This window comes from Lingula anatina, chromosome 6 (genome assembly GCF_051362555.1).
Source record: "Lingula anatina isolate TDL-2025a chromosome 6, LinAna3.0, whole genome shotgun sequence".
In the NCBI taxonomy this organism is placed as follows: domain Eukaryota; kingdom Metazoa; phylum Brachiopoda; class Lingulata; order Lingulida; family Lingulidae; genus Lingula; species Lingula anatina.
In genome coordinates, this window is record NC_141772.1 from 23,546,236 (window position 1) to 23,661,384 (window position 115,149).

Here is a 115,149-nt window from a genome sequence, read left to right on the forward strand (position 1 = left end):
CCAGTAGGTATGAAGAGTGAAAATCTATTTTCCTTTGCTTTTCCAAAAACTTTTTGCAGGCATTCCAAAGAGGTGTAATTTTATTCTGTCTACATAGAGTGAAATATTTCTTTATATAGAGAAGTAGTAGATTAATACCTAAGAGGGGGCTGTCGTCCAGGATTCCAAATATAAACAGGCATGGTTGTTGTTGTAATTCAACAGAGTACTGTGTACGTAGGTTCTGAATGAGAAAAGTCCAAATAGCTTGAACATATGTGCAGTCCCGGAAAATATGCAATAAAGTTTCTTTTGGGTCATTACAGAAAGTGCATCGCTCATGTTCTAACATATTATATTTAAAAAGCATCGAATTCGTAAAATAAATTCTATGTAAAATTCTAAATTGCAATGTGAGAAGTTTATGATCGTTTGTTTCTCGAAAGGGCAATACATGAACTAGCTTCCACTTTTCACTTGAAAAATCAATGTTCAGCTTTTCCCTCCACTTATCATGGATGTTAAAAGGTATTGCTTCCTTATCTGAAATAAATTTCGGGTAAAAAAGTTTCGTTAATTTGTTTTTCGATTTTAATAATACGAGATTTTTATTTGTTATTGCTGCAAGGTTCTTTTGATACCCTCTTATAACAGTTTTCCAGGCAGAAGGTAAAGCGCTGATGACGCCTTGATAGTCAAGGAAATTACAATCTATATTATATTCATCACAAAAAACGTCTAGACTTTTTACTGAACCAGTATTATCAATCAGGTCATTAACGTAAAGCACTCCTTTTCAAAACCAAGGTTTATAGAAGATTATCTTTTTATTGATCTTAATATGATCATTTCCCCATAAAGGTTGTGCTAGGATATCATCCGGAGAAGTAGTAGAAAATTCTTGCACAGAAGCCCATATTCCCAAAATCTCTTTCCAGAAAGTGTTTAGTATATTAATATTGCGTATAGACTGTAGGCTCTTCAATGGAAGTAGCAATACGTCAACTCCCCCGATTTCCGCAATCTCATCCATCAAAAGAATTTTCCACGAAGAACAATTATGTGGATTTACCAATTTCTTTAGCCATATCAATTTAAGAGCTTTACAGAAGGATTTCACCTCGGGGACCTTTAATCCACCGGTTTCATAAGAATTAATCATAACATTTCTCTTAACTTTATCTATTTTACTGTTCCAGATAAAGCGATAAAAGACTCGCTCCAATTCTTTAAAGAAATGATCAGCAGGCATAGGGAGGACAGTTAATATTTGGATGATGGTAGGGAGTGCCAAGGATTTTAAAATAGTTACTTTACCTAGGAGTGAAATATGACGGAACGACCAATCATTTAACAACGATTTGATGGAATGTAATTTTTCTCTAAAATTTTCTTCATAAATGTCCTCCTTTGCTAGGTTATACCAAATACCCAGCAGTTTAAATTTCCCACTATGATTCCAAAATATACTTTTAGAGGTTTGATACTCCTCACCACAGCAGCGCTTTGCTCCAATCCAAACAGCCTGGCTTTTTTCAAAATTTATTTTCAATCCTGAACATTGAGAGAACAATTCTAGCATATCCAGAGCTGCATTCAATGACTCTCTTTCATCTGCTAGATGGAGCGTAGAGTCATCTGCGTATTGTGTAATGACGTATTCTGAGTTATTCAGTAAGACCCCTTTTATGTTTGGATCAAATTTGACCGCCGCGCTGAGCAATTCTATGCAGATAGTAAATATGTAAGGGGACAGAGGATCACCCTGTCTAACCCCCCGAGTGACATTAAAGAATTCTGTTAAACAAATAAGTTGTTATGCGTTTACAATTTGAATCAGTAATGCGTAACCAAGCCCATACCCCCCCCCCCCCCCCGTAACGTGTTTATTTATCAGGAATCCTCCCCCACCCCCACCCCCTCAGAGGGGACATATTTGACGATCAGTCCAATAATGAAACGGCAACAAAATAACGAACTTCATATGTAACTTTCCAAAGACAGGCCATCATCTTCCTCCTGTATATACAAATGAATAAGCACCAGAAAAGGTGAAATCTACCGTCATTTTAACCTGATAATAAGCGACGACCTGGGAATGAACTGGGATGAACATGTACATCTTTTTTACACTGAAACCAGTGAATGGATATAAACTATAATACCTTCATCTAATCAGTGAACCAGACACTGCGTATTTATTTTATAATGTGGATAATAATAATAATAATAACACTATTAACAAAAACTCGGTTTTAATAACTGGTATTTTTCTAACTGTTCAGGAGTATCTCATCTCACCAAAAATCAGGATTTGTGCAACATGGTGCACGCAGGGGGTGGATTGGCCGTTTTTTTTAGTGAGGACGATCTCTGCAAAACGCATTATTTGTATTCATTATTTTATGTATCTTTTCAATGCCTGATTAGTTATTAGTGATTAGTTATTAGTAAAATTGCCTATATTATTTGACAGGAAGTAAGGAGAACTGAACACCTGGCTAAACTGCCGTCCTTGTTGAAGAACCACTCGAATTTTCTGGGAGATCTTCCTTGGTTTGCCGGGCATCGAGAAGAGAGAGAGAGAGAGAGAGAGAGAGAGAGAGAGAGAGACTTAAACACGAAAACATGAATCTTTGAAATCATATGTAGGCAGACGTACGCAGATGCTAAACTGGGGTTTGATATACACGTTTTCTAATTTTCTCTGATCATCAAGTATTTGAAACCCACAGTGCTTTTTCTCTTTTTGTAATAGATTTAATTCCTACAATTATCTTGGTTGCCTTGACGCCTTCAGCAACCTGACAGATTATATGAAAAGATTCGATTCAAATGTTCTCTTTGTTTTCTCTTTCAGAAACTCTGGCCTATCTAGCTAGCCCAGACCCAGTAACATTAGGAAATGGTGCTTAAAATATCACCTGAACCAGTGAGTCGCCCGCACAAAAGCTTTTACTTCATTAATGGATGCTGGCATTATCTATATACTGACGCTTATTCACCGGTGTCAGCTGAGACGCGATATCTGTTAGATATATCAGCTTCTTCCTATATTCCCGTGCCTCAGATCCGTCCTTCCTTTTAACAGGGGTGACAGCTTTTTTTGAACGAAACATAATATGCAATGACTTAGACCAGATTGTGTCTGAAACAGTTACGTTGCTTATATAAAAAACGATTGAATTGGATTCTTCACGCTGCATTCAAATACTTAATTTTTTGTACCAGATTCAATTCCTACATTCATCGTCTTACTTGCTTGCTCCGTAGTTGATGGTTCTTTTGCCTAAGCATCGGTAATGAAGAATGAACAGAGGACAAGCTCTCTTTCTCTCTCTTCTCTCTCTCATTGACAAACAGAGCCAGTGTTTTCCTTCAACAGATTTTTGTCCTTGCCATATTTCCCTTGCCCACTCCTTACAATTATACCTATTTGTTTAAATTTAAACCTTAAAACCAAGCAAAAAAAGGCCTGTATGTGTTTATATTACCCCGAAAAAAAAGTTTTGAATTAACGAAAAGCTGATATATGGCAAACGATAATCTAAACTGTCACATTAGAAGGCTATCGCCACCCGACCATCATTCAGTCTCGTTTGGACGCATGGATTGAGAAGAGATTCCGCGCCCTACGCCTTCACCCAACTCTGGTCTGGTCAGACTGATGACGTGGTGGTTGACGACATCATATGTCCTTGTGTGACGTCATACCAGGTCAGATTAGTATTTTGACCCAAGGGGATAGACAAAAGTCATTGAAGGGGGAGATAATAATTGGCTGGGTAACCTCAATTAACGTGCCCGCCAAAATTCCGGGGGGGGGGGGGGGCAAGTAACCCCATTGACCTCCCCCACCCCCTGCAGACACCCATGCTGACAAGGTATCGTCACCAACGACCACATCGATGCCGGACCAGTCTTGAAAAACAGTAGGATCTTCCTCCCTTCAGCCACGATGCTGGCGTTCGTGTTTCGACCAAAATATCGGTGTGTTTTGTACCACTGCTCGCTGGCAAATTCTCGGTTTTCACCGCGAACCATACTGCCATATTTGGCTCATCATGTGTAGAGGGCGCACATAGCTTTTTCTCTCGGCTCCACTTTTACCGATGCGTAGTAAAACACGTAGAAAAAAAAAAAGAGATTGAATTCCTTAAAGGACCGGAGTAACCTTAATGCAAGAGATATATGCAGGGTATATTTTTGCAAAGTTATGTTAAAACTTTCTGTTTCAATACCCAGACAATTGTTTAAGCCTAGGTTCCAACCGACAGCTATTTAGCGTGAACCCCCAGGGAGCTCATAAGTTTGGATCGATCTAATCTCTGGGAATGGGGTCTAAGTAACATTGAATGAGAAATGAAATGACAATATGTTTAAGACATGCATTGTAACTGAATGGTTCAAAGCTGCCACTGATGTGGCATGAACACTGTCGAATTCTAAACAACCAGTTAACAGCAATAAACTAACAGTTAACTCTAAGAGAAAAGATATGTATTGTACTCGACTTCTCAAATCAGAATATTTTTTAGTACTGCAGAGAAAGAGAGTGTTTCAGATGATATTGTACATAATCCAGGCTTAACTGCCATAATAAGTTTAGGATATAGTGTCTTTACAAATCCCAAGGACCTTCATGTAACGGAACCTGGGAATGCCATGAAAGATAGTTTAACCCCAACACAAAATTAAGGCTTAAGATTATGATATTAAATACATCAAACTTTAATCTTGGTACTTGCATCTGTCCTAGGATATTGTGAAATCAATGGGGTAAGTATGGGCCATTTGTTGATGACTCTTTCATGTTATGACTTTTTCTGCTATTTTTTTAATAATTGCTTTAACACTTTCTATCTGTAACTTGCAGGTAATGCCGGTCTCAGGTATATAAGACTGGTTCTAGTAGGTTGTTTCAAGGAATAGAGAACTCCACTCAAAACCTCACAAACGAGTTTTTGTTGTGAGATAACTTACACAAGTCTTCTCTGGAGAGTCATCTTTTTGGGTTTGATACTGTCTGTCTCTAAAGGCATGGGTTGTAAAGCTAATTAATCTGCATGCAAAAAGTATATAATTGTCATTTTTGTCTAAGTATGCATGATGACGCCTGATCTCTAACCCTGAAAATTTGCATAGTATATTAGTACCACAGAGTGTCTGTACACATAAGGTTCAAATTAGTCTCAGGATCTTATGAGCTCTTGTAAAACAGTTCCCTCTTTTAAAATTGACTCAGTTGGCACTTGGGTGTCTTCTGCTATCACAACGTTGCAGTCCTTGTCAGCAGCTATCCCATCATCCCCTCTTTCATTCCCATCATCCTCTCTGTCATCCTCCAGCCCGCAAAGTAGGTTGTCATTTTCAAAAGTTGGGAAGAAATACCTGAGTCGTAAAAACATTTTGCAATTATATCAATAAATATACCTACTACGTGTGTGTAGATATAGACTGATTAATGTAGTTTAGCCAAACTAAGGGTGCTTTCCCAGAGATTTAGATCGATCTAACTCCCTGGGGGTTCACGCTAAATTGCAGTCAGCCGAGCGGGCACCATAGTTAATTACCCCCTGACAGCTTTTAGTAGGCAGGACAGATGCTTAAGCCGGCCAAGCTGACAGTAATCTAGTGATACTCCCAACAGGGATAGATCGATCTAAAAATCTATGGAAATGGGGTGAAATACATAATAAAAATATGTTGATAAAATAAAAACATGAACAAATACCTGATATGCTTGATATCTGATACCAGTGACTTGATAAAAAATTTGAAACTGCTTTCATATTTATATACATTGAGAATTTTTCATCAAAATGTTTATATTATATAACAGAACTTGAGGTAACAGATAATTCCCCACTTACTGGGGCTGGTCCCAGTCTGAGGATTCTGGGAACTGAGTCACATGACCAGAGTGTGTGTAATGTCCAATCAGATCTTCTCTTGCTTCAAACTTTTCACAGCAGAGAATGCAGCAGTTTTGGTGCATCTAAGCAAAACAAACAAGAACTGGGATAGGTCACATTGTATTCCGTACTATTCAAAGTCCCAGAAAGTATTCAAATTGAGCTTTCAATTGTGGAACAACAAATTATAGCTTTGTGTAAAGTTATGAAACAATCAACACTTCTACGGTGTATTTTGTAAAATGCAATTTACCTGTCTCCTGATGTAGTTAATCAATTTGACCTGTTGATAAAAGTTCAACCTCTTTGCTTGCCTGACAGTTTTTAGGTCAAATCCATGAACCACCTTCAAATACAAAAAAAGTCTTCCTCCAATAGATTTACATCTTCAAAGTAAAAGAAGCATAATTTTGGCATCACATTGTTTAGGTTCATCTCTTTTTATCAATTAAAAAACAATATCTGCGTTCTGTGTTACTGAAGAAAATTTAAAAGTAAGCGCACTGCACTGTCTCCCTGTACTGTACCTTCATGTGTTCTAGGAGGCGGTCCATGTCAGTATCACCATGGCAACAGAACAGACAGACAGCTCTGGCTCCAGTGTCGTCGGTCCAGCCTGTCCACTCTCTTAAATGTAGACAACAAGCAGAAATGAAAAAGTCTGAAAATATGGCATGCCCCCCCTCCCCCTCTCCATTTTAAATGCAGGTCTGCATGGATCTGAAAAATGATTTTTTGGGGTTCTATGGGTTCGAAAAAGTCTTAAATCTTCCAATACCCTGAAAAATGTCATCCCTGCCCCCCCCCCCCTCCCCCCCCCCACCTATGCATCCTTCCACAATTACTTTAGACTGTATCAAAGCATAGACTGAAAACTGAAAGTATATGACAACTTTAAATTTAGCTTAGCACACTCACTCTTCATTGTCAGTCTCATCATCTTCTATGGCAACATCATGTTCTGACTGTATGTTCTCCCAATTTTTACCAAGTTCCTGAAATTGGAAATCATACACATCCTGCATTTCATATTTAGGTACAGTAAGTGACTTGATATAACATATTAATGGTGAGTCATCTGCTTAGTCTGAGGATTGACTAGCAGAGTATGAGACTGGTCTGATGACTGACTAGTAGCTTTGACACTAGTCTTGGATTGACTAGAAGAGTAGACACTTGTCTAAGGCTTCGTTCACATGCAATGTCTATTTTCTAAATTCTATTTTCTATTTCTATTCTTATAGTAACTTATAGTAACTGGCTCGCGCTGCCAGTAATTACGCCGCGGGATATTCAGGGCACAGACCGAGATCATAAGACATATTGCGAATAGAAAATAGAATTTAGAAAATAGACATTTCATGTGAATGAAGCCTAAGACTGACCAGTAAATCTACCATCAAACTCACAAAACTGCATTACCTATACTACATTAGTGGAAAGTTAAAATAAATAAAAAATGCTTTGCGTTCTGCAGTTTTGCACACATAAACTGACTTCTAATGCCCTTATAGAGAACTGCCAACATAAATATAAACCAGCACATTTTTTTTCAATCTGAACCAACTTCTGTCTGCAACTTCTGTCAAAAATATCATAACTGCATTGCAAATTGAGGGACATGAAAAATACTATTGTTTCTCTGTGATCTACTGGAACTCACAAATTAAAGCAAGTTTATACAACTTCTAATTCAACAATGTAAATAAAATTACCAGATAATTGATGACATAGAATTTGTCATAGGTAGGATTTTGTGGCTTGATTCTTTTGTGCTGCTTTTTCCTCATGTGTTCTTTGAGGGTCATGCGGTCCTTGAAATTCTTCTCACAGTACAGACACTGAAGGCTGGGAAAAAAGTTCCAGAAACTTACATGATTATGATTATCTTAAGCTAAAAAAACTCAGAAAAAGTGAAAATGTAATTGTCAAAAAATGACTTTTTTTTCAATATTGGCACTTTTGTTTTAGCCTTTTTACTTCTGAACAGGTGATTGTTTTAACATCCATATATTTGATAATATTTCAACTATCTTTACATCTTTTGTCTTACTTGTCAAGCTTCTCCTGCAGTAAATCCAGGAATTCATCTGTGTTTACTGAAGATGACAAAAAAATTGACTTGCAATATCATAACTACCCAATCTTTGCACTGTTTGTAAAACTAACAACATAATATTTGTTTTAATCAGCACTTGAAAATGTCAGCAAGTTCAGATAAATATCTAAATTAAGAAAGTCATAACTGATAAAAACATTTATAATATCATCTCCATTATCAGAAATCAACTTACAAAACAGCAGACCTTGTTACATGCTCTCCGGTCAGTTTAAATATGTGACATAAAAGCCCACACCCACACAAAGATAGAGTCACCATTTTAGTCAACACAAACTAGTGTACAGCATGCACATATAATATTGCCAACATTACCCAAGTTGTCTGGAAGTCCTACATTGAAATTGTGCTCAGAGTTCATGTGATTGAAGAGTTCTGATCTGAAATACAGAATATAGGCATTGTAATAATTTTTTCTCCCATTTTTCCCTTTCTGATATTCTAGCTTTTTCATTTCTTTCTTCACTATAATGAACATATACTTGGTTTTGGAGGTCACAACCTTTTTAGTCAATGTGAAGACAAAAATTCACCCAAGTTAAACAAAGCAATTAACAGTATACCTTCACAATAAATAAAGATTTTAGAGACAAGTCAGTGTCACATATTTAGTGTAATATGGACATATCTGTTTTATACCTCTATTTAATTACATACTCTTGATTTATTTCTATATTGGAGGGCATTATAGTATAAAACAGAAAAGATAACAGAGCAACTTGTCAGAATTATGCTAATATAATGTGAAAGTCACTGAGAGAATCACTTTTTGTGGAATCACCCATTGGCAAGATTAAGCACGTAGATACCGATATGATCAGAATAATTTGTGACACGCAGCCATTTTGTATCTGTGTGAGGTTGAAGGAACTTTTTCATGACATTTTGAAGACTGATATTTTTCTTATACCTGTTTCCATGAAAAAGCTCCCTGCAGAATAAACATATTCTGGAGAAAGTTGTGTCATCTCTCTCCCTCTGCTGCTGTTCTAATACAAGCACCTAGGTGTAAAGTTACAGTATCATCAAATAGAATTAAATTCCACTGAATTTTTTAAAAAAATTATCTTTCTTTATCCTTCCTAAACTGAATTACCATCATTTAAGAAAAACATAATGTTGAAATCAACGTAGGGCTGAGAGAGAGAGAAAGATGGTGAAGGAGAAAGGAGGGGGAGAGGGAAAAAGAGAGAGAGGGGGGGGGGTGAAGGAGAGAGAAGGGGGAGAGGGAAAAAGAAAATGAAAGATCAATTGTTGACATATCCTCACCAATTTTTCTCTCTGAATCTTCTGTCTCAGCTGTTTATCTTCTGGCAGCAAATCGCATAGTAGGTAGTATGATTCCTTGGGACCTTTTAATATAAAAAATATCATTCAATCAGTAATAAATATTCATAAAGGTTATCACCCATGGCAAATCATTTGAAAGCCAATTATATAAGACACACTGAGAATTGTAAATGCAGAAGAAAAATCCAGAATAACCAATACTTTATAGGATAAAGGTCAAAATATATCTTTCTAGCCTTGGAGGTAAAAAAAATATGAATACATTACCAATATCAGTCTCCTTTGTATTTGTGTTAATAACACTGCAAAAGTCTTCCAAACGCTGTTCCTTGAACCTCCCTCTCCAATACTCTGCATATCTGAGATATAATTACATAAATCAGATGTCAAAATATACAATATTTGATATCTATGTCATATGAATACAGTATTATATCTGAAATATTAATTTTTTTACTATAAGGAATCTTAAATATAAAAACTTAATTGTCATCCATAGAAAGCAAAATAATATACTTCAAATACCCAGACACTAAATAGAGGTTGACTTTTGTTTGGAAATACATGTATACACAACTAAAAAACTAATTAAAAAATATAGTAGGAAAAAATAAGAAAACATACGCAATGCAACTTACTGTTTAAAATCAGCAATCAATTTCACATCACCAATCACAAATTTATGCTCTTCAACCAAGTGTTTCAGGAGTTCGTCTTTCGTTCTACTGCAGTTAAATGTCAACTGACAGAAGAAACACTGGACAATCACTTCATCAGTTTCCTTGGTTCTTTCTGGAAGTTGAGTTGTCTTGTTTTCAGAAGTTTCTTCTTCTGCAGCAAAACTCAGAGGCTGTAGGAAGGGGCTCTCTGCACTGTGGGACTCTGTCATGGTGGCATGATTGAGAAATTAACAGGACCTGAAATGATGACACATACGTTAAGTTTTAGTCCTGTAGTCATGTAATTTTAAAGGGAGTGGGGTCTTTTAATTTGTAATGAAAAGTGCACCTTTGCTAACTCACTGAGAAATGATTTTGAGTAAAAGCAGAACTTTTTATGGTGAAAAGGTGTTTTTCTAGGACCTTCCTGCCTAGATTATTCTTAATAATTCATTTTAATGATCAAGATATACCAGTACCGATCGAGTATATCTTTAAAAAGTGTACAACTACGTGTATACCACTGTTTTGTTGTCTTTTTACAATTTTGATCTTACTTCAAATTATCCAAATATATTCTAAAATCCAACGAATGTATATCTACCGGAACGGTTCAACAACTATAAGGGACATTCCTTGGCTCTTTCTCAAATTCAAAAACGTATCTCAACGATGAGCAGCACAAGTTATTTGCTAGTTTCTCGACAAAAAAATTTGTTAAGACAAAACATTCTCATATAACACGATGTATTTTCCATTTACCCTAAACTAAATTGCTATTCTAACAGCCAAACGGTGTGTAACCCGAAAATAATTTCACTCCGTATTTTGCAATGTTTTCAACATGGGCGCAGACATCTTTGTGATATAAAACGCGAACTTGTTACATAGTGGAAAAAACTGTGTTGCAAACGACGCACGCAGCTGTTCTATCTTGACGATATCAGCACTTTTCAATAACTCCAATCGTTAATTTAAAAATAATCACAACTATACAAAAAATCAACCTCATTAGTGCCGATTACTACACAATTGAAAACTTCCGCGTGGCTGCACTGCCGTAGGGAAATCCGCGCTGGTCACATGACCAAAACAACATGGAGGAAGTGTGAAGGCAACAAAACGCGATGTTGCGGAAACTGTGTATTATTATCTTAGACCAAGCCTAGTGAGGATAAAATGTGGACTCAAACGCCAAAGGAGAAGAAGTACGGCGTTGGTAAGTGTAAATATTTGTAGGTTTCTTTCTCGACGAGAGATATTGGGGACGATGTTTTCGGTCACCCTTTCGCATACCATTCATTTACTGTTGTGAGCTGAATGTGAACTGTCGTGGCGTAGTTTCGAGTTTCCTCTACCCCAGCGTTCTTCGGCTATGTGATAGATTAAAGTAACACAATTGTCCACATTAGATGAATTATTGGTGACTTTTGGTACGTGTTTCACATTAGAATTAATTGTGGTTTTCATGAAGGGGACGTTGGGAGGGGGGGTGGGCATGCAGGAAGTAGGAAGTAACGGTTTCACTGAAGTGGTTTATTAATAGACCAAGTCATGCGACTTTCTGAAACCAACACGAACAGCTGATATGGACCCCTGATTTTTGTTACATCATTGTTGAAAAGGAAGAAAAAACAAACTTGGCAATTTTTCTACAATGCTAGGATGTTAAAATGACATTTTGTTACTGCATTGGGTGACTCAAAATGATCCAGTAATACAATGCTACTTAGTACATTATTTGATGACTAAGTAATAAGCCTACACAGTATTTACAGATTATAGGTTTGATGTATCTAATAAAAATGATAATGTTTTAATAATTTACCCGTGGCATCTCAGAAAAGATCACTTAATTAACACAATGTATGCAGGAGAGATAGTGTTGATAACAATCCCATGCAGTTATTAACATTCAGTAATATCTGTTATTATTAGATAATTCTTAGGTCTACCTGTATTATGTATAGGTTTGCATGTAAATTGTTCACAGTATCTAGATCCTAGTTGCTATATGAGAAAAGTTGATTTATGTCTTGACTTCACCTTGATATCTTTAAAAAGAAATTATATCATAGAGAAAGTCATTAAAATACTTTTATATTAATGGTAATTGACAGCAATATCATCGTTTTAGTAAGACTTGGGCTAACTGGTAACTTACCTAATGTTATTAGAACATACCATCAGTGCCAGCTTGTTAAAGGCAGTTAAGTAGATCATAAAGAAAAAAGAAGACCCACCCTAAGCAGCTACACACTTTATTATACTATGCCATAATAAAGAACAGAGTTCCATTAGGTTGCTTCACTATGACTTATTGAAGTATTGAATATGCTGAGGCAATGGATTCTTCCTGGCAGATTTCTACTTGCATAGAGCCAGGTAACTTACTTGCATACAAATTAATCCTAAACAGGCAAAATGCTGTCTGCCAGTGAGTTTCTGTGGCTTAAGATTATTGCCTGCAGCATTTCTGTGGAGAATCCTGTGAAGCAGCTTTATTAATGTGTACAAGTTGGATGTACGAAAAAACAGGAAAACTGATGTGGAAAGAACTTCAGGACCAGTGTTTCCTCTGTATCCTTCAATATGGAGTTGCCTCTGGGGGGAGGGTGGTACAGTGGCTGGTAAACTTTATTTTATCTGACCCCTCCCCCCCCCCAAGGGTCACAGGGAGAATGTATTTAACCAGATATTCACAGAAATTCCTCTGGGTAATTCAGTGTCCATTGCTGTACTGTGAGAGTTCTTGACCTCTGAGAGAGAGCCCCCCAACCACCTCCACCCCCCCCCCCCCCCCCAAAAAAAAAAAAAAAAAGTGAACCCCAAGACCCTTTGGAACTGTTTAGATATTTATGACAGCTGCTTCCAAGGGCTTCAAGATATTTTTTGTCTCATGCATTGATTCAGACTCGTAGGATGTTGTAATGTTGTAGTACAAGTTAAGAGGGCAAATAAAGCTATTGTTTAGTCTCAAGTCATGGTATAATGATAGCAGCAGTGCCTGGTGTGTATAGAAATGATTATGATATTTAGTTAACATATTGCTGCCAGTCAGTGCTTGACATTAAAGCTTTGTAATAACTCTATAACCCACTTGTCACCCTGTGTACACATCATAATATATAATATATAATAGTGTAAGCCATATTAGTGGATACAGCTCATGTTACATCACTGTTACATATTATAGGCAGATATAACCATTAAATGGTAGGGAGGGGTGAGAAGGGGGTATATGATATTGTGCTCCCCCACCCGCACCCCCGTGGCTATGATCTAGGTGAGTCTCTTGTGTAATAGCCATGCTATTAAGTTGTCAATCTCATCAAGTGTGATACAACACCTGTCTTGCTGAAGTTGACTACTGGATGTGAAGATAGCCATGGTCTCTCTCCAAACTGATTTGAAATGGTGGTAAATGTAGCCCTTAACAGTTTGTGCCAAAGACTTTTGAACTCGGGTCGGATGCCATCTGGCCACCATAGTCTAAGGATCTACTGGCTTAAATCAAAATTTACTGACCCAAGTCCAGTTTAAAAATAAAAAAAAAAAAAATACTTAAATTAACACATTGATATCAAACAGGCTTCCTATTACAGATAAGAACAAAAACATGAGGTTTTCAAGAGGTTATTATAAAAAAGACTTTAACATTTAGCCTGAACATTTATATAAGGAACTGGAGTGCATGTTACAGCTGAAAAAATCCACTGGCCTGGTTGGGTCAGTAATTGTTTTTCAGAAAATTCACTGTCCTGGTCTGATTTTTACTGGCATTGACAGTCCAGGACAGTGCTTAACTTGGCAGACTGCTAAAATGATGTGACACTTGAAATCTACTTTAAATTAGCAGTCACGTTAGTAACCTCACCTCAGTAGATTTCTAATGTTACAGCTAATGTGTATTACGGTATGCAGTGAGTCATACCTCACAGATCTGTTATGAAATCTCGGTGACTTGTGAATGTATTTTATGTGGGTATTGAACCCACTGGTCTATGACCTGACACTGTCATATAGAGCTTGGTTCAGCACAACATCAATACAAAGGACAATTTCTTTTATGATTTTTTTTTATTAATGGTGTTATTTATTAGATGGACAACATACTTATTTTGATCCACTAGTTTTTCATTCATATTTATTTCTATAATTTGATTGAACCCATAGCTGATAGGTAAATGCATCACATTTCAACGTATTCTTCGCATTAGGAGATCTATATCAAACAAACAGTGAATCAGGGTTTCTGATATTGTGAAGGTATTAAATTAAGTTATTGAACTGACAAAAGATTGACAAATGGTGTCAAAGATAGCTACGGTAACTGATAGAGAACTTAATACAAATATGTGGATTGTCTACCAATTTGTTGTCAAAGAATTAAAAATAATTTTTAAACATTTTCAGATCTGATTTTAAAAGGAGTACGGCCGTATGGCCAGTAGCAAATTTCCTTTTTTTTACAAACTACTGTTTACTTCCCTTGATATAAATAAAGGGCTCATTGACCTTAGGAGCATGTTTTATAGTAAATTGTAGTTGAATATTTGTGGTAAAGAAATAAACTTTCTCTGAAATAAGGTTGTCCCAATATGTTTGAGAGGGACTTAATTAGTCAAGAGCAATAACAAGTACACAAAAAATTCTTTTGGTTTGGGATGATTTGATCTTATTGTTTATATTGGGTTAGGGAAGGTTTTCTGGGTTAGGTAAGATGTGTGACCTGGAATGCATCCATTGCACCTTTTTTATTCACAAACATTGGGGGTAGGAGACTTTGGGACAACATAGATGCTAAAACAAACAAAGAATGTTATTTATTAACAAGTCTAAGGCCGTATTCAGAACAGATGATCCACAGAATAAAATATGGCTGACCCCACTTGAAAGTGATGCCACTAATCCCCTATTTGTCTCCCCGCCTACCACACCCACCATCCCTGCAGGGAATTAGCAATAAAACCTTGGAAACAAGATTTAATCTGTTTAATTACAGGCCTCTGCCCCTACAGGCTTGGTAGATTCGTAAATGTCATGTCTTTTCTCCAGACTCCATAACAAATGGATGCCAGAGTTGACATATAATCTATGTCACTGAATTATAACATCCCATTCAATTGTTCTAGTTTGATAAGAACTGTCATGGGGGCGGAGAGGGAGGGGGGGAGAAGTGGAAGGTATTTGTAGCTATGAGCCAGTTATTACCTCTTATCTGTATCAGATTTGATCACCCTGGAAGTCACGGGTCCCTGCTAACTCAGCTCCACTGTCAGTATGTCTGTGACATTTCCAGTTATATATGTAACACACAGGGTGTACTTGGTGACTCTCTAGGGTAATATTTGTTCTTGTTTTAGTTGGAAGTCTGATAACACAAATTGCACCACTGAATTGACAGTTTTTTTGTTTGTTTTTGTTTGTCTAAAATAAATTATCTGATTTAGTTTGTTAAGTTTCCTGTGTTGCCAGTGCCTAAAACTGAAGAGAATGTGCCTGATTTTGGAAATATGGTGAATTTTATGATTATTTTTCCTATTAAAAGGTGCCTTTGGCTAAAACTACCAGATATTGTATTTGAAATAATTCAGTATATAGTAAAAAAAATCTATAATAAACTTGACTGAAGCTTCTTTTATGAATTTTTTTTCATTTTAGCAAGTTTGTTGGAAAAAAGATATGACATAAAAATGCCTGTTTTCTTTTTAGCTCAGTTAATTATGCATCTTTTATTAATGATGATTATTTGACAATAATAAAGAGAGTTGGTGTCTTCAGTTAGAAATAAAAAACTTGTCAGTATTAGGACATGTATGGAAAAAAAGTTGCACTAAAAAAAAATCAAGTTGAAGTCAGATAAAGAATTACCCCAACTTTGGTATAATTTATTGAACTTTTTTCCTTTCCAGCTGTGTACAACTTCGATGGTTCGTGCGTGAGATTTGGACTGTCGTTGGAGATAGGAGAGACAGTGCAGATTCTAGAAGAATGTTCAGGTAACAGATTATTTTATGTAAACAAAGAAAAAACTGCAAAACACAGCACAGTCTGAAATAAGAACATCATAAAAACAGTATGATAATATTTAACTTATTTAATTGTGTAGATTTAGGGACAGATTGCATAGGATATCATTTTTTGGAACAATTTTATTTTCATTTATTACAAGGACCTTCTTTTCAAAAAAGTTAAAAGACAGCACCCTTTGAAGCAACATTTTCAATAGGTCTGCTGGTTGAATTTGTAAACTTGGGCTTTCTTAATATTAGCCTCAAGTTTTCTGCATGAGACCTCCACCCCCCCCCCCTCACCCGTCACCCCTATTTATAGAGGTTCTTTGCTTCACTCCCTACAATACAATCCTTCTCAAATATACAAGCAAAGGAAGAATGTGGAGTGAAGCATTGTACCTGATATAAATAAAGTGATCCCCCCTTCCCTTCATCATATCCACAGAGGAAGTCTCTTACAGCTAAACAAAAACCCTGTGTGTTAAATGATTTTGCAGCTTTTATCAAGAGACAAACTTCCTTGTCTAAGACAAACAGTGTCCCTCAGTTTACTGAGCACACAAGATCAAATGACTGAAGTACTTCACATTGTACTGAAGGGCTTTGATCTCTAGTCCAGAGTGTGTTTTGATAATAGTTAAAAAGAAAGAAGTGGACAGATAAAACAGATACTCTATGTTGTCACCTTTAACAGAAAACAATATAATAAATCTTGTTATCTGAGAAAATGAAATGTACTTTGGCCTTGTTCAAAAAGAATTGTATCAGGTATATCACTATATGTGTTACATAACAGAATTTTGTATTGTTTTCCAGGCTGGTACAGGGGGGCCTCAACCAGGAACAAGGATATTAAGGTAATGGGAATTTATGGAGTACATTTTCTCTTTTTTTTTTCATAAAATTCCTGTTTCAGTCCTAAGACCTTGAAAAGTATGAACTCTGATCCTACACTGATAGTTTAAACAACACATACATCTTACTGACATAAGAGTCATGTCACATGACTTGTTCTGTCGAAGTTTTTTTTCTCTATAAAACTGTGTGCCATTTCTATTCCTACAAGTTCACTCTGCAGAGAGCTGAGAGGTGCAAATGTAGATTTGTTATTTCACTTTGATATGAAAAGATAATGTGAAAGGAAAAAGTTGGAGGTGAGAACAAATATTTGTTCAAGGCTGGGTGCCCCCCCTCCCACACACCCACACACAGACACATGCCTTTAGGACAACAATATGTCTTGTATGTTATAAACTACCCCTCTGTATTTACCATATCACACCTTGAGAAAGGCCTTGTGTGATCAGAGAAAAACACTGTGACACCTGTTTGTGACACAGTCACTGCAAATATTTCATAGCAAGTTTGGTCAAAGTTTTTGTTAGATCAGATCAGATTTGGCATTATGTCTGCATAACAATTTTCTCGAAAATTATTCTGAAGCAAACTTCCTGTTACCACTAAACTGCCCTGGATAACATAGTTGGAGCGAAAAACTTATGATGAATATCTTTGCCAAGAAATAAGCAAGACTTGAACTGAAAAGATAATTTTGACCCACATTTAGCAACCATAATATACAGTGATTATTCCAAGTTAATAATAATAATAATAATAATAATAATAATAATAATAATAATAATAATAATAACCACATGAATATTAATAATAATAATATTAACAACAATAATTATTACATTGCAAGTTATACAGCTTTTATAATTGTTACATTTCTTTGTCTGTGCTGCTTCTAATAATTTTGTTTTCTGAGAGTACAAAAAGTTAATAAAGCAGTAATTACAATATCTGTGAGCCAAATTCTTAATGAGAAGATTTTGAGAAGATCATAAAGTTGCCTTTTGCATTTAACTAAAAGCAGTGCAGCGATGGGGTCTTTTTATTTGTGCTGCTTTTGCTGAAAAAAATCTTTTGTGCCTGGTTTTAAGGTTCCCTTTTCTTTATTTTTTTCTCATTATTTCCCCCCATGACTCACTATCTTCTGATCCAATGTACCAGTCCGTGTATGCAAGCTGAGAAGAAGCAGTCTGTTTTTTTTTTTCACCAAGCAGGATATTCATCATTTTTCAGTCAGCTGAGAGTGTATTAATGACACAACAAGGAAACTCTGCAGGCCAACTTTAATGAAAACAGTCATTTAGATCTGCAGTTAATGGTGCCTGCCTGCTGACGGGGATGGGGGCAGAGGGGGGGGGGGGGTCCAGGACAGCTCTTAAAAAGAACCTTCTACATTTATTTTAGGGATGAAAGACTTAGATTTATCTAGAAATCAAGATATTTGGCTGTTGTTTTTATACCTGCATTATATAAGAGAAAAAGCTGTTTGGAACTTTTCAATACCTAGTGATATTGGTTAGATATATCATGGTTTTGACAAGAACATTGTAATTTGCATTATTTTTATTTGGCTTTTTCAATAATTTGAGATATAGTGCCCTTGTGCCCACCTTGCTTCTGTATATTCTAATAAAAGATAAAAGATTAGAAGCACCATATGATATAAAATCCAAATATTAGAAGCACTATATGATATAAAATCCAAATATTTTCAGCCTTCAGTCGCATGATTATCTAAAGTGATAGAAAAATTCTAAAATAAATTAAGTGTCATATAAGAGGTGCATACCTAAGTGTGACATGGGTACTACTGAGCAGTATTTTAATACTTAACAGTACAGTGAGGGTATGGTGCTGTCACTGTAGGTCCTCACTGTTAGATAATTCCTTGTCCCAGACATTCATCATCTATGAACTGTACACTTGGCTTGTAGAGTAGCTGCTTATCATAATTCAAATACCCCACTTCTGTTACTGATGTTTTATTTTTTCATATTTAGACACTCACAAAAAGAGACAGAAATCCCGTAAACTTTCCAGAACCTTTGAATCAGCATTTTGAAGTATTACCAACAGAACATTTTGGGGGGACAATTAATTCATGCTTGTATTTATTAAGTAATTACAGTTTAGGTTTTTGGACATGGCCTTCCCACATTTCATACCCATATGAACAGCCATTCATTAAATTTTAGTTTTGAAGAAGATGTACTATTTATCAGCCTGCAACCACTGATCACTGAGAGAGTGTGTGTGTGTGTGTGTGTGTGTGGGGGGGGGGGGGGGGGGGGGGGGGGCGGGGAGTTATATGAAATGCGCAAATAATTCTCCCTGTCCAAGTTTTTGGTTCAGTACAAGCCAGTTGTTTGATGGGAGACATCAGTAACACAAACCAGGTCACTGTGAAAGCAAAGACATCATAACAGCTAGGCCTTAGGAATGTCAGCAGAGAAATATTTATGTACATAGATCTAGACTGAGGGATCATTCCCAATAAAACTATTGTACGCAATCCATCTCTGCGGGGACTCTCGTTGAATGCAATCAGTTCAACTGGCATTGAGTAGAATACAGAAAAGCTGGTGACAAGTATGTTGGTGACAAGAGGAGGCGTGTTTATCTTTTAAATTAAATCTGATTCAGTGAGAGGCCTTACAGAGTTGGATCGATCTATGTTGAATGATAGTTTCACTGGAAATGCGCCCATCTATCCTCAGTGCTTTCTATATTATGATGACTGCAGTATGCGTGTCACTGCATATTCTGCACAACTTTGGCTCCAGCTATTGCCATTGTTATCAAGGTGTTGCTTTATTTTTAGCTGCACGATTCCTAACTGGACCTCTGCACTTTTTTCAACCAAAGATGCTATTACCATTGTGATGAGTATTTTTTTCAACCTCAATAAAAATTATTATCAATCCCACATCTTAAGTGCTTTACAAGATAAACGAGTACTTGTGGTTTGTATGTACACTTTGATATGCATGCAAGTCACACACAAAATTGGACAGCCAGTCTTAATATAAGTGTTGTCATACCTGTTGTCATACCTGTAAAGTCAGGTGAGCAGGTATTATATATGATATGTGTTCATGTATTCTCCAGGCAATACAGTGAACTGTGAGTGTGACTTACCTGCAGTTTTACCTGACAGGTGACCATTACCCAGTATTGCACACCTGAGACGGGTCTCCATGACACACTTATGTCTTGAACTTACAGTGGTTCTGTTTTACTTAGCAAATTAACAGACCATCTTACTGCTGTGTTGCTTGCAGCTGAGGCCAATTTCACAGAAAAATTTTAGATGGAAAGATGGTCTTAACTGTTTTGTCTATTTTAACTTTTTACTCTGTTATAGCCTACACAAATTAAACATATGGTCCGTTTTATTAAAAAGAAGACCGTTAATGTTTAAGACCACAAAGTATTTTATTTTAGTGGACTAGTAAGGAATTATCCTGAATTGAAGTAGTCCAAAATGTACATCTAGAAATAAAGACCAAGCATATATGAACTCAGTCCCATGAATTAGGTCTCACTCCCATAGACACCATTGATCTACATGGATGGACCCAACTCTGCAGAGACTCTCGCTGACTGCAATCAGCTTAACTGTATGACACGCCTCCTCCTGGCATTAAGTAGAATACAGAAAAGCTGGTGATTATACGAGTACATTGGTAGCAAGAGGAAGCAGTCATTCGGTTAAGCTGATTACACTTAGCGAGAGTCCCTGCAGAGTTGGGTCAATGTCCGTAGACCAATGCTATCTATGGGAATGGAGACACAGACTGTATGTTTGGTCTTCTTTCTGGTGGCACCACACTACAAGAAGGCTTACACATCCCCAACCATATTTAAAAAAAGAAGAAGAATGAAAAAAAAAATAAAATATCCACCAAGAAAAAAAAAGAGCTCCCAGCTGCTGCTAAAGTCTTGTGAGACTCAGTTGTAATAAGTCTGTATAATAGAATGAATTAAGACTGCAGACAGCTGTGACTCAGACCAAGGAACAATACAGCCTCATGAAATATTTATAGGCTGTGTGAAAAAACCAGTAGGTTTTCAGAAACCATCAGTATGATGGGGCACTGTGGATATATATATTGAAAAATGGACAGATTGGAATGTAGAATCCTTATGGGAAAGTTTGGCAGACTGCAGTTAATTTAGATTTTAGGCTAAGAAAAATTGTATAATTGCCTGATTTTTTTTTCAAAATTAGAAAAAGAATAAAGGGATAATAACTCTTTATTTCGATAGGGAAAGTCCCATCAAATGTATTATACCTGGGGTAAATGATGATTTCCCCATTTTCTGTTTTTGGTGGTAAAATGGAATTTATTATATTTCTTGGTGTTGTTTACCATGTATTAATTGTGGAACTCGAATCTCATACTTAGAGTTGTTATCAGTTTAAATCAAACATCCAATAGTACAAAACTACTAAAAAAATTAAAAATCAAGTTAAATAATAAAAAAAAACTTGTGCAATTCTAATAAGTACTTTGTCCAAAGCCCAACAATGTCAAGTATTTAGCAGTGATAATAAAATAGCAAGTAAAATAAAAACTCCAAAATGCACTCAATGCCTTGCATAAGTCTCTGCAGTGTCGTGCAATAATTTTGAAAATGACTAAATAATACCAGGTTTCACTGGGTCACAGTCTCTTGGTCTCACCTGGTCTCACCTGGTCTCACGGCAGGTGAAACAACTTCCCCATACAGAATATCATTTCAGGCTTAAAGATGTGCCTATGGAAAAAAAAGACATTTTTGCTGAGACTTTCCGTGTGCCCTGATATGCTCTGCTTATCATTGTGTGCTGTTTTAGTATATATCTGATAGTAACTATGTATAGAAGGTACATCCTTATCTGTGCTACGTGACTGTCAGTGTGAGACAGAACTATGTGGACTTCCTGGTCACAGACAGATATCTGGACTAGTTTTTGTAACGAAATAATAAAAATAATGGAAATGATTCCTCTACCAAGACTAGTTTTAAATTAGTTTTCAGTAAAAAAGATAATTAATCAGTGGAGTCAGAAATGCATTTTTGTGATCTGTCACTGCAAATCATACTGCTTTGACAAGATGCTTTCAGTTCAATTTATAATATTTATTTTTAAAAAAAGCTGCCTAAAAAAAACAGGCTCTCTCTCTGGTCTATATCATATTATTATTCTACCTTTACATAAATAAAACAATAAATCAATGATAATTGAATGTTTCATTGCAAAAAAAAAAAAAAAGGTTTTCCTATGAAAAGTTCAGCTGGACCATATGCCACCATCACCTCTCCATTCCTTTGAAGATAAATTTAACTCTTCATACTTCTGTAAAAAAATTCTTACTTGTTTTTATCAAACAATAAAGAGGCACATATTTTGTATTTTTCAGGGAATTTTTCCAGCCAAATATATTCACCTGAAGCCATGCAAAGTAGACAATCAAGGGTAAGTATATACTACAGTGGTTTATACACAAAATTAACTATAGACTGGTCTAAATTTTGTCATCAGAAATACTGCAGATTGTTCTCAATTGTGCAATTTATGTTCTACTGAAGTCATGTTCTGTATTCCAATCTCAGTAATGCTGAATACCAGGAAATTATTAAGAATTATATACAGAACTACATATGGATTAAAATATGGATTAATTTATGTCACTATCACTGTTTTGGATTAATTGGTCTGAATTGTGTCATCAGATATAGACTGGTCTATAGTCTCGGATTTAGTGTAGGAGCTGGGTTTTAGAGAGAGATGACTAGTTTTGTGGATTCATACAGAAAAGATATAAAGGAAACACTGAGTTGTATTTAATTTCCTGTTATTGCCTGTATTGCCAGGATTCACTATGATAAGATTGTTCATGTAGACTCCCTGGCGGTGCCAAATTTATTCATGAAATATGGGGATTATGTACTATGCAGCCACAATGGTAATAAATAGGTATTTTTTGTGGTGACAATATCCCTTTTGCACCCCCCTTCCAAGATCCTGACACTTGGAAACTAACAGACGAGTGTGTGCAAAGGCAGTTCTGTAGTTAAAGTCAAGTTGAGTATAGAGAAATTGTACGTGTCGCAGACGTCCAACATTACTGATTTGTGATCTCAAAGACACCGTTTTGTCATTGTCCTACTGTAAGACATTGATTGCTAGCTCTAGTATATATATATATATTGGGAAGTGTTTGATCTCCACTTATCTCATTTATTTCAAAATGTCTGGTACTCTCTTTTGAACTGCTGATGTGGGCGTATGACAAGGTTTTATTGCTATCATGATTGAATAGGGCAAGTTATTGGAGTCCTAAGTCAGTCGGTCTCTTTCTTTCTCTCTCTCTCTCTCTCTCTCTCTCTCTCTCTCTCTCTCTCTCTCTGTGTGTGTGTGTGTTGATGAATTTATCATACTTTACTTTTACACCTCAAGGGAGAGCAGTTCATCAGATGTCTTTAATGATATCTTTTGTAAAATTGAAACCAGCTGTGTGCTGTTCACTGATTATATTGTTAGATCACTTTACCAAAATACTTGGTTCCTAGAAATCATATATTCAATGTGAAAATGTCATTTGGTATCATTAGTGTAGTGTTGAATAGTTGTAGCAATAAAAAGCTAAGCTTCTATAGAACCTTATTATATAAAATTTGTATTGACAGATTTGTTCACAAATTGCTAGGATTGTAGTAAATTTAGTCTATAAAGGTGAACTAGCTGATAATCCTCTTGGATAAGAAATCACTTCTTAGGTGAGCCATGGACATATTTTGCACAGCTTGAGAATAATTAGCAGTAGATTTCAATTCCCTCTGTATTCATAGAGGAGCACATCTGGGACTTATACAGCAGAGTTCTCATCTGCAATAAAAACAAAGACAGGCTTTAAGACAGTTTGTACCTTCAGTTTGTGATCTTGTTAAAAGAAAGCTGTAAGAAATATGACACAGTATGCAAACAGAAACTGAATTTAAAGTTGGATTAATAATTGTGTTAGAAGGATAAACATTAAAGAAATAAAAGAAAACTGGGAACAAAATATATTTGTCTTCTTTTCACACTTATAGTAGTGCATCATACAGAATGTTAATACCTGATCTTTTCCTAGACATTACCTGGTTCATGTAACTAGTATCTTAGACTCTGGTTACCTGTTAGTTCCTGGAACCCAGGCACCTGCAGGCATTGCCTTCTCGTCAGGTGAGACTATATCAGAGTTAAAAGATTGATACTTTAGAGACAGAATAGGACCTGATTACATGGTACAGAGTTGCACTAAAAACACTGAAACCTTCATAATCAGTTTACGAAGTACTTCATATTCCAATCTCGGTAATGCTGAATACCAGGAAACCTGACACTGCATACAATCAGTGACTCAGCGCTTGTGACAAAATGGTTGACAGCGCTGAAGGATGCACTCGGAGAACAATTAAGGAGCACAATAGACAATTTCTGAAGAGCTGATGAAGCATGAGATAGATTTGCAATGGTAATTGCTGGAGAGTTCTTTATGCCAGATGTAAAAAAGACCTTTATTTATTTATTTATTTATTTATTTATCATTAATAAATTATTAATTCATTTGTTTTAATTAATTAATTAATTAATTAATTGATTGATTAATTTATTTATTTATAAAAGTTTTTCTGAAGGTTGTTAGCCATTCAGTACATTCACCTCAATTTAAGCATGTTGTACAGGTGAGGCAAATATTGACATGAGAGATAATCACCAAATGCCAGGGAGGATACTTGAAAGATTTATATTTCTCAATTTTTTCAAAGATTTGGGAAGCCTTAGTTATTTGACTTATGGATAAATTTGAGCTAATACTGAATGTGGTCATCTAAGACACAAAATTATGACATATTAAAACCTGGTTTAGATCTGGTAGTCGTATAGGAGCCAACTGGAATTGTTTGTACTTTTTACACCAGACGTATCAGTTGACTGAAGCCTCATTCCAGAAAACAATGATTTGCCAAATGGTGAAACTCATTAATTTGGCTAAGATGGTATTGTAGTGAAAACATCTTTTATCTTTATCATTTGCCATATGTTGACTTTTGCAGACTTATTGATCAGATAGAATTAAGGATCTGCAGAAGATGTCGATCTATACCCCTGGGTCTGAGTGGAATTATAGAGTGACCTTTCCATTATGGAGTCAAATAGATAAAGAAAGGGATTGCTAATTTTCAGTCGTCTCAGTCAGTGAAATGTCATATGATATCAATTGTACCAGGTTGATCCTATTTGAAAATTATTGAAGTCTTGTCTCCACATGGGATTAAGATTTGTCATGGTAAAGGTTGCTGCTTTAAGATGGAGTTATCTTATGATCCAAGATCAAAGTACATTTTCTTTTGTTTTGTAGCTGAATGACCTTGGTGTAAAAAAAAAAAAAAAAAAGCAAGGAAGTTCATGAGTGTTCAGTGATTTAAAATTTGTAAACATTATCCAATTTTAAAATACTGATTACAAATTTGTAAACATTATAACTGTTTGAAATACTGCAAGAATAGATAGCACAGAAAAATTGCCATGGAACAGTTATAGCAGTGAAAGATATTAATTTACCTGCATTATTCTAGTTACTGAGAAATGTAATCTATCGGGTGTCACGGAACTGAGTATTGACAGCAATCACATGTGATGAACGATGCAGCCAATGCTTGGAGAACATTGTAAATGGCTTCTTTCCTGAGGGAACAGCCAGCTTTGATTTACCAGAAACCAGAAGAGCTTTTTGTAAGGATACCCAAAGTAATGTGCAAATGTTGTCAGAACTCTGCAGTTAGCAGACCTCTGTGAGATTGCTTGCAATTATAGGATAAAAGGAACACAGGACTTCTGACAACGCACTAATGGGTTGTCATCATATTTTAATAAAATAATCATTATTTTCAACAACCTTTCCTTTTCCATTATGTTTATAAATCAAAACCTAAAAAAGTTGAATTAATGATCAGCGAAAATCATAAATTTTTGTTGTATTATTGCTGTAGTTGGTAAATAAGGCAAGTACCTGGTTGTGTTACAGCATTTCCCTATGGAGGTTTTATATATCTATCTATATATATATATATATATATATATATATATATATATATATATATATATATATATATATATATATATATATATATATATATATATAAAGAAAATCAAAGATACGAATAAATCTCGGAGAATGCCTCGTCAGAATGCCTCGGAGAATGCCTCGTCAGGGGCACAAACAAAACAAAATACTTATAACAAAATAGTATTTTGTTTTGTTTGCGCCCCTGACAAGGCCTCAGGGCTGAAACGGCCGTAGGGCATTTTTTATTAAAATGGAGAGAAAAGACTAATTTATTTGTATCTTTGATTTTCTATACCAGCTCCCCATGGTCCGTCACCATGGGTAAAGCACTTTTTCATAGTGTATTGACTTCATTCTCCGAGATATATATATGTGATATGTATATATATTATGTGTGTTCTGCATCATTTATGAAGGTGAAGGTTAAAGTGGCACATCAAGATAAGCTTAATGTGCTACTGGTACCTTTTCTGGTGACAGGTTATACATTTTGAATATTTTGCTTGGTATGTTAAATAAACATTAAAGGGATAATAACTCTTCGTATGAGATCTATATTTCACAATAAAAACATTGTGAATAACTCATAGAAATATATTTTATTCTGTTTTATCACAAAAACGGCAGTTATAGATATTATTCTGATATCTGAGCTTGTCTTTAGACCACGTGCCCTCCATTGATGGCTATACTCTGTTAAAATCTCTTAAGAGATTTTAACAAAAAACCAAACTTTTTAGAAAAAAAACAGGGACTAACTTTGAATGTAAAAATGGATTCATTAACCATTGGTAAGTATGGGAAAATTGTTGTTTGCTCCAGGAAAATTCATTTTTTGACCGAAACGAAGAGTTATTATCCCTTTAAGCAATGTTAACCAATATTAGCATGTCTTTGAATTCTTGAATCCTTTGCATAAAAACCCATTCACTTCTTGAATTTAGCCATTTTGTGTGATAAATTTTAGTGAAATGTATTTATTTTTCCATTTTTTTGCCAGAGTTTATTATTTCAGACAGATAAATGTACTTTTTAAATCAGTTGATAAACATTTTATTTTCAGACCATATGAGAGCGTGATTCCAGTAGAAGACAGTATAGTCCATGAGGTGTCCTATGTTCTGAGAGAATGGAGGCACATATGGCAGAGACACTTTGTGGTAAGGGATGAGAAAATGTTTTTCATGGTTGCAGAAGTTTTTCTTTTTCCAGTAGAGATGAAAAAGTAGAAAATGCTTGAAAATAAGATTATCTATGAAAATTCAGTGTTTGTTCTACAATTGGTGTTAGAAAGCCATATCATTTCATTTTGTACCAAGATTCTGTCCAGCTTTTCTTTTTAAATTTTATTTCTGTAGCCAAACAAAAACTGGACCAAGCACACTCTACAACAATGCCTGGTGAAGATTTTTGCCTGGGAAAATAAACAGTGGGCTTATTAGTCCAAATATAGAATGTTTTACTAGCTCTTATTTATTTCTTCAGTCATATAAGATGTCCATCAAGAGTAATTCTGAAGTGGCAGATAGCAAAGAAATATTCAGAAACAGCAAAAAAAAAAAAAAAAAAAAAAAAAAAAAAAAAAAAAAAAAAAAAAAAAGGCCACTTTACTGACTTGCTCTTACAAGTGAATTAGAATGGGCATGGGATTTTCCAGACTTTTGACCAAATTCAGACTCTTCTACTATGGTTCAGTGGAAATAGTGCAGTAATCTGCTTTCAAAATATTTCAGATACATTTCCCAAGGCAATCTCATGCCTGATGTGTGTAGCTCTTCTAGTTAGATATTTCCATTTGAACTTCTTTGTCACCACCAATTTATGTCTACGTTTTTTCTTGTCTGCCATGACCATAGGTCCACTGATATGGCAGTTTAGTTCTGCAGATTTATTTCAATTTTGCAGCATTTTTTCACTACTTAAACACCTTAAGTAGGATTTCTATTTGCTAAATGAAGCACAAGCATTGTCATTACACTTCATTTAATGATAAAAATCGTACATACATACTTAAATGAGTATCTTGGTGCTTTTGCAAAATTTTCTAAATTTTGATCAATTTTGGTGTGCCTGTAGGTTTTAATTTTAAACTTAAAATTTCGGTGCTTGCATTTTTAGTAAATCTTTAAAAGGGTTTTCAATCAACAGCTTGCATTGACAGCTAATTATTGCCTCCAATATTTCAATGTCTCTCAGAGCGTCCTTATCAAGTTATGAGGCTATCTAGGTGAATAACCTCTATCCAGGAGAAATGCCAATAAAAATAACTCTATTCTAACAAAGCTGATGAAATTATTCTCTGATTTAAAATGGATCTACTCTCATCTCTACATCATGACATCATATTTCTCTGTACCCCTACAGGAGCGGAAGAAACAGGTCTTCGACACATTCAAGAAGGTGATGCTGGACCTGATGGACTGGAGGCGGCAGTTGATGTCGGACTCCCTGACACAGGACCAGGCTAGAGAACTGAAACAGAAGATCACAGCCAAGATAGACTGGGGGAATGGGTGAGATGGCCTTGTCCCTTGTTTTTTACTTTTAAGTAATTCTTTTAGTTGTCTTAGGGAAAAGTTCCCATCAAGAAAAACTTCTTTCACAGAATACTTGAAGGCTCCATGCTGTATTTCTCTCTCTCTGTGTGTGTGTGTGTGTGTGTGTGTGTGTGTGTGTGTGTGTGTGTGTGTGTGTGTGTGTGTGTGTGTGTGTGTGTGTGTGTGTGTGTGTGTGTAATACTATATTTATAATATATTTTGATGCTGTTTCCAGACGTCTTGGTCTGGACCTGGTCCCCAGGGTCAACAGTGAACAGGTGGACACAGAGAACATCAGTGTGGTGGAGCTGTTCAGGCTGCATGTACAGAGTGCTGAGGCCTCACATAGTGCTTCTGTAAGTACTACCTCTCTCTCTCTCTCTCTCTCTCTCTCTCTCTCTCTCTCTCTCTCTCTCTCTCTCTCTCTCTCTCTCTCTCTCTCTCTCTCAGAGTAGAATATTATCTTAAATTTGGAAGAATGCTTTCAAACACATATACACACTATCAGGTCCTATAGGTCCATGATTCTTAGAAACAAAACATTCTCTATGACATGAATGTGTATCACTGATAAATAACTTCATCTAATATTACCTTTGATTGCTATGAATTAATTCAGCTTATTTTGCTTTCTCTACCAGGCACGTGGCTCCATACGTCGCACACTGTCCAAGAAAATCCTGACATATCACCTGTACCTAAACTTCCGCACTCTAGCCTGCAATGTAGGTGAAGACACAGAGGTCTATTTCTCTCTCTACGATACCAAAGAAGAAAGATTCATCAGGTAATTACATAGAGTGCCAACTGACATTTCAGTGCTTAGGTGCTGGATTATTCTCATTCCAAACTTTTTGGTTGTTTTTTTTCTGCATTGAGACCTTTTTCATGACTTTATATTTCTCTGAAATAATGAGCTATTTGGAAATATTTTTTGAAAACTATGAAATAAATAAACAGAAGTGATTTTGGCAGCAAGATCAAATGTTGCATTTAGGTCAGTGATGACACTATTAAGCCCAGTTTGTTTTTATGAAGGAAAATCTTGCTACACTTAATTTCAGATATTTTCCATATATGTTTTTAAAGAATTTATTTTAATTATTATTATTGTTTCAGTGAGAGGTTTCTGTCCAGACTGACAAAGAATGGATTACCGCTGAACCAAGACAGGATACAGAACAACTGTGCCCTCTTTACAGTAAGTCTGGAACATGACAATAATAGCCAAGTATTTTACACATCTGCAGTAAATTTAATATGATATGTTGGTTTGCTTTCTAGATTAAGTTCCATTTGCATTCTCATAAGCAGTCATAACATCTATTGGTATATGTATCTCTTTCTCGGTAAATGATACCAATAGTTCTGACTAATACCAGTATATAAATAACCTAAACCAATATATAAATGATCTCAGTCAGTAGTTATTGAAATGCATTTGCAGACATGGTTTACTTTGACTGGTGCAACAAATTGTTGTTTATAATTCCAGGACTTGGGCAATGAAGACCTGGTGAAAGATTTGTGGCTGGTGGTCCAGATCTTCAGAAGAGGTATGGCAATTAGACAGACAAATTTAGCACTGAAATATATGTACTATTTTAATTTTTTCTGACTTACTGCAGTATTGTCTGTCAATAGACTAATACTATGACACTGGTGACATTAAATCATGGTATAGCATAGTCTATAAAAGAAAGTAAAAAAAAAAGTAAGAAAGTAAAAAAACAAACATACATTATCAGTGTTGAGTATGACAGAAGATGGTGTTCAATATTGAATTGATCTAAAGACTAATTTTAGCACTCCTATTATCACGTTTATCACTGATATTATCACTTTTATCACTGATATTATCACTTTTATCACAGGTCGGATATTACTGAGCGAGTCGTCCAAGAAAAGCCAGCAGCACCAGTTCAGGCGGCCGTATGGTGTGGCTGGTAGGTCGTCTAACTTTGTGTCTGTTTCCAAAAACTTTGCTAAGTAGCTTTGTTCAGTTGTAAGCTGGACGTGAAGGAAAGTTAAAATTATAAAAGTAAAGTAAAGTTATGAAGCTCTGAATCTTTGTCCAGCTGGTTAATATACTGGAGTAGAGCACACTGGTATGCAGATGTATCTGTAAATTGGCAAAGGAGAAATCAGTTTCTCAAGTTTTTAAACATCTTTATTTTCAAGTATTTTTATAAAAAATTTATCATGCAACGAAAGGTGGCAAATCACCAAAGCACTATGCCCTCACCTTAAGATAATGACAAGTTTCTCAATTGTCAGTTTAGAGACTGATCCTTCTCTTTTTGTAAAATATTTAAATGCTAACCATTTCTGATAAGAACTTAAGATCTTCACTGAAAATCGCTGCTGTATTTATTTCAGTGCTCCACTTACGCGAGATGATGACGGCAGACATGTCTGACGAGAATGAGAGAGAGTACAGCACCAGGGTGCAGACGTAAGTTAGAACACAGAGTTAGAGTATGGACAAACAACATGACATACCATTCTAGAAATATACTTGCTATAGAACAAGGAAATTGATGTTGATTGCTATGGTAAATTTAACACAAAAAGTAGATGAAACAAATCAGAAAAAATTTTATTTTAAAAAGTGTGTAAGCAACCTTTACAGATAAACGTCCATGTGCTGCAATTTAGGTAACAAATTGATACTTGTTTTCTGAAATACTACTACTACTACTAATAATATATAACAGTCTAAGTTGTGTATTTGGTAAGATAACTTAGAGTTTATGACCCTGTGAATACAGCTATAGCATCTCAGCCACAAGGATACCCCAGTTATAAAGTATTCTATACACTCTCTGTACATTTGTGAGTTTTGCTGTCTAGTTTGTGCTTCCCTTCCAGATGTACAGACACCCCTGGTGACAAGGACTTCCCCATGATGCATGAGGACATGATTAGAAAACACAAGACAAACCCAGGCTATGTGAACACTTGTAAGTGGATTTTTAAGTTGTACTCAAATAATTCAGTGGATTTTTAAGTTGTTCTAAGATAATTCGGTGGATTTTTAAGTTGTACTAAGACAATGAAATAAATTTTTAAGTTGTAAAATTTTTCATTTGTTAAAACAACTGCTTTGTCTGTACAAAATGTAAGAAATGTTCCAATTATAAAACAATAATTTGTTCTCTATTATCTCTTTAACATTTATGTGTAGCTATCCTTTTAATGATGTTCAATTACCTGGTAAACTTTTGTAATGTAAAATACTGTTAGGTTTTGATTTTGAAGCAAGAAGAAAAATTAAATGAAAATCATTCAACTTTCCAATTCCAGCATTAACTGTGTCATTACGCAAGTTTCATGGCACTTTGGATGAAGTACGGCACCGGCATCCGTTGCTGGTTGGGAAGAGTATCGCAATCACCAGGAAGATTGGCTTCTCTGATGTCATCATGCCTGGTAAGGTCATTGGGGCGGTTAAGGTCATGTAAGGTCAGCATGTTATTATGATCGGTGAAGGTCGTGGGGTCAAGGCCATATATGCTCTAGTTAAGCCAATATCTTATTTATTGAGAATTAGACATTTGTTTACAACTATGATGTATAGATGATGAAGTGAAACTCCTTTTTATCAAGAGGGCAAAGTATAGTTTTGGAAACAATTGGAAAATACTTTTTATTCAACTTATTCACAGTGATTACCCTATTGAAAGCTGATAAATATTCTGTGCTGTCCTGCTTTTCAGGTGAGGTGCGGAACGACTTCTACTTCAGTATCCACAGAGGCGACTTTGAGAAGGGAAAGAAGACGGCGCAGAAAAATGTGGAAGCGAGGGTGGTTGTTTTAGATGACAAAGGAAATGAGATGAAGGTGGGGATTCTGTGTGTATTTGAACATATATGATACATGATTTGTCATTTTTAATTATTTTATTTTATTTTATTTATTTATCTTTTTTTTTTTGTAAAATTTAGCATATAAGTTGTATCTCTGTTGGATTAATATAGTCATTATTATGAGACGTTGAATAAACTGCTAATTATCACGCTGAATCCAATCTTTGAACTGACCTCTTCATTTGGATAGATGGCACCACCTTCACCCTGACACTCATTCATGTTTTTTTTTTTAGATTTAGATTATTTAAGATTATTCTCTTTGCAAGAATTCTACTATTCTGTAATAAATTTCAACAAAAAGTTGACATTAAGTCTAAAACTATTTGATTCGTGTTTAAAAACATCTTTATTTTCATCTTCATGACTCAATCGTAAACCTGCCTCCATTTTCCAGGAGTGTCTCAGTGCAGGATCAGGTGAACTGAATGGTGACGAGTACAAGTTGTTTATCATGTACCATCACAACAAGACAGTGTGGAATGAAACAGTCAAGGTAGGAACTGACCAAAGGTCATCTTGACCAGCATTTCATTTGTTGCTGCTTGCTACATTGTAACATATAGTAAGGTTTTATGTAGCTATGTAATTTTTTTTGCAATATATTCATGATAGAGATGTCAATATAATTGTTATAGATTTACTGCATGTAAAGAATGTTCTACCACTTATTGATTATATTTATTTTATTTTGAATGCCATTTCTCTCTCAATGTTTATTTTATTTTTGATGACTTTTTGTGATAGCATATCCCTCCTTATTGGTCTTTTTGCAGAAAAAAATCACAAGTTTGCGAAAATGGCTATTAATTGTACATAATAAATAATGGCAAGAGTCATGTTTTTAACTTAAATGTGTTGAAATTAATTTTAATTCCAAACAGTTTGTCCAGTAAAGTTCTTTTGAGTTTATCTAGGGAATCTTTCCAAATGACTACTTTTCATAATCTAATACAATTTTTTCTTTTTTTATTTCAGATCTGCCTTCCAATTGACCAATTCCCACTATGCCATGTAAGATTTGAGTTCAGACATTGTTCAAGTAAGTTCAGGTTTATTTCATATACCTTGCCATATTTTTCCTCAATTCATATTTGTTGTTGATACTAGTTGTATTTAACTGTACTTAATTTGACATTTGCATTGGGGTTTTATTGTATGATGTTTATAAAAGACTTCTGAATGGAAACCTTTCAAACAGCTGGAATAATTTTTGTTGAACATATTATGAGCTCAGGATTAAAATCATATTTTTATATCCTGTATATCCTTTCAGCACAAAAACCAAAGCACCTGTTTTCATTTGGCTTCATACGCCTCCATGATGGAGTGACAATCAGAGACGGGAAACATGAACTCATTCTATACAAGGTGATACACGGGATGAAAATAAAACTTAAAATTATTTTATAACTTTCAGAAGAAATGTTCTTTATTTTATAAATCTCTGTCATTTTTTTATTATGTTATTTATAATGTAAAAGATATGTCTCACAAACATGGGAGATAGTGTGTCTGACTTCTCTATCATTTTCTTATTTCAGTGTGAGGACTATGTGAAGTTGAAGAACGTGTCCCACTATCTAAGCCTGCCGTCAACCACTGAAGATGTCACTCACACAAACAGCAATAAATATTTCACCAAAGACACAGAGGACGCCACTATCTACACCACGCTTTGTTCAACTAAACATACGCAAAATGGTAAGAACTATGTCAGAACTGCAATATTGCCATCCTGATCTCCGAGGCAGGGGATTGGCAGATGCCAAGGCAAATGTTTCTTTACTTGGTTTCAAACATCTGGTTGCCAAAGGGGCCCTCTATCCAGAAATTGTGAACATTTATGTAGATGTGTTTAAGATAAATGAAATTTATCTGTAGGCCTGCACAGGGGCGGACTTAGGCCGTCTTCTGGGTCTTCCGGAAGACGGTCAGATTTTTAAGTTTACATTGAGGGGTATCTAATTTTTTCTGTCGGAAGACGGTCAAAAATGGTGGATGGATCAACAAAGATAATTTGGAAGACTGTCAGAAAATGTCTCTGGATCTGCCCCTGCTGCATGTATTCAAACTGCCACTGACTGCAGGAAAATAAAGTGACATATTACAACAGTTAGACCTGTGGAATAACACATTCAGCATAGTCCAACTGCACTGGGGCTTTAAATTTTGAGGACACCGTCATCGTTCAATATAACAGCCTTTCCTCCTTTCTATTCCAGTTGATATCCTGGGAATTCTGAAGTGGAGGGACCCCAAGGAAAACCTGCTGCAGAACTTACAAAAGCTGTTACGCATAGATGGGGAGGAGATTGTAAAGGTGGGCATGTACAATAAGAGAAATTTTTCCGCCTGACTCTGATCCATTTTATTTGGCCATACTCAAGACAGATAGCTATTTTAGGGTTTATTTTATTTTAACCAACATCATTTAAATTCACTGTCTGTACCTAAAACTCTTCAGCTGCTGACCACTGAGACTACAAACTTCAGAGTCATGATTTACTTGTCAGTAGTCTATAGATAAAAAATTAGATCCAAGGTGATCTAAATAGTGACCTTGAAATTCTTTTTTCCTTGTACAACACCAGATTTGCTTGCCTCTGATGGGTGACTAACTTCACGGGTCATCAGTTCTTCGAGACCTTATATTTGCTGCTGGTTCATTAGTTTTAGTACATTTTTTGACACAGACATTTGTGTCACATATTATGAATAAACTGTTAATATTTTCATTTTAACCATATCTGGTTACATATCATTTCTTTTCCAGTTCCTCCAAGATATTCTAGATGCATTATTTTCCATGTTGTCAGAGATGAGTGAGAACCAGCCTGAGCTGCAGGTGGTTTTTAAAGCACTGGTGAGTAAGCTGGAAATTTTCAGTACAATATTGTCTTTTACAAACAAAATTGAGTGGTGATACTTTTTGAAATCACACAAAACTCTCCCAGCAGGCAAACGACATTGATTCTACATTGATTCAACGTTGATCCACCAAAATTAACGTTGATTCAACGGTGAATCAATGTCATTTGTCTGCTGGGTCTGGTTTTAATCATATTTAGATGGTCATTTAGTATGAAGCTGTGTTGATGTCTTAACTTTCATTTTACACTTTCACAAGTCAGTATATTCAACATAGAGCCCAAAATTGGACAAAGTTGATTTGTAGACCGTTTTCACACTTTTTAGGTCAAGATATTCAACATGCTGGAGACAACCAAATATGAACATTTTAAAATTGTCATCGACACTTACATCACAGACCATTTCTCTGCTCCACTGGTTTACAAGTAGGTGGTCCTGGTTTATTATAAGATTTAGGTGGTGTGAATTTGTACAGTTGGCTTGTATAAGTAGAATTTAGACATTGGACAGCTACTAGGTTTAATGGCTGGTTATTTTTGTAGTGTAAATATTAGACTAGTATGTTTACGTCCCTGCTTACTATCAGTACAAATCTGGCATGCACATTGACAAATTTTGCTTGCTAAGTTAAGAATGTTTGATTTTTTTTAGATTTACTTAGTTCAAGGATCAATTTTCATTTCATATTCATTCTTTTGGATCTTTGAATTCAAGTTTTTTAGTTCAAGTTATAAAATGTATCAAAAATAATGACTATAAAATGAAAATTTTGAGTTTTGAGGTTAAGTTTTGAATCTGTTGCCCCCACTTCCAGGGATCTCTTGCGCTGTCTGCAGGGAAGGATTGACGCCATCACAGCCACTGTGGTTGACAAACAGAAAAACCTGCAGAATGTTTTCAAGGTAATCCTATTGATATTTTCAAATTTTTTTAGAAGACCTTTCAGGATGTCCATCAGATCCAAAGCAAAGCAATAGTTCAGTCTAGCACTAATAAGATGATATATATATATATATCAGTAATAAGTATATTTACTAGTGTTTTCTAATCTGTAATTTCAGGTCCTGGAATACATCTTCAAATTCATTGTGCAGTCAAAAATACTATTCACCAGGTTAGTGGTAGAGTTGTCTTTTTGTGAAAGAAATTTGAAAATTCCATGATTGACTATATTAATACTCATAATTTGATCTAAATTCTTTTGTTATAAATCATATAAATCATATAAATCATATTGAAAAATGTATTCTTTGTGTTGGTAATTCCCTTAAAGATACTGTTATTTCAAATCATATTTAAGTATTTTTATGTCTTTTTAGGCATTCAGGTGGCCCTGCAGCTGAAGAGGAATTTAAATCTTTACTTACCGCTGTGATGAAGTCTATGGGGACAGCTCTACATTATAACAAGGAGGCCACAATTCATACCCAGGTGATACACATTTAACTTTGGCAGCCTTTTACAGAAATGTGTCTGGTTTGACTGATGCGTTTCCACATTTTTCCAACCATTTGCAAAGAATTGTTTGACAAAAGACTTTAAAATCTTTGACAATCTAGAACTGATGAGTACCTTAGACCCAATTCCCATAGACACCAGCGGTTAAAGTAGATAAGTCTAACTCTGCTGTGACTCTTGCTGAATATAATCAGCTTAACTGAATGACATCCAGTGTACATGTATAATCACCAGCTTTTCTGTATTCTGTTTATCACCAGGATGAGGCTTGTTAACCTGGGCCCCGTATCTCGAAAGCATCGTGTATTGCAAATCGTTATATCAAATAGAGGCTACAATGTATTACATGGGACAAGTATGGGCGAGTTATGGAATCGAGACGCTAGCGCACGTGCGCAACATAGCAAACCTTTCGATATACGGAGCCCTGTTAAACTGATTGCAGTCAGCTAGAGTCATTGCAGAGTTGAATTGATCTACCTAGAGCCATGATGTCTGTGGGAGTGGAGCCTTATATACATGTTATAGTAGCTTTAACAAAATGGTGTTTCTTGGAATGAAAAGTACCATTCAGATCTCTTAAATTACTTATTGATTTCCATGTTTCATCTCTAGTGTGTTTTGCTGCGATCGTTCAGTGGCATCTACAATGAACTTTTGCGTGTAGTTTCCAAAATGGAGCTTAGCAGCATGATCTGTACCCTGATAGCCAGGATACCCCGCGACGTCCACTACCAGCTGGCGCACGTCAAACTCTTGTGTCTGCGAGACACTGTTGGCTCGGTTCTCTTTCAAGATCCAGGTTGGTAAATCAGGCTTGTCTTGATGAAGTGACATCTTTACTTGTAAGGTCAGTTCTCTTTTGATCCAGGTAGGCAAAATGGCTTGTCTTGATAAGGTGACATCTATTTCTTTGGTTAGATTTTTTTTAGTTTTTTCATCACTGTACAGTCTGTGTAGCAATCCCTGGTTGTCATAATTATGTTGTATATTCACCAAAAAATCTCAACAATTTTCTTGATACTTGAAATTGATACTTGATGCTTTTAAAATAAAACAGTATAAGAAGTGTATTTCATTTATTTTATCACATGGTAGAGTCCAGACACACCCTGATGCCAATGTGCCTTGGTCAGCTGAAGTACTACATGATTGAAAAACAAGAACTCAAGGAGTCCACCGCCATCTTGGGAGACATTCTCGATGCCCTCTATGCAAATGTACAGGTACAAGAAGGAGCAGAAACATGAGTGTCCAAAGTCATTTTAACTTAAATGAATCTTTAAGAATATTCCAAATTTGATATTTTTTTAAAATAATTTCTGGAGATATTGATTTAAAGTCTGTCTGATTTTTAACCCTACTGGAAGAAACAGAATTATAAAATTAAATCAGCATATGTAACTTTTAGAAATGTTTCATGTTTTTTATCATATCAAGATAAAGAACTTTTTATACCATATTAAAACTTCAGTTGATGTTTACTTATTTTAAATCTTGCAATATGTTAGTCATGAGATGCAGTTGTCATAAAGGATATCTACAAGATCTATAAATCATTTTATTTACTCTATTGTTGACACAGTCCAAGACGTCTCATGCAGACATAGAACACGTAGTGACCGGCATGTTGCCAGTGGTGTTACAGACCGTCACAGCTGCAGACAGGAGAAGTGAAGTTGCGGTAAGGTTTAATCTGTTTGGGGCGATATCATAAAGATATTTTAGTATGACAAGTTGATAAATGTAGAGTAGATAGCTCTGTATTTGATATTATTCTGTCAGTGTGTTTTGACTTATTACTTTTTTGTATTTAATTGGATATTTCTGTGTATGGTTGGGTTAAAGGAAAGTGGACTCCAGATGATAAACAATAGGCATGTTAAAGTCAAAGGACAAAATGAAACTTTATTTATTTTTCAGAATCTGTTACTTTTCTGAAGTAATTTTCTTTTTACATATAAATGAGTCACTATATATCTGTCTCCAGTGCAATTAGCATATTATGCCTAATTAGTTTGTATATTTCTCTAACAAGTCATTCTCTCCCTGACATTTTGTTTGACTCTTTCAACATTAAAGCCTGACACGGGACTGCGGAGAGCACGTTACTCGCCCTATGTGATAAACCGCCTGGAGGAGGTAGTCCTTGGTGTTTTACTGGTGTGACCCAGCACCTTTCATCCAGCAGCTTTCACTTCTATTTTGCTCTGTAACCTGATGGTTTTTATTCTCTCAATTAAGCTCCTGACACTGTAGTGCAGAAGCTTTGACATTATCTATCCGTCCGTCTGTCCATTGATGGGTGTTAAAAACTTGTCAATTTGAAAAAAGTGTGAGCTGAGCTGTGAGCTGTCTGTCTGTCCATTAAAGAGTTTCAAAACCTTATTTACCTGAAAAAAAGCTAAGACTTTGCATTAGGAAATTGGAAGACCCTTGGATGAGTTTCCAAGTGGGTCGCCATGACCTTCTTTTCTAAGGCAAAAAGGGTCCTCCTGTAAACTTGGGGGGGGGGGGAGGAATACAACTTTAAATATGATGTAAGCTAGAATCATCCTCATTTGGGAAACATCTTTCCTAATTAGAAAGGATTGCCTTTTAGACAACTAACCTTCTTACACTCAATAATATGATGTAACTTGATGGGAGCTCCTGGCCCTTTGGGTCAACTTTTTGATGTTGTACCATTTTCCAAAGCACTCTGTCTAAATACATGTGTGGATTCCTCAAAGCTTTGTCCTCTTTGTCACTGTTCATTGACCGTCAGTGCAAGTTATATGAACATTGTGATTGTCTACCCATATCTTACTGCTCGTTTATCCTTATTTTCCAATGTCAGACCTGTGAACCTCGATGATGTTTAGGCCCTTTTCACTTTCAGCGAGCAGGTCTTTTAGATGTTTTTCAAAATGTATTGGTACAGTTGTATCAGTAAAGTATACCACTCTATGTGAGAAAGACCTTCAAGTTAAAGTTGGTTTCCGATGAAAAATTCTTGTCTGTGTTGAAACTTACCATTTTGAATGGAGACAATACTTGGGTGTTTAAAAACATAAAAATTGTATGAAACTTTTCTTTCGTCTTTTACAATGTCTCCGTCTCTCCCAGTGTTCCTGATATGTCCTACCACTTTTCTTCACGCTGCTTTAAGTGAACATTTTGCCTGCATGAAACAAACCAAACCAAAGTAATTGCACAAACTGGGTTTACTCATTTGACCTTATCATCTTCTGGATATTATTGCACACATTCCCTAATACTGTGTCAACTCGGGCTTTTGATGTGATATATCTACAGGAGTGTTCTAGTATGTGCTTAGACTGTATGAGTATCATTATATCTCATAACTTTCAGATGCCAAATGTTTTCCAGCATCATTTAATTTACAAGGTAATTTACATTTATGCTGGCTTATGGTGCAGTTTACAATTGATCAGCTTGCAGGGTTATATTAACAGAGACTGCACTGCTTGATTTGGAGCAAAAAGGCCAACTTATTATCAGCAGTGCTAAATACAGCAATGTTAGGGGTAACTTGTTCATGGCGTTAAGTTACGTATTCACAAATTGTTCATTGTTACCTAAAATAGCAAATTATGGAAAATATTCTACAAGTGATATTATTAAAAATAATCTTTAAATGTATTTTTTCTGATATGATATAAACTCATTTTCAGATCTTTGATAAATATTTGAATTTCAAAATTTAAATTTTATGAGAGAATGTTTTAAGATATTAGATAAGATTACTTTTTGTTGGAATTTATAAAAGTAATTATTGCATGCAGAACACTGGTGGGTAAGTTATTAAGGCCCTCTTCTAAATTGGACTACATGTTTCCTGTTTGCTTTAAACAAATGAATACAAAACAAATGGACTTTGAATGATAAAAAGATGCTGATTGATTTTACAGCTGATTTTTGCCACCAAGATAAATTGTGCCTGCTGTAAACTTGACCTTCATCTCTTTGTTGTATCAGTGAATTGTTCCATAAGTTTGTTTCTTCTGCTGATTAAGTTGAAGTTAAAAGTGAATGTAATGGCAAAGATTGCCATCCTCCACGTATGATCTAGAAATAAACAAGTTACCTGTTCAAACATCATTTCATCTCAGTTTAAATATTATATTTGAATAGTGCAATTTTGCTATTTTTTGAAAATATTTTGATTGACAAGGAAGTTTTTAACTTATATTACATGTGGTGGTTATATCTAAGGCAACCATTGGATTCTACCTCATACCAAATAAGACTTTAAAACTTCATCTTTACTCTGCAACACAAGTGAAACAGTATTTGTAGATGTAAAGTTGAAATTAGCCTTAAATCTTTGCTAATTTTGTATTTGTTCTCCAAGAAATAATTAAGAAGATAGTTCCTGTCTATTCCAGGGTCAACTGGTCGCCTGTCTGATAGGCATGCTGAAGCTTATGGACGAGACACACTATAAGTCAGTATTAGATGCCTACGTGGATGGTCCCAGACTTAAGGTAGGAGGAAAACACAGACATAAGTAGTATGAAATTTATTTAAAAATGTTATTTAATGTCATAGGCAAGATCAGCGTCTTGATGCATTGATAGATGATGGGTCATTCCAGAAAATAGTTGTTCTCCGGGTTACATCAGTGAGGTACACATTTAATGAAGTGTTTACTACTTATTTATCTTGTCCAATGTACAGGGCTTCCTCCTGAAGGTACTAACGGTGTTCCAAGAACTAGTGGGTAAAGATGTCTTCCCATCTGACTGGATTGTCATGAGGATGGTCACCAACAAGTGAGTGGAAAGAGCAGGAATTTTAGTGAATTATAAATGTTATATTATATTCATGATATATCAATGGAATGAGAAGAAATATAGGTCAGTAAACGTCTTTACTAATATTTTCCCTGTTTCATCCAGAATCAGTTTTCTTTCCCATTATGACAATAATTAAAAACAAACAAGATATGGAAATTGTATCTAATGTAGCAATATATATTTTCTGGATGTATATATCTGTTTTGCTCAGATTAAAAACTTTCTCATATTGTCATTCAGTTCATACCTCCAAAATTTATTATTGATTATTTCCACTGTTTTCAGTGTCATTCTGACTGCCATCCAGTTCTTCTCCCAGGCCCTAAACGACCATTTCCTTCACGGGGACAGCTTTGACTCACAGGTACTCCACTGTTTAGATTATATGATTAAATTGACGCTTAGAATGAATCAGATCACAGTGGACTCTTGCTGAATGTCGTCAAGTTTACAGCCTAACATGCCTCCCCTGGGAATTGAATAGAATACAGAAAAACTGGTGATAAAACAAGTCTTTCGCAAACAAGGAGTTAGTGCATATAGCTCTATTCTGAACCCTTAATATTTTTCTTGAAAATGCTAGAAGTAGAATGTAACCCGCCAAATCGTGGCTTATTATGATGCATTCTTTGTGGACAAATTTAAAAACTGTAAGATGATCAAGGTAAGTTAATTTTTGAGACAAAGCACCGAAACACAGCAATCTCCCTATTCTTTTCATTTTTAATTGAAATATATTTTAAAAAATACAAAAAGCCTAGACACAAAAAAAACAAACCTGAACCATGCCACAGCTAAAAAGAGTATCTACGTAAATGATTTAGTGAAACAGACTTGAATGTGATCACATTGTATGTTATTTATGTTTCAGCTGTGGACGGAGTGTTTCAAACTCGCCGTCGCCTTCCTGACGCAGCCTAGTCTGCAGTTGGAGACGTTCTCCGAGGCCAAGAGAGCTAAAATACGGGAAAGGTAAGAGCTGTATGATGCATTGTTGGTCATTTTGTTTTCATTGCTGATTAATAATCATTGATAATCAAGCTGTATTGTGTACTATATTGTTCAACTGCAATACTAACCTTGTCTGTAATTTTCATATATGACCAAGCTGAAAGTAATAATTACAACATTCCACCATCAATGGGTGGTACTTAACTACCTATTAAAAATATACATGTACCTATAGCTGTACTGCTGTTATTTCTAAGATTTTCACAGTCATATATGCTGCATGAAAAAGTTTTTACATTCAGCATTAAACCCAGTCACTATTTCTTTGATAACATTTGTGCAGATATCTTATCATTGTAATGTTCTATTTCTCCTCTCTCTTCAGGTATGGAGAGACAGACATGAGGGTGGTGATGGGGTTCCTTATACTGTCCATGTGGCAGAACCTAGGTAAGTACATGAGTTTTATTTATTTTTATAGATATTCACAGTCTATACTATACACTCCTCAGACCATATTGCCTCAGGCAGCTGCTAGCCCCACTCAAAGAATCACCTGTTTGAAATCTGCAGATTATGGGATCAGTTACTGTTAAATTCACCACTTGTCAAATCAGATTATTCTAGTAACTTAGTAAAATCTAATGTTTTTAGTAGTCTAAAGACAAATCTACAAGCTAGTTGTCTTTGAATATTGGCTAACTTTGAAGACTGCTAAAACCGATCACATATTTTTTCTATTTTAACCAGGAGAGCACAAGATCCACTTCATCCCCAGCATGGTGGGTCCTTTCCTGGAGGTAACGCTGGTGCCGGAGACGGAGCTGAGGAAGGCCACACTTCCCATCTTCTTTGATATGATGGAGTGTGAACAGAGACATCGGGGGAACTTTAAACAGGTAACTTGAAACTTTCGGGGGGTGCTTTAAATTGGTAACTTGAAACATAGGAGGAACTTTACGCACTCAGGTAACTTAACATAGTGAGAGCTTTAAACAGATAACTCAAAACAAATAAGAGAAAACAAAGTATGGCACTTCAAAGAAAAAATGAATATTTTGTTAATTTTTTCCAGGTTGAGAGTGAGTTGATAGACAAGCTTGACATCTTGATCAGTGAAAACAAAGGAGACGATGAATACAGGGAGCTCTTCAATGCTGTGTAAGTGGAGGCAGGGAAATGGTGCAGCACTGGTTTTCATTGGGTCATTCAGCTGCATATTTCTCTTCTCTTTAAACATCTTTTACCTTCCAAAAGCTGTCAATTTCTTTTCCTTCATATTGTGTTTAGAAGATATAAGACCAGATGAAATTATTATATAGGATATTGGATGGGGTTTTATGGAGGAGAAAAATACCCAGGAATGACCCTGTCTATACTTACACGATAATATGTTAGACCAGTACTAGTAGGACTATGATATGCCAATTAGTACATTTGTGATAATAATCTGAAGTTTTTCGAAATGTGACAGTTTTATTGAAAAGTTGCAGCTCTGTTTCCTTACTTTTTGTCATGAAGTAAGTGTGTTCTCTTGTGCTGAACATGTATGTTTTACTGTTATAATGCAAACAGGGAGTATTTAAGTTCAGCGTAAGTTGTATAATGTCAAATAATTATGTTTAACTGCTTTCCAGCAGTACATTTACACCCTTTGTTTACTTAGCCATGTGATTCATCATTGAGAAGTTTAAGAATTTGTTTTTATTAATGTTGTTTCATAAATATATCTTTATGTGCTTTAATTGTATTTCAGTTAGTTTTGATATTTTTGTTGCTGGTTATTTCATATATTTACATGTGAAAAATGATGGCATGTTTTAGTTGTCAGTGTTTTGGTAATCTTACTATGAATTTCTCGTAGGAAATACAGTAACTTCAGTATTTGTTAAAATGTGTATTTCCGAAAAAAGAGAATGATAATTTTATTGTGATTAGTCAGTATGCATATAATAGAACAGTAGGAAATGCACATAGTATACACAGTGTAATGTGAATTATTTATTTTCTTTCTATGTGAACGAATAGCTTGTAAACCATGTGGACCCTAGAGTGAGGTTGTCATGGTGTTGCCATGGTTTTTCCTTGGTGGTGTCATGGTGATGTCATAGTGTAGCTTGGTGTTGTTTGAGTTTGTTGCATGTGCGATATGTTTATTTACTGTAATATACTGAAATTTCAAGCACCACCTACACAATTGATTTCAATTTATATACTTTCCAGTTTTAAGAGTTGATTTTTGTCAATATATAACCTGTATGATTTTCTGTATATATTAACCAGATATCTTTTGAATAACCGAATATCTGTAATGTTGAAAATATCAAACTGACTGTATATGCTCAGAAGAGTATAGGTGAACAAGTGTCTAATCATTTCTTCAGAAATATTTCAGAAGCACATTTTGCACCCCCAAACAATATTCATACCTGTTGATAATTCACAGGATAATTTTTTTTTTTGAAGATATGTGTAAAAAGGCTCTTATATACAAATATGAGCAATAAAATTTACACCACACATAACTTTAACAGTACCATGAAGATTTATTGCATGCAGTACAATTATTTGGAACACTTGATTTTGAAGAACAGCCAACTTTTAAGTTGTAACTAATTACCCACAATATAATTATCAAATTTCTGTACAATTTCAGGCTTTTGGACAAAGTTCAAGCTTCTGAGACCTCCTGGAAGGAGAATGGCACCATTTTCATCAACTCTGTTACCAGGTTACTGGAGAGGCTTCTGGACTACAGGTACAGTACAATAGGGGGCAGTATGAACCAAGACAGTATTCTGTTCACTTGAGTTGATATGCAGACTAACAAATCTGATGTAGAGAATATGTGAAGTGATCAGAAGTGAAGGGAAACATCATTGTTATGAACTGTATTTGCCTGACAAAATTTGAGCAAATATGATGGGTAAATTAGAATGGAAATTAGAAAATGTTTTCGAAATTCAGAGAAAAAACTTTGGTCATTCCAGAAATGTGATGATGGGAGATGAGAACAGAGACAAGAGGATGACTTGTACTTTTAACCTGTTGGTAAGGGGCTACAGGATGATAACCATGGTTACAGTAATGATTCTTTTCATTGGGGAAAATCATTATTCTTTCATAAACAAAATTTTGGAATAATTAAAAATATACATCTGTGTAGCATTTGCAGTGCTTTTATGAATGTAGAATAGAACTATAAAGTAGCCTGCTTTAAATTTATTTGCTACCATCCAATAGGAATTTTAAGAATTTATAACTTAAAAAAAGAAATGCAATGTAAAATTCACAATTTTCCCCATTGAAAAGACTAAGTCATTACCCTCCTTGATAGGTATGAATTTATATTTCATGGTGTTACTGTATTATATTGAATATCCCATATTACAACACTGCAGTTACTACTGGTATATTTGAAGTTTATTTCAAACTGCTGTTTAAGTGCTGCGGACTGTACCAAATAAGATAAAAATTTAATCATTAATTGTCCAAGATGACAGCTCTTCTTGTTTTATACATATATTTTTAAAGTAGTCTGCATTTATACTTTTATTTGAAGCTAATTTCTGACTAAACTTTCTATTTTTCATTCTGCAGAACTTCTACAATAATGAAATTCAGCGGGAAGAAATGTATGTGCGATACATCTACAAACTGTGTGACCTTCACCTTGCTGCAGAGAACTACACAGAGGCTGGTTTTACGTTACAACTTCACGCCAGCCTGCTAGAGTGGTCTGACACCATGCTTCATGCAGACCACAAACATCCTCACGCTGAGTTTGAGTGGCGGAGGAAAGAGGGACTTTATAAACAGATCATAGACTATTTTGATAAGGGGAAAGTGAGTTGTTTGCCGAGGTGGTATTCCGTCATTACTTTTATGTGTGAAACCCAAATAGGCAAAGAGCTCTGGGTGCATCTGTTTTGAGAAACAAGAATGTTAGGAGTGTAAACTAATCTTTTACAGACAGGATGCACATTTAGTTGACTTGATAAAAACCTCTTCCCCAAACAACAAATATTAATATGGATAGAATCTAAATTATGAAAAATAATAATGGATGGTGATTTATATATTTTTTTAAATTTTTTTACAGCTGGCTATTTTCATGATTTCATCTCATGATAAAAAAGTTTTCCATGTTCTTTAGTTTTTGAGAAACAAAAAAGTATTCAAATTTTACTGTTCTCACAAAGGCTAGATGATACAGGACTGAAAAAAATTTCTGTCCCAATTATTTCCAGGCATGGGAGTATGGCATTCCGCTCTGCAAGGAACTGGCTGATTTATATGAGAAAACCTACGACTATGCAAATCTTAGTAACATTTTGGTAGGCTCACTGTTTTCATTTCAGATCTTCAATTGGATACTTGAGTTTGCACATTTTGACCTGATTGGCACATTTTGCTAAGGTTTAAATGTGATTTTTGTCTTAAATGTTTCATCTTAGAATATTTTACTTTTGAACGAAAATTTTTGGCTGTAGTAATTTAGTTTGAGAAAGATAAAAGGAAATTGTATGAGATTCTAAAGGAATTCAACTTTCATCACCAAATGCTTATTTGATCTTTTTCTTGAATTTTCAGAAAACCCAGGCTCAATTTTTTGATAAAATCTTACATGAGTTGAGAGCAGAATGCGAATACTTCAAAGTGGGCTTCTATGGCAGAGCTTTCCCTATGTTCTTGAGGGTAAAAACTTGTTCTTTTTCTTTTAATGAATTTTTCATTGTCTTAGTAGATACATTTTCCATGACAGAAAGCACCTGTTTATGGCATGGCTGCTGTATACAAACATTTTAAGCATAAAAATCAGATATGATTCAAAACAATGTCTCTGTCTTTCAGAAATAAAATTTTATAAAATTTGTTTGTGTGACTTAAATTTCATTTCATCAAAGATCCATATTTAGATGTTTGGATATTTCATGTGTAATGAGGAACAATATGGTGCAATGTTAAGCAAATTGTTTCACAAATTCTTCCTTTCAGAACAAAGTGTTTGTATACAGAGGAGAGGAATATGAGAAATTGTCCGCGTTCAACCATCGTCTGCAGCGTGAGTTTCCTGCTGCCACCATTATGAGCAGTAACACACCGCCAGATGACAGCATATGTAATGGAGACGGACAGTGTATCCTTGCTGATGTGAAGCAGAACTGTTTTATTGGCAAATATATAGAAAAATAGTCTGGTAGATAAAAAGTTTAGAGCAATATATAAGCTGCACCAGATTATTTTTAACACCATGAAAAATCAGGCAATCATCACTTTTGGCCAATTCATTAAACTGAATTTACTTGGTTGAATAGAAGACAAATAGAGTTATAAGAAGAGCAATATATACATTTGTACAAGATATATATGCAGCAAGTGCAACATGATTGTAGATGTGTTTTCTTCTTAACTTTTGTCTTCTCAGACATTCAGATCTGTAACATCAAGCCCATCCCGTGTGACTTGGAGGTGTTTCGTAGCCTGTCTGTGCCACAAGCCGTGAAAAACTTTTACAAAGTCAACGACATCAAGACATTTCAGTACTTTGTTCCATTCCATAAAGGAGTCAAGGATAAGAATAATGAGTTCAAGGTATTTGAAATTTTGGAAAGTTTCTTTTGAAGTAATGAAATATCTATAGTAAATTATAAGGGATAACAACTCTTCATACGAGATGTATATTTTGCAATAAATATATTGTAAACAACTCGTAGAAATATAATAAATTCTGTTTTACTACCAAAACAGTAGCTATTGCAATTATTCTGGAAGATTCTTAAGAGATTATTTTAGAAAAAAAGCAAGGACTAACTTTGAATGTCTGAATGATTTAATGCAAATTTGCTGGCTTATGAAAGCAATTCTCCCATAAGACCCTCTGTTTCAGACTCTGTGCCTAGAAAAAACAACTTTAAAAACAGGCCACTCTCTGCCGGGAATTCTGCGCTGGTTCGAGGTGCAGGAGATAAAGACAATAGAGCTCAGCCCCATCGAGACGGCCATAGACACCATGGAGAACATGAACAAGGAGTTGCGGAATCTTATCAGCCAGTATGGCCATGAGACCACCCAGAGTCTTAATCCACTCACCATGAGACTGAATGGGGTCATAGACGCAGCTGTTAATGGAGGCTCCGCTAAATACCAAGAGGTGACTTTGTTAAAAATACAATTATATAAGTTCAGGGGAGGATCCAGAGAAATTTTCTGATGGTCTTCCCAAATAACTTTTTGATCAATCCTCCATTTTTGACCGTCTTCCCACAGAAAAAAATGAGATACCTATCAATGTGAACTTGAAAATCTGACCATCTTCCGGAACACCCGAAAGATGGCCAGTTCGCCCCTGAAGTATATACATTTTTTCCATACTACTGCATAAGGGGATACTTGTAGTTTAGTATTAATATGGTTTTTGTTGTCAGTCTGTATGTATGTCTTTGATGGTGTGTATTTAATAGGAAGAAAGAAAAACATATTTTCTAAGGAGTGAAATATAAGAATATGTTGCGGGTTGTGGAGTGGAGAGTAATGCATTACATATATGCTTAAAAAGTTACTCAACTTTATCAATTTATATTTCTTACAGATGTTTAAAATTTCAATTTGCCTACATTTTAACGGATTGAATACCAGAATACCATTTCAGTATTGATGAAGATATGCTATTTTAATAATACATTATATTTTTAAATCATTGCCAAATTTTTCTTCCCCCAGGCCTTCTTTTCAGCTGAATTTGCAATTCAGAACCCAGAAAGTCTTCACCATATCCCGGTGCTGAAAGGACTGTTCCAACAACAGGTAGGACATCTTTTCACCTTGAAGTCTGAATGAAGAAAAGCAACGGCAGATCCAGAGATATATTCTGACAGTCTTCTAAATTATCTTTGTTGATCCATCCATCTTTTTTGATCGTCTTCCGACAGAAAAAAAAATAGATACCTGTCAATGTAAACTTTAAAATCTGTCCGTCTCCCAGAAGACCAAGAAGACGGTCTCAATCCACCCCTGAAAAGCACTTATTTAATGTCCATATTGTAAAAAGTATTTGCAGTCTCTTTAGATTGTGATTTCCAGTTAAAAGATTGTGTTATGAATTTTCTTACTAAATGACATACCAAGAAATAAAGCATTTAGTTAAAACAGTTACATGCTTTTCATGTATGAGAAGATTTGCTACTGTAGTGACCTTGAAAAATTAAACTATTGTCTGTTGTTAATATGGAAGCATGGACTCTGCACAGTGGGAGGAGACATTTCATGGTGCCCGTGTTGAATATGTCTGGCATCTGAGAAATTTCAGTCATTACCTCAAAATTAATGGATAGGATTAGGATTGGAATTTGTCATGGTTCTTCAATTGAAACACAAAATTATTTTTTGCCTGCTGTTTCAGGTGACCCTGTTGGAAGATGCTCTAGGCATTCATGGCCGCTTGGCTCCAGAACAGGTGCAGCCATTACACAACCGTCTGGTAGAACTGTTTGCTACAATGAAGGAATCATTCAGATCTACTGTAAGTGTGCTTTAAGGGACATTTGAGTAAATTGCTTAAATGAAAAAAAAAAGATTTATAACTAAATGCTTCTAAATGTACAAATCTATTCTATCTGAAAATACAGAAGACAGATATACACTATAATTTTCGAGTGTAAGTCAGATTACTCTTCTTGAATAAATGAATCTGATGTTAAATGCCTCGTGGGCAATTCCCTCACTATTTAGGGTTCCCCAATGATGACAAGACACGCCACTGTGAGGAAGAAGTCAGATCCTCTCCCTGATCTCCCAGGTCAAATACTCCAACCAACCAGCTTAGACTCCGGGGGCTCACCAAGGTCAAGGTCAGTTGAACAGTCTGAGCAGTCCTATTGAATATGTTTTACAAATTTTCTCTTACGTAGATATTGATAGTTTCAAAAATAGAATGATTCAGAATCTTCTCTGGGGTTAAAATTTAAGTATAGATCGGACCACAGCACTTGTAATGTAATCAACACTATCATTTCAGCTCATCATTGACACCAACGCCCCCTAGTAGTAATCGTTCCTCTGGTGTCTATGGTGATATTCCAGAGGAAGAAGAGGATTTGTATGCTTCTCCTAAAGAGGTATGTGCGAGGTTATAAACACATGCCCCTTGGTTTATTTACCCTGGGAGTGGTTTCTGCCAAATGATAATTCAGTGCCAGCATTAGAGGTAGAGGGACTTGCTTGAAACTTTAACTGCCATTAACTGTGATCAACTTAAGAGTTAACAAGTCAAAGATTTGAGCACCTGTTTTAGAGTTCTCTATTTCTTATCACTTGGATTACTTGAAATTAACAGTCAACTAACTGCACCTTCACTTCAGCACATTTCCCATTTCATACATTGACCTAGTGTAGCTGTATTACTGAACCTTTCTGTTGTATTTAAATTTCCCTCATCTGTGATCATTGGGCACATGACACCCTGTGATACAGTAAACTGTCAGGGGGTGCTCTATTCAGCATATGTTTTCCACTACCCTTCGAGTTCCAGGGTGATGGGAATTATATGTTGGTTTTCATAGGGGACAGCCCTGTGTCCAAATATAGGGATTTTTTGGTGAATTTATCTGAAAAAGAACAGGTGCTTGAATCATTTCATCAGAGGAACATGATTTTGAAAGTCTGACAATTACACTGTATTGGAATTTTTAAATATCTATAATGACATTTTGGGAAGCTTCTTGCTCTCAGTCAGCTTGGAGATGGCTAGCTGAAAATTTTAAAAGAGCTGTGCGATTCTGTCTTGACTAATTTTGTGCTGCTCAAATTTTAGACACAACAATCACGGCCTGTTCATTATGCATCTCTTAACAGTGTAAGAGCTTTGGTATTGAGACCAAGAACAATCTAACATTTTCACCATTGGTCTATGTGGATCATCCCAGCCCTGCAGGGACTCCTGCTGAATGACACGTCTCTTCTTGGCATTATGTAGAATATAGAAAAGGTGGTGATTATGCGAGTCCCTTGGAAGCAAGAGGAGACATGTCAGACAGTTATGCTGATTGTACTTACCAAGCATTCCTACAACTTGGATGGATCTTCTTCGTTCAATGATGTTTATGGGAATGGAGTCTAAGATGGATGGTCAATTGTGATCCAATTACCCCTAAATTAACCTTGTATGATAGCACAAATTTAGCATCATTTTCTCCCAGCATAATCCTAGATTGAACAAAACCAGCCTGGTACTAATATAGATCATTGCTTTACTGCTAATAACAATACAGGTGCTTTCTTTCTTTCTTTTCTTTCTCCCCTGTGTAGTCAGCTAGGCAGAGTGTAGTGGCTAGCAAACGTAGTATGTCTCCCGTGATAGAGAGACACAGCACGGGGACACGTAGACCCGCCAACTCCTGGCTAGCACAGAGACCACAGTCTATGAATATACAGGAGAAATTTGAACCCAAGGTGTGTAAGTTAATTAATGGAATATTATGACTAACTGTGCATTTTTGAAGCATATGGTGTTGGAGAAAAAGAAAGGAGAAATTAAAGACCTTACATCTGGCATGCCCTTAGAAATGAAACTTCTCAAACCTGTTTTCATTGTCACTCGCTGTCTCCAGTTTATGCACACTTTCCTTAATATTCCTGCTTCTTTTCTTTCTAGTTGTGATATTTCTATATCTAATAGCTAAGATTCTAGAGGGTTGATACATATTTATAACTTATAGGGTTTGTCTTCATAACATTGAAGATATTTTATATATTTTCACTTTGATTGGAAATGGTATTGCTACAGACCTGGTAGTTTATGATGCAGAATGTTTTGATTTTACTGAAGACCATAATAATTTTTTTTCTTTTGTTAGATTGATCAAGCAACTAAAAATTGATTATTCTGAAAAGTTTTTTATATTTGCTGAGTATATCATAGAGATCCCTCAATATATTTGATTACATACATGTACATTTATGATTACTTGCTGCATGATGTTTTCACTTTCTCAGCCACGTCCTGCACACAGACACTCCAGCGAACCCGCCATATCGCCCGCGTCACAGCCCTCAGTTAATGGACCTCCACACAGAAGAGCAGGCACAGTGCATCAGAAGACTGGCAGCACCTCTTCATCCTCAACGCCATCTATCTCCAGCACTGAGAGTGGCATTGATGTGGCGCCACCTATTCCCAAGAGGCACCAGTCACCAAGTATAGGTACCATGGGTAGAAATAAGATTTAAAGAAATGAGAATTATAAGTTCCATACTTTTGCAGAGTATTTAAGTTTTCACACCTCAGTTATGCATGATTTTATACAGCATTGTTACTGAGTGTTATTGTTTGGATAGAATTCAAAGATGATATTTATCATAAAAACAATATGTTATTAATTTGACTTAATGAGGTTTCCCAAACTTATGCACGTGAGTATCATATTACGAAAATAATAAACAACATGTTCCTTTTCTCTTGTCTTTAAAGATAGCGGAAGTAGCAGCAGGAAAATGGACTCCAGCTCCTCAGGGGATGGGGATATGGTTTGTCCTGCCATTCCAGCCAAAGTTCACAAAACACCAGTGAGTTGTCTGCACCACTCATCTCCCACAACATTAGCAGCATTACATTTTCTTATCTGCTAACATTATTACTTTGGCAGAAGAAAATAGATGTACTTTTCTGTCAATATTTCATTGCTTACATCAAACGTCTTGTCCAAAAATTTTAAGAGATTGATTGTAAAGTGAGGTAAGGCCAGAGTGAAGAAATCAGATGATGTCATTGAACAGTACGGCATTGTTATGAAGATTACTTTGACAATTAGAGTGTATTAAGTGATTCCTTAGTGTCGTGGGCATGTCTGCTTTTAAAAGTCCACATACTGAAGTGTATGCTGTTTACTTGTTGCTACCCATTTTCTTTGTAAGATTATACCAGTTGTCTATTGATGATATTTCACGTTATTCTTCCAGGACTCATCTTCCCCTAAGACCCCAGGCAGCAGGCCTCCCCCAATATCCCTGAGGAGTAAATCCCAACCATCTATAGATACAGGGGCACCTGCTCTACCCCCCAGGGACAGTCCCAGGACTAAAACCAGGCAGGTCACTCCCCCACCCCCTGCCTTACCCCCCAGGGATGGACACCATACCCCACACAAAGAAGGGGGAGAGAGTACCTTCCCCAGGTACGAGCACCCTAAATTACATCCCACGTTGTCCAATCCTAAAACATCGCCAGAAGGTCAGGGGTCAACGGTCCCGCCTCTACCTCCCAAACCAGCCAGTTCACTGAGGTCGCCGCCAGCAGTGAAGACTGCAGCGCCACCTGCAGAGTCAGGGGATGACAGAGGTGCACCGTCCCCATCTGAGACCACGACTTCCCAGGGTTCCATAGCACCACCACCATCAACGCCCCCTAGGAGTGTGCAGGGACATGGTAGTGTTCGCCCTAGGCCTGCGCCAAGACAGAAGTCGGTTGATCAGTCGCCTTCTTGATGATTGTAATATAAAAAATTTTTTTAAAGAATTGAAGAAGTGAAATTTGCCTGGCAACTAGTTATTACATATAAAGTTCTAGATTTTTGTACTTAAGCTGAACTCTTGTCAAATTAATGAGTCAGTTTTTCCCGATAACACAAGCCATCATTGTAGCACTCGGCGCTTGTTGACTCAACAGTGGCGAGTCATTGCACGTGCCTCAAAAATTATGTTTGTTTTATGGAGCAGTGAAAAACTTCCCAAAAAGTTAAGAAGGCCTGGTTCTGTTTAGCAGAAGTTTTAATGACTGATAGAACTTTTCTGCGTGCTTGAAAGTATCAGTGTGTATTCTGGAGTGACATCAGTGGAAATAGTGACATGTGATAAAAGATTGACAAAGTCATATCTGCAGTTGATCCCTGTACCTGAAAATTAGTTTTTAGTTTTCTTTTTTTCCACTCAAAATACATATACTTTAACCATTTTTTGTGCTGATGTTTGTAGATTATTTGAAATATAATTGTGTTTTATATTATCAGAACTTGTTTTCTAGGTTTCAAGTAAAATATCTTCTTAAGCAAACAGCTTTATTATTATCAGAACGATTTCAGAAACCAGCTGGGATGGTTTTTGTGAGGTATTACAATGTTGAACTTGTAACACACATATTTTACTTTACAAATGATTTTTCACCAAGTCCATGGATAAGAATCCAAAGAAACGTGTTAAATGTAGATAATTATTTGCAGAGAAGTTTAGAAATAAGAGTTTAGAAGTGGTGTTGCAGTTTGCTATTTCAGCTGCTTTATGCAAAATATATATGCATAGAAGATGATTATTGATTTAGCCAGATATCGCCCTGTGTTATTTATTGCTGTCATGTGATGCATGTTGTTAAATTTTTAAAACAAGCAGTTATTGTTAAGCAAACGTTTTTGGAGAAAAAATAATTTTAAGAGAAATATTTGAAGATGGTTTCACGTGATATTTATTTACCTTTTCTTTAGCCTTGAGAAATTATTTACACGAAAGATACATGTGACATCAGTAAAGTTTTACAGCTGCCGTTGTCCCAATTTTCTATTAATTTATAAAGCTTAGCTGAAATTATTTGAAACTAGAACTATTTTATATTATATGTAACATGATTTCAGTGTAGCTATGAAAATGTCCTGTTAATTTTAATTAAAATGTATTCCTGTCAGTTGAATTGTAATCACATTTGAGTTAAGATTTTCACCGTATTTTCTTTGATTTAACAGCTTGTCACCAGGGTAACCATTATTGCTACAATTAGATTTATTGCTCACTTTAAAACAATGCCATATAGTGTCAGATTTCATGCTTGGCATGTTAATTTTTTTTAGTATTTTCTGAATAAAGAATTATGGTGAGGTACTACAGGAAGTTATGAAGACAAATTGGTTTTGAGAAAAAGTAAACATACTTTTGCAATTTGTGAATAGAACGAAGTAGTGAACTTCTGGAGATGATACCAAATGTGGTGAATCAATGTTCAGAACTATCTGAAACTAAGGGTAAGTTGCTTAAAAAGACTTGGATATAAAAATGACCTGTTTTTGTCATTTGGCCATACCAAAGAAGTAGAGAAACATGGTCTTTTCATTAGGTCATATAGTGAAAAAAAAAATTGAAGGCCCATTAGATTAGTTGTAAGGGCAAGCGAAAAATACCGTTAGCAAGTTTAAATGTTAATCAGGTCGTTCAAACGAATCGATGTACATGTACGCATGTATAACGGACACGCACGCTACTTTCAGAGGTCTGACATCAATTTTTAAAATACATTCCACAGTTACACTGTAATATTTATACACAACCTATCTGCTCACCAATAATACAGTGGAATAAAGATGATCTTAAAGATATTTCTTGATGTCATTTTTTCCCCCTTTTAGCAGAGTTGTATTCAAAAACTCTGTAAGGTCTAAGTCGTGCAATTTTATAAGTTCTTTCAATTTATAAATGGAGAAAAGGAGGTCAGGGTGGATATTAATGAAATGAGAATAGTCAAAGGGCTGAGCTGTTGAAAGGCACAATGTACTATGATAACCTATCATACCAGAAATTAAAGATACCTCTAGTACACTATAGTACACTGAACTCGAGACCTTTACATTGCACTGCTCCTCACACATTGTATACATATATCTAATAAAACAAGTTTACTAATGTGTTAATCCATTAAATATGATTGACAAGAACACAAACTGATAATAAAATCATGGATATTTAATGCAGATCTTTCACAATGACAATACAATGTCACATCAATTGAACAAAATCTCCCACCAACACTTGGGGCGTACCCTTTAGTAAGGTACTGGGAGGACGACGTCTCTTCTAGCAGCACTACGTTTGGTTGTCCTGCAACAGTTGATGGATAGTTTGTTACACATAAAACCTTGTATATGCCACAGATTCCACATTAGTAATAGCATAGAGTTTCAAGTTGACGTGGGGCGCTTTGCACCCCTACAAATCAATACCTGATCATCCCCTTTGCTGATATGTCGTAATACATGTACTGTTATTTGTACTGTTATGTTCTTTTTGAAGAATTCAATTCACATGGTTTTATTTGAAATCAAGGGTGACCCACCACGGACCAAATTCAAGCACAAACTTAATGTCTTTGTTTCTTTCTATTTAAATACATTAACTTTATAATTAGTTCATCTGAACTAAACCCTAAAACTTAGAGGAAGGAAGGAGACTTAAAGATTGGGTGTCCTACTGCTTGCATGGAAGACTGGTTCATTCTGAACTAATGCAATGGAAATCACCTACGTAGGATGTTATGTAATGCAGACTCAAACTCTCTTCCGTACCCATGGGTGAAAGTCGTAAAAACCAAAATTCCTGAAAGTGTAGCTTGCAATTTCTCATCATATTTAGACCATATGCAAAAAAACAATCAAATGGTGGACGGAAAATCCCACAATCAGACAAAATCCTGCAAACTTTCACCCATGTCCATATTCTGCTAAATCATCTGATACTCCTATTGAAACTGGGGCTATTTTACGAAACATGTTGAAATGTCTACATTGCAAGGCCATGCACAAAACTGCCTTCAGTCATCCTCTTCACTCTCCTCTTCATGTAACAAATCTTTCAAAGCATTAACTGAAAATAGGGACAAAGCCATAAGGCACAAAAAAGAAATGCACAAGATGGGAAGTAAATTGTTAATTCAAAGACCTGTCATCTACTACTTAAATGTACATGAAACAATTATTCTTGCAGATCCGAATGCTGTTTTTTTTTTTCAAAAAAATTTTAATGTAAAAGATCTGAGGCAAGAGACAACCATGTACTCACAAATGGACTACAAAATGCCCAGAGCACCTTCTAGAGTTTATTATATATATAAATTACAAAGTCTCAAAATGCAAAACCAATAACATAAAGAAAACAGATATTAGTAAACAGGTACCTTCAGTTTCTGGAATTCCCACATGATCTTTGAAAATCAAAGACAGGGAAGACAGAAGTTCTAAGTACTGATGCCCAACCTCCTTACGGTGTTCTTCAAACAGCCTATCAGAGCTGGCCAATGCATGCAGCAAGGAGACTCCACTGCGGAGTAGGTACGGGACAGGTTGGCCTTGATGAGTGTTGGTGAAGACCTCTAGCTCACTGTGCATCATCAAGACCACAGTACGGACCACCTGGAAGTGAGCAAAATTGAAAGTACAAAAGGACATGATCTCCAGGCTCACGGCTGCCATACGAATGCTGAATGAATTCATACTCACATCTAAACCACAGAAGACAATATTGATGAAGTCAAAGAGTAAAGTGCAAAAGTACAGGATATTCTATTTCACCAGTTAATTAATTATTTTTATTTTTTGTGGGTGGGTAGGTGGGTGGGAGGTCAATTTAACCGAAGTTTTCAGGTTTAATTTCTTTAGCCGGGGAACACTTAAGAGTTACTCAGACACTTAAAATTTTTTGAAATCGTCTAAGATACTTCAGCTGAAAACCTTACCTCCACACTACAGGGACACTTGGCTTCCACTAATAATCCAGTACCACTTGGGTGGCTTGAAGCTATTGCACAAAGTAGTTCTATGATCTAGAAATTGATAAAAAAGACTTCACTAAAAAGAAATAAACAACACTTTTAACAGAAATTAATACACATTTAAGTAATTTCTCCCTCTCACACATTCATACAATCATCTTTTTCATGAAAAGTAAATGAAAGTTTATGATCAACCCTAATTACCTACCTAACCCTAATTGAAATAAAACAAATGCACTGCTGACAAATTTAACAATGAGTCAGACATGAATCACTGGAGATCTTTCAGCGATCTAATGACAGTGATATAACGCCCCACTCCCCCACCAACCTTGGTCCTCAAGGCAGTTCTATCTGTCACAGTGAGGTCTTCTAGAGGTTGTCCACCCAGGTTATAAACAGCAGCTAACACACAGCTATCTGGAAGAACAGCAAGAGAAGAGAACCACATGTAAGGAGTGAAGGACCTGACACAGCCAGTAGTGTGATATAACATAAGAGGAAAATATAAAAAGTGTGTTATACCATAACTGGAGTAGCGCTGGCAATTTTTTTCTCTTGGCCAATTCACAACTGTTTCATCACTTTTTTCTCCAAATGGTTTAAATTTGACTAAAACATGTCAAATCAACCCTCTTTTGTTTAGCCAACTTAAATCAGTTTAAGCATTTGGCTAGTGTTAGCACTATACCCCACCATAAGAGGAAAACAGAAATCTGTTTTGACCAGATACCTAGCTATCTGACCCCTCACATCGCCAGCACTTTGGGTCACTGACACTCATCTCTCAATTGAAATGAAGATCAGTGGTTGCAACGTTGGGTCCTTGCTTTCTTACTTTCTAAAACTAGACTTATATTTTCATCTTAAGTGTTAGCTACGAGCAGTTCATATTTTATCTACTCTGCTGAGTCGGATTAAGAACATGGGTCTGTCTTGAAGGCTGAGACACATGGTCAGGTATTATTTAATCTAAGAGCTTCAGGTATGCTTCAACAAATATGAATTCATTGAAGAATTGATGTTCCCAAGATGATTGTGACATTACATCATGATAATAATTAAGGGTGAAAAACTTGAGCCATTAATGGCCATAAAACTAAATTGACATTATTGATAATTTCTATGGAAAAAGGCATATACCCTTACCTGGGTTATACAGGCTGTGAGCAGTTACAAACTGCCTACAGGACACTAAAAGTCTCAAAAGTTCCAAGGCTCTGGACATCACATTAAGACCAGGCTTGTTTTCTGGACTAAGACAGTTGAATAGGATTCCCTTTGATAGAACTGGTAACAGTCTGAAGAGAGAGAGACAAAATATTTTTAAAAGATATATAACGAGTGAGAGTAGAACTGTGTACATTCGCCATAATACAGACAAATTACTACTACCAGTTTCTTACGCAAGTGAAATGTAATCCACAAGTCATAAAATAACCCCAAATTAATCACTCACAATAAATTCAGTTATCAACTAGTAAATGTTGACTAAAGCCAGTAGTTTTCTCTAACCCATCAGTCCCACTTAGCAGCAAGCTTATATGGATAAATTCACAAACTATGACAACCCTCCTCACCTGTTCAGTTGTCTTGGTTCACTGTGTCTAGATAAAGCTATTAACACATTCAATGAAGCCTCAACTATTGGCTCGTTTACTGGACTATTCTGTAAATGAGGAGAAAATTGGTTTACCATCAAAGTCGTTAATGAATACATTTTATGTACAGAAATCTGGGATGGCCCTTAAAAAATACCTACTTTGATTCTTAGGTCACGAGAATTCTGAAGTCAACAACATTCAGCCAATACATAAAAATTAACAATGTACTGGAAGACAATTGCATAAGATCGCTCACATGGCATTTTAATGTCAGTAACAAAACTGTACGTTCTAATGTCTGATTTTCCATAAACTCTCCAAGTCTACTTACACTGACCTGTGCTGGGTTAGCTAACTGTATCACCCGGCCCAGCAGCTGAGAGTCTGAAAAGTGAACATGTTGTCCACCATTGAGACTGAGAGAGGAGCTCAGTGTACTGCTGGATCTGTTTCCACTACTGGGTCCTGTACTGATGTTCCCACTGGTACTGCTGCCTCCATTACTAGCTTCCTGTACAGGACAAAAATAAGACATGTTTATGTGTACCATTCCAAAAATAATATTTTATTGTGAAAAAAAAAATAGCCCATATTTATGTGTACCATTCTAAAATAATCCTTCATGTGAAAAAATGACCCCATTTGAAACCAAATCCAGTGCATGAGCTGCTATAAATTTTGGGTCATAACAGTGGCACTACATTTTTGACAATGACAATGACCTTGCATGTTTATGACTATAACAATGGCCCTGTACCTTTTTGGGTATAGTCTCCAGCACAGTGTTAAGAGGCGCGGCAACCACATCCACACCCTTGGGCTCATTTTTGGTCTGTATCAACTCCTGGCGCACACGCTCACTGTAACACACCAGCTTGTGAAGTATCCTCAAGGAACTCAAAGCCAGTCTTTTTATAGTCCCAGGCAAACTTTCACCAGCCAATGTGAACCCCCTCATAGAACTGCTTAGAGAGTCTATAGATAAATTGTCCAAACTGCCAGATCTTGAACTATGGGAGCTACTGGAGGTTCCACCTGTGATACCCTGTCTCATGTTGATGTAGCACATTAAGTAGTCTTCTATTATAGGAAGGAGCAGGGCCTCTCCCCCTCTGTGGCTGATCTGGGGCGGGTCTATGTGGGACTGGAGTAAATCTCTCACGGCCTGAACTGCCAGGGAGTAATGTCCAGAGCTGACCACTCTCTCTGGTTCAGGACAGGAGGGGACCTTGGAGGATCTATAAAGATAAATACTCTATTTGGGAGGGGAAAAGAATGACATCCTATCGAGATTTTTGTGTCTAAGCCAATTTTCTTAGAGAAAAAACAATTTCTTCCTACTAAAAAAAAACATTGCTTGATCCATCCCATCCCAGCACTTGGATTTGGTGCTTTATACCATTTCTAATTCAATAGTTTGTTCCAAGTGCCAGGCCAGACATTTTAGACTGCGGTCTCTTTCAGAAGGAATTATGGACATCATGGACATTTATCTAAGGATTTTTTTATCATTTTAAAGGTCTGAATTGGGATAGATTAGTAGCTGTGTCGGATATTTAAACATAAACGTTTAAGTCTGGGCATTTTCAAACATGTTAAGTACACCTTTAATAGATATCACAGTACTTACTTCTTTGTTTGAACTGGGGACCACAGACTCCCTCTGTCTTGTTTAGTGTTCACAGCGGTGGCAGCGGGTGGGATGTTCAACAATCCCACAATGCTCTCTGTGGACTGGCTGTCACCAACCATCAACTTTGACAGCACCATGGAGCCAGAGGCGCAGCCTTCAGTAATAAAATCAAAATATGATAAAGCAAGAGAAACTTTTTTTAAGACGCTAAGCACATTTTACCTGTGAGGTAGACATTTAGACAGTTCGTCAAAAGGTTTTGGATCACTTATCTCACAGGTAAAAAAACACACTTAGTCTCTTAAAAATAATTTATTCATTTTTTCCATCTTTACACAACAGAGTGGTCAGCAAATTTTACTGAAGATAAACACTGCAGAATGACATTTTCTCTTTCAGTAATTTTGAGAGAGAGAAAGGACAGACATGATTCACAAAGCATCTTTTGTTTATTGCTCAGCATATATTCCCCTTGATCCTTTGCTTAACTTATTTCAAGGGCACTTTTAAAAATATCAATATCAGCGTCAGTTTTTTACCTCTAGATACATCTACCTTCAGCTTCATCCTGCGTGTTCTACCACACCTCTCTGGTCCCGTCATGGTGCTCCTGTCCTCTAAGAAATTAATTCAACTTACTTAATTAAATGAGTATATAAAATGTTCCAGCATGGAGTAGAATAGCAGATGCAAAGTAAATAAATTGTGTTAACTTATCGAAATTCACTTGATATTTCAGTTATAAACTTGAAGTTGGTATTAATGAATATTTCAAAAACTTTCAAAACATTTAAGAAAAGTCAAAGTTACAACAATTAACCTCCAAATCTACTTTGTAATCATTATCTTTTTCTACAACCAGTCCAGGGTTACTACTCATTAACTGGGTAATACAAAATCTTCACTGGTTTTAATTTGGTTTTATTTTGTATCATTTCATATCATTATATTTTGTATCATTTGCTATCTAAGCAACATTTACCTGCTTTCATGGTCCCAGTAGCAGCCTGAACAGCAGGAGCACCAATATTACCCTTCAGTCTCTGGCTGGGAGGCGGGGAGTGGAAGGTTTGGGAGGTGGGGAACACACTCCCTGGGGGACTGTCTTCAGTTTTAGGTTTTTTACTTGGGCCGGGACTGACGCTAGATGTCACCACTGGTCTTGGACTCTCTAGGGTATTCTGGAGACCTTTCAGTCTCTGCTCCAGGTTTCTACACACAGTCTGGACCTCCTGGATCTCTCTCTCCTTGAACTGAAGTTGAGAGGACAGTTTCTCCACATCTTTCTGTAACAGGCTCTCCTTTTCGGACTTCTCCTGTGTGTGTTTTTCCACTAGGTGCAGCTTTTCTTGTCTCAGTTTTGAAAGCTCGGCTTCCTTTTGGTTCAGATTGTTACGGAGAATCTGGATTTGGCCATCTTTTCCATACTGCTCTTCTTTTGCTTTATTTAGCTGGAAAATATTTTCGGGAATACAGATTAATTAGACACTGGTGCAAAAAATTTCTTAAAGAGATCATGATCAAGATTTCAAATATTTTCTCTTATCGTCCAACCGTCTCCAACATAATCTAATTCTTTATCTGTCCCAAGTTATGTTTAACACAAAATCTCCTTTCGACATTATTAATGACATAAATATAAGTTCCAGAGGAAGACACATGAAAGCAAACCAACACTGCTGAATCTAACCAGCTTCCTCTGGCATTGGCTGAAGGCAACTGCCCACATATACAATCACTGTGCAAATATAACTGATTTTAACATTTATATCATAAACATGAAATTCACGGGCTATCACTCCTACTGACATTTCTGATATGCACTTGCTGTGTTAAAGCATGAAAGCACAACCTACCTCCAGTTTAAGAGCTCCCAACTCCTCTTTAAGGGAAGCATTCTGCTTCTGCAGTACATCACCAAACCTCTTTACATCATGACCAGGCAAAGACGGAGATGTTTTCCCACTGGAAGGACCAAGTGTGGGCATCTCTTTACCTGATCCATCTGCAGTACATGGCTGTGTAGGACTGAGGTCTTCAATGGGTAATGTTATATTTGACTGCACAGGATGGTGGTGTGTGCTATATTTACCACTGTGTCCAGACATGACAACACTGCCCTTTCCTATTTGACTCCCACCTCGAACATTAGTTTGTCGTAATGAAGCCGTTGGCTGGGCTGGTAACGAACTTTGGTAACTTGCTTGGGGGACTGATGACGGTTGTGTGGCACGTGTGTCATGGCTTGGTTTCTGAACTTGTGTGGGCGGTTGTTGGGAGGCCAACAATTCCAAGTCATCTAGTTGATCCTGGGTGAGACAAAAGTCGTCCTCTTCCTCGCCCCATAGCTGATCTAGGTTACCTGAAGTGCCATCGGCGACTTTTCTCCTCTTGTCTGGTGGCGGATCATCGTCTCCCTTGCCAACGCTCATTGCGGTTAGAACAGCACTGTTATTACTTTTCGCCGCAAGCGGGATTCGGGCTTGGTGATAGGAAAAAGAACGACGCTGTCCTATGCCACTAAACAGAGGATTTGCGGCCATTATTCTCGGTAACAGATAAACCTAAATGAAGCATTGTTACAATGAATAAAATAAACCAATTCCTGCTTGTGCATCTCTGTTTGAATAGGCCTTAAACAGCTGCTTAACAATTTGTGTTCAAAAGTATACTTTCATTTCGGTCTTTCATTTGCCGCCATGATGCTGCATTGCTTCATGGGAGAATGCGTTAGCAGTTATTTTTAATAAGATAGTTTTGTCATTATAGGTAAAATACATGCTTGATAATTTGTGCTCTTTAATATATTAATGTTATATAAATATCTTTGGTCTAATTTTTGAATCTCTTTTATTCGTGAAATTGTCTCAAGAAAGTTTCAAAATGGCGTCGCTTCTTCGGTCGTCTCGGCGGAGTGCTGTTCTCATAAACTTTTTACGCACTCAGGGGCCGTGTCATCAGTCAGTGTGTCATATTCAGACGTCTAAAAAGAAGAAAGATGTTGGTACGGCAGAAGGAATATTAGAAAAAGTAGACCCTTCTCCAGTAAATTCTTTTGAAAAGCCTAAGGTACTGATATATTTTTGTGCATATATCTGAATCTGAGCTACACTCTCATGTTTAGTTGTACTCTGATTTGCTTAAAACTGTGTGACTCTTTTCGTCACTTTCTGATAATTCAACTTGATACAGTATTGATTCAACTTGATAAAGTCGAATTGTCGAGAAATACCAGCGTCTTGCATTGCTTGGCCATTCTGAATTGTGAAACCCAAATGTTAAATTCAGGTCATTCCACAGAAAGGGACTCTTCGAGTTACTTACGTTTAATATTTATGTGATATTTATTTATTATTATAACTATTCATATATATTTTGATATTTGAATCTCAGTGGGTCTGAAACCCTTTTCAAGTTACATTTTATGAATACATGTCCAAATAACTGTGGAATATATTTTCATATCACAATTGGTGATGTTTTTGCTATTGAGCATTTTGAAATAGTGCATCAGCATTCACATAAAACATGTATACAGGGCTTGACACTAACTTTTTTCGATACTGGCCCATGATATGGGTAAATATTGCAAGGATGATTTGACACATGACATTTTACTTGGTCTTCGGGCCAGTGACCCCATCAATTCAATGGCCCTAGGTTGGTTTTCAGTGGGCCAGCGGGCCACCCTTAATGTCAAGCCCTGGCATAGTGGGGGGAGGACATGTATTTATCGAATTTATTGTTTTAATTGAATTCTTTTTCTTTGCAGAATGCCATCAATTTTGGCTTTAGTCTTGATTCAGAAAAAGAAGCCAGCATGGACTATCAGCTCACATTGTTCTGTATTATTACAGTAGCTGTGGTTGGATCAGCTTTTCTTGTTTTGTATTTGCCAGATAAAAAGTAAGTTTTTTATCACAGTTAAGTCACCATCACATGAAAGTAGGCAAAGATTAACTTAAAAATTAAAGGAATTTATAGCAGTTAACTTATTTCCTGCAAATGATTCTTTCAGCACATTTTATAATGAATACAGTTGCTATCCAGTGGTTTTATATTGTCAGTGGATTACTTCAAAATTATTACTAGTCCTGCACAATTTTTCAGCCTTGGATGGAAAAAATGGTTTCAGAACCTTTCTCTCCCATTTTCAATTAATAATTCTACCTTTACTAAAACAAAGTATTTCTTAAAATGATAAATAATAAAATTGAGGAAACTGACTAATAACAGAAAAACTTTGTGAGGAAAATTCATTATGAAAAATCTGCTTTCTTTTTCTTTTCCTTTTTCCTTTTATTTTTTCAGATTAAAATATTGGAGTCAGAGGGAAGCTTATTTAGATCTTTATAAACGAGAAAAAGAAGGCCTGCCTCCGATTGATAAGAACTATATACCAGAAGACCAGATGGTTCTACCATCAGAAGAGGAACTAAAAAAAGTGGAAATCATTGTTTGAATTGAAAAAAAACTTCACTAGAAAAATCTATTTATAAAGCTGCTCATTTGAAAGGATTTTGTGAAAAGAAGTGTTGGAATTTCAGTAATAAAATTGTGCCCAGCACACTGGACCTGGCTTATTACAGTCCTCAACTTGGAAAGACACAGTGTCCTTGATATGTTTGAAGGTGTTAAAGTGACAGCCACACATTGCGTTTAAATCTTTGCATACCAATTACCAGTAAGCTTCAATCTGGACAGGTTCTGCAGGAAAGTATTGTCTTGCAGCAAAAGCATGTTTTTATGAAATACAACTGATAAGTGCGCGTCAGATTTTTAGAACAGAGTGAGTTTTTGATTTGAGTAGCATTTGCAGCTTCGAGGGACTGTGACACTTTCGGCAGGATTGTGTGTGCATGCGGGCCAAACCTTGTGTGGTTGAATCTGGTTTAGACGGTTCTATATATGCACTTGTTTTGAGGCGATTTGGATTTACACATGGATAATGTTCAAAATAAAAGTTACTGATTCCATTATTGTTCTTGCTCATGTGGATGCTTGCGATTGACTGCTGCCAGCACTTACCATTGCACTGTGGCAGTTAATGCCACTTACAGGCTCAATTGGAATTAACTTTAGACGAATCCCTCTAAGTGCTTTCTCAAACTCTGACTGATGAAAAAATTTATTCATAAAAAATATACATAGCTCAGCAAAAAGTTACATTTAAAATGTACCTCCGAAATTCTAAAGAAAGCTCTTAGAAATCAAATGTGAAATCACTGAAGTTTGATACTTTGAAAATAAAAATAAATAGTGTATTCAAAGAGAAAGCAAAATTAAGAGCTGGAGTCGAAATGAGAAACGCCTGTAAGCTTTTTAAATACTCTGCTGCCATTAAATGTTAAATATTCTTGAAACATCTGGCAATGTCGGAGATGCAATTTTCCATATTAATGCTAGTAGTGTTGAAAAGTTTTTGGCACAGGACTATCTTGTCAGCTAAAGTGAAATATTAATAGTCCTTTTAATTCAAATATTCAAGCCAAATTGGCTCCATTTGGACATCCTTGGGTCCGTCATGCCATGGACCATGAAAGTATAAATCGTGAAAGTATAAATCGTTTAACAAGGAAGCCAAAATTGTTGTGTATAATAACTTTATTATCAACTAGAGGATCAGAGAGGCGATACCGCCTCCGAATATTGTACCACCAGCTGGAGCAAGCGCATTCGTATAGACCCCCACATACACAAAATAAGGGGTGCAGCCACCAGTCTTGTGCTTGACAAGCTGTAAAAATGCAATCAACAAGAATTTTCAAAATATGCAAAAAATATATATAACTAAAAATGGTGCAATCAAAGTTAAGTTCATTGTAAGGTAGGTCAAAGGTCAATTTCAAGGTCACAGTAAATTGCCAGTATATGACTTCCTATCCAACTTCAATAGTAACTATGGACCTATCTCTGCCAGTTTTGGAGATAAAAGGGAAGCAAAATTTGCAAAGTTCAGTTCATGGTGAAAAGTAGGTCAAAGGTCAATTTCAAGGTCACAGTAAGATTGCCAGTATATGACTTCCTATTCAACTTCAATAGTAACTATGGACCTATCTCTGCCAGTTTTGGAGATAAAAGGGAAGCAAAATTTGCAAAGTTCAGTTCATGGTGAAAAGTAGGTCAAAGGTCAATTTCAAGGTCACATTTAGATTGCCAGTATATGACTTCCTATTCAACTTCAATAGTAACTATGGACCTATCTCTGCCAGTTTTGGAGATAAAAGGGAAGCAAAATTTGCAAAGTTCAGTTCATGGTGAAAAGAAGGTCAAAGGTCAATTTCAAGGTCACAGTAAAATTGCCAGTATATGACTTCCTATGCAAGTTCAATAGTAACTATGGACCTATCTCTGCCAGTTTTGGAGATAAAAGGGAAGCAAATTTTGCAAAGTTCAGTTCAAGGTGAAAAGTAGGTCAAAGGTCAATTTCAAGGTCACAGTAAAATTGCCAGTATATGACTTCCTATTCAAGTTCAATAGTAACTATGGACCTATCTCTGCCAGTTTTGGAGATAAAAGGGAAGCAAAATTTGCAAAGTTCAGTTCATGGTGATAAGTAGGTCAAAGGTCAATTTCAAGGTCACAGTAAGATTGCCAGTATATGACTTCCTATTCAACTTCAATAGTAACTATGGACCTATCTCTGCCAGTTTTGGAGATAAAAGGGAAGCAAAATTTGCAAAGTTCAGTTCATGGTGAAAAGTAGGTCAAAGGTCAATTTCAAGGTCACATTTAGATTGCCAGTATATGACTTCCTATTCAACTTCAATAGTAACTATGGACCTATCTCTGCCAGTTTTGGAGATAAAAGGGAAGCAAAATTTGCAAAGTTCAGTTCATGGTGAAAAGAAGGTCAAAGGTCAATTTCAAGGTCACAGTAAAATTGCCAGTATATGACTTCCTATGCAAGTTCAATAGTAACTATGGACCTATCTCTGCCAGTTTTGGAGATAAAAGGGAAGCAAATTTTGCAAAGTTCAGTTCAAGGTGAAAAGTAGGTCAAAGGTCAATTTCAAGGTCACAGTAAAATTGCCAGTATATGACTTCCTATTCAAGTTCAATAGTAACTATGGACCTATCTCTGCCAGTTTTGGAGATAAAAGGGAAGCAAAATTTGCAAAGTTCAGTTCATGGTGATAAGTAGGTCAAAGGTCAATTTCAAGGTCACAGTAAGATTGCCAGTATATGACTTCCTATTCAACTTCAATAGTAACTATGGACCTATCTCTGCCAGTTTTGGAGATAAAAGGGAAGCAAAATTTGCAAAGTTCAGTTCATGGTGAAAAGTAGGTCAAAGGTCAATGTCAAGGTCACAGTAAGATTGCCAGTATATGACTTCCTATTCAACTTCAATAGTAACTATGGACCTATCTCTGCCAGTTTTGGAGATATAAGGGACTAAATGTTATAATTTTGGAGTTACCATAATGTGCCATAAATTTCCTACAGAAAAAATTAATTAAAATAAAGAAAAGGTCATTTTGGTCAAAGTTCTTGAAATGGGAGGTTCTCTGAAGTTGCAGAAGTTTAAATTTGATAAAATAATGTCATTTTTGACCACAAGTTGTCTGCTTTGCCAAGCATTATGTTTTATTTTTCCGGAGTTCAAAATTTATTATCCATTACCGTACTGCACATTTTTACGGAAGCCGACTGGTGCCATATGTTGAAAAAAAAAATTATCTCGAAATTTCGAGATAGCATTTTTTTTGTTCAAATTTCAAAATACTATCTCGAAATTTCGAGATAAATTTTTTTGCTCAAATATCAAAATGCTATCTCGAAATTTCGAGATAATTTTTTTTTTGTTCAAATTTCAAAATGCTATCTCGAAATTTCGAGATAAAAATTTTTTTTGTTCAAATTTCAAAATAGTATCTCGAAATTTCGAGATAATTTTTTTTTCTACATATGGCACCAGTCGGCTTCCGTACATTTTCCTTTCACCACCAATATGTACTTTCTGATACAGCGTAACTCGAAAACCGTATGGAATACAAAAAAACTGAGACCACCTCCAGTGTTGGGCTTTACATGCTCTACAAAATGCAAAAAAGAATGGGTCTCTAGCATTAACGGTTCCCGAATTAGAGACAGTTTTCAGTTTCGGTATCTTATGGCCGCTACTCCTGTGAAAATGCACCGATTGACCCCAAATTCACGGAGATGAAAGATGACCTGAAGGGTAACACTTTCCAATAATATTATTGGTTAAGTCTGTGTGGCGTCTGAATAACAGGGCAAAAAAATTTTTTTTCGTAAAAAATTTCATTTTTTTGAAAATTTTGACCCATTTGACCTTGAAGTAAAGGTCAAAGGTCAAATCCGAGGGTATATTTGAAATCTACACATATGACTTTTGGAAAGCCGTCTATAGAAATTTTTCCCGTAACTCCTTCTGTAGGGTAGATAATTAGCATTTAATTTTGCCATTTTTAGACAAGGGTGCATTGCAATGAGTGCCACACCCAGACCCCAATACCGACAAAGCCCAAATTTTACGTGGAACGAGTTGAGATTATAGGTGACCTAAATCCATGAGATGGGTACGGGGGCCCTTACCGTCTAGGAGGAGAAGCGGTAACGGTAACATGGCGGCGGAGCCGGCGGAACGGACCGGACGGGACCGAAACCATGTGTACCGCCAGCGCTAACGCTGGTGGTAAATTTTTTTGTTCAAATTTCAAAATAGTATCTCGAAATTTCGAGATAATTTTTTTTTTTACATATGGCACCAGTGGGCTTCCGTACATTTTCCTTTCACCACCAATATGTACTTTTTGATACAGCGTAACTCGAAAACCGTATGGAATACAAAAAAACCGAGACCACCTCCAGTGTTGGGCTTTACATGCTCTACAAAATGCAAAAAAGAATGGGTCTCTAGCATTAACGGTTCCCGAATTAGAGACAGTTTTCAGTTTTGGTATCTTATGGCCGCTACTCCTGTGAAAATGCACCGATTGACCCCAAATTCACGGAGATGAAAGATGACCTGAAGGGTAACACTTTCCAATAATATTATTGGTTAAGTCTGTGTGGTGTCTGAATAACAGGGCAAAAAATTTTTTTTTCGTAAAAAATTTCATTTTTTTGAAAATTTTGGCCCATTTGACCTTGAAGTAAAGGTCAAAGGTCAAATCCGAGGGTATATTTGAAATCTACACATATGACTTTTGGAAAGCCGTCTGTAGAAAATTTTCCCGTAACTCCTTCCGTAGGGTAGATAATTAGCATTTAATTTTGCCATTTTTGGACAAGGGTGCATTGCAATGAGTGCCACACCCAGACCCCAATACCGACAAAGCCCAAATTTTACGTGGAACGAGTTGAGATTATAGGTGACCTAAATCCATGAGATGGGTATGGGGGGCCTTACCGTCTAGGAGGAGAAGCGGTAACGGTAGCCGTCCGGCGGAGCCGGCGGAGCCGGCGGAACGATCCGGACGAGACCGAAACCATGTGTACCGCCAGCGCTAACGCTGGTGGTACAATTAAAATGTCACACAAAAAGAAATGCCAAGATGCTGCTGCCAAGGCAACTTGTGAAGTTCATCAACAAAAACTGGGTTCTGAAACGAGTCATGAAGTTCAGCCCATAGTGATGACTCAAAACTTATGGGAGTACTATGAGGCAGTCCTTCGCTATTATATATTCTGGCATAAATGCAGTTTTCCGATGCAGTGCTGGGCTCAGTAACTCGAAAGCAATGCAAATTGTGACCGAGCACAAGCGTCCCTATTCTATAACTCGGGGATTTACTGGCCCCATATAATAGCCTCAAAATGAAAGGCAATATCGCTATCACAATTCGCGATGGTTTTGAGTTACGGAGCCCTGGTCTATATGTAAAATGCTGACCACTATAGTTCTTTATGTGCATTTGTTTCAATCTACAACTCTAGATGGGTTGCACAGAAGAGCCTTAACAAGGTCCCTGGCATTGTTGACTAGGATACCCATAAGAATGCTGTAACACTGTTCCTGATAGGGTAAGATGTGTGCATGTGACCATGTAACCTTGGTAACAAAGATGATAACCACTGGAACTGACTTGAGATGTGTGCGCACGCGCGCATGTATGCGTGTGTGTGAGACCAGAAAAATTTGCTTTAACCTTAAGACCCCAAATTTGTTCTGCTTCTATTCAATATACATTTAAAAGTAAATATAAGTCAAGAGATATGTCATGTCTCTCATGCTATAAGATGACAGAAATACTCCATTTAATTACAGCACTGCTGACTTTATTATTTGGTCTTGGAGTTTAGACCAATTTGTGTATAGTTCTTACATGCATCAAGTGATTACTAAGAAATTGAACTGTCACTGTTGCTAACATTTTCTAACAGTCAAAATTTACAAAATATGACAGAACTTACTTTCTCATTAAATACATAGAGTATATGCACCAAAACAATTTGGGAATATTACCAGAATTACTTTGGTTTTTATAAAATTTAAGTTTCTAAGAGAATTCTAAGAAAAAAAATCTCAAATCTCTGAGTGGATTTTCTGGTGGGTGCAGCAGCACGACGTATCTAATAAACAAGACAAAATTGAGCTAAAAGTACACCACTATTTATGTTCACAAGAATAAAATGTTCCCAACCTTAAACTTTCAAATAAAACTAACCTTAGGCTAGCAATTAAACAATATGCTTTTATCACTCAAATCTGTACAAGACAATTTGTTACAAACCCCACTTTTACTACAGAATTATTTTTTTAGAGACTTGTCCTCTTTAGTTTCTCCCATGAAACGAGTGTAATGTTTCATTTAAGGGAATAGTTACTGTTTTATCATTTGTCAAAATTGACTAGCAGTGTTGGTCTAAAAGATATCATCTTTCAGTATTAGTTGACCTGTGAGATAAGCAGTCCTCAAATCTCTGAAACTTGTTCGTCCACACTGCTATAAAAGTTTTACATGTGCCCACTGCAGGGACAGGCATGTTTTTCAGAGTTCTGGTCCATGCTTCAAAAAAGAAAAAGAACCCAAAAATTGGACTTAACTTGAAGGAAAGTACATCAATTTCAGTTCACTTTGATCCAGAATCCACTTATTATAACATAAAACAACTTCCATCTAGACTTGAAGCAATTTCTGTCGTATTTTAAATAGGTTCTGTTCTAGCAGAGAAGAGGGGCAGTGCAGCAATATTATAATAACATACTCCGGTATGAATGACAGTACGCATTTCTTCATCAGCCTGGAAGGTTGGGCAATGGTACAAAAATAGGTGTTTACAACTTGATAAGTGTGACTAGTACGTGTGAATAGGACAGGAAAATCACAGGCTCCTCTTCAATATATACATGTCAATGGAGCAGCAGTCCAGGAGATTTATATATAATAATTATAATAGTAGTAGAAGTATAATATTATTAATAAATATGTACAAAATTCAAGAAATACATGCAGATAAAATCCAGTATACATAGTCAATGTAGTTATACTTTCAACATAGTTGACAACAAAGTGGTGCAATTCCAATGTCTGCTGTCTCTAACTGAAATGACAGAGCTCAGAATTGCTACGCTGATAAAATTGAGATAAAAATGTCCTGATCAGAAAATGTATGATTTTTAAATGGTAAAACTAGGTTCCTCTTTTGCACATAAAACTACAGCTCTACAGTGAGATGAGCCACCTGAATTCTTGAATAATGTCACTCCTACATTGTCCCATCTAACAATCTCTAGAATTCTTCTAAACCCTTAACACATTTTTTTTTCAAATCTACTAATCAATTATGTTAGAGTAAACTGTCCCGATGGCTCATAGTTCAATACATTCTGAAGTCCCTTCAAATTAAAACATTTCTTGATCAAATGTAAGTTCAAATCCTCCTAAGTCACCTCATGCTAAGTTTTATCTTGGTGGTGACAAGTCAAGGTCACAACTAGGATGGTGTAGTGCTCTGTCTGCTTATTTGTAAATAAAATGGGAAAGAGGAAATAACAATAATGGTCTGCAAATTGACAAATGAAGTTATGTGTAACTGAAAACCACAAGACTAAGTACTATTTGAAGATGGGAATAAACCATTAAATATTACAAATTGAGAAATATTGTATGTCTTGACTAAACGATGTGAGGGTAAACAGCAAGAAGTGGCTTAGTGGTGAAATGAAAACAAAATTACATAATAGGAGAATTTCTACTGAAAAATTCACAAATGTCCCTTAAGTAGTAACATACGTAATATTCACAATTCAGAATGAGAAAACTAAACAAAAAAAAAAAAAATTAAGTACAACATCCACTGTTGGTACATCACCTTTGTTCTGGAGACATCATAAAACAAGGAACACTTGCAGTGAAGTTGACACTTAAAATATAGAATACTGTACAAAAAAAGGGTCAGGAAATTGCTACAAACACAGAACACAGATCTCTGAATCATTTGTATCAAATGATTTCCAGACTTTTCCTTTAACGGAATCTGATCTACAAGGACAATGTCACTCGGTTTTTCATTTGTGCCCAGGGCTCAACAAGCTTTTAAAAAAATCTCTACAGTTTTTGATCAAATCTTTGAAAAAAATCTCTAGCAGTTTTTAATCAGTAATTCCACAAAGCTGATAACAAAAAATGATATATATGTACTTGACAAGTGTCAAAAAGCTTCCTGACAGTGGAATGTTAGGGTTTGTCAACAGATACAACATGATATTTTAACATCAGTCCTTGCTGTGTCCATCTCTTACATATACACCGCCACACAAATGACTGCTGCATCAGACAGACAGATTAAAAAGGATCAATGATAATAATAATTATTATATTAATATACTAGGTAAAAGCAAGGTATAATGAAAACTCCACTACAAGCAGGGATAAAATCCACCCTCATCTTAAAAGTAACTGACTTAGTCTTAACACATTTCATTTCATAGTAGTATTCATAACAAATGGCAAGACAACTGAAATTGCAACTGAAGAAATAGCAACTTTTTTGTCAGTCAAAACGCTTTGGATTTTGTTGATTGGAAGATAAGCTGGAACTTTGCTGAACCTTAAATTAAGTACTAACCATATTCAAGCCTATTAAAAAAGACACAAGTCTGAGATCCAAGGTCTCATACAGAACTGTTTTTCACTTATGCTGTTTTAAGACATACTCCAGGAAGAAGATTGTTTGTTTGCAATTATTTGTCTGGAGCAAAGCATGGAATATGTGTATGAAAACAACTGTCAGGAATGAGACTGCCATTTGGTGAAAAAATCAGAAAATATGCTGTGGGGTCCGCCTAGATATTTTTGGCTCCCAAAAATTCGGAAAGGGGCTTGGAAAATCTGCATCCCTGAATTCTGGGTTATAAAAAAAAAAGTAAGAAAAAATGGTTTGGTGACTTTTCCAGGAAACTTCCAGAAACATCAGATTTTTTGTTTAAAAAAAGTGAGTATGTAATTCTGCAATTTACCCAATCCAAGTGCATACTTATTAATTCAGGGATTTTGTCAGAGGTGCTTGCAATCAAAAGATCTACTTCCTGGGGTTAGCTTTAAAACACTTTTAGTTCACCAGATCAGGACGCAGTATAATTCTACTGTTGAGTATGTCTCACAAAGATATGAATTAAAACTTACAAAAATTAAAAGAAAAACTGACTTATAACTGTTATATGTACATCAATGTCATTTTCAATGCCTTTAAAATGCAGACAACAGCATACTTTAACAAAGCTGTTTTTTTTTTAGCTGATAGACAGATCAAGAACTGAGAAGTAGCAGTATCTGTAAGTAAATCTCATTATATTCAGAATGGTATTAAAAGAAATTAGAAGTATTATTATTTATTAATTAAAAACTTCAGAGCTTTTATAGGTGTCTGTACTAATATCATAATTCCTACAGATACAATCTTTTACACACGCAGCCATCACTCCTGTATAAAAAGGTCACAAGTCATACTTCAGTAATTCCAGTATTCAGAACATGTAACCTGCCACAAATCGTTTTAAGATCCCTACCTACCAAACAATCTGACCATAATCTCTCCCAGGGTCTACCACTACCATTATAATATAGAAACAGCCTGTGAATTTATCAGGCAAACAAAATCAACCTCGTTCTCTATCCACCAATTATTGGTCAAGAGGTCTGCACGTCATAATCTCTCCATAATCTCCACTGACCAATGTCACGGAAGAATGCAAAAGTTCATTCCATTCCAGACGTACGAGTTTTATGAAATTCACAATACACAATATATAGGTTGGATGTCAAAGAAATGGGGTCTAACTCCTTTTTGTCTTCGATGTCTAGCTGAAGGAGGTCCTAAATGCATCACCCTATCAAACCTGGGTTACAACAAGGTGGAACAGATCTAGCTGCTCGGTTTCTCTTCTCATCCCGTCTCGCTCTCCTTGTTGTGCATGGCTAGTTTACGCATTTGACGTATAACTGCGGTGGCATTATAGGCTTGCTGGAATGTAAAAAAGTACCATTAGAATCAGAAATCTTCCGATGTATATGGAAACATAGTGTTTGTTTATCACTAAAGTTACGGCATTGGTCAAGGTGTGTGCATGTGTGTATATGTGTGCGCATGTACGAGCTTGTGTGTATAAGTTTGTATGTGTGTGTATGCATGGTAGTCTGAGAGAGCAAAGAAGATCAGGTTGTGGACCAAATCTCCCAAGTCTCTGATCTTATTTCAGGTTTACATTTAACCTAAACACTTAATCTGCCAGCTCACTTTCATCAACAAGTATAAAAATCTGGTCATTAAATCTGCCTGCATCAAATACATGTCTGTTACTCTTGATCCCAGACTGTGAGCGACAATGGACAGAAGACAAAGTCACCATCAGCTTACCCTCCATTTTTGTTTTGCAAATGTCTTCTTGATCTGTTCACTGACAGATGCATGGATATCCTTGTCTAGAGCAGCACCTCCAGAGATCCTGGGTTGAAAGGGAAGAGCAGAAAGTGCTTCATTAACTTGAATTATATGAATAAAACCAAGGTATCTCTTTGACTAATTCAGATAAAGCAGGTGGAGGTATAAATCTCTCTCTCTCTCTCTCTCTCTCTCACACACACACACACACACACACACACACACACACACACAGGGAGAATGAGAGCGAGAGAGAGAGAGACACACACCTCAGTGGTTCAAAAGCAGATATCAAAGTATATATGTAACTCAATTAACTCAATGAGGAAATTAGGAAATTTCTATTTTGCTAAAAATCTACTTCATCCAAAAAACGGCTTTCTAAGTAAAATTAACCCTTTTAAAAAGTGCACGAACTCTACAGATGGCAGTCAAAGAGCTTATCAGTATCTTTTAATACTATTGATTTCATGTCATGCTTTTATGATCAAGCGATAAAACCTTTGAAAACTATTGATTTTCCTACTGACTTCTTAACTCCAAAAGGCAGATAAATTCACTGAATATTTTTTCTCATAACAGCATCCCTCTAACCATATTAACAGTATTAGGTGTGCACTGTGAAGCGAGACGCTTTTAAACGCTGTTTTGAAGTCTATAAGGGACTTCTAAGTTACAGATTTGATTGAACCTCTGACTGAGGCATTACAAGTCAGAAAGTGGAAGGGCTGACTTAAAAGACAAGTAATGTGACTGATTGGTTTCTCACATCTTATTTATTTTCTATCAACACAGCTTTCTGCTGGCTAAAATATCATGGCCAAAACATGCTTTATAATAAATATCAATTCATACATGATATCACAAATATATCTCAAAAAATACAGGAAGCTGAGAAGAGAGAGAGAGAGAGAGAGAGAAACATGAACGTACCAGGGGTGAGCAATGGCCTCCTTGCACGTCAGCCGTTTCTTGGGATCCTTACACATCAAGTGCCTAATGAAGTGTTTTGCTGAAAGTGCAGAATAAGACTGATTACTAAGGTGCATTTTTCTAGTTTATCTCAGTAATCAGACCTGTAGGCAGGGGGTTTTGGGGGGGGGGGGGAATGAATCCCATTTTTGCCACTCTGAATAAAAATTGGATATAGGTACACAAAGGTTTCAGCATAAAGGGTCCACTTTTTCAGAAACCAACCCCCCTCCCTTTGAAATTGCTGGCTCCAGATCTGGTAATCATAGCCATAATCTACCAGGTAAACTGTCATTATGAGTGATGGCTGTCTTTTGAAATTCCTTTCTGTCTTCAGGAGCAACTATTTACTCACCGACTATATCTGTGTTGGTTTTGTCTGCTGACTGTTTCCTCGGTCTATCTGCTTCTGACGGTGTTTGTGTTTTTGTGCGTGTCTGCATGTGCCTCCACTGGAAAGTGTTTGCAGGAAAGTACTCGTGTGCATGCTTGCATGTGTGTGTTTGCCTTCGTGTATGCATGTGTATGCCCATATGTATGCAAGCATCATAGATGTCTGCTAATTTCCCTTTCTGTGCTAATATCTGTCAAGCCCTTGTCAACCTCTCACTGTGTGTGGGTGCCCTTCTATGTTAGCATGGCTGTTAGAATCTATTTGCTGCCTTGATATCTGTGTCTCTGATGACACATCACTGCACAATGAGACAGCATGCAGGAGGACCACCTCAGACTTAAGTCCTCGCCCACAAGCACCTGTCTCCAGTTTCTTCGACAACACGACAACGGTTTGATTTGACATCTTATTGTTAATAACATTTTAAACATGTAATATGTTCCTACTTTGGATTTTTTTTTTTGTCAGATCCTGACTCTCATTTCAGAACTTTTTCAAACACCCCACCCATACACATACACAAACACAAAGAAAAAAGTATTGTTCAAATTGAGTGGGCAATTAACATACATCACAAATACAGTGGCACATCTGTCTGAGGATTGTGGTCCAATACACTTGATTTCAGAAGTAATCAATTCTCCTTCCAGGTAATGAAGAAAACTGGATCTAATAACACGTGGGCTGACCAGGGACATGATACACCTAATCCACTGCAGTAAAACTGATCACAGTTACTCATGTACCAGATATAATATGTGGGCTGACCAGGGACGTGATAGACCTAATCCACTACAGTAAAACTGATCATAGTTACCATGTACCAGGTATAATATGACAGGTCATATAGCAATCCCTGGACAACAACTTATATCTCTAAGAGGTTGAAAAGTTAAATAATAAATGTTGTATGACAGCCTCAGCTGTGTGACACCAGGGGGAAAGAGGAGGGGGGTTAGTAAGTGGGGTTAAGGGGGTTGAGGGGTGGGGGTGAAACATTGATGCACCTTTATCAGGGGTGGATTGAGGCTGTCTTCTGGGTCTTCCGGAAAAAGAGGCCATCTTCTGGGTCTTCCAGAAGACTGTCAGATTTTCAAGTTTACATTGATGGGTTTATAATTTTTTCTGTCAGAAGACGGTCAAAAATTGAGGATGGATCAACAAAGATAATTTGGAAGATTGTCAGAAAATGTCCCTGTTTATTCTACTTCCATCTATTTTTTCCTCTTTACATTCAGTATTTCTCATCTAGACGGTAACTGTAGAAAATAATTTGTAGAGAGTAAATTGTAGAAAGTGATCTGTAGACTAATCTGTAGAAAATTTAGTAGGAAGTAAACTATAGAAAGTAAACTGTAGCAAGACATCTTACCAGAGTCTGAGATTTCATCCCAATATGGAGACTCAAATTCATATTCAGCCTTCAGAATCTGTTTAAACAGCTCGGCATCATTCTCGTCATAGAATGGAGGATATCCACATAGCCTGATAGAAAAACAAACTTTATCAATTACCATGATATAATTACACATAAACTACTGGAATAAATCTCAGATTTAAACTGGCTGAAAAACCATAGAGTAGACTACAGGTAATTCTGTCTCACATATATGGCCGTCTTAAAGCAAGACCATATCAAATACAGGTTTGTCCAACATCAAAATATTATATATATCGTCTCTAAAAATGAAAAATTGCGATGTAAATTATGTTTGGACAATTTATCTCCCCTTTGATTGAAACAGTATCCCTCCAAGACATCAACAAGTTAAACACAATTCATATTATGCATTGCAAACTAATAATTTTTTCTCACCTTCCTAATTTTTTTTTTTTTTTTTTTTTTTTTGTACTCTTTGTTGTCATATTCTTTTTTCAACCTTTTCTTTTTAACTGAGTCCAATAAACAGCCTCCTTAAAGATCATTATTTATTTTGTTTAAAGAGAGTCTTTCAAATAAGATCAGGTTATTATTTATGGTGTTCAGTGATAATGAACTGCTGTACTTACAAGATATAAGAGATGACTCCTATGGACCAGACATCCACTTCTTTACCATACGGTGCCTGTGCTAAAACTTCTGGGGCTGGAGAGATAATACAGACCAACTATTAAGATGTTATGTAAGGCAAACACATCAACAATTTTATTACACTTTTGTAATTAATTAATTAATTAATTAATTAATTAATTAAAGGAGAAGTTGGAAAAATACAGAATTATGACCAATTTTTTATGAAGAAAAACATTTTCTCTCCAGATCAACATCAATTTCAGCCCTAGAAATGTCAATGTGAACATATCACTTAGCAAAACAGGTTTCAATTTGACATTTACGTAAGACAAAACAGCTCAAGTTTGTTGAAAAAAAAAAGGAAAAACAACTGTCATCAGGAAGAGAGAGAACTCTTATGTCAGGATGCACTGAATAAGACCTCTTAGTCTTCAGAGAAAACCTATTACAACTTATGATAGGACCAGAAAAAAAATTACCATGAAATTATTCCGAGATCAATCTGAAGACCTCCCCTGCTCACTGAATGCAGAAAACTTAGGCTGTGTTTTGAATATGTCTATCTTAAAGAACGGAAATTGGCCCAAAGCTCACAATCAGATTCCAAGATTAGAAAGGAGAGAAGAGGTCTTCTCCTGTCATTTCATGATGCCATTCACACCTAACTCCATCTCTCTTTACATCCAAAAGAGCGACGAAAACAAAAAACAAGACTTACTATTCCCAGGAAAATACCAAGTCCCTTATTACCAACTAACAATTAATAGCTTATTGTTATAAGGACTAACACTGAACAAGGGAGTAATCTCCAAGTCGTGTGACACATACGTCATGAGAGAGATCATTATCGAAGACTGCCATGGTATGATTATTTTGTCCGTAATTCTCTTGTCAGGTCAGCGACTCTTAAGAGGAGTAGGGCGGGAGAGGGGAGGAGTTATAGACCCTATTCCCATAGATTTTAGATCGATCTATCCCTGTGGGGAGTCTCACTAGATTACTGTCAGCTTAGCCAGCTTAAGCGTCTGTCCCGCCTACTGTAAGGCTGTAAGGGGGTAATTAACTATGGTGCGCGCTCATCTGACTGCAATTTAGGAGGTCGATCTAAATCTAAATCTCTGGATCGATCTAAATCTTTGGGAATGCACCCATAGATACATTTTAGTAAAGCACCAGTCAATGTCAAATACTGACGAGTGGCTAAGAGTAGTACATCTGTCTTATATCATGGCTCAGTTACATGTGTTTGCATGCATGCGCACGTGTATGCAGGAGTGTCACGTACGCCACATCTGGTAATGTTCTTGTATTCTCGACATCTACCATGGCAAAATTATTATTAAACTTGATAATTATTACGAAAGTGTACTGTTTATAATTATAATTCATGGGCATATTCATTCTTGCCTTCATTTCAGCTTCGCACAATTCAATTTAAGTCTTCAGCTATGAAATCTTTCCCCTAAATCAATGACAAGACTATGACAGGGAAATTGAAAGTCTTTCATTTCTATCATCCAGTGCAAGGCTAACGTGAATGATATACTAACTGAAAATGGCCTCCCCTGGGGTACTTATCATGGAAAAAGTGATAATTAGACTTCGTGTCTGGGACCTTTGGGTTGCCAGATTGACACCAGTTATGAATTATGATATAATAAAACTTTGCACGGATCAATATGTGTTGTATTTTATGCTGAGTTATTTGGCAGGCTGCATTTCACAAGAGCTTCTAGCAAAACACATCAATTGTACAAAGATTTCTGGACAAGTCATCAGATGGAAATATATACACAATATGGTGTCTATTGAGAAAAGTTGGAAGATAATACAGAACAGTGGGGACATTTTATCCACACAAAGCAATATCTCTGCTGATGCTGTAGGTAAAACAAACCAGTAATTATTTGAAGAATCTAGTTCATGCCTGCTTTACAATGACAGGGAAGACAACTCAGACATCATCTACAGTATCAGCACTCAGCTTTATAATTAGATCATTAATTACTAAAAGTTGCTTGACTCAGGAACATGATGTATAATATCACAAGTCAAGCAAGCCCAAGGCTCCACATTTGTACTTTATCTCATCTGCAAAATATAGTCCAAAATGCTTTCAACCATGCATCATTTGAACTTATGGTTACAACAAGTGCAGAACGAAAGTAGATGCTTTAAATGAGTGAATATTTCTGGAGTTACTCATGCAATGCAAAGATTCAACAATATTTACTTTACAAAACATCCCTGACAGCAAAATAGTCTCTCAAATACCAGTGATGACATCATTTGTTTCAACAAAATGAGTAATATGTTAGAATTGTTGAGTCAAGCAGTGTACTTTTTCCAGTCACGAAAAAATCTTTACCATCCACTGGTGTCATTAAGCAACACTCACGTCTGATGATTTTGTACAGAGATTTAAAACATACTGCACAATTGAAAATGTCTCGCTGTCATGTTTCAATATTCAAATATCCTGTAAAGCTACTTATTATATAATAATCTTTCCCAATTCAGACCTTTAAAATGACAAAACCCTCTCAAGTAAAAGTACCTGATATCGATATTTGGTTCTAAAATGTCACAAAAAACATGGCAGTCTAAGTGGCTCAGAGTCATTTAGAAGTAAATAATTTAATCGTGATACAAACCATTTGTTCCCAGTGAATGGATGGGTCATGTAATGACTTGTGAGTAGGAAAACAATGCTTTTTTTACTTGAGGAAAATTACATTCCACACAAAAGTCTAAAACAGGATACCTTTAACTGACATCTTGAGCAATAATCATTTCAGATGATTTTTTTTTTCAGTAGTAATGCTTTTAGCCAGGGCTGGAATAATTCCAAGAAGTAGATGTTACATTTTGGTCAGGACTGAAAGAAGTCCAGTAGTAGTGAATTGCGGCAACTTGTCCCAAAAGATGCTGATGTCATGAATGGAAGAATATATGTTCATTTAAACACTCCAGTGACATACAATGATAGGACATTACTGGTAAATTTAGATCTCCCACTGACACACATTTCATCCATTCAATGAAATTCTGATGTTGGCAAATAACATAACTAACTAAACAACCCCGTCTTGGGAAAGGTTTGGCAGGCAACTTGTAAATTAGCTTTTTTTCTGCTAATATGTGTAGATTCTTGAAGTGTAAGAAAGAGGCATAAAGAGATGGTAGAGAGAGTGCGAGTGGGTGGGGTGGGGGGGGGGGTGGGGGGGCAAGCGAAACAGAGTCAGAGAACGCCCATTTTTTTTCAGCAAAATCAATATCATAAAAACACTTGAAGTACTAATATACTAATCGTAACACCGACTACATTAGCCTCAAAAACTCTTTCCTATGGGGCAGTCCCATCTTGCTGCATTTCAAAATAATCCTTAATACTCTGATTTGGGGCCATATACAATATGTAGGGCCACTGGACATGTATTCTGGTTGAGACTGTCTGAAGCCTTACCAATTTTATCAAACTGCATACCACTATTAGTATACTGATGAAGGGCCTCAGGCACAGCTCAAAGGGCCACTGAATGAGGATGATAAATGTCCAAGCCTTACTCATCAATAACCAAGACACCTTTGAGAACACAGAGCCTCTCTTGAAAACCATAATCATTATCTAAACAGAAATAACTTTTTTTTTTCAGATCTGGTTTTTTGTAGCTCCTGAAGTTAGGAAATTAATGGGGATCTTTAATGCAGGTTTATTGATTTATGGCTTTATCTCCTTTGGAATTCAGGTTTTGAATAAATGTTATGTGTACAATTAAAAATCTTCTCGTACACATTTACCTCTGTGTGTGTGTGTGTGTGTGTGTGTGTGTGTGTGTGAAAGAAACAGAGATTTCAACCACTGTGCTTGAACTAGAAGCATCAAAACTTAATCACAAGCTGATGCCAATGTCCCAGCAATACATATCATGCTAATATGCATACTTCTAACAACATCACAAATGACGAAGTCATTTTACTACAGCATGAATATAGACCTGGTTAAAACAACAGCACAAGCTTGACTGGTGTGCTAAACATGAAGTCAACTGCTTACATGTTGTTGTTTGTTTGTTTGTTTTTTGTTTTTTTTTACCTCATTATCTACTTCATTTACACTGGAAGTTGCCCTGAAGCCTAAATGTAGTGAAAAGATAAAAACCAACATGGAATGCAATCTGAACAGTGTTTGCTGAGACAGGCTTTTAGGCCACTCATAACAGTGAGCCAACAAGTTCAAGAAATCTAAGTGGGAGAAAATTGCAATCTATTTGCAAGTTGGACATCTGACTAAAATGTCTGGGTAAGAGGGTTCCCAGGTGGATGGGTGGGTGGCTGTATAAATATATTTACAACACAAATTGAAACTCAGCTGTTTTAGATCAGCTAATATGATCTTGGAACAGATATTAGCCATTACATCACTAGATAATGTACATGTTTACTGAAGACCTCATTTATCAACTTGGTTTAATACAGGGTGGGAGAGACTGCGTGTTTGGGGGGGGGGGGGTATAAGGTTTAAGCCAACCACACTCCCAAATGTGCCATAACTAAACCTTCTGGGGGGAGGGGTGTCGTTTGGAACATTTTTTGAAGGATGGAGCCTGCTCTCTTCCTCATCTACCACTATTCTATACTCTGAAAAAGCTGTATTTGAAAAGTGACGATCTCTGCAGCCATTAATGGCTGAATGGCAAATGTTGTTGCGTGGGAATAGCAGTAGATAAGTGTTTTCTCGTCCTTCTGGGAGTCTGATCTATACCTGATGTTTTTTTAAGTGCTTGTGATGATGTCATAGTGCCATTAGTTAAAGTTTCATATACCACTCATTGAAAAATATTCCTGGTAATTTCTTCACATAGCATCAGTCTTTAATGGCTAGGAGTGTACTTTTTCCAGAAATTACCTTGAGGGGTATCTGCTCTGTGCTGAGGCAAGCTATGTGCTTTAAAAATTGCCCAAATTTTGATCATTTCCCTCCAGGCTTACTGGATAAAATTCTTTTGAGGATATATTTTGCCAGAAATTGAAAATGATAGCAACAAAATAAGGGGTTTTAGACCACAACAAGCATTGATCCAAGTCCAGATGATGAAGGTGACAAATGAGGATAATTACAGCAATGACTTCAGGAAATGTGTGCGATATCGCTGACACTCACAGGACCACACACTGGGAAATTATCTTCATTGGAATTTTTTTTAAAAAGTTGTTAAAAGGGTATTTTTTCTCCCCCTCCTCGAAAAAAAAAAACGTCCTGATCACAATGGTACTATTACCAAACTGTTCAACTTCTAAAATCAATTTCACAAGAAAGCAGATTTCATAATAAAAACCACAGGGCTAGAAGAGGATAATGATGAGGATTGCTACCCCTCACTACAATCTCTTCAAGTTTTTGATCAGTTTATTCAAAACCCAGCAACTTTCTTGACCCTCTTTCCCAATTGAAAAGGAAAAGGAGGAAGACCCCCCCCCCCCCCCCCAATCATAAATTAAACCTTGATTAATCAACTTCCCATTACTCATGGAATATGAACTGTCTGGAACTTCAAATTCTTAAACATAATTTTTTTGTCCTTAGAAGATTGATATCTTTTTAAACAATGAAGAAATCATACACGGGCTGAGAAAATATTTAAGGACAACTTAATGTAAATGTATCTTTGGTAACCTAGAAAAGTTGATCTACAAAATAAGCGAGTATATCCCATGGTTACCAAGGCAACTCCAATTTTCATTGTCCCGGTGGGACTGAGGGCTTCTGTGATTACCAAACTGGGAAACAACTAAGAAAAAAATCTCCTCTTGGATTGTTGCCATGGCCACCTACATTGAGAGACTGCAGCCCCACCTATTTCTCTAGGTTCTAGCTACTCCTTGCCCTGGCCTCTAAGACTAGCCAGACTCTGTACTGTATAGGTCACCTGAGTATGAAATGAGCCAGATACTTCTCCAATATCTGAGTCAATAGTCACATTTCCCTCCAGTACAGATAGCGCTTTGCCAAAACAGATGCAGCCAATGGATTCAACAAAAACATTTAGACTGATTCCCAAAGATAATACATGTGCAGCATACACATGATAATTTCTGAATACAAATAGCCAAACAAGGGTTTCTTCAAAGAGATAAGGAATCTTTCCATAAATAATCATCTTCCTACCGCAAATACAGAGGCCAGATAGGAGAAAGAGGAGAAGGAAGAAAGAATTCCTTTATTTTTTCCTATAATTACAATATGCATTCTTGCTGGTGGGGCCACATCAGGCAACTCCTCTCTCCTACACTCTACCAGACTATTAATTTTTAACTTTCCAAGTAAGAAATATTGAGGAGGGAGCATGACTGTCCCAATGCAGCCTGCCTTGGTGGCCATGAGCAATACCACCCCCATTACTGCAGCATGCCATGGTAACCTATCAAAATGACTGGAATTTCCAACAGCTGTTCCTATGGTTACCCGCCTAAAACAACCATGTATTCCATGGTCTGTTGCCATGGTCACCAACCCACGCTACTTAGGTTCCACAGGGTGTCACCATGGTTACCTACCTACATAACCGGGTGTACCACATGCTGTTGCCATGGTTCCAGATTCTTCAGTTTTTGAAAGACCAAAGTCACTGATCATGATCTTGGAATCATCTTGTGGTCCAAAAAAGAGTAGGTTTTCAGGCTGAAAAAAGAAATTACGATGATTCATCATCTTATGATTGCTTTCTTGATCTTATTTTTGCAGTTTGGTAAACTTTCAGTTCTATTCACACCAATACTTAATTTTTAATAATTATACTTAATTCTGGTGATATAATTAAACTCATTTTTTCATTATACAACCACTATTGTTGATTCACATAAAAACTTCTGTCCCTATAAATATTCTCTCAATATTTATAAAATTACTTGTTTTATAGCTTTCAAATGTACATTAATATTTTAAAATTTAAATCTATACAGCCAATGACAAAATGTGTACTAAAATCACATACTACATAATAATCAGCCAACCAGGAAAGTGATAACAAAGGAATGGTTGACCTAGTTTTTACCTTTAAATCTCTGTGTACTACCCCCTTTTCATGCATATAATCTACAGCCTCTAAGACCTGCCGTATTAAACAACTGGCGTCTTTTTCTGTATAGCTGCCTTTCTGTACAATCCTGTCAAACAGCTCACCGCCAGTAACTCTGGAGAAGAAAAAGGAAGATTAAAATAGGCAGCCTCCGGGTTGTCGAGTCATATGATGAAACTTTACATTTTGGTGCCATATAAGGAGCACTTTTATAATACGAATTATCAAACTCTGTGACGACTTGATAAAAAAATATCTGCTTATAAATGGCATATGTAGCCTTGGTGATATATCAAATACACAAATAGTTCTATAAATCTGTTAAATATGTATGAAAACAAACAGGCTGTTTGAGGGACTCTGTTTCAACCAATACAATTTCTTTCACAGCAATCTAGTAATTTCTGTTTTAATTGTCAGGCAATGTTCTGCACTGGTCACAGCTGTTAAGGTCATGTTTACAGGGATGAGACTGTCATTTAGTGAAAAACTCACAGGGGTGGCTTAAGAAAAAGATTTTTTTTTTTTTTGGCTCCCAAAAAGTTGTAAATTTGCCAATAGTCAGCAAATCTTAACAGGACACTTGTGTTAGAATCCCAAGACAAAAATCACATCTTCTTTTTCTAAAATGACATATTGTCAATACATCTGAACTCAACATACTGCAGACTGCCTGCTTAAGACGCAATACAATTACTAAACAGCTTCATATTCAAGGTATCAATCTTTACTCTGGTGGGCTAACGCTGGTTAACAAAGAAAACCAAAGCATATTTAGTCCAAGAATACAATGCCACGTCCCACTCAGTTCATAGGAAAAATTTAGGTTTGAATGTGTGGCAGTGAGGAAGAAGCCATCCACTGGGAAAATACCTTTAGCTTAAAGACTACTACCTCGTATCATGGCTAATAAAAAAGAAGACTTCCACATCTGGAGATAAAGACTTCTTGGCACTGATACTAAAATCCATACCACTCACAGAAGAAAGGTCGACACGAAGTTCTATTTATTAGCAGTAGTAAGGAAGGAAACAAACCACTTGCAAGCTATCATTTTCACCTGCTCTCAAGCCAATTTGGATTTAGAAGCGCCAATGGCAGTTATGTCAATATTATATGGGGCAGGATTCAGCGCAGACCACAAAACGTGACATTCAAAGACTAGGAGAAAATACCCAGATAGGCAGTAGTGTTTTTAGATTTAAAATGTCAAATATATTTCTGTATCTGTAATGTGTGTGTGGGTGCATGGTACTTAAGAGTGTGTGTGTGTGTGTGTGTGTGTGTGAACAAGTGTGTGTGTGTGTGTGCGCATGCACAAGTGCTCACACATATGCGTGAGTACACATACTTACAGTTCCATGACTAGATACACTGAGTGTTTATCTTCATGAACATCTAGTAACCTGACAATGTTTGGATGTTCTAACCTGAAACAAGAACACAAGTTATAACATAAAACTGAAGAAAGCATTGGCCATGTTGATAGTCCCCCACTGTGTTACAATGATATAACCTCAGTCTGCCAGATATGACTAAGATCCCATTCCCATATCTAGATCGATGTAGCAAGATCGACTCATCTCCAAGGGGATTCTTGATAAATTACATTCAGCATATGCGGCTTAGATGTCTGGCATGCCTACTTAAGCTGCTAAACGATGGTTAATTATCCGCTAACGGCTTCAGTAGGTGTGCCAGACATCAGAGCCGCTATATAGCTGAGTGCAATTTAGGGAGAACCCCCTCAGAGATGGGTCGATCCTGCTAGATCGACCTAGGTATGGGAACGGGGTTTAAGTGAAGTCCATTAATGATAAAAGAATAATCAAAATGCTACTTAAGCTAATGAACTTTACTTTTTGTTCATTTTGTTTACTTATCTATTTATTTTTGATAAATTATTTCTATCAACACAGCACAATGCCAGAGAGTTTTCTAAGACACATGGTCCCAGTGCGACTGTCACCAACATTTACTGTCAGTAAAATCTGCACTTCCTGAAATATTTTCACCTCAAATGAACTGAACAGAAAGGTCACACTTAATGATCACCAAGTCATGCTGATCACTTATTTCATTGAACAGAGATGTCTAGCTGGGTAATTAGGAGAAATATCCTTCAAGAGTTATTACTACTATTATAACAGATATTACAGGATTACTATAATTGGTTTGAAATTAAAAGAAATAGCTGTATTTTAGTCCTCTTTGAGAATGGTAACTTTTTTCCTTCTTGTGGTGTTTATGTGGAAAGTGAATTCCAACAGCGATGCTAACAACAGAGGCGGGCAATGGCCAAATGCCCTGCATGACGTCCTTAAAAATCAAATCACTGGGAACACGAACAAAAAACTGATATATATATAAAAGTTTCTTTTTCTGACCAGTCATTGCAACAACCTACCTTTTTAATATATCTATTTCATTTTGTAGAGCTTCTTCCTTTCCCTTGAGTTGATGTCTGTTTATGCATTTCACTGCTACATACTTGCCCTTGTTCTTCTTCTCTTCTCCTAGTATCACTTGAGAAAAGGCACCGCTGAAAACAGAAAAAGAACCTATTGTTACTAACATTGAGTTAGGGTTTATAATGACATTTAAATTAAATGTCACTTAAAATTTAAGTTCACACAGTGCTGCAATTATATACCTCCTCCAAATCCTTCTATCTGTTCCTACTAAAATTCTAAATCAAGCTGGAAAAGGTCGTTTCCTTTTTTTTTTCCAGAAAGGTTTCAGAGAAATTTTCAACAGATGGTCTATAATAAGACTTAGTGTCTAAAAGAGGGAGGCAAGGAAAGAGCCAGGTACAAGATACAGGCAAGTTCAGTTTGGATAACTCACTGACACTGACATAGTAGTAATAGCAGCAGGTACAAGATACAGGCAAGTTCAGTTTGGAGAGCTCACTGACACTGACATAGTAGTAATTGCAGCAGGGACAAGATACAACCAAGCTCAGTCTGGATAGCTCACTGACACTGATACAGTGGTAATTGCAGCAGGTATACAGGTATGCACCTTCCCACTTCTGACTGTCTACCTGAGTAATTGCTGACATTTCACAAATATTGCAAAGAATAACTACAGTTACTGTGTGGGAGAATCAAATCCCTGTTTCTCTAAAGCATTACATTCCAGCATTCTGCACGGGAAGAATTAAAAGTTTCCTAGCATTTCTTCTCCAACTTAGCTCATTTATCTATCTCAAAAACCCACACTTTTTATAAAATTTCATACGGAGACTATGAAGCAATCTTCCAATGTGTACAGAGGCCAGTTTTATTAAAGTAATTAGCCTTTTATTTTAACTTAGTGCCAAAACTTGAGCCTACTTTAGATTCCAGACAAATCACACAGACTCTATAAAATGTACCACCATTCCTGCACAACAAGAGGAAACAAATGGCTGACAATTTACACTAACATTTACCTTACAATATTCAACCACTACCGATTAATCCTGAATTCAAAGAGAGCAAAGTGTTTTGTCTTAGAAGTAAAAATAGACAACTGTCCAATATGCCCTTCTGCACATCCCATGATCCCATATTGGCAAAGTCATCTTTCTGTTCATCCTTTACAAAGATACCTCTTACTCTATCAAACAATCTCTACTGCATGAAGACTTATATACCCTGTCAAAGTATGCTTTTTTCCAAAACAAAATATTAAAAGCACAGTTTTGTGTTTTCTACAAAGCGGCAAATCAGTATGATGGATTCACCTGCTGTGGCCATGATTGAAAAGCCTTTTTCCTACAAAGTAGAATCAATAAATTCTCAAAGGTACCCAGGGCTAGCGTTGAAAACATACAGCTTCACACACATGGAACTTCAGTCTCCAGAGAAAACATTCCACCAGATGAGGACGCATAAAAAGGCCTACATGAACATTCAACAGACTTTTCATCACTGACAATCATAGCCTTCAAGAACATATATATACCAGTCCTCTGCTTTCTCACTGCACCAGTCAATCTCCATTCTGTCCACACTCAATGTGTGTTCAGAATACTGAGAACAGTTGGCCAAACTTGGTTCCCTAACCATGATTTTAAGACAACAAGACAATATTTTTCTTTAGCCAAATAACTGAGAAAAAATAACATGAGTTTTAAAAGAAAATAACCTTCCAAAATGAGTCCAGTACCAAATTGATAGTAAAAGCAAGAAGGAATATTGAGGAATAATAAAAGGAGTTTAAAAATGTCTAGAACCACATGTGTCAAACATCAACATGGTAAACCATAGCACATGCTTCAAGAAACCCAAAGAACAGTTAAAACAAATTCTAAACCAGTCCAGAACCACATTAGCATGGATCCCATGTGAACTGGCCTTCAGATCTGCTTAGTGTGCTGCATACTATACAACAATGGGCAATGTAGCAGCAGGACCAACTGGTAGAGACTGATGTAAACCATCTGTAGCCTCTATAATAGTACCCCCTGGTCTTCACTGGATAGCCTCCCTTACACTGAGGCATGTTTACACTGGAACAAACGACTCAGGTCACATGCTAACTCAGGTCGCAAGTCCCCTTGGGGAAGATGTCATAAGAGGATGTTGTAGTAAATAGCAAGAAAAGAAGTTTACTCCAGCAAAAAATTACAATTTCCTTAATATTGTAATGGTACCTTACAAGATTCTCTACAAGGACTCCACAAGATATCCGCCCTTTTTCTTGTATCTTGTATTGGCTTGGTGGGTGGGTGGACGGGTGGTTGACGAAGTGACAGACAGGTGGCTGGACAGGGGGGGAGGGGGGGCAGTGGCTAGGTGGGTGGCTTAGTGATAGGCAGGTGGGTGGACAGGCAGGTGGCTAAATGTGTGGACAGGGGGTGGCTAGGTGGGTGGACAAGCGGGTGGCTAGGTAGGTGGACAAGGGAGGTGATGGCTAGGTGGGTGTGTGAAGAATTGAGTGTAATCATTTTTAAAGTACAAATGAATAATAAACAGATTGTTATTCGTATATTTTTTGGGTCTAGTTTTACAAAAGACTTAGCCAGCCAAAAATTGGTTAAATGTCTTAGTCTGCTTTAGCTCAAAATAAATGATCAGTCATTTACTTAAATTAAGTATTGACCTAAAACATAAGCCAAGTCTGTTTTTTGTTATAAAACATATGCAATCATATGTTTCTGGCTAAATGTACTACTACTACAGATTTAACATGAGTCAAAGGAGACTTGAAGTATAGATCGGCTTCTTCTGGGTTAAGTCCTATGCAAGAGTTAGTTTTTCTAGTGTGTACACAGGTATTGTGCCTTCACTGAAAAAACACACCATTCAGGGGCGGATCCAGAGATATTTTCTGACAGTCTTCCAAATTATTTTTGTTAATCCATCCTCCATTTTTGACCCTCTTCCGACAGAAAATATTAGATACCCGTCAATGTAAACTTTAAAATCTGACCGTCTTCCGGAAGACCCAGAAGACGGCCTAAATCCGCCCCTGCCATTCAAGAGGCAATACGACTGTGACATCCCATTTCCAGGACACATGCTGTTAAATACAGAATGATCAGGAATATGTCTGATACTTTAAAGGTGATCCCTTCTGGAAACCGTAATAAGCTTAAGATGTGGCACACAGTACGTCAGGGTTCAAGAGAAACCTAGAAGAAGACATATGACTGGAGATATCCTTTGTAATGTGGTTCTTGATACCCAGGTATATTTGTTTTTATTAGTTTTTATAAGTTTACACTGTTTGCTACGTAACAAGTAGCAGAGCACATTTTGTTTATATATATACCTGAAGTATTTCCAACATAAGACCAACACAGGTAAAAATCCAGGTAAGGGGATCCTTTTACAGCTGTCACCTGATCTGACCAATAAATAATCCTCTTCCATGGAGAGACTGGTTTCTTTTTCTAACAGAGCCAATTAAATTCACTTGATAACAAAATACATCAGCAACTGATAGCTTACCAATGCTAAATCACTTCAATCAGGTACCTGTTACATAGAATTTCTTTCATCTAAGTCCATGGCAAATTTTTTCACATTCTGATTTTGGTCACTGTTTAGTATATTAAATACAGAGATTAAACATAAACATCCTCTTCAAACTCCACTAATGACCAGATCCTAACGAACCTGTTCTTGGCAACAATATTAGTACCCCATTCACACTACAGTTGCAAAAATGCGCATTTCTATAATCCGAATTTTTCGTTAGGAATCCGATTCGGTATTGCGTTCACACACGCTAAGCGAATCCGAATCCCACGTTGAAAATTTCAGGTTTAACTTCCTGTTTTGAACACTCGCGCATGCGCCGCACAGAAAATCTTAAAATACCAACAACAATTTGTGACGACAAATGCAACTCTAAAGACATTCCAGCATTCTTGAGAAGTATAAGATGGCAAAATAAGTTTGTTTCCTCATGTTGTAGTGAGTGGCGACCTCCAAATACGTTTGGTGCAATCGCTAAAGTAATAAACAAGCGTTCATAGATACCCGCACTTATCTGCACACATGTGCAGTTAGATCTGTACAGGTGTCGATTCCGGTAAGTTATCCGGATCGCGCTTAGAAATCCACCTCGCTTGCAGGATTTTGAAAATGCGCATTACAAAAATCCTCTTGCGTTCACACTACTGCATTTATTCGAATTGTGACCTAATTCGCAATTTATCCGGATAACTGAGCGTAATGTGAACGGGGTATAAGACAAATCCAAGTTTTTTTACAGTGGCAATTCAGTTTTCTGATCGCACTATCCTGTGTTCAAGTTGTCCAAAAAAAGGCAAACTCATCTCTATTTCTTACTTGACCACCATCTTTTTCAGACTCTGGTACCAGAGACAAAATCTGTTGTCTGTCAAAGAAACATGGTCAAGTTTTTGGGTCCCTGGTTATCGACTTGCGATAGACCTGGCAAAATGAAACATTTTACACCCAGGTGAAGATCAAAAAAGTATCTTGGAAAACAAGATTACTTTAAGATGAAATGAAACTCAGGGTATTTTACTCCAAACTCAAAAGAATTAAATGTAACTCCCATGAGCACACTTGTGCCACAACATGAATTTACACAGTGTTTTCATATTAGCTTAGATCACACAGTCCTAGCTCCTACTCCACCTAGTTAATTTGCAGATCTTCCATAAATGTTCATTATTCAGTTGGTGGTTGACAATAAATAAAATCTAATACTTGAAATACGACTCTTAAAGCTCAGGCGTAAAATGCGGCAAGCAAATGGCATTTGTGCACCTCAGATTTTTATAAAGCACAGAGAAAAACAAGTGAAGGAGAGGAGAGGAAAACTGAAATTAAAATGATGCTGGACTAAATAAGCCCAGTTGCTAATAAGGCATCCCTGGGAAGATCCAGCCACTGAAGAAATCTCATTCATCATAAGCTCTTAATTTGAAAATAAATGAGACATTTCCCAGTGACCTGGAGGCTGACAGACACAAGCCTGGCCTTCATTTTATCATTAGACTGAACAGGTCTCTCAGCTAGGTGGACATGTGCGTACTGTTGGGGAGAGACAACAATGAACATTTCCATTAAGCTAAATCAATAACATGAATTTGTACTGTCGCAGCAAATTTGCTTCTATTCAATGTTTCTATAATTCATAGCCCATGCTCATGGCAGCTTAGGTATGGAGGTGTTCTTAATTGCTCTCTGGTCTGGCACCAAGTATGGGTGGTAGAATCCAGGTAGAGCAGCTGGTGGTGGCAGCAGTGGGACCTTATACCACAGTGGTGGTGGCAGCAGTGGGATCTTATACCACAGTGGTGGTGGCAGCGGTGGGACCATATACCACAGTGGTGGTGGCAGCGGTGGGACCATATACCACAGTGGTGGTGGCAGCGGTGGGACCCTATTATATCACAGTGGTGGTGGCAGCGGTGGGACCTAATACTACAGTGGTGGTGGCAGCGGTGGGACCATATACCACAGTGGTGGTGGCAGCGGTGGGACCCTATTATATCACAGTGGTGGTGGCAGCGGTGGGACCCTATTATACCACAGTGGTGGTGGCTGCGGTGGGACCTTATACCACAGTGGTGGTGGCAGCGGTGGGACCCTATTATACCACAGTGGTGGTGGCTGCGGTGGGACCTTTCCTGCATTTTTCTGATGGTGTTGGCTCTCAACAACATTGTCAACAGTGCTCACTCTGCAAACATTTTCTTTCTTTTTTTTTTTTTTCAAAGAGGAAAAGAATATAATCAACCATACTTTTTATTAACTCTCTCAACTAAACTGATGAAGACAGATGTGTCAAAAAATTTTTCAGAAGGATAATGTTGTTACTGAAGAGGGGCCGGGATATTCTGCAATGACCTTTTCAGATAATAACCGATTCTGGTTTTTGTCCTAAAACTCCATTCCACACCAAAACTTCCACAGGGCTATATTAATAAAACAGATATGAGGAAATGATCAGCATTTGTGAGAGGAAGAGTGCACCTGTTATAATCTTATTCACCATTTCCTATTTCTCGAATATGATACAACCACCACCCAGTATTATTACAATATAATGCTTCAATAAAACACTTGGCAGTTCCAGCAAAACAGAGAGTTCCATGGAAAATAATACTTCAGTTTGAGAGTACATTTCTGTCATCTTATCCAATGTCCTTTTTTTTATATTACATTATTTACCTGTTCAGGTGTGCAATAAAAGAGACAAAAATCAATACTGTCCATTGATCACTGCCAAGTTTCTGACAGTTTTATCAATTATCTTTTAAATGTTTTGATTTGAACAATTTTATCAATTGCATGTTTCTTTCATCTGTTTTTCATCAACTACTTTCACTGAAAATATTTTCATTTTTCAATAGGAGAAATAGTCATTTTCAAAAAGAAGAACACATCAAACCAGATAGTACCACAGTACCAATGGAGTACTGGTACTTAACAATGAACACACACAAGCATGTATCTGCATGTGCATGTACGTTCATGATACATCCCCACTTGCATGCATGCACACCCACTAACACATACACATTCATGCACACTTTCAAATAATCATCACTACAGCTATGAAGACCTATCCCTTAGTGTTTCAAGCGTTGTTTTGCCTTGGAAGGCAAAGCTGCCCGAGAATACCTAGTAGTTATATTCAGAGACGATGAGCAATATGATATGACACAAACACCTGCCAGTTCAGAGATCTTCTGGGACGATGAGCAATATGATATGACACAAACACCTGCCAGTTCAGAGATCTTCTGGGACGATGAGCAATATGATATGACACAAACACCTGCCAGTTCAGAGATCTTCTGGGACGATGAACAATATGATATGACACAAACACCTGCCAGTTCAGAGATCTTCTGGGACGATGAGCAATATGATATGACACAAACACCTGCCAGTTCAGAGATCTTCTGGGACGGTGAGCAATATGATATGACACAAACACCTGCCAGTTCAGAGATCTTCTGGGACGATGAGCAATATGATATGACACAAACACCTGCCAGTTCAGAGATCTTCTGGGACGGTGAGCAATATGATATGACACAAACACCTGCCAGTTCAGAGATCTTCTGGGAGAACAAATCATGTTGTCAGGAACATGAAGGAATGCTAACTGCAACCACTGACTCCGAGAGCATTAGGGTCCTGAATTGGTGTATCTCTCTCGCTTGTGCAAAGGAGCATGCGCACATATTCAAGCACACACACACACACTATAGACAAAAAGACACAGACATATACATACAATACACAAACACACGTGAAAAGCCTATTTGTATTTCTTTACTTGACAGATGGTCAAATTTAAGGGTGAAATGAACAAAAGGTTGACCTTTTTACAGAATACTCATCTACAGAAAATGGCGAGTAGGTTACGATTTCTGCTCCGTTTCCTTGTCAATCCAGCTGTCATATGTCTGTTATCAAGTGCAAAGACTCAACTTCCTGCACCGAATAGTGTCAAGTACAGTTACGCCACATTCAGAACAGTGGACTAGCTAGTCCAAGGGTCAAATATGACAACCCACTACAAAGCTTGCCGTCTAATCCGCTAATAGACACTGAATAGATTCCCCATGGAAAAGTATTCAAGTGGGTAGGCCATATTTGACACTTAGACTAGTTAGTCCCTTATTCTGAATGAGGCCTTAGACTCAATTGCAGACATGGTTATAACGGATTTCTCAGAAAACAATGCATGCGGTGTGCAGAGGTTAGCTGTCAAAGTTTCCAAGAAGGTAATTTGCCAACTCGATTGAACTCTTGTTGTTCTTGTTATTGGGTGTATTCCGTAGGTCAAACCCTACCACATGGGGTTACATTGGGACAAATTTCTATCTAATCTAGCTTTATTTCCACGACAAGAGAACTAACCCGAGTATTTTTTTCACTTTCTGTAAAAATTGAAAGGAACTGCACAAGACCTGCTAATTTCCCATCAATTTCTGAGAAATTCAACGCAAATTAGACGTGCACCTAACGTGTCGCCAGACCTCCCAGCAGGCTTGGCTTCTTCCTGTTTTTGTCGAAGTTAATCAAGAAACCATCTGCTTTCATTTCCCTTCTTCACATTTCAACTGATTAACCACATACCATCTTATACAAGACTAACAAGATACTCCACTAGTTTCAGTTCAGCCGACCCAAGAACTTCTTTCTCATTTATCATTGCATGCACTGCCCGCTCATACACTAATTTATCTGTCAATATTTTTTGGTTTTCCTTCATCTAAAATTCTACCACAGGTATTAGATTTAACTAATAAAGGAAAAAAACAATTACAGACCAAGCAAATAACCTCCATTTTTTCTGTAAACAATTGGCATCATTGCATAAAGATGCAATTTGATATGATATCAATATCCTGTTGTCTTCAGGTCTGCATATCAAAACACAATTTTTCCTTCTACTCAATATCCAATTTTTCCAGTAATCCAATGGAAAAAATGGCCCAAGCAATCAATTATATTGTGCTTCTATGCTTAAGTAAAGCCACCTTTGCTATTGGGCAAAATAATAATAATAATAATAATAATAATAATAATAATAATAAATAGGTTGCATAATCTCCCAAAAACATTTTCATCTAAAACGCGGGTGAGGCATTCCTGTTTGAAGACTGAATGTGAAGAAGCAGTGGTATGTTAATCACTTTGTGGATTTGTTGACAGATCAATTAACCCTGACAGAACTGGGTTACCTTTCTACTGGATTCAAGAGAACCCCACACCTATACCATTGTACCTAAAGCTGGAGCATTTTTCTTCTAAGCTGATATTTAAGTGACTTTTCTTTTTAAAAATTTCAACATCTTTATCTATATTTATTTATTTATTTATTTATTTATTTATTATTATTATTATTATTATTATCAATAGACCATTTGATGTTCATGTTCTGTCACCAATGAAACAAATTTCAGCTATCTTCCTTCAACAAAACTAAAAAAACTGTCAATAAATAACATTTTAGTACAGCTTCACTAATATAAATCACAAATCTGATTAATCCTTCGCAAACCCTCTTTGTTTTCCATCTCATATTTATATATTCCCAGCTTTCAAATTCAAAAGATTTCCATTAGGGTCCAATTCCAACCTCCAGCTCCCAGAGAGGTAGACCCCCCATGGGGAAAAGAGAGAGTGCCAATCAGATACTGCGGTAGTAATAAGTAGTTTTCTGCTCTAGTGACTTTCTGGGCTTATCCGCCCAGCAAGCATACTCTAGGAACATTCATCAGCAGTAGTATAGGGCCACCTTTCCATCTCCAGCTCGAGAGTTGAAGTGGAGAAAATATGTAATTCTGTGACGCACCTTGGGGGGGGGGGGGGGGGGGGGGACATGGGACCTGATCACAATAAACAAACCATGCTAATTAGTATTGGACATCATGTGAAACAGGAAGCAGATCAGTATTTCACTCCATTATGTCTTTGTTTAATACTGCTGTACAAGGTACAAAAAAATTTTGTTTTTGACAGTTTTAGTAAAAAGAAATGTGTTGTCTACAAAACATACTAGCTGTGTCTTTTAGCCAGTGACCCAATTATGAACGAGTTACAGTAAATTCCTGTTGTTTTTGTTACTTCCAAACCGCGTAAAAATTTTCCCAGAAAGAAATGTGGTGTCTACAGCAAACAATTTTATGCCCTTGTCTCTGGTACCCAACAAAATCTGGTATTCGCTGCAACGACACTGCAAGTCCTTGATGGCCTTGACCCCAATGACGGTTATACTAGCGAGCTGGAGAAGAGTCATAAGATGTAAGACGAGATGGAACGATGGAATAATATCACATAATTATATACACAAACAAATCCTACAGGAAGCATTGTTACCTGCTTACATAAGCCAACACAGACATGCTGAAAACTTGTAAAAACAGCCAGCCATTCAAACTAGCAAACAGTTGCGAAAAAAAATCTGCGAAAAAAAAGGACTCTTTGCCTAAACCACGTCACAACTGTAGTCTTTACTAATGCCACATTGTCCCAGAGAACTCCCAACAAATTGACTAAAATAAGTATAATCCTCACCACTCACAGAATTGTATTCTGAAGCTCCATGGGAATATGAAAAACATCCATCTCGATATTGATTGCCTAATTACAGTTATTTTGAGTGTAACATGGCACAACATTGCCAGCAGGGAAAGAACCTGTTTAACCACGGAGCTGACTGACCTTAAAAATATCAATTCAATGTAGTGTTGTCAATGCGCATTATTACACAAAGATAGGACAAACATTATGGAGGCTCCACCTTAATCTCCTTTATTGTATGTTTTTCTTCAGGTGTGTGTGGGGGCATGCATATATATGTGAAGTGCGTGCGTGTATGTGTGTGTGTGCGCGCACGTGCGTGTGTGTGTGTGTGTGTGTGTGTGAGAGAGAGAGAGAGTGTGAACATGAAAGGGGAGAGACAGAGGGGGTGGGAGAGAGAGAGACTGCCCTTCTTCCAAAATGAGCAACCTAAGCTTGAACACTTCTTTCAGTTGCTTCACTTTATTAGCAATAAATGATTACCAGGGGACAGTGTTACATGGTGCAATCTCAAGAGAAGAAATTCAATTCCAATTCTATGCAAATGACATTGTTTAACAATTTACACCTCTAAACCGACATACCATTTACATGTAGAAAGTGGAAACAAATGTATCGAATTACTGCCCAATTATACACTGGCTATACTGGTGGAGACGCCCACCAACCTATTTACGTTATCAGATCAGAAACTTCTGCAATCTCTCTGAAACATTCATGGAAGACCTCTTAGCTACAACATATAGGATCTTGTAAAGTACATCATTTCTTACTTCTGATCACATTGACCCTTTCTTTTTATTCTTATTTTCTTTAAGTTTAATCAAAAAAGCAATCTGAAAATCTTTTCTTAGTTTAGAAATTGACTATTTAAATTATTGGTCAATTGCATATGGATCTTGTAATAATGAAAATAATTTTAAATATATTTCATATTTCAATCAAAATCATCTCCTTCCATGACCTCCAAGAAAAAAAAACTTGGTTAACAAAAAAGAAACAACCAACAAATTCCCAATCATTGGTCTGCCATGTCTCATCACCACGCTGTTTTATTTCCACTGTGACTTCCATCTCAGTTCACTGAGTACTAAGCATGGCCAGTAATAAGAACTACAGAGATCTTTATTCCCACCAGACAGTGGCTATTGAGATGATTTCATGCTTTTAGTTGATTAAGATGAACTGGTAGACTGATCATGCTTGCCAATTTTTGAGGCAGAAACATTAAAAAGTTACTCGTCACATGACATACTTCATGAATGGACCGACAGCTGACAGCCTCCATTTGGAGCCATCTTGGATGATTTTCATTTCTCTCTCTCCTGTTCACCATAGTTGAGACAGGGGTGGAATGAGGCAGTCTTCTGGGTCTTCGGGAAAATGGTCATATTTTCAAGTTTACATTGACAGGCATATAATTTTTTTCTGCAGGAATACGGTCAAAAATGGAGAACAGATGATGAAAATATAATTTGGAAGACTGTCAGAAAATATCTCTGGATCCGCCCCTGTGAAGGTCAACTTGTCAATGCAGCATACTAGTATGAAGATAGTCACCTTGATAACATAGCTCTACTGTCATCTGTATGGTCAAGACAGTAGAGCCATTATCATACGAAAGATAAATATCTGCATTACAAACAGGCTCCTTGTCAACAAGCCAGTGGGCAGTTAACTACAGGAGAGGTCACATGAGAAGTATAAATGATTATTGTCTTTTTTCCATGTTGTACCTTGATATCATTTGGTCATACATGCACTAGTTCATGTCAACCGCGACTGCTGTCCAGATTCCGTGGCTCGGCAGTGACTGGTGGAATATTTTCTAGTGACAGAAAAATGAGAAATATCGAACTGCCTGTTGCCACTTAATCATTGATCTGACCAAAATGTCTGATTTGCCAGGAGCAAAAGATATGTTTCTATGACCCCAACGTCTTTATCTTCTCTTTTGTCTTTTTTATTTTATCAAATTAAGTGTACATAGTGTTATGCCTATCTGATCCTGGGAAGTTATTATCTATAATACTGCTCTAGGCATACAGGCTCTTGCATATTTCTTTCCAATCCATCAATCTTTAATAGTACAATACCGGGAGCTGCAGCATACAGTCTTCACACTGACAGAGTTCCGTGCTCAGAATGAAAACTGGCTTTGTTGAAAATTTTCAACTTGTGAGATTGAATTAAGCTGAAACTTGAAACATACAGAAGTTTAAGATGCATTTGAAGTCAATTTTTGTCATTAAAGGCAACCAAATGTTAAGATATAGTGCCAAATAGAACAACTTAGAGAAATACCAAAGTACATCATTTCATATTACCGTAAAGTAATATTTGAAAGGATTTTTCTGCTTACAAAATTCTGTGCTTTTAATAAATAGAGCAGAGCAGATAAGTAGGTCAAATTTACAAAGAAAATTTTGAAGAAGGCGCAGTTTACAGCTCTTTTATGACTTATCCACTGATTTATTCCATTCCACCCTTGACTTGTCCAGTGGTATAAGACTGCATTCCCACAGATTTAGATCGGTCCATCTGGATCGACCTAACTCCCTGGGGGTTCACGCTAAATTGCTATCAGCCGAGCACGCACGGAAGTTAATTACCCCCTTACAGCTTGTAGTAGGAGGGACAGACATTGAAGCCGGCTAAGCTGACAGTAATCTAGTAAGACTCCCCATGGGGATAGATCAATCTAAAATCTGTGGGAACACAATCTAAGAAACTAGTAGTGGGTCATATGCGTTACTGGGAATCCACCCTCCAGAGGTTCAAATGTTTCTTTGACTTCTGTATCCAAATGAAAAGATAAAAAGAACCTTCCACTCGACATCACTCACAGCATGTGGAAGAGTAGCCTCCTCCATTAGCCAGCGGTCTCTTTATAACAGCAACAAGAGTAGTCATGTGCAAAATATTTAATCTTGTTTACAATAAAAAAAAACTTCTAGGTGTAATCATGCTTTCACATTCAAGTAAAGTTGATGCTCTATAGTGGTATCATGTAAAAGGATTTCTCAACAGGTAAGCTTTCCTTCAGCGTGTTCCTTTAATGTGTGCGGAGGTGGATTTAATGACACTGACAGGTAACAAGTTCACCAGTTAATGGACTGAATTTCTGTAAGACAGGTGCTCATGGGACCAGGAAACGCAATACTCTTTGTCCTTTCCGACACAAATTTTCCACTATCTCCAACGGTGCAAAAATAATTCCATTATGAACAGGTACAACATACTGTAAGTCTGTAAAGGTATCTACAAGAGACTTACTGATATCATCAACACAAGACGAACCTTTAAAAACATATTTCCCCATAAATCACTGGATATCATGCACAACACCAGAACACCATTAAGCTAAATAAAACTGACTACACATTAACAACAAGCTCAAAAATCTATAAGCTGACATCTTGGTTAAGCCTGCTATGTGCAGCCAAGCGAGATGGCAGGTTTCCAGCTATCTAGGTTTTCTCTCTGACTTGTTTCTTTTTTAGCTCTGCCTGATGGCAGTAATAGCCAATCAATAGTTGTGACCATGAACAGGTTACTTGGGCTACATGGAGTTGATGTGCGAGAGTTGAAACACCCAAGTTTACCTGGCTCTTTTACCTGTGTACAGGTGTTACATTATTACATACCTGTACCTCACAACTCACTGCAAGTTATACCTGTGGGCAACTTATTGTTTGGCTTTTTATGAGGTAATGCGAGGGCAAATATATAGGCACGCATACATGCGACACAAAGCCTCGAATGCATATCTTTACATGTGCACGTACACACACACACACACACACACACTGCTATTTCTCACTTTGATTAAATCTGAGGATTCAAATCGCTGAGGAATCCTTCAATACTTCATATTTTTCATAACTGCCAGTGCAAATGTCCACCTGTTTTTACAAAGTTCTCGGCTCGCCTACGGAGGTCCGTATGGCAGATTTTGTTCCTGTGTCTCTAAAGAATCCCGTCATTTTTTATTATCGCCATGAACCGCATGGGTCGTATTATTAACACAAATGGATATGTGTTAAGGCAGGTGCTGATCAAGTTGCCATTGTGAACCCCACGTTACACCCACTATTTCAGGGAAGTGTCAGGGAATCTGTAGAAAAACATGCTTTTCTACAGGAGTCTCTGTAAATGAGTCAAGTCAGGCCATTCTGCAACAAAATCAGCGCAGATGTAAAAGATCCTGGTTCCATTTACATCATCATTGCAACTAAATGTGCTTTGAGCAGGTCTGTGCGTAGGACAGTTTAATAAACATGAGTGAAAGGGAAAAGGAAGATATTAGGAGAGAAATTAAACATCAGCCATAAGAGAGAAATAATGTGAAAGACATTTACAATTACATTACAAACTAAATTACTCAAATTAAAAGGTGCCCCTAATCTTTTTTTTTAATAACATGTATTCATTTGCATAAATCAAAATAAGTGCTAGAGCAAAGTATGTTACAAGGATGTATTTTAAGAACTTTCACACCTTGTAGAAAATGACGCTATGACGTCAAGGCCAACGGCTGTTGCAGGATGCTAACAGGCAGGCTTTGATATAAATATACCACAATGACATTGTCAATCATTATGTTCTAATAATAAAATAAGTGTTGACATCCAAACCCCATCATATCTACAGTCAAAAACTGTACTAGCATCTCACTGGGTACCACTTAGGTATAGGTGAAAGTTGTAAAACCGGGAAAAAAACCTGAAAAACATACCTTGCAATTTTTTATCATATTACTAGTACATGTTTTCAGGATTATGTCTGATTTCAGGACTTAGTCTTCATTTTGATCCCTTTTTACATATGGTCATTTACTGTCATTTATACCATATGAAAAAGGGATCAAAATAAAGACAAAGTCCTGGAATCAGGCACAATCCTGAACACTTTCCACCATGCTTAGGGCACTTAACATGCCTGAATATAATGTTGATACACAAAGTCATACCTAAATCTACCATCACAATGAATTGACTTCCTTAATTCTCCCTTTAACCCAAACAATGGCATTCCCTCCACCACACCCACATATATTGTACAATCTAAGACCTCATTTCCACAGACTGCATCATGGATCGAACCAACTCCGCGGGGACTCGCGCTGACTGCAAACAGTTTTACTGAATGACACAGAAAAGCTGGGTGATTATTTGAGTACGCTGGAAACAAGAGGAGGCTGAGAGCTGATTGCACTTGGCGAGAGTCCATGCGGAGTTGGGTCGATCCATGTGGAATGATGATGTCTATGGGAATGGAGTCTAAGTTTTATATCATCTTTGACATGATATCTTCCACTCAAGGCCCTCAGACATGGCCAAGATGTATCAGGTTCAGCAGTAGCTGATAAGCATTTGATACACTCGTTATCTTGAGGCTGGGTTTATGAAATAAATCAGGGAGTTTGCCCTGGCATTTTCTACGCTGAATAAGAACACAGTGGATTAGCAAAGATGGATTTCTTCTAAGCTACACCACTAAGGGACCATTCCCAGACCTTATCATACTAATTGTGGATTGATTTATCTCCAAGGGGACTCTCGCTAAATTGCAATCAACTTAAGCAGCTTAGATGTCTTTCACGCCTTCTGAAGCTGCTAGGGGGTATTTATCATTTAGCAGCTTCAGTAGGTGTGCCAGACACCTAAGCTGTTAAGCTAGAGCAACTTAGAGAGAACCCCTTGGAGATGGATCGATCCTGTTAGATCGATCTAGGTATAGGAACCCAGTCTCAGATTGTCCTATGAAACAGATATGCTTCTTTTTTATGAACATGTACTAGTAAGAATTTCTTTCCTTGCTGTCACGTCCCTGGCAGTAACAGCAGCATGGGAGGCATCATTTGCCTCAATAAGTATGATTACACACGATGTGTGCTTAAACTACTATCAAAAGGTTACACGGGATTTCTGTGCGTTTTCACAATCGCCTTGACTCACTCCAGTATGAATCAACTCTCTCTAATCAATGATATTAATTCAACCAGGCTGATGTAATGCAATTCTTTTTTTTTTTTTTTTTTCTTTTTTTCTGGGGCCCTTGTTAATGAGTTGAGTGGTAAACGTGATAGGGCTTAACTGTGTCTGCTTTTTCAGAGAAAGAATAAAGGTCGTATCAGCGTAAGACCAGTAAATGGAAAGTGTATAGTTTTAAGATAAGCAGGTAGTGTAAGGTGGGGCCTACAGGTGAATACTGTTTACAGGGAGATGCTATGGATACAGTTAGGTGTACTAGTATACAGGTGGGGGGAGCAGTTACCTACCAGGAGAATTTCCTTCAAGACATGGGGAGGGGGGGGGGATCTGTACACATAACATTTTTAGCGCAACAGTTTGTCCAAACTTTTGGCCTCAAATATTGGTCTAAACTTTTAGACCCATAAATTTGGTCCAAACATACAGACTCAAAATTTGGTCCAAACTTTTAGACTCAAAATTTGGTATACTTCAGTTCAATATAATTCAGCAGTTAATATTAGTCTAAAGCAGCCACACCTCTTCTGTTATCAAATAGGCAGAGTTTTTCACTCCAAATGGACCCCTGTCCATTTATCTTGTGTCATGGTTGAAGTTTAGACCAGTTTCCATGGAAACAGCTCTTCTGTGAATTAGCCTGACCTTCTTATCCTCTTCCCTCGCCTGTCATTTTTATCTACCTTTTCTCACCTGTGCTTTGTTTATCTACCTGTTTTCACCTAGACTTTGTTTATCTTTTCTTAATGTATCTTCACACTTTGCATGTCCCAATACACTTCCATATCACGGCAGCATTGAGTATTTATTTTCAACATTATTTTCACAAAGTTTCTGTCTTAAGATATTGGATGGTTTGGTTTGTTTTGCTTGGCAATCTTGGAGCTAATTTTCTGCTGACCATAACATGTCATCTGTGCAATATATGTTAAAATATTAATCTTAATTACACATGCTGGGCTCTTGCATACCTCATTAGTTTTCTTTTTTTTTCCATATGTATCCCAGGACTCTAATTATGACCATCGCAATAAACTGAGTGTGATATGTGTGAATACTGAGTTAAAGACAAGTGTACAATCATGTCACTGTAAACAGACACTTGAATCCCACCACAAGCATGCAGGATTTAGAAAATCATGACAAGAGAAACGACTGCATGTTTTTTTTTTTTTTTCCTTCACGGTTATCAAACGCTGACAAAGCCCCTGGTTTGTGTGGTTTGTGTGGAGTTATTCTTCTCTACAATTACCTCCCGTCTCTTAACTGCTGTGAATCATAGGCTCAAATATCATTTCAATCTCTCCCCCCCACATGTCACGAAACTGTGCTTTTTCTTCTGATCTATACTGTATCAAGTTACTGCTGGGGGTGGGATCAAATGGATGAGTTAGGGGTGGGAGGATTTCAAGGAGGGGGGGAGTGTACCCCCCCAAACTGCAATGGCAATTCAAGAAGATGGCCTTGTAAGTAGCATTCCCATTTATCCTTCAAAAAATGCAGATGCTTTAACCCTTGCGTCAAGTACTATAACTAAAGCCACTTAAAGAAGCAAGTTGACTGTAAAAAAAGTATTTGGCTCTGAAAGGAACTGAATAAAGTGTCCTCTTTCAGTATGGAGTACAACCAGTTTACCTGAGCAGCAAGGTGTTTCCTAGCAGCAGGGGGGAGGGGGGAGATGGGCCAGAAAATACAAATGTCACTGTTAAGTGGCAGGCTCAGAGCTCAGTGTAGATAATGCCTTTATACCGACCTATTGTGACTGTTGTCAATTTATTCACTAGTCTGGGTGAAAAAAGGCAGGCAGTTTTCAATCAGGTAAATTTTCTCAAATGAAAGGAGAGCTACATCAAACCATATTGCTTTTTATGTCTTTACTTTTCTACTTTAATAAGATAGGAAATGAAAGCAGGTATTTCCTTCCAACATCATCTAGTCAGACAGGTAGGAGAAATGGCTCACCTGACCCGAGAATCCAAAATTTCCCGGATTTCAGCAATGATACGCATCACCTAAAGAATTTATTTCAGCTTACATAATGAATTCCTCACTGGTGAGGAGAAGACGGAGAAGCTGAGTCTACGCCATTCCCTTTTTTTTTTAATTACATAACTTTGAAAAACCATAAAAAGAAGCAATAAGTTAAAATGTCAAAAATTCTCAACAAATTTAGCAAAGTTCTGAAGTTTTCAGTGTACTTAGGCATTTTAAATGTCACTTCTTTCTTCTTTTCCAATATGATTTAAGTGAACACAGATAGTTATCTTAGTCCCACTACCCCAGTGTACAGAAAAAATCCTCCCAAGACTCCTGTGAGTTGATTACAACCAAATTGAAAACCGAGAGAGAGGTGGGCGTAGGATTACAGCAGCAACAGCCTCCAATGTCTATTGGGGAATACCTGCCTTATCAGGAAAAGCCTGCAACTGAGACAAAAAATGTCAGTAATATTGGGCTCAAACTCTAAGCAGATGCTTGAAAATAGTTTTTTTAAAGAAGAACAGTTACCTCATGCAGGCCAAGGTTTCGGTAGCTCTGGTAGTAGCTTCAAAACTGATCCAACACCTGCATCTAGTCTGCCATGGCAGCGAGGAGCTTTTTTCATCCCCCCCCTCCCCCCTATCAACCTTTTATCCCGATTTTGTTGAAATACATGGAGAGATAATGGCAAACATAGCTGAATGTTACCGAGCCTCAACCTGATCAAAATATTGATCAATATTCATCAGTTTGTTAAGCACAGGCTTGGATGTAATTCCATTTCTCATAAGTTCGGCCACCACTACGTGGGCACAATATGCATGGCGCATTTAGTTCCAGACTGAGACAAGCAAACAGCTTTATTATCTTTTCTTTGTCCCCGACTGTATGCAACACATGATGTACTGTAAAAACTTGAAAATTTAGTTGGTCTTGAAAATTTTATCAGAAGACAATGCTCCAATGGCATAATTGTTTTCACTATGAAAATGCATTTTAAAATTTTAATTGTTTTTTAAGTGAAGAAATTTTCAAGTTTTTACCCTACTGTGGTCTATATGAAATGACAGCAGTTTTCAAGCTAGTTGAAGATGGGAAACTGCACTTAATCAATTTCTTATTAGACTTGTGGAAATAATGACATCATAATGACAGCAATTAACCTGACCTACATTAAACACTTCTAGATTCATAGTGCTGTCATTCTTGTCATGCTTTCTTTAGACCAGGTGTATCTCTATCATGAGCCAAGTAATTGCTTACAGAAAGATTTCTTTCATGTTAACTGTACAGTAGACAGCCATAAAAAGAATAAGAGTATGACAACACAATCCAAGGACATGTCATAGCACATCAATTTCTAGACATTAGTCTATTCTGGACATGGTATAACTTGTATCAGCTGTCCTACAATGGTCAGCTCCCTCCTAGTGTTAACATATATAAACAGAGCACTGTATTTTCCGTATTATAAACAAAACCTCCAGGTTTGAGATAAGACAATGTCAAGATGGCCTTGAGCAATGGGACATGACAGTGTACCCCTTATCATGTCAAACTATGACATGTTGATGACACCCCACAGAAAATGATAAGTCTAGCTGGATAAAAGGCATGGAGGCTGCGCCAAAAACTGCCCTTTTTCACTGAATGACTTCAGATCAACTTTAGAATAAAAAATTATAGCCACTGTCAACACTTATTACATGTATGACACAGAAGGTCACAGTCACAGGGTTTTACATGTACCACACACAGTAGCTGCAGTCTCTGATGGGAATCGCAATATGTTTAGCTGTACACAATGATTAAGCAAACTCCATAATCACACACACACCAGCAGTCCTTACTTCACTGACCAATATACAATGACTCAAGAGGTTTACATCACATAGGCTTTTCACAGCACTGTCAACTGTTTTACCAACTAAGTGCTTTTCAGCACCCAGTTTTTACCTCTGTATGTTAAGCTGTATCACTGTTTAAGGTCCCATTCATTACCAGTTGATCCAAGAACTAACAAATCCATGGATCAAATACGGCCAACCCACTCGAAACTTGTCGCATGGTCCCCTAACAGAAACTGAATAGATTCCAAGTAAAGTTTACGCAGCAAGCCTTTAAGTGGATTGGCCATATCTGATCCAAAGATCTGTTATTCCGCGGATCAAACTTGGTTGTGAATGTGACTTAAGTCATCCCTGATGCCCAGTGTCAGCGTAAGCAGACAGACTAATTGTATTGGTGGTCACAAATGTAAAATTCAGCAGTCACTGCATCAACAAGTCCATAGTGAAAACCACACACTGGCAACAATGGCCGGGGCCCAATCAATGAAAACCTCAACTGGAAGGTCAAAACACGCCTCGAATGATTTTCATTCCAGTCACTTTAACATGGCTTATCAGGTGGATTTTTTTTTTTTTTTTTTTTTTTTTTTGCTGTGGGATCTTTTTTATCCCCAGAGCTAACAGGGATGTAGTGCTTCATGTTAAGAAAACATTTTAACAATGGCTAAATTAGACTGAATTCGCTGAAGAAACATTTCCTTTTTCTCCTCTTTTAGTTATCTACTTATTTCTTAATTTATCGATATATCTATCATAATTTGTTTATTTATTAAGGAATTTTTGTATTATGAATAAAGTTTATTTGTTATAAAACCATCATTATGTCTCATTACTTAACACTTGGCATTATATTTATATACAATGATAAAACATAAGTATCTAAAGCAAATAAATTCCGTAGACCTGTCTGCGCCGATATTTCAGACCAAGCTGCCCAACATATCTCAGCCCCAAGATATCTAATTTGAAATCATTAATTCAAATACGCCAGGCCCAGTGGGGAGAAGTAATATCAATACCCAGCTGTTTGCTGGCGTAATGCACTCACTGATGGCAAAGTGCACTGACACCATCCTAATCCAATCATAGACCATACTAGAGTTAACTGGTCAAGTGTCCCCACAGAATGGGCAGATGGGGTGGTCAATTTGTGTCTTATGGCCATGGGGCAATTTTCTTTGTTAAAACCCACTAATAATTTGTAGTTGATATGTTATGTGATAATACAGAAACCAGGTAAAATGAATTATTTTCTGGCATATCTTTGTTTCAGCCAAATGGCTAATTTTTTAACTCTATCAATATTGACCTGGCAGATAATCAATTGAACACATAAGACCTGTATTTTCTTTACATATGGTTGATGATCTTGAGCATTTGTTCGCCATGTAACACCCTAGTGAGTGTAAACCCAGCACCTGATGACTGGAGTTCTATGTTAACTACTGTGGCAAAGGCAAGTTTAGACAGGGAGAAGCAGTTCTACTAATCCTGCCTCCACTCTGATTGCATACAAACTTGTGATATTGTGCCTGAATCTTTTTTTCTGTTTTTTAGATTTCTGTATTCCTTTAAAGGGCACATCTACAGTGTGTCAAAAATGTTTTCCAACTCAAACCGAACTTATAAGTACATTTATATAATCAAGCTGCCTCGTTTGCTTTGTTTTACATACAGTATATCTGTGAAAAAATAACCTAGCAATGTAATATCCATTCACAATCAACTGTATTGTTTTGTTTCCTCACAAACAACAATTACGATCCAGGTTCTCACCAACACCAAATTTTGCCACATGTAACCCCTCCTTGCCTCTCTGGCAACCCTCCACCACATATCATCAATATGTTATCTGTATAGATTCCTGGCACTCTTATTTTAGCAACATTTGCCATCAATACACACATATTCTAAGATAGCCAGTGACATGCCAGACAGACGCCGCAAAGTTTACAGCCGGGACATTCTTGTCTTTCTCAAATCTCGAAAAAATCACGGACAATCATTTGACAATTTATGTCTTAGCTTAGATACAGGTGCATTGTTTTCTTTTTTAATTTTCTCTTTCCTAGGAGGTGGGGGGGGGGCAGATTAACATTATTCTATATGTCTAACAATAACTGCTGTGTATTCATGTAGAATGTAAAATCAATTATACATATATGTATTAATGCATACCTGCATTTCATCTAATTATGCAAATGTCTCGACGCAATTAATCTACGACATCAATTCTCTTAGCCTGTAGCTGTTTATATCCTGTTACACATCTTTTGTTAATGGTCATTTTAATATTATTTTCCCAACATGAAAGATGCCTGTCACAAATGGGTTTTCTGGTTCTTTTTACACAGAACCTGTGTCTGTCTGCCATCATTTTCCATATTTCTTGCTGGGCACTCCATATGTATATGTAATACAATGGTATACCACAGATCCTGATTTGAAAAATAACAGAATCAGAGCAGAAGTGTGTGTTGATAAGCCGATAAGAAATATGAGCTTGATCGTTTCCTTGAAAGCACGAAACTTATTTTTTGCCTTGCTGCAAATAATTACAACTGCTAAAGTTAAGTAATGAGCACATGATATAATAAAGGGTAGGTACTGATCTTGTATATCACAGGACAATATTGGCATAGTACGATTACATATAATTTCTACCTTGCATTACAACCTCAGCTTATATGCATGGCGACCGAAAACCATATAATTTCACTGATGCATTGTTAGGGAGTTGGGAATCTATCCACAAACACACAGTCTAATCATAACCAAACATCAAACCATATATCTTACACGAATGACAACTGCCCCCCCAAATTACACCAATGGCAATGGCAGATGTTGATAAAAAGAGGGAAAGGATTTGCCTACTTCTACTACTAGTATATACCTATTACTTGGTGTGTGCAATACATGACGAATGCAAACAGCACTAATGTTGTTTTTAAGTCGCTGGTTAGAAGTAAGTGAGTTAATGACAAATGTGTCTCGTTTTTAGCCTGAAGTCCATTGATATTGTATTAAGTAACATACATATTACATTTCTATATTATTTACCACACAGTTCATTTCACATCATAACATCCACGAGTAACTCCTCAAAAAGAGACAGTAGTGCAACATTCCACCTCTGCTTCACAGACAGACCTAGCAGATAATTAGTTTCGTGTGGAACTGCGTGACATGTACGAAGACAACAAATGGTCATTTTCGGCCTGCGACTGTGTCACTGACAGACGGCTTGCAAAATTTTTCTCTCCTCATTTTGGGTTTTTACTTACGTTCCCAGCACTTCATCCTCCTTCAGCTCGTACTTAGCTCCTATACACTTGTGCTTTTCACTCTTTTTCCCAAAGAGTGGCATGGTCGATTAGTAAGTCCTAAAACAGCAGTTTAAATCACATAAAATCCAGCTATTTTCTTTCCGCATGCATATGGCTATTACACGACGAGAAATGTGTTCTCTCTTCTGTTCGTGGGTCACGGCGTGACGTCACCAAAATGGTGGAGTGACCTCATTCGCGCCGTCTGTGTACGGTTGCCATAGAGATCCACAGGTGCGCTTTGCATTGCATAAATGTGTTGATGTCCCGTTTTTCTCCCAGTTGCGTAATGTGATCTAACAGGCAATGAACCATAAATTGGTTTTACTGCTCTTATTGTGTGTGTTATTGATGGGCTAAAATTGTGCACTCAGCTGTTCAATATTGCGACAATGCGCCGTTCTCGCATCACAACAAACAGAATGAGGGAGAAAGAAAAGAGGTGATGTTGACGGTCGGAAAGTTGACACTTTGTTTTGTTGTTAATACCGATACATATGTAAACTTCATTTTCGCCAAGTGACTTATGACAGAGAAAATTAATAAGACAAGACTGGTTTACATGTAGGCCCATTCCTTTAGGCTGCCCTTCAGCGGTCCTTTCTGAGGCTTTTATAATGTAGTCCTGATCGGGCCTCCTGGTTTTAGGTCTACTTGTACGTAGGGCTCCTACGACGATTACATTAGGCCTACATGTAGGTCTACTTATTTTCCCCAGAACTGTTTTCCTCTCTTTTTCTGACCTCTGTCCTCAATGCTTTCTCAATAATCCTAGGTCTATTTCAAAAGACCGATCAATTATAAAAGATCAAAAGGAGGACATGGGGTGCGAGGCCTCTATTGTAGGGAGTTCCATCACGTTTTTGATATTTTTCTCGCTTTTCTCATTCATTCAAAAGAAGGTTGCAAACATGTTTAGCAGATTAAATTTAGATTTTATTTTGTTCAAAATCCCCTGTCATAGAATTCGGTGCTACACCCTGAATCGCGATGCGTTTGCTCAGTTTTTAAAATAAATCATACTTTTAAGTATGAATATTTGGTTATTTCTCTTCTTAAAAAATGAAAAATGCAGGCATAGGCCCATTTGACTGACGAGTTCGTGTCCAGGGTGTTTTTTACACAAATTAATACGCCAAGATTTCAGGGTGGTCAATCTCGCAAAATGTGCTACAATTTATGTGTAGGGTAATAAGGTCAGTAGAAAATGCGAGCAGCTCTCCATGTCTTGGGATGTCGAATGCTCCACAGTAATTCCATCGTGCCGTAGCTGGCAAGCATAATTGATATCTACCGCAGTAGCGGTCTGAGGATGGTTTTGTAAAAAATTCTGCTAGATTTTGTTTTTCCCCAACCCTGTGTGTTTGACCATGCACAAGAAATACGGGCCACAACAATGGGATATCTTGGGGGGGGGGGGGGGGGGGGGGGGGGGGGGGAGCCTTTTCTCAGTCGTATTTTGATTATGTGTACCATACCGATTTTAGTATTTTTTTCTCTTTTAAGAAGAGCAAGGCGTAAGTTTCCTATAATCTAGGACATAATATACAGTATGTATGTTGGGTCTTAATTAGAACCGCACGTTGGTTTTTCCAAAAAGGAATAAAGACTGGACATCAAGGACACACACATGACAACGATATATGTTATTTGGCGCTTAGAAATATTCTTGCCAACTGTCACCACTGCGTCGCGCGCTGTCATATGAATGGTATGAAACGCCGGCGATGATCTGGTTTTTGAAATGTCAGCGGAGATGCTAGATGCTTTCGCTGTAGTTTCAAATACCTTTTTTTCACATATTGTTTCCTTTGTCTTTGTTTTACGGACATGCAGATATCCGGTCAGTTTTAAGTGTATGCAAAACTCACTTTTGTCTTAACATATTGTTTTTTTGTAGAGTTGTTGGTGACGGGTTGTAGTTGTTATGATGTCATCAAGCTTGATTTCAAATCTATCATTGCATGTATTCTAACTGTTCACTCTCCATTCTACATGGTTTTAAATCACCTCTTTTTTGTCCCTCCGCAAAAACATTTAACACCTACGAAATACTGGACAATTATATTTACCAAAATATACTAAATCATTTATGAGAGAGAATGAAAGTTTGCAGTCAGCATGGAGCTTTTAGGCCTACTACATCCGCTATATTAGTTCAAAGAGTGTTTTACTGTCTTAGTTGATCAAAGTACATCATCGTTCTGGAAGTGACAAATTTCATTAAAAGGTAATATATACAGCATAGGTAATCTATCACAAGGACTTCAAAATAACCAAATTACATTTTCAATCGTGCACAAATGAACAGGGACTCTATTAGCTAAAGAAGAATTATTTAAGCGGACAAGAATGTGCCCTTTTATATACCTTGGCGAGAGAGTTAAAAAGTGCGCGTGACAGCGACATGGCGGGGACGTCATATGGTCACAGCGACCTGTGACAGCGTTCCTGATGTGTGAGGGATGCCAGAGTGACCGGTGTCATGTCGGAGAAAAAAAACGCAACAACAAACAGTACTTCACCTGGCCACAGCTGTAGGCGAGTTTCATCCAATCGTTCACGCAGCTCATGGGAAGAGTTTTCTTCTTATTGCACTTGCACTTTAGTTTCTTTTTTAAAAATTAGTTTTAAATAGTTAATTTCAGAATAAAAAGTGAAAATTGGGAATGCCAATGAGTGGCTGCTGGGACTGTAAATATACACAAAGAGGCTGCTAAAAATTATGTAATAACTGATGCCGTGCTGCAGGCCATTTGCGTGCGACAAAATAATGGAAAATCGAAATTTCCACAAAAGTTTATCAGTGTTCCTCGAACATATTACCCGGCGTTTATTTTGCACTTAAAATACCTTAAAAATTATTATATAGATTTTCAAAAACAATTTCTTCTTGTCAAGTTCTCGGACCCAACGTGTATAATGGGTGCAGGACTTGTTCAAGTTATGCTCGTTAGAATGCATTTTTTAACCACATCAAATG

At 36.8% G+C, this 115,149-nt stretch overlaps 5 protein-coding genes across 13 annotated transcripts; 2 read left to right on the plus strand and 3 right to left on the minus strand.

The window, feature by feature from the left end:
- Positions 1–4,462: 4,462 nt before the first annotated feature.
- On the minus strand, positions 4,463–11,059 carry LOC106179253 (zinc finger protein 277). Of its 8 annotated transcripts, none has more exons than XM_087016062.1 (13): positions 10,970–11,059; positions 9,942–10,220; positions 9,571–9,662; positions 9,283–9,365; positions 8,924–9,015; positions 8,329–8,393; positions 7,948–7,993; positions 7,610–7,742; positions 6,813–6,889; positions 6,422–6,521; positions 6,148–6,240; positions 5,853–5,977; positions 4,463–5,370 (listed from the first exon to the last, which is right to left on the minus strand). In XM_087016062.1, exons 2-13 carry the CDS (start codon positions 10,190–10,192, stop codon positions 5,172–5,174), a joined length of 1,356 nt encoding a protein of 451 aa, XP_086872188.1. In that variant the 5' UTR covers positions 10,193–10,220; positions 10,970–11,059; the 3' UTR covers positions 4,463–5,171. The 8 variants fall into 8 exon arrangements, with proteins under 8 accessions (XP_086872188.1, XP_086872193.1, XP_086872192.1 ...); XM_087016067.1 differs by having other exon boundaries at positions 10,981–11,002; XM_087016066.1 differs by lacking the exon at positions 10,970–11,059 and adding an exon at positions 10,749–10,935.
- Positions 11,031–55,782, plus strand: LOC106179252 (dedicator of cytokinesis protein 3). Its single transcript, XM_087016071.1, has 52 exons — positions 11,031–11,181; positions 15,878–15,964; positions 16,796–16,836; positions 22,243–22,298; positions 27,002–27,098; positions 28,303–28,451; positions 28,711–28,831; positions 29,117–29,262; positions 29,595–29,676; positions 29,971–30,031; positions 30,350–30,421; positions 30,855–30,930; positions 31,347–31,438; positions 31,782–31,907; positions 32,195–32,319; positions 32,743–32,841; positions 33,324–33,387; positions 33,622–33,716; positions 33,890–34,049; positions 34,571–34,668; positions 35,122–35,211; positions 35,544–35,644; positions 36,034–36,121; positions 36,281–36,333; positions 36,539–36,650; positions 37,293–37,479; positions 37,776–37,903; positions 38,263–38,361; positions 38,760–38,819; positions 41,069–41,167; positions 41,361–41,455; positions 41,765–41,843; positions 42,351–42,451; positions 42,816–42,880; positions 43,181–43,329; positions 43,506–43,591; positions 45,087–45,188; positions 45,421–45,481; positions 46,031–46,276; positions 46,681–46,767; positions 47,024–47,128; positions 47,429–47,570; positions 47,859–48,025; positions 48,321–48,584; positions 49,154–49,237; positions 49,833–49,952; positions 50,162–50,280; positions 50,448–50,547; positions 51,737–51,880; positions 52,424–52,631; positions 52,899–52,993; positions 53,387–55,782. Exons 1-52 carry the CDS (start codon positions 11,142–11,144, stop codon positions 53,909–53,911), a joined length of 6,048 nt encoding a protein of 2,015 aa, XP_086872197.1. The 5' UTR covers positions 11,031–11,141; the 3' UTR covers positions 53,912–55,782.
- Positions 55,783–56,125: 343 nt separating this feature from the next.
- On the minus strand, positions 56,126–63,914 carry LOC106161868 (uncharacterized). 2 transcript variants are annotated; one of them, XM_013538941.2, is made up of 12 exons: positions 63,041–63,914; positions 62,167–62,635; positions 61,724–61,801; positions 61,182–61,338; positions 60,309–60,789; positions 59,889–60,062; positions 59,528–59,616; positions 59,097–59,248; positions 58,279–58,367; positions 57,912–57,998; positions 57,354–57,588; positions 56,126–57,043 (listed from the first exon to the last, which is right to left on the minus strand). In XM_013538941.2, the coding sequence occupies exons 1-12, from the start codon at positions 63,725–63,727 to the stop codon at positions 56,991–56,993; spliced, it is 2,751 nt and encodes a 916-aa protein (XP_013394395.2). In that variant the 5' UTR covers positions 63,728–63,914; the 3' UTR covers positions 56,126–56,990. The 2 variants fall into 2 exon arrangements, with proteins under 2 accessions (XP_013394395.2, XP_013394394.2); XM_013538940.2 differs by having other exon boundaries at positions 59,883–60,062; positions 63,041–63,913.
- Positions 63,915–64,045: 131 nt separating this feature from the next.
- On the plus strand, positions 64,046–66,160 carry LOC106161881 (NADH dehydrogenase [ubiquinone] 1 beta subcomplex subunit 11, mitochondrial). Its single transcript, XM_013538954.2, has 3 exons — positions 64,046–64,253; positions 64,957–65,090; positions 65,496–66,160. Exons 1-3 carry the CDS (start codon positions 64,068–64,070, stop codon positions 65,644–65,646), a joined length of 471 nt encoding a protein of 156 aa, XP_013394408.1. The 5' UTR covers positions 64,046–64,067; the 3' UTR covers positions 65,647–66,160.
- Positions 66,161–71,410: 5,250 nt separating this feature from the next.
- LOC106161880 (calcium/calmodulin-dependent protein kinase type 1) lies at positions 71,411–112,336 on the minus strand. Its single transcript, XM_087016070.1, has 10 exons — positions 112,125–112,336; positions 88,904–89,038; positions 87,852–87,926; positions 86,473–86,611; positions 85,976–86,099; positions 79,414–79,489; positions 78,776–78,888; positions 76,971–77,049; positions 76,014–76,101; positions 71,411–75,620 (listed from the first exon to the last, which is right to left on the minus strand). Exons 1-10 carry the CDS (start codon positions 112,205–112,207, stop codon positions 75,543–75,545), a joined length of 990 nt encoding a protein of 329 aa, XP_086872196.1. The 5' UTR covers positions 112,208–112,336; the 3' UTR covers positions 71,411–75,542.
- Between the last annotated feature and the right edge of the window lie 2,813 nt (positions 112,337–115,149).

Bases quoted from the DNA above. Each gene is read 5' to 3' on its own strand.
- LOC106179253 (XM_087016062.1), bottom strand. From the start codon at position 10,192: ATGACAGAGTCCCACAGTGCAGAGAGCCCCTTCCTACAGCCTCTGAGT. The intron at 9,016-9,282 runs GTGAGGATATGT...CTTTACACCTAG, and splicing joins AGATTCAGAGAGAAAAATTG to GTGCTTGTATTAGAACAGCA. The intron at 5,371-5,852 runs GTAAGTGGGGAA...TTTACGACTCAG, and splicing joins TCAGACTGGGACCAGCCCCA to GTATTTCTTCCCAACTTTTG.
- LOC106179252 (XM_087016071.1), top strand. From the start codon at position 11,142: ATGTGGACTCAAACGCCAAAGGAGAAGAAGTACGGCGTTG. The intron at 29,263-29,594 runs GTAATTACATAG...TTATTGTTTCAG, and splicing joins AAAGAAGAAAGATTCATCAG to TGAGAGGTTTCTGTCCAGAC. The intron at 33,717-33,889 runs GTGATACACGGG...TTCTTATTTCAG, and splicing joins ATGAACTCATTCTATACAAG to TGTGAGGACTATGTGAAGTT.
- LOC106161868 (XM_013538940.2), bottom strand. From the start codon at position 63,727: ATGGCCGCAAATCCTCTGTTTAGTGGCATAGGACAGCGTCGTTCTTTT. The intron at 60,790-61,181 runs GTAAGTACTGTG...TTATCTTTATAG, and splicing joins TCCCCAGTTCAAACAAAGAA to ATCCTCCAAGGTCCCCTCCT. The intron at 59,249-59,527 runs GTGAGGAGGGTT...CTCTCTCTTCAG, and splicing joins GAACCAAGACAACTGAACAG to ACTGTTACCAGTTCTATCAA.
- LOC106161881 (XM_013538954.2), top strand. From the start codon at position 64,068: ATGGCGTCGCTTCTTCGGTCGTCTCGGCGGAGTGCTGTTCTCATAAAC. The intron at 64,254-64,956 runs GTACTGATATAT...TTTTCTTTGCAG, and splicing joins ATTCTTTTGAAAAGCCTAAG to AATGCCATCAATTTTGGCTT. The intron at 65,091-65,495 runs GTAAGTTTTTTA...TTATTTTTTCAG, and splicing joins TTGTATTTGCCAGATAAAAA to ATTAAAATATTGGAGTCAGA.
- LOC106161880 (XM_087016070.1), bottom strand. From the start codon at position 112,207: ATGCCACTCTTTGGGAAAAAGAGTGAAAAGCACAAGTGTATAGGAGCT. The intron at 76,102-76,970 runs GTACGTTCATGT...CTTTCAACCCAG, and splicing joins GAGGCCATTGCTCACCCCTG to GATCTCTGGAGGTGCTGCTC. The intron at 75,621-76,013 runs GTAAGCTGATGG...TTTACATTCCAG, and splicing joins TTGCAAAACAAAAATGGAGG to CAAGCCTATAATGCCACCGC.